The sequence below is a fragment of the Stigmatopora nigra genome, chromosome 15 (genome assembly GCF_051989575.1).
Source record: "Stigmatopora nigra isolate UIUO_SnigA chromosome 15, RoL_Snig_1.1, whole genome shotgun sequence".
NCBI lineage: Eukaryota > Metazoa > Chordata > Actinopteri > Syngnathiformes > Syngnathidae > Stigmatopora > Stigmatopora nigra.
Genome location: NC_135522.1, coordinates 6,631,073 through 6,774,001, shown reverse-complemented (window position 1 = coordinate 6,774,001; position 142,929 = coordinate 6,631,073). Strand labels below are relative to the sequence as shown.

The 142,929-nt window shown below is 40.6% G+C and overlaps 10 protein-coding genes and 2 long non-coding RNA genes across 15 annotated transcripts in view; 3 read left to right on the top strand and 9 right to left on the bottom strand.

Annotated features, from left to right (window-relative positions):
- LOC144208480 (zinc finger protein 281-like) overlaps positions 1–1,507 on the bottom strand; it is an 8,162-nt gene extending 6,655 nt beyond the window's left edge. For 2 of the 3 annotated variants that reach the window (XM_077734358.1, XM_077734360.1), the window contains exon 1: positions 1,362–1,507. The gene's annotated coding sequence lies outside the window, so the exon portion shown is untranslated. Of the gene's footprint in view, positions 1–1,097; positions 1,201–1,361 lie in introns of those variants that run through there. The other variant, XM_077734359.1, reaches the window with a different exon arrangement.
- Positions 1,508–4,018: 2,511 nt separating this feature from the next.
- Positions 4,019–11,676, top strand: LOC144208481 (G protein-activated inward rectifier potassium channel 1-like). The gene is made up of 3 exons (XM_077734361.1): positions 4,019–4,882; positions 9,004–9,220; positions 10,902–11,676. The coding sequence occupies exons 1-3, from the start codon at positions 4,178–4,180 to the stop codon at positions 11,513–11,515; spliced, it is 1,536 nt and encodes a 511-aa protein (XP_077590487.1). The 5' UTR covers positions 4,019–4,177; the 3' UTR covers positions 11,516–11,676.
- A 24,300-nt stretch (positions 11,677–35,976) lies between these two features.
- Positions 35,977–38,781, top strand: tmem98 (transmembrane protein 98). The gene is made up of 7 exons (XM_077735022.1): positions 35,977–36,097; positions 36,777–36,935; positions 37,015–37,146; positions 37,444–37,477; positions 37,540–37,655; positions 37,725–37,784; positions 37,887–38,781. Exons 2-7 carry the CDS (start codon positions 36,805–36,807, stop codon positions 38,089–38,091), a joined length of 678 nt encoding a protein of 225 aa, XP_077591148.1. The 5' UTR covers positions 35,977–36,097; positions 36,777–36,804; the 3' UTR covers positions 38,092–38,781.
- svilc (supervillin c) lies at positions 38,587–51,837 on the bottom strand. The gene is made up of 34 exons (XM_077734561.1): positions 51,714–51,837; positions 50,779–50,879; positions 50,157–50,215; positions 48,685–48,958; positions 48,121–48,255; positions 47,783–47,962; positions 47,676–47,710; positions 47,138–47,199; positions 46,326–46,471; positions 45,571–45,790; positions 45,087–45,499; positions 44,685–44,784; positions 44,574–44,615; positions 44,447–44,509; positions 44,211–44,285; positions 44,075–44,138; positions 43,928–44,011; positions 43,740–43,854; positions 43,417–43,577; positions 43,249–43,347; positions 43,055–43,191; positions 42,625–42,772; positions 42,282–42,427; positions 41,857–42,032; positions 41,647–41,776; positions 41,107–41,463; positions 40,938–41,040; positions 40,650–40,866; positions 40,430–40,563; positions 40,141–40,296; positions 39,862–39,987; positions 39,683–39,795; positions 38,993–39,121; positions 38,587–38,883 (listed from the first exon to the last, which is right to left on the bottom strand). Exons 4-34 carry the CDS (start codon positions 48,897–48,899, stop codon positions 38,845–38,847), a joined length of 4,320 nt encoding a protein of 1,439 aa, XP_077590687.1. The 5' UTR covers positions 48,900–48,958; positions 50,157–50,215; positions 50,779–50,879; positions 51,714–51,837; the 3' UTR covers positions 38,587–38,844.
- Positions 51,838–51,874: 37 nt separating this feature from the next.
- Positions 51,875–55,715, bottom strand: LOC144209145 (all-trans-retinol 13,14-reductase-like). The gene is made up of 11 exons (XM_077735385.1): positions 55,483–55,715; positions 54,903–55,085; positions 54,573–54,814; positions 54,158–54,359; positions 53,856–54,053; positions 53,658–53,777; positions 53,413–53,551; positions 53,169–53,278; positions 52,909–53,078; positions 52,566–52,725; positions 51,875–52,270 (listed from the first exon to the last, which is right to left on the bottom strand). The coding sequence occupies exons 1-11, from the start codon at positions 55,679–55,681 to the stop codon at positions 52,122–52,124; spliced, it is 1,872 nt and encodes a 623-aa protein (XP_077591511.1). The 5' UTR covers positions 55,682–55,715; the 3' UTR covers positions 51,875–52,121.
- A 670-nt stretch (positions 55,716–56,385) lies between these two features.
- Positions 56,386–61,673, bottom strand: LOC144208945 (glycylpeptide N-tetradecanoyltransferase 1-like). 2 transcript variants are annotated; one of them, XM_077735042.1, is made up of 12 exons: positions 61,506–61,673; positions 59,661–59,769; positions 59,265–59,409; positions 59,069–59,187; positions 58,592–58,683; positions 58,393–58,509; positions 58,148–58,318; positions 57,971–58,079; positions 57,722–57,889; positions 57,449–57,613; positions 57,232–57,369; positions 56,386–57,089 (listed from the first exon to the last, which is right to left on the bottom strand). In XM_077735042.1, exons 1-12 carry the CDS (start codon positions 61,607–61,609, stop codon positions 57,069–57,071), a joined length of 1,458 nt encoding a protein of 485 aa, XP_077591168.1. In that variant the 5' UTR covers positions 61,610–61,673; the 3' UTR covers positions 56,386–57,068. The 2 variants fall into 2 exon arrangements, with proteins under 2 accessions (XP_077591168.1, XP_077591171.1); XM_077735045.1 differs by having other exon boundaries at positions 59,661–59,763; positions 61,506–61,668.
- A 430-nt stretch (positions 61,674–62,103) lies between these two features.
- plcd3a (phospholipase C, delta 3a) lies at positions 62,104–73,946 on the bottom strand. The gene is made up of 15 exons (XM_077735147.1): positions 73,621–73,946; positions 69,129–69,296; positions 67,262–67,490; positions 66,981–67,110; positions 66,145–66,370; positions 65,876–66,077; positions 65,648–65,792; positions 65,129–65,281; positions 64,896–65,048; positions 64,121–64,271; positions 63,884–64,000; positions 63,572–63,750; positions 63,350–63,485; positions 63,116–63,265; positions 62,104–62,960 (listed from the first exon to the last, which is right to left on the bottom strand). The coding sequence occupies exons 1-15, from the start codon at positions 73,931–73,933 to the stop codon at positions 62,818–62,820; spliced, it is 2,595 nt and encodes an 864-aa protein (XP_077591273.1). The 5' UTR covers positions 73,934–73,946; the 3' UTR covers positions 62,104–62,817.
- A 1,074-nt stretch (positions 73,947–75,020) lies between these two features.
- On the bottom strand, positions 75,021–77,651 carry LOC144208092 (uncharacterized). The gene is made up of 4 exons (XR_013328827.1): positions 77,524–77,651; positions 76,745–76,831; positions 75,424–75,526; positions 75,021–75,304 (listed from the first exon to the last, which is right to left on the bottom strand). It is a non-coding gene; the product is annotated as an uncharacterized LOC144208092 (long non-coding RNA).
- Positions 77,652–78,052: 401 nt separating this feature from the next.
- hexim1 (HEXIM P-TEFb complex subunit 1) lies at positions 78,053–80,464 on the top strand. Its single transcript, XM_077733754.1, has one exon. The coding sequence runs from the start codon at positions 78,685–78,687 to the stop codon at positions 79,729–79,731; it is 1,047 nt and encodes a 348-aa protein (XP_077589880.1). The 5' UTR covers positions 78,053–78,684; the 3' UTR covers positions 79,732–80,464.
- A 449-nt stretch (positions 80,465–80,913) lies between these two features.
- arhgap23a (Rho GTPase activating protein 23a) lies at positions 80,914–105,056 on the bottom strand. The gene is given in 25 exon segments (XM_077733753.1): positions 80,914–83,733; positions 84,573–84,604; positions 86,197–86,290; positions 86,354–86,395; positions 86,469–86,594; positions 87,037–87,126; positions 87,203–87,276; positions 87,341–87,419; positions 87,709–87,861; positions 87,948–88,066; positions 88,284–88,402; positions 88,470–88,531; positions 88,641–88,949; positions 89,063–89,200; positions 89,687–89,726; positions 89,800–89,872; positions 91,222–91,377; positions 93,296–94,871; positions 95,762–95,816; positions 96,251–96,329; positions 97,080–97,172; positions 97,480–97,504; positions 99,268–99,477; positions 104,726–105,025; positions 105,027–105,056. Coding segments are annotated over 25 exon segments (5,217 nt in total). The 3' UTR covers positions 80,914–82,590.
- Positions 105,057–121,456: 16,400 nt separating this feature from the next.
- On the bottom strand, positions 121,457–122,879 carry LOC144208811 (uncharacterized). The gene is made up of 2 exons (XR_013328925.1): positions 121,897–122,879; positions 121,457–121,723 (listed from the first exon to the last, which is right to left on the bottom strand). It is a non-coding gene; the product is annotated as an uncharacterized LOC144208811 (long non-coding RNA).
- A 114-nt stretch (positions 122,880–122,993) lies between these two features.
- On the bottom strand, positions 122,994–141,935 carry lasp1 (LIM and SH3 protein 1). Its single transcript, XM_077734392.1, has 7 exons — positions 141,557–141,935; positions 133,800–133,894; positions 129,828–129,912; positions 128,221–128,328; positions 126,404–126,497; positions 125,931–126,025; positions 122,994–125,744 (listed from the first exon to the last, which is right to left on the bottom strand). The coding sequence occupies exons 1-7, from the start codon at positions 141,623–141,625 to the stop codon at positions 125,571–125,573; spliced, it is 720 nt and encodes a 239-aa protein (XP_077590518.1). The 5' UTR covers positions 141,626–141,935; the 3' UTR covers positions 122,994–125,570.
- Positions 141,936–142,929: the final 994 nt, after the last annotated feature.

Sequence of the window (142,929 nt, the reverse complement as noted above, 5' to 3'; positions counted from 1 at the left end):
ATCCTATTTGCATGTGGATTATATATGCCAATGAGTGCTGGTGTGATTACACGCAATACATACATCAAAATAGTGGGGGGCGACATGCTGCTTGCTATTGATTGTGTACAAATAAAAATCAATGGTGCTAAATGGAAATTTCAATAAGAATTGGATTTCAATAGTAAATTAAGAGTTCACTGAGGGAAGTGTTTAGTCCCTATCAAATCAAGTTTTGATTGCCATACCTATTCATTAATGTCCATAAAATACACATACATATTCATTCATATACATATACACACACACATACACATGCATACACGAACACAAACATACACACATGCATACACATGAACACACAAATATATACACACACACATGCATACACGAACACACAAACATATACAGACACACATATACACATACACACATATACACACACTGAATAAAATGTGCAGTAAGGATCTTAAAAAAACTAAAACTATAAGCACAATTAATATTTGATTTCACATCTGATCTCTTTGCACTTTAAGGGTGATCCCACCCCTCCCACTTCAAAAGGATTGGACATCCATCACTGTCTATACCAACCATTGAGTTAATAATAAACCTCATTTGGGACCCAATATGGACCCCCAAGTCACATTTGCCTCAAGATTCAACGTTTTGTAGAAATAAATCAGTTCACACACAAATATTACCTGATTCCTGATTTAGAGTTATTAAATAAAAAAGTGTACTGTACTTAGTCACCCAGATCTGCAAAAACAATCAAACTCTAAGGCTAAGTAAGCATTGTGCTAACCATTTCGCGGGGGCCTCCGTCGTTGTCTGCGCTCTTTGTGATGCGGACAATAATTAATGTGAGCGCGCATTTAAACGCCGCATTATTAAGATCGCCAAGGCGCTCAAATCCCAAAACCTCAAGAAATCACAGCAAAGCACCCAAACTCCATGAAGTATTAATAAATCAAGTTTTACTTGAGTATTATTACACATAGATTCGAAAGATTTTTGCAGGACGCTCAGGAACAAATAACCAAGGGTGAACGAGCATCGACGACTTTTTAAATAATTATTTTCTTTTAATCATAATGGATCATGCATATATTTACTTATTTGATGCAAGCCAGTGACTCGTCGGTTCCAGGGGACACCGGATCGAGCGTACGAGGTGATGCAGCAACCAACACGGGCATGACCCACAACAAAAGTCCCGAGCGAACAATGATGCTCGGTCCCATTAGCTTAGCAATGCTAACCTAGCGGCGTCGGAGGCGGGGGGCTTTTGTTGTCTGTCCCGCACGAGAAGTTCCAACTTTCAAGCAGAGAAGCAATTCAAATCGGACTTTTTAACAATCGCGAACATCGTTTCTTACCGGCACTTGGCCCCGACAAGTTGCACCACGGATCCAGTGTATTCGGATCTCGGTGTTCCGTTTTTGCCCCAAAATTTTTAAAGGCAAAACATTGTTCTCCCGCAGCTGCTGGGTTCTTCCATCTTGGTTGCGCGCGGAGGATTGTGGGTCGGATACGCGCGACCGCAAATCAACGCGCACGCCTGTTCACAATCTTACTTTTCATTTTCAATACTATAATAATTTAAAGCCCCGTCTAATGTGATGATTTTCACTATAATAATTGTTTTACTCGTACGAACATCTAAAAAAATATCATTTAATGGACAAGGTGTTTTGTTAGGGTCAATAAGGTCTTCATTTGTTGCCAAAACAATATCAGAGGCAGTGACCTACATTTGCAATAAATCCATATTTAAATAAAGAGTTTATTTCAAAACTATATCTTCAAGTTTCTGAAATGCTATCAAAATAATTATTAGATGAGTTTTGTTGTCTTTGCAGCTCATTTTTTAAATACTACTATAAAAAACAGGTTTTAGTGTGTAGACTTTTTAAATGCAAGATTATATTAAAGATATTTGAAAGAAATATGTAATTTGAATCAATTTATTTCAAGCAGATTATTCTAATTATTTGTATTGGTCATGCTTCCTGTAGGTTAAGATTAAGATCAAATTTGATCCAATTTTGGCTCTATTTTTACACTTTGCACTGGTAGAATACTTGATATTTGACTATAGATGTGCAGATGAATAAATCTAGTTAAGATTATGGAGGAATGTCATGTCTGTCAGGACCTGGAGGTATAGTAGTAGTCGTGATGTGTTCATAAGTACAAGAATGCAAGGATATGACGAGCTAGATTTTGGATAAAACCACATAGTGGCAGGAATCCAGACTAGATTTGATTGTGTGGGTAGGGAGAGAATTTAAAATTATATGCAAGATGTGGTTGAAGTTGGTTTGCTGGAGGATTAAGGGGTATAAATGCATAACTACCATTTATGATACAGTCCCGGATATAGAATAATAAACCAATGAAACACTATCGCCTAACTGAATGTCACATTATAGGAAAATAATGTCTATACAACCCAGAATTCAAAAGAGACTATATAGAGTAGAAAAGAAGAAAAATCAATGCCAATCTCAACTTCCCCCATTGATGCAATTGTCATAAAGGTCAATAAGAAGTAAACACCTTTCCAAGGTGAAGTAGACAAAGGCCGAATTGTCCCACAGTGGAATGCGCACCATAATGCGCAGTATCGTATGACGAGCATGCTTGTACATCCCTCATTAATAATTCAGTACTTCTTTGTTTCCTCCTTTTGCTTGCCTTGAATCTGACAAACAAAGCTTTTGGATGTTGGAGCATCTTCGCAAACAAAAAGAAGGGGTAAAAAAAAGAGAAGTGAGGCACAGCGAGGCATAGCAGATGGCCTTCCCGGACGCTCTAATCCTCAAGGATCAGAGGTCTCTCTCTTTCGAGCTCTCTGTGTGAGGGTTAGCACAACATTGGGCTGTCAAAGCTACAAAATCCTAATTCCTCTGCTCACTGATAATAGTCAAATCTTCTGGAGCGTTCCATAGTCACAGAAAAGGAAATGGAATTAGTCTGTTTGAGTTTTCAAACTTCGCAATCATATACAATGCCTTTAGTATTTATGTATTTATGTGCTATATTTTTTCCAATACCAAATTTTCTTCAGTTTATACTTTCATTGATTTTGGCAAGGAAAGAAATAGAAACATTAGGGTTTCTTATTGAGGAAAATGTTCCTCTTTTCAAAATATGCTATCATAATTCTTAGTAAATCCACATTTTGGAACAATATGCTCACTATAAAATCTGCCTTTGTTAAGATCCTTTTGCATGCACTCCACCAGCTGTCTCGCCTTTTTTTTCCTCACAAATGACACTGAATCCCTCTTTCTGCAAATAAATAATAATAAATAGTAAACACGTTTATGGTTGTGATGGAGTTTCGAGCTTATTTTTTTCTCTTAAAAAGGTGAAAATAGTTTTGAGTCTTAATTGTTGATGAAAATATGGTGTTACACAAGATTGAAATTGATATCTATGTTTTGTTCTGTCATTTATTTATTTTTTAATTGTTTTTATAATTTAAAAAAATTGAAAAGATAGTAATTTATATTAGGTTTGGATGATAATATAAGACAAATTATCTTCTTTTTATTCAAATAGTTAATTTCTTTAAGATCAAAAATGCCTATTTTTTTAATGTTTCAATTTAAATTCAAATCAAAAATAAAATTAGATGTGACATACACCACAACTCATTCTAGCTCCAAGATTGGTCCACGGAATGAATTACTAAGCCCGCATATTAAGCAAAAGATGCACTTGTGTCAATCTGCCATTAGATGGCAGAATCAGTTACTATTTTACCTGTTTTATGATTTAACTTTGCTACAAGCAATATAAAAAAGTCAATTTAAATAGGCCAAAGGCTACATACAAATGACCAACAAAAGGGATTAGTGGCTCAAACATAAATCCCTCAATGATGAAGTAAATCAAATTAAACTTAACACCCCTCTTTCCACACTTCCCTTTCACAAGTGGACGAGTAACTCTCCTGCTCTTTCTCTCACTCTCTCCCTTACACACACATACGCCCACCCACCTCTTCATCCACCCTCATCTTCTTCAGTGTGCTTACAAGTCCTCCGAACACCCGGTGGACTTACTAAAACAAGCAGGGTGAACTCTCCCAACGTGCGTAAAAAAAAGTGACATGGCGCCATTTACGGAACGGAGGTAACCGGGGAACGCCATGGAGTAGTCGGCCACTTTCCAAGACCTTGAGATGGCGGCACTTCGCAGGAAATTCGGCGAGGACTACCAGGTGGTCAGTACCAACCGAGCCGGAAGCGGCGGAGGTGGCGGAAGCGGCGGCGGTGGCAGCTTCTCGGCGCCGGCGGCCAAGAAGAAGCGGCAGCGCTTTGTGGAGAAGAACGGTCGTTGCAATGTCCAGCACGGTAACTTGGGCGGCGAGACCAGCCGCTACCTCTCGGACTTGTTCACCACTTTGGTGGACCTCAAGTGGCGTTGGAACCTGCTCATCTTCATCCTCACCTACACGGTGGCCTGGCTGGTGATGGCGTCCATGTGGTGGGTGATCGCCTACATCCGCGGCGACCTCCAGCAGCATGCCCGCGACGCTTCGTACACGCCGTGCGTGGCCAATGTCTACAACTTCCCGTCGGCTTTCCTCTTCTTCATCGAGACGGAGGCCACCATCGGATACGGCTACCGTTATATTACGGAGAAGTGCCCAGAGGGCATCATCCTCTTCCTCTTCCAGTCGCTCCTGGGCTCCATCGTGGATGCCTTCCTCATCGGCTGCATGTTCATCAAGATGTCGCAGCCCAAGAAGCGCGCCGAGACGCTCATGTTCAGCCAGGACGCCGTGGTCTCGCAGCGGGACGGCCGGCTGTGCCTCATGTTTCGCGTGGGTAACTTGCGGAACAGCCACATGGTGTCTGCGCAGATCCGATGCAAGCTCATCAAGGTGAGAATTGTCCTTTGGAATCAGCTCCGGTCTAATGTTGAACTTCAACTTACTTTCACTGCGTAGGACTTTACTTTTCAGGAACTTTTGGGAAAGTGCAAAATCTGAGTCTACCCAAGCCAATTCAAATGGGAAAGTGCAAAATCTGAGTCTACCCAAACCAATTCAAATGGTTGAACATACGATACCTCATCTCATCTCATTTTCTGGCCCGCTTAATTCTTATTAGGGCCGAGGGGGGTGCTGGAGTCTATCCCAGCTGACTCCGGGCCAGAGACGGGGGACACCCTGAATTGGTGGCCAGTCAATGGCAGGGCACAAGGAGAACCACAAAGCCTAATACCTTCCGTGGACCAAATCAGAAGCGAATGCGTGTTTTATTTCCACCTAACGACTTTTTACGGTTGGTTGAAAAGAGTTTGGGAAGATGATGCAACCCGAGTATTTGTTTTTGTAAAGTGACAAGGTGTACAGATGGAGCTTTCTTGTTGTGACTTTGCAGAAACTGCTGTTTTTACATAGTAAGTCTTTGTCAATGGAGTATTTGTTCATTGTTTAACTACCAATGCTGCTTTACCTCATCAAAAAACAACCATGGGCGGAAAAGTTCAAAAACTATGACAGAAAACTAAATCCAATCTGGATCTTCATTTATCCTAACTACGGATCCCATTTAGAAAGAGAGGAGAATTACCTTGGTTCTTTCTGTATGGTGGTCATATTTGAAGGTGCTTGAAACTGTGACAACTTCTGCCCTAAAAAAGAAAAATTGCAAGTATATGTTCAGTTGTTGATTTGCTACATAAGCATTACACTTTATGGTTGCGATTGCGAAGGAGGGAGCATTAAGCAGCAGGTGACAGTGCGCAACAGAAGCGTGGCTTTTCTTTTTTTTTTTGTTAAAAGCAAACACAGCTCATGTACTCGCATTATCACTATCCATCAGGAGCGGCAGGTGTGAGATAAGAGGCTGACTTTGTGTTTATGTGTGTGTGTGTGTGTGCCCGTGAGCAAGCCAGTCAGGTGGGTGTGAAAATACAAGTACAGGCTTTCCAAGAGGTGATCATTGCAGTGGAGTGGAGTAGTGGAGTGAGTAAAAAATCAGCTCTCCCGGGAGACTCTGCTGAACATAAAAAGTTTATTTATGGCTCTTTTAAAGCAAGGCATGGTTCACTTTCTTTATGCACTGCATCTATTTGACCTCAGCTTTGAGAAAGAGGGACACTATGATGGTCTTTGTGAATGGCATGTCTTTGTAGGTTAGTGTTGTAATAATCTTGAATGTTTGAAGATTTATGGATTTGTGAGGTTTTATAGGGAAATCGGGCTGGATCGCGTCATTTTGAGAGGATTGGGTGATTAAAATATGTTTTTTATATGTATTTTAATTTTTATGTAATGGCTGCTGTTGATGGTGCAAAATATGTGAATGGGAGAACTTTAGTATTTAAAGCACAACTCTAATGTTACCTATTTTATTCTTATTTAATCCCCACAAAACGCTATTTTAAATGCGGTAAAAACATAACACAAAAAAACATATTTTTTTTTTTTTGCCATACAATCTTAACACAATTTTATTTACTACTTTTTACATTAGCATTAAATCACAGTCCTGTTTGCAATGGTAGTTTTAAACTAAATTTAACTCATTGAATGCTCACTCAATGATTTAAAGTTACATTGCAACTATACTGTATTACCGCCAAATTTTATTGACTGTAGTTTTTGTCACTTTGTGTGTATTATATATTCACTGTGTGTGTGTGTGTATTTTGATCCACTGATTTTTTGGGTGAGGTAGTAGCACGTGTGTGTGAGCATATATGTATTGTATTTTGTGGAAAAATTAGTCATGCGACAGTGCAGAAAACGAGCCCAAATAGAGTGGCCGTGTGCACTTTTAATTATCATAAATGACTTCTTTTCCATTACGTTCTTATGCAAAAATGGGCTATAAAGAAGACAACCGGCATTAGCCGGGAGCTGCTTCTCTTTTTGCCACATGTGGAGTGTTGCATCAGAAGGCTTAATGATGCGTGAAAGAGGAAGAGGAGGAGAAAGAAGGAGGAGGAGGAGGAGGTGGAGGGGTTGGACTTTTTCCACATCTAGCACGCGACTGGCCCATAAAGCATAATTGCGCACATTGACAAAAACTACAACTCGGAACATTTTAATTCCAAGTGTCATTTCCAGTTATTTTTTTTCTATGTGCAATAAATATCACTTGATGCACGAGTTTATAATAAATAATTTTGATTAATATTTGTGCATGTGCAATATCTTAGATTGTGCAATAATTTTAGAATTACTTTGCCCAGCCAGACATGACTTTTTAAATTCCTTATTTATGTTTTTTACTGGGAAAAACACACTTTTGTGGAGTAGCACCACCAATTTCATTACACTCAGCTGTTGTATAATGACAATAAAGGCTTTTGATTTTGAAATACTGTAGCACCTGGTATAGTAAATACAGAAATCCAATTGGAGAGAAAAATCTCAAATTCATACATAACATTGGAAATGAATTAAAACAATTCCATGGAACTGAATTTAAGTTATAATTGTTATGTTGACACACACACAGTTTAGTTTGACCCTGTATTTTTCCCTCCAATATTTGCCTGCATGGAAACTTTTTTTTTTTTAAATCGGAACAAATTAGCGACCGAGAAGCGACTGTGTTGAAGCTCACTGATTGCGGCGTCTTGTGTTTGTGTGAAAGCATGGAACAATGGTGGCTGTTTGGACAAGAAGTTGTTGGCGGGCGGCGTAGTGGATAATTAGTGGCTGACAGCTGCCAGCAGGGAGACGCATAAGAGGAGGAGGATGAAGAGGTTGTCACTCTGAGTTGCTCAGTCAACTGCTGAAAAGTACTTTGCGGGAGCATCCTGATGGAACAAATAAATGCCACCAGGGGGGGACAGTTAAGCGACATCATGGAAAAATTAGCTGGCCCTGATTGTCATCTGAAAAAAATAGATATTTTTACCATCTTCTTTCACTCGATGATGAGGTCGTTTTTTTTTAGCTACAGTCTGAAAAAACTTGTTAACAGAAGAATTATTTTTAAAAATGACCTCTGAAAGATGCGACTTATACATTTTTTTTACCTCATTATTGTGTGTGCTTTGGCTGGTATGGCTTATACTCGAGTACGATTTAGTCCGGCAAATGTTTTTCTAAGAAAAAACTATATATTGTCTGCCAACTTCATTATTCCTATGAATTAAATATGGCTTTATACATTGTTTATTATGCAATATGTATACAAAAACATTTTTAATGTGCAGGTGGGGATTTCTTGCTTCGAGCACTAAGAAACCCTAGCAACGCCACTGTGCACTTATGCATTCAAATATATGTTGGGCATTGGAAATCCAAGATATTTGAACTGGGAGGGCTGGCAGTAAAAGACTGCAGAATTTCCCAGGCCGAGAAACCACTGTCCTGGCATGACGTGTCTCTGTTACGTGATAGCAATCCTAGACTAAACAAAATTTGAGTAAACATCAAGTCTAATAACAACTCTTGGGGAGGAGAATGGAAGGTACAGAGGACAAACCAGCAAACTCGTAAGGAGCTTCGCCCGTGAACTTTTCTCTTAGAGTACGCTCATCCATCCCGTTAATGTGATAGAGATAAGGCAGCGAGGGGAGAGGAGAGGAAAGGAAAGGAAAGAAGTAAAGTCGTCATGACAGACTTGCTCACATGTGAGCAACCAGGGCCCGCTGACACCACGTCTCCTCTGACACGGAACCCTCGGGCATGGCTCATTCGTATGCAGTTAGGGGGAAAGAAAGACTGTTTACTCACATGCCTATCGTGCGGTGTTTTCTAGGGGGCCCCTGGCGAGCAGGAGAATGTCAGGGTGAGGTCAACGGAGGGTTGGGTTGGTCGCGGAGGCGGCTGCTTAGTGAGGGGGGCTGTGATATCTTGTAGAAAAAACCTGCAATGAGAACAAATGGATGCTGACACATTGTAGGTAAAGTGCACATGTGGGGCATTTTAAGCATTTCATACATAATATTTTTCTGTTGTGTAAGGTATATGTTATAATGAAAAACTTGCAAGAAGCAGCCAAAGGGTTTCTCTCTTAATCCATCCCTATTTTTCAGTCTCGTCAGACCCCCGAGGGTGAGTTCCTGCCCCTGGACCAGTGTGAGCTGGACGTGGGCTTCGGTACGGGAGCCGACCAGCTTTTTCTGGTCTCACCGCTCACTATCTGCCACGAGATCAACCCAAAAAGCCCCTTCTTTGACCTGTCTCAACGCTCTCTAACCAATGAACAGTTTGAGATCGTGGTAATCCTGGAGGGAATCGTTGAGACCACCGGTGAGCAAACCCAAACCTTAATTTTCCTCTAACTAGAAATATAAACTGTCATCTGGTGGATAAAGGAGCCAGTATGAAATTTCATTTAACCTGCTCGGCTTGCTCGTGTACATGAGAAGGCGACGTAGAAATAGATGAAATAAGGTAGGATATTTTATTCCTGCATGATACTTTGGCATATTAACAAGGCGATCACAAAGTGGCTGTGTGTCACTTTGACAAATGCAACGTATTTAAACTGTCAATTGGAAACTGGAACAGCTCGGGCTTAGTCGTATGTACGATTGCAAAGTGAGCAGAGTCCTTTTTTTGTTAAAATATTCAACCATTTAAGCTATAAGTTAAGGTAAGGGAAACCAGAATGGCTCCTTGGAACATAAAATCAAATTCATACAACAAAATGTAAACATAAAGCATGTGCACATATAGGTAACATGTCAAAGTCGATACATTTTGATTTTATATTAATTGCAGTGTTATATTAAAATTGATGTCAATTTAACCAAGAAACAGCAAAGTGTAACTGCAACATTCTTCAAAGTTATAGAATAATCCTATGCATCAATTAGTAGTTAGAGCAAAAGTAGTATTACTTCCCCAGAAAGGAAACCCAAACATTGACAACGTTGCATTGTGACAACACGTTGGAGTCGACGTGGCATTTGGCCAATTCAATTCTTTCCCAATGTTGTCAGTACCCGGCCCTGCACCGTCGTATTTACTGCGACACCCCTCCCCGGGGTCCACTACAAATAAATCCCTGCTTTCTTTTCTTTTTCCACGATAATGCTCACTTACAACCCAGTGCTGGAGGACATGCCGCCCAGCTCAATAGGCTTAGCAGATATAAAAAGAGGGGAGAAGTGAGAGAGGGGGGGGTTTGGATGTATAGAGGCAGACTGGCTGGCCGCGGGGTCTGTGTTGCATTGATAGTGCCGTTAAATCAGAGTGCTACCACAAGTTTATTGCTGCAGAAGGATAAAAAGCTCAACTTTGGAAGAACCTATATTGGATAAGGAGTTCTAGTGCCTTTATTGGGTCAGGGTCTTTATCTGAACATGAAATGCAGTAATCCTTGCTTCATGGAGGGGTCTGGACCACCTCAACTAACGGTGAAATTGGTGATATAAAAAATTGCCTTATTTTAATGGGAGTTATGGTGTCATTTTGTATAAAGGTCTTTAAGCACAATTAAATGCAATGTGCATTGAGAGAACACATTAGGTATAGAAAATGTATATATAATATATATGAATAGGCAATATGCATGCTTTCATAATCATTCAATTGAAGTAACATTATTATTATAAATGGAGTCCAAATTATAAAAAACATAATATACATCCAAAATATTCAAAAAACATGTGGCACATTAATTTAAGTTTTTTTCCAAATGAGGAAAAACCAGGATTGACAAGGATTGTGACATTTAACAAGATTCAGGTAAAACAGATGGTGTTTTTACTGGTCTTATTCCTTTAAATGTATAGTGGCAAACCAAATAATGTGCCATCATGATATAAATAGCAGAAACTTGTAAATCTGGACGCGATGAGGGGAGATTGCCTTACTACTAAATGCCACGAGACATTATATAAGTGGTATAGTATTCTAATTTGCACACTGAAAAACAATGTAACAAAGCTTCTGAAAACTTCACCAAGCTCTATTGCACTTGCAGGCATGACGTGTCAAGCACGCACTTCGTACACGGAAGACGAGGTCTTGTGGGGCCACCGATTCTTGCCCGTGATGTCCCTAGAGGAGGGTTTCTTCCGGGTGGACTACTCGCAGTTCCACAGCACCTTCGAAGTCCCCACGCCGGCATACAGCGTCAAAGAACACGAGGAGAAGAATTCCCTGCCGTCACCCGCGCCCACGCCGGCACTAACCGACGGGACTCGGCGTGACAGGGTTTTTTCCGTGGACTGCATTAACGTGGCGGCATCGATGGCCACCGGGGGGCGGCTACCCAGTAAGCTTCAGCGAATCAGCTCATCGGGGAAGGAGGACCTCCAGAGGAAGGTGTTGATGCTGAGCTCGCAGCATGCCGAGAAGGCGTGCAGTACCGGGGACCTGCCACTAAAACTTCAGCGTTTGGGATCCTCGCCCGGGCCGGACGATTCGCTCAAAGTGGGATTCGAACCCATGACCCAGTCTACCGGGGACCTGTACCAGCACACTCTGATGCCCACCCTGTGCCCACCACAGCCCCCCACGCACAGTCCTCTAATGTCAGCCAGCAGGAGGCCCGAAGATAACCTTCCGGCTAAGTTACGGAAGATGAACCGCTGAAAAACGTACTTTGCGGTTAGAAGTCCTTAGTCGACTAGTATTTGTCTTCGGATACTTGGAGGATTTTTGTTGGAGGAAACTTTGGAGTTGCACAAATGGATCCTTGCATGTACAATTGTTAGAAATCTTAGTTTTATCAATGAATAAATTAAATTCAGGCACTTTCTTGTGGGGTTTTTTTGTCATTCAACCTAGTGTTTCTTAACAATTACTGAGAAAATATTTCACGAAAAACCTTATAAGCCAATTTGAACTCTTACCATTACGAAGCACGGTTATTTTAATTGAGCAATGAAGGAATCTAGATTTTAGTGTATGAGCTAGAGTCAATGTTCTTGTTTGGAAACTAACATTCTACCACAATGAGCTTCTACCAAAGATACTTGCGGTATCATTTCTGTCTCCTAACCAAGCTCCTCTTTGCTCATCAATGCGGGTCAAATAACAGAAGAGGCTGAAATCCAGAAATAACAGAGAGATGTTTACCGGTATAGGGGGCTGGATGTAATTCAAAAGTGGGAAGGATAACAAGTTTCTGTCAAATAAACAAGGAAAACAACTCCATTTTGCTCATATAAACTACATGTCAATACACCCCCACTTTCTATCATCACTCACTAAAAAAATAAGACTTGCCTGAAGGGACTATACTAAGTTTAATAGTTATAAACACAAGAATTACACTAAAAAAAGCCTTGTGGTCAGACCAAAATGTGATAAGGGATTTTTTTTCCATTGTAATAAAACAAAATAACTTAATAGAGAAGGGTACACTATGTAGTGTACTGAGATGATATAATTTCCCGCAAGGGACCAATAAGGAATTGTTATCTTCTGGAAATGAAGTTGACGTCATCAAACCCATAAATGCATGAAACAGCTTTTGAAGCAGTTTTTTTCCTGACATCAAGAGCAACTAAACCTTCATTTGGTTAAGGGAGCAGCAATCATTGCTGTTTTTTTCCCCCTTCATTGATACACATGGAAAAAAACTCATTAAAAAAACAACTCAACACAAGCTCTATACACCAAGGACCTGATAAATAAACATAATCATGAACAAAACAAATGATCTGGGCATAAATGCATTTGCTAAAGAGCGCTCATAGCTTTTCTATTAAGTTGAAATTTGACAATAAGTAGGACAAGAATCTCATGACAAGGTTCTAATTGTAAAACCCTGACTATACACGCTATAATGTGATTAGTATCTGTACTTTTCTTGTTTGACTTAGTTATGGGTTTGTGACTAAACACAACTGGCTGACTCAGTTAACTTCAAGGTCTTAGCTGACGTAACCATGGCGACTTGAAATACAAGGCTTGTCGCAAAATGACCCTGATGTCTATTCAGGTTAAAAATACCAGGATCATGAATACTTGATCCCTTAACACCTGAATAATGTCCAAAGTCAAATGACTGCTAGTTAGTCCATTATTAACAGTTCATTCTTCTTTTTTTGACCCTTTCAGCCAGTCAGCTTGTTTTGATGCATCAGAGTCGCATCACAGTCACACACACTGTGTGTGTGTTTGTTTTGCTTTGCGTCTGAGGGTACACACAGTGCACGGCTAACTGAGTCGCCTTTGGGTGGTTAAAAAGGATGTGTGCTTTAATGAAAGGAGCAACAAAAGCTGTCACTCAAAGGGCAAAAGCCACATCAAGTGGGGAAATTGAGATTCTCAATATTAATAAAAAGTCGTAATTGGAATCATGGAAACGGATTAGGTCAATATTTGAGCTGGTTGTATCCCACCCAAATGGCTTGAATTGAAGAGTTTGGAGATTAATTGTCATTGAAACAGATATTATATGTAAAGTCACATATGTGCAGTACATCATTTCTAATTGATTTTTATAAATACTGACTAAAAATATACATATACGAATACTCACCTACCTTCTCTAAACCAATCGGGTGTCCAAAAATTTAAAAAGTGACACACAATTTAGTATTTTTTGAGGAATAAATTATAAAATGTTTCTACCTAAAATATGCGGGGGACATAATTACAACTTTTGTTATTTGTTTAAAAAGCTAAAACAGATTAATTTATTTCAGTTTAAGAAACAACTGCTTTGAGTTGTGAGCATAGTCAAATAATCATTTAATACTCATCTCACTTTACAGTATATAATTTAAAAAAATAGAACACAATAATAAAAAATCAAGTATGTTAAATGTTAAAAAAGTCATTTACTCTCACAATGGGAATCAAGAATGAATTTGAATAAACAGTATGGGGCCCAAAAAAAAAAATCCTATCAATGTGCTGCTACTATCTATTTTTTTAAGAAATATTGATTCCCGGCCAGGAAAATCATCGACAGTGAGTGTCTATAACCCTGTCGCCAATGAGTCTTAGCGGGACGTCCTTCGGGACTAAAAGATTAAATCAATAGCTCTTGATGCTAGTTTGCCCTCACAGGGAATCAATACTAGGAAAAAAAACTCAGTCATCCATCCAGCAGGATGCCTGTTTGTGAATTATTCACACCACAGATCTTGCTGACAAACCGCAGACGAGATTTGTTTGACGTGGACTGTCGGTGTGTGTGATCAAAGAGAATTGTGGAGAACATCTGCGGCCACAGGAGAGGGTAAAGGGCCTAACGGGTTGGAGTAAGGTATCAAATTTTCATGTGAACACCTGTTGGTTTCACTCCGAGCGACGGGGTAAAAAGGTGTCATTAGATCTGGATCTGTCTAAAAATAACCCGGAACAATTGTTTCTGAGAAGTGAGGAGGCACAAGGGGACTCAATTGGCAGTTTTTTGGTTTTTAAATTGAGATTAAATACATGAAAAATATTTCAAATTGACTACAAATATCTTTCAAAAAGACAGCTAAGTAAAAAACATGTAAATTTAAATGGTAATGCATCTGAGATCCAGTCCCCCACACCACAACTATATATTGTTTTTAACCAAATGCGAGTTTTATAAAGAAATATATATCAAGATAGATAGATACACACAACATTTGTGAATGTTGAACTACAGTGAATTACTGTCCCTTTCCCCTATACATAAATGTTCAATTGTGCTAAATTGCCAACCTCAATGAAATGCCATCTTAAACGTGTCCTTGGTGGGACGAACAATGACACATCTGCAAAATAATGGTTGGCATGGTAACAATAGATAACAATAGTAAAGTCAAGTCAAAAGCCTTTATGTATTGTCATTATACAACAGCTGCTTATAAAGAAATTAGTGGTGCTACTCCACAAAGTGCACGTTTCCTAATAAAAACATAAGTAATTTAAAAAGTCAGGGCAAGATAATAGCAGATAAGAGACAATAACTTACAAACAAGTTTAATTGCATCCTAAAAGTTCTGAATGATGTTTGTTGTATGCGGTCTAACCACACATACAAACAATCTGATGGTATTTCCACATACTTTGTTTTTTTTTGTCTTTCATCCCCTCCATTTCTATTTCTTCATCTTGCCCTTGAGGGCCACGTTTGCACATTGTGCCTGATAAGCACTTCTACACTAGCTGGAAAAATAGCCCGTCTGGCCTTACCTGTGCTGTGAAATTGTACTTGTCATACCCATCAGATATACGACAGTATTTTCACCCCAAACATAGTGAAAGTAGACACCCCCACCAACATACTGTAAACTTCATCGTCCTTGTTATTCCACTCCATCAGTCATGATCAGAGTTTTACAGGCCATTAAAGAGGAAGTAAACCCAGCAGAAAAGCCACGCACAAACATCCAAATTCCACACAGGTAGGGATTGAATTCTCGATCCCAGAACTGTGAGCCCGACACACTAACCACCTCTCCACCTTGAGTAATGATGTTTATCGAGCTCTTTTCTGAACCGCTTTATCCTCACTAGGGTCGCGGGGATGTCGGAGCCTATCCCAGCTGAGGGTCACCCTGAATTAGTGGCCAGCCAATCGCAGGGTACAAGAAGACGAACAACCATTACCAACTAGGGACAATTTAGAGATTGTCCTACTCGCCTATCATGCTTTTTTGGAATGTGGGAGGAAACCAGAGTACCCGGAGAAAACCCACGTAGGTCCGGGAGAACATGCAAACTCCACACAGGTGGACTGACCTGGAATTGAACCAAGGACCCCAGAACTGTGAGGCCGAAGCGTTAACCACTGAGAGATCTTGAATGACATAATTTTTTAGTTTGATATTTCGACTCACTGAGCAAGAAAAAGGTTTTTCTTTATTAGCTTAAGTTGCAAAGATCTCTGTGCAGATCACGTCTAGTTGTGAAATAAAAACTAAATGGGAGTCATGTGAAGATGTGACTGATGATTTGGCGACGCTATGATGATTTCTGCGGGAACGGGAAGTGCACACTGGGATTTTTTATTGCTTTTTCTCGGTCCGCCAGTTTCCCGCTGTCACCGCTTGATATGAGACACATTACCTAGTCGCTGTTACATGTGGCCAAGATGAGCCTTAAAGGTAACCACACTAAAACGCACAAATGCGATCCAATTACGGCGTTCCGTGAGATAATTCCGACATTGAGATTCACCGCAGCCTATTTGGGTTCAAACTCATTCTTTTTTTTTTCCCACAGGCTGACAACACGCCTGACTACAATTAATCGAGCTGTCCGCCATCATATTTATTCATCATTAATTAGTCATCATGTCAGCTCATCCTAAGCAAACATTAAGCACAAGTACAACAACATCAGACGCGCCGCCCTGGTTTCGTCCGTACAATTTGAGGGATGGCATAATGACTCTATTAAATTGCTGAAAAGGGCATGTTCCTATTACTTTGCATAAACCGATTCAATAAGTCTCACCAAAAATGATTCTTTCAATTTAAAACATAACTTATACCTGTCAACCTTGGGCAATTGCTCCACCTATTAAGTGATAACAAACCGCCCAAAGACAACACGGCACATATTTACTCACAGAGTGCACACTTAAAAGTCCAAGTGTTTTTAACGCTGACAGCTTGGCAGTCTGGGTACATTGCTTGCTGACTCGCTATATCTTTATACTATAGTAATATGGTAAAAGGTGCACACAATTTGAAATGATCAAAAAACGAAGATACCAATATATTGTTTTCACTTTACTGTGATTTGATTGTACCCCTAAAGCTGCATGCAATTTCAGTAGAATAGACCCTTGGAAAAATTGATTTATTTTGAGGTAATATATGGAAAAATATAAAAGGGGGTAAGAAAATCCCAGCCAACTGTAGGAACACCCTGAATTGGTTGCTAGCCAATTGCAGGCCACACTGAGACTAACAACCATTCACAATCACACTCATACCTAAAGCGCCCTTAGTTGGTAATGAGACCCGTCAGTTGTCCTCCCTCCAAACTCGGTGCCAATTGACAAGACTCCACAAAGAAAACCCACGCAGACTCCACACAGCAAGGTCAGAACCCATCAGGGATTGAGCCCCTGTTTTCAGAACTGTGAGGCCAGTGCGCTAACCAATTTTACACAGAGCCACCCAAACAATAGCAATTAAAAACTATGTTTCCAAGTGTTCCCAAGCTTGACATGGATTTGAATTGTTTTGAAATTAGCATCCCCGAGGCTGTAGCGGGCAGATGGGTTGCGACATTGCTCCAGACGAGCATCCAAAATGTCACTTTGTCACATTGCATGCTGTTGACAGGAACAAAGAAGTGAATAGTGCACAGGGAACGTGTGACGGGGGGCCGGTGGCACGAGTGGTTAGCGCGTCGGACTCACAGCTTGGTGGTCCTGGGTTCAAATCCAGGTCACATCCACCCTGGTGCAGTTTGTGATTCAGGGTGTCTCCTGTCTCTAGCCCGGAGTCAGCTGGGATAGGCTCCAGCACCCCCTGTGACCCTAATTTGGATGAAGCGGTTCAGAAAATGAAACGAGAGGAGAATGTGAGACATTGCCACTATCCTCTCTCACAAAATACTGCACAAAGTATAGATTCTTCAACATCATGGGACTCGTGTTTTTGAATTAATCGTCTGGAGAGCCATCTGCCTGTGTCTCTGCAAATGTTTTACAGTCTGTGTACTACCCCAAAAATAATCGCAACATAAAATTATACGCAAAACCTCCCTGGGGTCGCCATGTGCATAACAAACCTTTGTGACCAAGCTAATAAGTGAAATGGATGCCAATCTATTTTACTGACAGACTCTAAAATGATATTGAGGGGGGGTTCTCCTAACTCAACAACAGTTTCACCTCTATCATCTGATATTTCCAGTTTAGTTTCTTTCACAAAGTTGCGTCATGCGGAAGCCTCTGAAGCTTTTGAGCACAAATATCAATGAGAAAAATCCATGCGGCGAAGGCAAGGTTGATTTTTTTTCTGACAACAATTCAAAGAAAACATCCATTTTCTTTCAAATCAAGACATGATAATGTATGAATATACCACATTACACCATGAAATGCTTAACTGAATGCCTAAAATAAAATATGAAAAATGTTCCTCCATTCATTTTCTTTAGTGCTTCAACTCAGAAGGGTCACAGGGGGGTGCTGGAGCCTATCCCTGCCAACTACAGGCAGTAGACACTGAATTAAGATGGTTTCTAAGTTCCTTCATGACATTAGCAGAAGACTTAATAGCAAAATCAGAAATCAGTATTTAAATAAACATCTCTAAATGTCAAAGTTCTTAAAATATCCTGCCATGGTTGTATATCAAAATGCCACATAACACTATTTAAAATTCCCGACCTCACCATGAATTAAAGTTACAAGTTCTGAATTTTATGAGGTAAGTTTTTAACAGCGAAAACATGACAGGCCAAGGTGCTTAACTAAAAATCAGCATTTAAACTAAATAAAGTTGCTTGATGACAATATTACCAGAAAAAAAAGCAATAATAAATGATCCATTTCCCACTCAATTATTTTTTGTCCTACTAAATTCTAAGGACAGCAGGGCTTCCTGGCTTGAAAAAAAAGTGTACATCTTCCACTCTGCGTCACATCACCAGAGGCCTTAAAGCAATAAGAATGCAAAGATAATCGACGGCTCATTTTGAGCTTTAATTATCCCTGCCGTCACTCGCGCCACAGTGAGAAATTGTCCTTGTATTTTAAAGCGGCGACACCCCATCGCAGCGGAATGAATGTCCATATCACCCACGTGGAATTCAACTAATACGGCAAGAAGACATTAAACGGCCAGCGGGAAGGATGTGAACAATGATTATTTCCCACGGAGCCTTTTGTGAGGTCTACCGGCTACAACAACAATTATATTATAGCTAATAGCACCACCTGAAAAGACAATCAAGACTATGGCAAAAACTCAGTGGTCATTTCTTTCTTCATGATTGCACTAAACAAATTAGAAATGGTGCATGAAAACTTACTCTTACCTGAAATACTAACCCTAATGGTAATTAAGGATTTCATAAAATATACTGCAAATTTTAGCTTATTGGCCATCATTTAAAAGCAATCCAGCACCTCCCAGTAAAAATGAATGGGTGAATTTCTTAATGACTTTTTCTATTAAAAAATTGATTTGATAAACTCACAATAAAACTCATTTCAATCTACTAGGATATAACAAACAATGCCTATTCCCAACCAAACTTTCAAGTCATCCGATTTCTATTAATGCAAAAAAAAGCAAAGAAATAAAAAAAAAAAAAACGACGTCTCAGCGTGTTGTTTTCGCTATTTTACGCCGCGACGCCGAATTCACCGATGAGACGCTCTGCTGTTTTTCCATTTACTTTCCCCACACTCCGCTGGCAGCTGCGAATTGGAAAAGACGGAACATTTCTCATGGGAGGGGGTCTCGCCGGGTCCCTGGGCGTGCGACGATGACGTGACGCTTCACAGGAATAAAACGAGGGAGAAAAAACGGGACAAAATGAAAGTGGTGATGCTCTTCAAAGCATGGCGGGACCTTTTAGCGCGAAAGAAGCAGAACATGAGGGAAGCGCCGTGGTCCGAGGTGATAATGGAAAGTTGCGTTTGCCCAGTAGTTGTACGGCAAGGAGATTTTGTGAGTCAAATTGACAATTTCCACATGTAAAACAGAACTTCCAAAATGTGAAAATTGTCCTACTGTCACTGATTTGATGCCTAAAATGTTATCAAATCTGTTTTTCTTTTAAACTAGGTTTTAACATGCCTTTTTAACAGTAAAGTCGTCTCTAAGCTTGGTATTGTTCTTCTAGTAGACTCTTATTTTTAAATCCTACTCTTCTGTCATGAATGAAAAAAAAATATATATATATACAAATATGTATTATGGGCCAATATCTTTTGATTTTTTTCTCTATTATGGGATTTCTATATTGTCATCGTCTTATTATAATACTAAACATTTGGTGAACAGCAAAACCAAAATATTAACAGGAGTGTTTCTTATAATAGTCAATTCTCGCCAGTCATTGATCGATTGCAGTTAACTATTTTTAATGAGGTCACGTCCGGTGAAGGTTGGCCTTCAAACGCCAGCAATCGTTTCGTTTCACACGGCCAGATTGTTTCTTTGATGTTGCGCCTGTGTGGCTCTCATTTGAGACTTTTATGATGGCATGCAAAAAAAAAGGCTTCATAATTGCTTTGTCTGAGCAAGTACAACATCTGAGGCTTCTTTGTCTAGCCTGCTTGAGACTTTCGGCCTTCTTAAAAGATTTTCAGTCCTGTTACGTTTCTTTTGCAGGAACAGCAGTAATGTTCCTTGGACAAAATCACCCGAGGCTTCATTTTGCGTTGAAAAAAAAATGTGATTCCTTTCTCCTACTTCAAGATAAGAGCTAGGCTTTCAAAGATAGAATGATAGTTTCAAAGTGGAGATAGAGCTTTAAACAAAAGTTTACAAGTCTTTAAAACAAAGTTTGGAGGCACATTTTAGAAAGGTTTCAAATTAGGGGGTGAAAATAACATATGGTATAATAAAGTAAGGGTTTCCTTCAAAGATTCCTATTTATTGTCAGTTATAGAGAGCAACTGATTATACACTGCCCAACTTACAAATATATAAGCCACATCTGATTACAAAACAGTGACTGTCAATTTTCGATTTTGGGATAGATTTACATGGAAAGATTGTTCACAAAGATTTGATCAAAAAAAATTGATCATATAACATTAAGGCTACATATTTATGTCTAAAATGTCTTTTGCTGTGTCTGTATTCTCACCTTCTTGCTACTGTGACCGTAAATTTCCCGAAATAAGGGATGAATAAAGTTATCTAATCTAATGAACACATTAAGTAATATGCTTGTCATTCTTATGACATTTCAAACCACAAAAGCATGCCACTTAAAAAAAAAAGAAGTTCCTTCAATAAAGTAAAACGAATAAAATCCACGTTATCTCGACTTCCTCTGCCAAACTATCAGGAGCATTATACGATCCCCAAGAGTTTGATGAATTCAGCTAGAAGCAAAAAAAAATAAAACCAACATCCCTCAACACTTCATAAAAAGTGTCAACAATTAAAACGTTTCAAACCGAGCCATTAATGAACTGCCGTTTAAACAGCATATCGATCCTATTGCTATTTGACAAGTGACGTACAAGAAAAAGGTAGAACTGTGCAGCGCATCATGAATAATAAAAGCTGAAGTCTCACTGGGATGATAAAGGGAAGAAGACCTGCGGGACGTTGGACCCCACATCCTTTTCTACTCGCTCCACCGCGGACACATCTGTCCGCACATCATGCTTAAATTAGAAGCTTAAAAAGGTCAGTGGACAGCATCCTGTCCTTCGTGCCAAGTGGCCAAGGGGCGTCCACTCGCCGCCTCGGGGCACAGCGAGCTAGCAGATAGGTCGCTTTCCTCAGCGGGTTTAAATTTAAATCCAAGCACTCGCCGTGTATACACAACAGCTGATGCCCCAACGGGGCTGGAAAAGTCTGGCAAACAGTGCAAATGTTGACCGGCGTCCTGACTCCAGACACGTCAGTCAAACAGCAGCCACCAGGCGCAAAATCAATTTTCTTTTTCAGTCCACCATAACGGAGCGCAGAATTTTAATCCTGTCGGAGACCCATCAATTAGAAAATTATACTGCTGCACAACCTCCTTATTAAATGTTTTTAAAAGCAGTCAAGTGCAGAGGCAGAATGAGACATTGCCAAAGACTCCCAGGCATTGCAATGCAAAAAACAAACTACAATGACTGGGTTTGAAACCTAAACCTTCACCTATATGATTAGATTAGAACTTTATTTCGTCCCGTATTTGCCAAAATTCCTGTTTCCAGCAGTAACATGACTGACATAAGACACACAAGACATTGTAGAACTAGGTAAGAAACTGGAGCCACACCCAAACTCTTACTGTAGCTAGTGATGTTTTTTAGTCATAACTGTGTATTATAGTTTGTCAAAAAACATTGAAAGACACAGTTTTAGCCTTAATGAAACAAGCAAGACAAAAAATGTTTATATAGCTTATCCAATGCCTGAATCCAACCCAACAATCCAGACCTATGATTGAACAATTTTCGCAAATCATGGGTCACTTACAAAAATGGCATTTTGAAAAGGAACTACACCAAAAATAGGCCTTTAGAATTGTTGAGCAGACAATCAGCTCTAAAATGAACATAAAAATGGGTCAATTCACTGCTAAGATAGCAATAACAACCTAAATGACATCAATACATAAAGGTACTTGCTTTAGCCTGAAGCAAATGACCAGCACATTTGTGCATTTATATAGAAAACTGCACTATGCAATTTGATATTTTACAAGGATGTTAACAGTTTTCTCTGTGATGTTTATTTTTTTTAATGCCAACAATTCCACATCATCAATTCAAGTATTCTGCAAGCAGACTTGTTCAAAGCCCATTTCAGTGGAGGCGAGCTCAAGAGGACGACTCTGAGAACCTCTTTGCACGTCTGGGATTAGAAAACATCTCAACACAAGTCTCGAGTGGACACTCGCTTTGTCGACTGGTGTACTTTCATCATGCTTCTTTTGTTAAAAGAAATATGGTGTTCAGACTAGTGTCTGTTGGTAAGATATTTGTAACACCTTGTGTATAAAAGATACTATTTACACGCATACATCTGGAATACCACAAACTGGAAGCTATGATAGTTATTATATAACAGCACCACATAATATACTTACTAATAAAAGTTTTACATCTAATTAGTTCACTAATTGCAAAAAAGGTGAATATTGGAAGGTTTTTTTGCATTGTGCAATGCAAGTGTAAAGGACTTACACAGAAAATTGTATTTTTTCTGAAATATACAACAGAAATATTAATGCGTTCTGTAAAAAAATGAGCAAAATCAAAGCCACATTAGTGTCAAAATGTTAGTGTGATAGAGGGACTTTTTTGTAAATTTTAGCACAGGGTGAAGCCATCTGGGATAGGCTCCAGCACCCCCCACGACCCGAGTGGTTGAGAAAATGAGATGTGATGAGATAAATCATTAGAGAGAGTATTTTGTATTATCAGCGTTTCATTGGGGATCTTGAAGGCCCAACGATGAAATGATAAATTCTGGTGTTGACCTTCTGCATCCCCAACAATTTGCACAGGCTCACCTCCAGGCCTCGGATAAATGTTGCCATTAGCATTTTGACATTTGCTCTGCGGAGCGATGGATACTAAAATCCATATTCAACAAGGGGTGACGAGTATGGTGCTCAAGGGTGAAATTAGGGTTTCGAGTCAAGAAAATGTGATGACGTACTTTGCAACGTGAGAAAATCAAAAGAATATTTTTAGCGTAACGTAATTCAGATGTAACTTAACTTTGGAGTACAATTATTACTATAGTATTATCTTTTACTGCAATACAATAACTTGACTGTTAAAACGGGTAAGATATTTATATAGTTTTACCATTTCTCACATTTAAGATCCCCCTTTAAAATTGCTGAATTTTACAATTTCTAACATATAAACCGCCCCAATTTTCTTCTTTTTTTTTTACCTTCTGAGCCGGGCCAATAAAGTGAGATCTGAAAACTCATCTTCAGGATTGTGGAAATATGAGCGAGCTTTTGATCACAAAACTGTGACAGTAACAAAAGTCCAGAGGAATGGTGGTATCTGTCCCAGTGGAATTTCACTACCAAGACTGACAAAGGTGTGAGCGAGGCAGTGAGAATGAAAGACAGATACAGATAGGTGTGAATGAATCGGGCCACATGGGATATTCTGACATGGCCCAAGCAAGGGTGCCAACAACCTGCTGACAGGTGATTAGCGCGTGTCGTGGTTATCTGGAGGATACAATAACATATGACAGACCAACGGAACTTTCCAGAAGAAGATCAACAGGGGAGAGTGTCTGGAATGTTCCATGACATGCGAGGCGTCGATAAGAAGGATGGCCACTAGGAGAAGAACTAGATGTGTAAATGTTAATCCCAAGAATACACATATGCAGAATTCAAAGTGTGTGGAGATGGCGATGACATGTAGTTATTAAAGTGACACATTTGTGCACTATAACCAAGAGACAGATTGACAGGCAGCTTTATGCAAATGTAATACATCTGTATCTTTTGTGTACACTAAGCAAAACTATATTTTAGTAGTGATATTAAATCTGTAGCATAGCAGTTGAGACCAATGCTGGATATAAAGTGAAAACTATCCCACTTTTAGAACACCAGTGAGTAAGAATACATTATTTACATTAAAGGGGGACATTATTCATCCTTGGAAAGCGCCTGGCTTGTTTTCAACGACTAACACAGCTCCCTTACAAGAAAGGCATTGGACGAAAACTAGATGGATCAGCAGTTTGGTGCTAAACTGAGAAAAGATAACAGATCGTCATGCACACAACATTAACCTGGAGTCAACAGACACTCGATGGCACACTCTCAATAACATTTTATCTTTTTTACGGAGGGATGCACTGCAACAAAAGATCATTGATCTTTGGTATGTAATCACACTTGGCCGCTTCAGAGAGAAAAAGACTAATTGAATTGCCATAGTCGTAGATCTTAATCAGGCGAGAGCTCAGGCAGCTGGACCGTCCATCTCCGGAATTGACACACAAGAACGATTACACCACTTTGAAGTCATCTATGCCATGTGTGGCGTGATATAAATATGCAAATTGCTGTAATTTTCACACTTTGCAATCAGGGCGAGGAGATGAGGTGTACATACTCAAGTAAAACAAGTTGATTGCAGGAGGACGGATAGTGTTACATGCTTAGGATAGACAAAAAGGAGAAAACTTGGAATTATAATAGTCAAGGATAGTTTTTTTTCCCACATCCATCAGGATTCTAAACTTGCGGTGGCACGACACAAAATCCCTTCTGTGTAATAACTTCTGGGTGAGGTAATAATGAAAGCACTACCAATTTCGCAGTTTCTGGGTGTGATGACAATTAGGCTTTTGTCAATGATGATGACAAAGCCTATGTCTGATTACTATTATTATGAAACATTTGTTTATTCCTATAAGAAATTGCATATTTACAGCATGCCACACATCCCTACAGTATGTGCTAGGATCATTCTTTTTCTGACTCAAGTAAAGGTAACAAGCCTTATGTAAAACAAACACACTTGTAAAATAACAGGACTTTAAACGGAAGCTCATTCGACATGGCTCAGCTTGTTGGGAATAGATGTCGAAAACAAGGCCTGTAAATAGAATGATAGGCTATTACATTTTCAATATTTCGCTTCCATTTGCTCGATGGTAACGCAATAAAAATAGAGAGTTAGCTACGCTTGGAAAACCTATTTCAACGTGTTGATAGAAAAGAATTGGCCGCGCCGCTTGACGTAAAGGTTGTTTGCCAAATGGGAGTAGAGTATCGTGCCCAGCAACCAAGGGTCCATATAGGTTCCTTTTCTGTTTGTTCGGTCATTAAAAACCTCTCCATCACCACGAGAAGGCCCTGTTGTCTTAGTGGCGGCATCCCCCACTCCCACCATTCTCTTACCGCCTCCCCGCCCCCCCGACACCACCACCTCCGGGCGCCTTTCATCTACCATCGTCACGGGAACAGGAGCCACAGGGGAGAGACGGTCGGCAGGAAATTAGGAGCGTGACAAGATAAGAGGCAGCATTCTGTCTGTATCTGTTCCCTGGCAACCAACGGTAGCAGCTGGGGATGACTAAGAAAAAAAATAAGGTAACCACTGATACGAGCGCCGCCTTTGTCTTTTTAAATCCCAGTAAAAAAAAAAAGTCTCAGACTTTGATAGAAGCCAAACGGCTGTAACGCTATCTGGGTTCATCGAGTCGATACTTTGGTGCAGTTCTTCGGGGCCCATCGCTCACTCGGCTTTTTATGGCCTGGCGCATGAGCCCGGTCTGATAAAATGTTATTAAAGCGTCCTTCCAGCTACCCAACAGCCGTAATGAAACTGCACCGGAACGCTTCTCGTCTGATGCACTTTGGGAAATGAGGAAAAAGTAAGCGGTTGAAGTTAAAGTGACACTAACGCGAATTTTTACACACTTATTAAATGATAGAATCTGTTCAAAGAGTATTATAAAAGTAAATTATCATGAGTCATAGAGATTCTAAACTATGGAAATTGTATAAGTAACATTTATGTAACGGTTTGCCTCTGCATAGACAAAATCGAGGATGTCGTGAAAGGTATGACTCAATGGAAAACAGTAGTGGAGATTATTTTTTGGCACGACTCAAAATACAAAAACATAAGTGGGGCAGAGTTACAAGCTGATAAACAAAGTGAAGCGAGGTGTCTAAATACTTTTGATCATACTTCTAGTCCATTTGACCTTTTAATTTTGAAGGCAAAAATCTGAGCTGCCACAAAGTCATAATAAGATGTCGTGAGTGGGGAAAAATACTGACCTTCAAGCACGTCGCACAGTTGGAGAGCATGAAAAAGAACAAAAATAAGTGTTTGACTAAAGCTTGACCTTTAGCTTGCCGTCACCATTGTGCTATTAATGGAAAAAAATAAACAGCTAAGCACTACAACTGGAGTATTAATTATTCTTAGTCCATTTTTTTCATAGTTTCCATTGTTTCAATTGGATGTTGTTGCAATAGACCTATTCTGACCAATCTTACCTTTAGACAGGTTCAATACAATATCTAATATCACAATTTTAGCTATTTTTTGTAGCTTTTAGGGCATCCTACTATTAACTGTAAGTGTAACCGTTTGACAAGGACAGGACAGATTTCATTGCAACAATTTCGACCATATTAGATGTTAGCAATGTGAGCTTTTTGCGATGAGTAGTAAAAGTGACAGTAATGTGACTGGCAGATATATATGCCTTTCTCCGTCCTTTGTGTCAATTCTCTTGCAAGAGTGGCAGGCAATTTTTTTGCAGTACTCATCATTTCGGTGACTTTTCATGAGAAATAACCATAATTAAACTCCAGAAGAAAAACATAACTGGAAAAATAAGCAACGTTTTAAAGAAGAAGTAGCCTTTGATGCCTATGAAACTTTGAATTAAATCAATAATTTGAAATAATACAAGATACATTAAGTTATGATAGTGCTGTACCGGAAGACATTAAGTTATGATAGTGCCGTACTGGAGGACATTAAGTTATGATAGTGCTGTACTGGAAGACATTAAGTTATGATAGTGCTGTACTGGTGACAGTGGTTATGTTGGTCTTCAATGTCGTGCTGTAAAATGTGCCTGCAGCTTTCAATCCTGCAACCGCATGGATTAGTTGAGTGAACGGGGCCCGTTAAAACCCTTGTAAAAAACTCTTGGGATTAGGAAAAAATGTAAAGAGAAGATTTTCATACCGCTGACTCACCACCGAGAGGATGAGCGACGTCTGGATTCCATATCATTTATGCAGCCGTTTTGGGGGTTTCGGTTTTGCTGATATTATAATTATAAAACAGCAGAAGCCGCCAAATGCTTCTTAACATTTCGAAAACCTATGCTGACCGCAAGCACTTGTATTTTTTTTGTCGTTCGTTCGTAAAGCTGCCCAACCAGCTGGTCGGCGTTGGTCGCCCCAGGACTACCTTGGATGACAATCAAGCTCCAATGTCTGGCTCCTGCATGTTGCCATCTTTGCCAAAAAAAAAAGAATGTCGGTTTTGTGGTACTAAATAGCTTTACTAAAAATTAGAAGACAGGCATGTAAAACAAGATGGTTAACTGGTACATCCCTAGAGAGTGGCTGAATTTCAACCTTTTGTTTTTGTCAAACTATTATTAATTATTAACTTTTTAGGTCAGGCTCGTAACATATACTTAATCATATATATTTTGGAGTTTAAGACAAATGGATTCCAGCAAATATTTCCCACTTTTTTTTCTAAATCTAATGCATTTAGTATGATGCATCTTTTCGTGCACTCTCGCTAGTGCATTTATTATCATTTGCACTCGGCGTTATTCACGCCATTTATTCTCTCAGCTGCAATCATTTGCTGAAGTAATAACTTTTGTTCCCTCAAGGAAAGGATTCAACTTTCCTATAACCCCCCCACTCAAAAAAAATCTATTCAATTAAAGAAAAAAAAGGGATGTCCTCAATCTGATCACGGATAAGAAAATGTGCATCATCCCGTCATTTTAGGAAGTACTGGATGTGATTTTATAAATACACACACCTATACACCAAGTATACACCAATTACCAACATAAGAACCAAGTCTAGTCACCCCAAATTCTGGCAGATTAAATTTGAAGTACGACAACCGGGCGTCACGGCTTAAACGATGCACGTCTGTCCTCGTCGGATTTGTTGCATAATTTCAATAAAAAATAAAAAAAAAGATTTAGTGACAGCGGGTAAAACCGAGGCAAGGATTCAGGGATATTTTCAACCAAACTTCAAACTTTGAGAAAAACTGTTATACTACAAGAAGGAAGAAGGAAATGTACAATTATTTATGTGAAAGAAGTCAAACAACCTGAGAAAGCCATGATTTGTTTCATGCCACTCTGTTGGCAAATCCTTGTTGTATTATATCCCTATTGTGAAGCAATACTGTGTGTGGGCAAACTGATTTGACACATCAAATAAAAGCATGTACACCAAGGTTTTTTTCTTTTGTGTGTGTGCCAGATTGGCTCCAACACCCATAATTATAGTCCAGAAACAAAACAAAACAAAATAAAACTTTCAGATGCTTCTTTCGGCTGCCAGATTTTTCTTTTACAGTTCTTAAAAGAAAGTTGTACTGTAACCCACAAAAATCACAATAAGATTCTTTTGGCTACATTTTGAAGCCAATTAGCTCTTCTGCCACGTTCCTCAAAAGCCAAGTTTAAATTCTTAAGTGTCTTCCCAGAAGGAAAATACACAGTATTTACAGTCAACATAAATTGGTCAATTTAAAGAAGAGAAAAAAACAGGTTAAGGGAATGAAGAGAATATATATCGTATATTATACATAAATATAATCTACACATACATATATATATAATATATACATATATACATAAACATAATATATATACACATATATACATATATATGCACATATACATACACATATACATATATATATATATATACACATTTTTTGCTTTAATTGCCAAAAACTTATTATGTTGTGTTCTTAATTATACAAAAATACAATATATATTACATTAACATGTACCTATATTGTCTGTTATTACAATTATACTTCATTTTATGTATAATGTATTTTCTTTGTTGCTGATAAATTCTTTTAAAAACTGTCTCCAAAATGTCAACAGTTTTTATTGCTTTTCATTGTGCATTCTTTTTCTAGAGTGACGTACACTCGGAATACAACTTATAGTCCAGAAAATACGGGACTTGAAAAGTTGTGTTTACGGTTAATAAAGGTCCAATGGGGCCATGTGTTTATGTGGCTCCCTTAGTGCTACCCTCCTTTTTAAAATTCAAAATGGTTTTCGACCATAACGTGGGTGTTGAAAGGCCACCTGGGGCTTCATGAGACGCACCCTAAAGGCAATGCACGCTTCCCAAGAGGTTTAAAGCTCAGCTGGCATTCAGCTAAGCGTCCCGTAGGAACCATCCTGATCACGGGAAGAAAAAAACACAACAACAACAAAACTCCCATATGCACCTGAGCTGTGGAGTTCTTCCACGTGAGTGGTCACGGAGCTTCTAGAAATAAACGGTCGCAGAACCGATGGCTCACTTTGCATCGAGGAGGAGGAAGATGAAGAAGCATTTAATAAACCGGCGCGCACAAAAAGGAGAGTGATTGCAGTAATGCGGATTGCTAGAGCAGACAAACCTAAACAACATGGATAAGATATAGAAACTACACAAACACCCTCAGGTATCGTTCACATCAATGACGTTATAGGGTCAAGTTTAAGCTTAGTGAGGCATTTATATGATAGTTAAATTCAAAATGTCAACCAGAAGGGGTACATTTTTGGTGATGTTAGCTGTTTGCCATTGAAAATTGTTAAGAAAATAAAAATAAAATTGTGCTGAATTTTAAATAAAAAGGTACTGAGTGTAATTTTTATTTATGCTTAAAGTTTAAGAACAGAATTCTAAGCAAAAGATGATCTATTTTCTCAAGAAAAAAAATAGAAATGTATTAACTCTTAAAAATCTATAGGAACTAATACAAATGAACAAAGATTTCATTTTACCAAAATAAAACATTTTTAAAATTAGTAAAGTGCGATATTTGTTTTGCTAAACAAGAATGTATTATGAATACAATGATTTCTTTCTTTAATGCTGTAGTTAAACATTTTTAGTTCTTTTAAATCAGTTCAGGCTAAAATTAGACTAGTGTAAATGTTCCGTAATGTTGCATTGTTTAAAATAAGGCATAAAAGACCTATTCACAATAGAGCAAAGCTCATAAGAGTTGCCAAGGCACTGTCCTTGCCGCTCTATGAATAATGCGAAGCTTACAGTGAGCTGACTGGTCTACTGCAGCATTCACAAGGTCACCCACATTTCATCCACCATCATCTGTTTTTCCTCCAGGGTCCTCCAAATGAATTCTCATTGGCAAACAGTTACAAAACCGACTGGACACAAGTCAAGATAGATTATACATGAGACTGAAAGCAACACCTGTGATCTTGAATGTTAGTTCTACCTTCAAAATGCTCGCCAACAAAAAGAAAATACGAGCAATAAGAGAAAGTCACGAAAATGCTAAAGACAACAAAACACTGCAATGGTACAAATACAATTGAGGATAAGTAGCACCACGGACAGCGAAATTCAATATATTGTGTATAGCATGTAGCCTAGAGTCACACACGTTTGTGTACATCATGTATCCCATGATAATTCAACATGTCAGCATGCTAAATGGTGAACTTATTCACACCCAATCAATAAAACGACATTGCACAACCACATAAATGCGACCCTACAAGCTTAACCAGCACATATAATTGCCACAAAACGACACTAGTAGTGCAGACAGCATTAACTCACTATGTCACACTTTAAAAAGCCATCTATTTGCACACGATGCCACAAGATGGCAATAAGAAGAGAGGCCATGTGGAATGTCTTGCCATCCCTGGTGACTTCTTAAGATGGAAAGGTGATGCGAGTAAAACCCGCAATTTTCCTCCTATTTTGAAAAGCCAGTCAATCGATATTTTGTCACGCTTCCATTGGAGCATCAGGCTCAAAAAACCAGAACGGATTAGGCTCACACAGCCTTCTCTCCAAAAACCTCAACAAAAACGGTAAAGCATTGTTTGCCACTGCCAGAAAAAATATCATATTAATCTGAATTCATGAAAATATGTACATTTGCAAAGGAATACTTTGCAAATGGTACTGGGAGCTTTATTTAGAGAAAACCTCTAAAAGTACTGAAATATTATACAGTATATGACCAGGATGTCAGCTGACTTACATTTCCCAACCAATGAGCACTTATATAGTCATACCTCTACTTACAAATGCTTCTAGGAATAAAAGTTTCAGGTTACAAAATGTTTATGTGGAAATGAATGAATCAAGATATGAAAAGATCTAAGTTACAAAATCCCTCAAAAAGTAAATGCATTTCCTTATCCGTTATTTAATTGTCAATTCCCCTTATTAAGCGATTAAAAACTACAAATGCAACGTAACACACTTCCGCACACGTAAAAGTCTAAAATGTACTACAAAGTGGACGGCTTTCGGCCCTAGTAGAACGAGTATTACATCTATAACGGAAGATATTCAGCGGCGTAGGGCACATTTTAAGACATGAATAAACTATTACAACTAACTAAATTCCAAAATAAAATGTTGGAATCAATTAATTTCCTGAGTACAAGTACGACTCTATCTGGGTTACCTTTGCTATTTGCATTAGCAGGAGAATCAGGTCTTCACAGAATCCTGAGTCATGACTATGCCTCCGTGATGATGTCGTACACATGTGCTCGCCGTTTGTGAAGAACAAAGTGTGGGCGTAGCTAAGCCCCGAGTGGAACGCCGCTTTGTTTGAACTCTCCACCGTTTTGCATGGCGAGTGGGCGAAGATCAGAGTTGAAAAAAAAAACAAAGGCTTTCCACCTTGCGCATTAAATGGAGGCTACAAAATATCCGCTGCCAGGAAAGATCTGCCGAGGGTTTTGGCCATGAAATGATTGCGAGGCTTCTGCCGAGTCATGGTTTACTCCTAAATTCCAATTTAGTATTTCAAGGCTAATTACCCGCAAGTGTCAATTAGAGCACTTGAGCCCCATGTCACGTTCCTGGAGCACTTGCTGCGATTCTGGTAGTTAGGACACATTGATCCAGGCCAGTCATCTTTGTGATTTATGAGCTACGTATTCACAAGAGACAGGATGCTAATTTATCGTACTTCTCCGCGGCGATTTTAAACCAGTAGCTCTGAGGCTGTGACTGGACTATGATTGATGGGCTTTTCACAACAACTCTTCCTCTTGCTCGGAGTTATCTGGTGTGACGGCCTCATGTCCGGGTGAAAATACAAGCTTGGTATATTTATTTGCTCTCGCGACCATGTTTGTCAATGCTTATTCATGAACTCATTACTTAGAACTTTGACTTACCATTTCTGGAGAGCTTGTCCTCATTTTGTCCATCCCAGATGCTTCCTCGACCTGTTGTTTGGTCACAATGTCCGATGCAGGACTGCTCCAGGGAACGTGGCAAGAGGGTGGCAACCACCTTGCAAGCATGTCGGTCATTGGGAAACTTGCATTCCTAAGAAGGAAAGAAAGTTAGGTTAACATGGTCTTCCACAAGCAATTATCTTGATAGATGACAAATCGTCAATTAATTTGGCAATTTGTCAACTAATATGGGCTTAACATTTTAGTTGAAAATGTACATTGAAAAAAAAATACAATTGTTATCATTGCAAAAGCAGATGTTTGAAATATCTGACTAGAATTACCATATTTTGTGGATTATAAATCACCCTTGGTTTTAATAGTTTGGCCAGACCGGCGACTTGTATGTTATTTTTTGCTGCATGTCTTAATTACAAGACTATGATAGTAATCATTATCACAGCAAACCAATACTTGCTATTTTACATGTTTCTTAAGTTACATGTTTTACATGCCTGCTCTCCCAGATGGTTGCACATGTAAATTCGCAGAGGGTCACTACTAGGTGTTGCAAAGTCACTGGCGCTGTGAGCAGATAAATGCTCCCACTGGAGCTCAAAGTCAAGCTAATGCATTTTTAAAGACGACATCAATCAAAGAGCTAGACTTGATCAACAGAGCAAAGAAAGTGCAATGGTGGTGGAAGTGGGACGCTTTGGTGGGATTAGCAGCCAATGCAACATAGTCAAGACGGTAGTGGAAGGAGATGATTGAGATTGCAAAGTTTTTGATGGATGTGCTTGGCTAAGATGACAAATGCATTTCTACAGCAGCGCTAATAGTGTTGGCATTTCACTACCAGATACGTAACATAAATGGTGCAGCAGCAAATATAGAATAATAATAATATGCGTTATGACATTTCATGCATGTCAAGTCTAATTTATGCGCATATAAGCCATAGTCTCGATTCAGTCATCATTGTTTTAGCGACAAATATGGTGAGAAAATATGGTAAATAATGACTGCTCATTGCTGAATGACACTTAATCACAATGGCGGCACAATTATGATGCATAAACGTTTACATTGAATTTAGTTGCATTATCACTATATGTAAAGTTGCAGGGTTGGCGGATCTAGCGACTCTTAATGTGTATTTGCTTTGGTTAGCAAAATCAAGTGACCCGACTCTTTGAAGCAGCATGGTCAACAAAAATGAGAATGAAGATCAGAGAAGCACACGACCAGGAGATGAACTCCATTAATTCGACATGATTAGATGAGCTGCGTGAGAAATGAGAGTGCTGCAATTTTCCATGCGGCGGTCAGATCCGTCGAGATTTCAAGCGCTGGGAGATTAGGACGAGAATCTGAGGAGAGGAAAGTCGAACGATCCTCAGATAAGAAACGGAGAAATCACTAATCCTATTTTCACTCAGTTCAATGAAAATATAGGGAGGGGAATGAGAGAGTTATTAGAAAAATAAATAGAGAGTAGGTGCTGCTTTATGTGACCAACTTGGGATCATTTTAGGGCATAATATCCAAATGGTCATAAAAACTGAAGTCTCCATAACTGCACCTGAATCAGAATAAATAACACTTTAAGTAACACTTCATTAAAGTAACATAAAAACAAATTCAAAATGTGACGCATATAATGTTAGTTTTTCATGCAGAAAAACTCAAGTTTTGTTTAACCTCCAATTTAGAAAAATAATTCGAAATTTAAACCTTAAATGAAATGCCATTTATACTTATATATACATTATATATTTATATCACTATAAAGTGATACATAGCTGGACAAATTCAGCAAGCAGTAGAGTGTAGTGGGATAAAAAAAAATTGAAAGGATTGTATTACGAGCACAAGACAACATCCCTTAATCTCCGAAGGAAAGGACAAAAGAACCGTGTTCAACACACAAAAAAAATAGAGAATGCAAGACTCCTTCTCAGAGAATCTAAGCGGCAGCGAAAGACAAAATGGGCATAAAGAAGCGGCAAAAATATTTGGACGAGAGCCCACTAACATATTTTTTCCTTCACAAAAGACTTTTTGCCAAAAACAACCACCAGGACCATCATCATAATCCATAATCCATAAACCAAGTTTAGAATTGCCTGCAAAAACGCAAATGCAGTCGTAGTCTGTCCCACACACACAAGTATAAACTCCAAGAAATTCTACAATGAAATTGTAACATTTTCCAACCCTAATTTGAATCTCTAACACAGGCTTGAAACCCTTTTATTTGGACCAAAGTCTAGGGTTTGTTTGATGTTCGACTGACAGCTGCCTTGTGCCGCACTCGGGCCAACAAATAGTGCAATTACATTTTGATAGCCTCTCTCCCCCTATCTGTGTCTCTGGAGCGAACGCTAACATTTGATGGGCTGTCGGCCCTCTCAGGGTCACTACGTGACAAAATCAGCTTGCTGGTGGAGAAACTTTCCACCAGATGACCAAGGCCAAAACCATTGGGACTAGTATCTCAATCCTGGCAATTTGGCAAACTCACAGTGGGTCATTCACTGTCGTTAAGTAGGAATCGGAACCTCTGAGTACCCCCCTATATGATAGTGTTTTTTACATGTAACATAACTTTTAAGTTGTGTGTTTTTGTAAGTGTGTATGTATGTTTACTCAGCTGCCACTCACAATTTCCACCCTGTTCTACCCTATGGCTGAATAAATGAAGAATTTTCTTATTCTTTTTTGCATATTTAATTCCTACAAAGGGATCAGTATTAATGATTGAACAAATTATGCTAATTCAATGTAAAATATGCTTCGTTTATGAAAACAAAAGTTAAAAATCACATCTGGAAACAATTACTTTTGCAAGTAGAGGTAACATTGCATTTGCATGAATTGTATTTATTCATTCAAATGTTTTTGATGATCAATAATATAAAAAAATAATTATAATATACAAATTGATGTATGGGGCATCAGATCTTTATGGAGTTATTTATAATATCCAAATTGATGTATGGGGCATCAGATCCTTATGGAGTTATTTATTCCCAAAAATGTGGTATACTTGATCTATCATGGATCTACTACAATTAAAAGCATATGACATATAAAAAACGTTCCTAATAAGTGATTTCACCCTTCAACAGTCAAAACATTCATCATTCTGTGTTTTGATTCAACGATCTAGCCAATCAAGTTATATATTATTACTTACATGATAATTCATCTTCTCTGCAGGTAAACGTGAATGGCGTGTCTGGAGACTTCAGATGGCGTGTGACGTCAATTACAGGCGTCTGAGCGTTTTTCTTAATTGACTGTATTAAAAGGGAGAAATGCAGATTTTCCGAAATTCAATACCAGTACCATATGCAATTTGAGGAGTGTGGGGTGTAAATATAGATAGATCTGCCGGGTTAACTACCACAAAGTTTGGATAACATCAATTAGGATACTGGTTAAATTAGTCTTTGTGCGCCACCTACCGGTAAGATTCAGCACACTAAAAACAATAACAAAAAATAGTTGGCGTAACGGTATTTGACGCTCCCCCTCCAGAGACGCGTTCAAGTCACGTGTCCTCTACTCGGAGACATCGGCGATGTCCCCGCCTTCGTCTTGTTGCTAAAGAAAGAGGGGGGAACTTTTTTGTCTTAGTTTTGGGCGGTGAAATGTTAAGGTAAGTCATATTTCTGTTTTTAGGACTTGATTTGGGGAAATCTGTTGAAATGTTTACTATTGTTGTATGTGCATAGCATCCAATGGAGAACAGCCTGCATTTGAGTTGAACTGCTTTTGCTTTGGTTTTCTGCAACATTCCTATAACATGCATGTGGATTTCTTTGCAAAATTACACTTTTTAGGCACTGTGATCACTACAGAAAAGTATTCAAAAGTTGGCCCTAAAAGCTTTAGAATAAACTACTCTTTTTGGTAAATAAATTTTTATCTGCAATTATTAAAAAAGCACCCCTTTTAAATTATGAATTATTGCATTGTATTCATATATGAAATATTTTTCTCAAGTTATGGATTGGCTACCAATTTGTGCTTAATATGTATATGAATGAAATTATTGATCATTATATTTGGATACAGGCAACAGCAAAAGTGATGAATACCTTATAGGATTTTTTTCCCAAACAATATAGCCTCCTTTTAAGAGTTTTGTTCACTGAAAAGTGCTGTTTGACATGGGGCAAATAACCCAAAAGTAATCAGATTAAAGAATTATAGCATTCCTCAGCAGTTTGCCACCAATGAGCAGGTTGCACAATGACGTGTATAGCACAGAAAAACGTACAAGCATTAGTTTTAACCTGATTTACCCTTCTTGGATGAACTCTTACCATCCTTAGTCTCTAAGTCACCGCCCCGGTCGTCACCATGGAGACGGTGGTGATAATGGCCATCGGGGTGCTGGCCACCATCTTTCTAGCATCCTTAGCCGCCCTGGTGGTGGTGTGCCGCCACCGCTATTGCCACCCACATCATCTGCTGCACCCATTTGACTCCAAGTGAGACGACCCACCCCGACCGTTTATCAGACATACCTCTGTCCAACAAATGACTGATGTGTATTTCCTGTTCCATCAGACCCACGGTTGACCTGATTGGCGCCATGGAGACACAAAGCGAGCTGTCCGAGTTGGAGCTGGACGACGTGGTCATCACCAACCCGCACATCGAAGCCATCCTGGAGAATGAAGACTGGATAGAGGATGCCTCGTATGTATTATTATATTAACCTTTTTTTATGAAAGCACTTGTTTATCTCATTGGCTGCCATTGACATTAATATTTTGGCCTACATTACTCAAAATAAGGTCCATGTGTGGATGCTTGATCTTTAAGAGTTGTTTTTTTCAATAACTGGAAATAAACATCTACTGGTTTGAGTCAATTCTGGGGAGCATGGATAAATAAATTGCTTGGTCGCCACTAACATTCAACGGCAGGACAAACTAAGAATAAACTGCATTCAGCTTTTTAGGCTAAAATATGTGTCTTATTTTCTGTCTACAGCGGATTGGTCTCTCACTGCATCGCTATCCTAAAGGTAAACGACAGAAACCCTTCCCGTTTGGCCCGGAGAGATCCTAACACTGCTCGTCTACGTAGATCTGCCACACATTAACGGAGAAACTGGTCGCCCTGACGATGGGTTCAGGAGCCAAAGTCAAAGCGCCAGCGAGCCTAGGTGACATCATCACTGTGGCGAAGCGCATCAGCCCCAGGTGACGTTTGTTCATCTCTTAGTCACGCCCCTAACACACTTTCTGAAAGTTGTTTTATTTTATTTATAGGGTGGATGACGTAGTACGATCCATGTACCCGCCTTTAGACCCTATCCTGCTGGATGCTAGGTATACCAGCATTGCAAATTTAACTTTGCAAATGATCCCTGTTAAGAGATTTTCTATTCTGTGATTAAATAAATGTATTTTTTTTTCTGCTTTGGCCACCAGAGCAACCGCCCTCCTCTTGTCCGTCAGCCATTTAGTCCTGGTCACACGCAATGCCTGCCACATGTCAGGCAGCTTGGACTGGATCGACCAATCGCTACATGCGGCTGAGGATCACATGGTGGTGCTGAGGGAGGCGGCCATGGCCTCAGAGCCGGAACGCGGCGTCCTCGGTGGGGCTGAGGGCCAGAGAGAGCACGCCATCTAGATTCTGACAGAAGGCAACACTGTGAATGCAGTACCAGCAATTTAAAAAAAAATCAATGAGTACTGGCTTAGTATCAATCGTTTTTTCTACTTTCACAACAATGTTATAATCCCGAATCCATAAAAGTTGCAGAGATGGTCTTGAATCCATTTTCTCACAGGAATTTAGTCAAATAATGCATCATCAGACTTGAGAAGAAAAACTGCAATTACTGGATCTCATACTGTGGTTCTGGAGCTCAAATGGGTGGAAAAGGCCTTTTTCAAATCATGTTCGCTGTACTTTAGTTTTTGTGTTTATGTTTGAAATATATCAGTGTTATGGCAATCGTTTTTGTTACATTTGACCCTCAGGGAGAAGCTAACTGTGGGTCTTGAGCTGCTTTACGAATATGCTCATTGGTCTCTGTGGTAACAATTTGTATTTTCTTTCCTAGCCCCAAAACAACTGCTTCCTATAATCCAAACAGTGATGGCTATTTGTGACAATCGAGGACGCCAAATGTGCCATTCATATCATTTATATTGTTTATTCGATGACCTTTTCTAAGCACCAAAGCACCACATACAGTAGAAGTTTGTCACGTATATATATATATATATAAATATCCTCTATCTTTTACCTTTGATTTGTACAGATAAAATGATTGTTTTACTGAGTGTCTTTTTGAAAAAGTACATAAATAAAGTTAAGATACACTTGAGTTTTACCATATTTTGTCCATTTGGCAAAAATAGATTTTGTTTCTCTTCATTAGCAGCTTGAATCTTCCTGCTTCAGATCTAAAATAGTCTGAAAGGTAATCATAATGATTACAATTTGTATATTTTTAATGGTAACACGTAGTAAGCAAACCTATACTGCACTGTATGCACTGTTTTAAAGCTTACTGTGGGCCTACCTTGAAGCTGTGGATTGACAGTTGGCCTTCTGCACCTTGTGAGTCCACTCTCTCAGGTGAGATGTTTTGCTTACATCCTGGTTTTATCGTGAGCTGGGCCAGGGCGTCCTGCACCGAGGTCAGCTTACCCTGTGGTCACACAACCAAGTCGCAGAAGGTCAAAACTAAGGGTGTAAACGTGGACATTTTGAACCGATTCGGCTTTGCATGCTCAGTCCACTCGTGTAAGATATTGGTTTTGTTTAATACATTTTTCTCCCCATAAAAAGAAAAGAGCGTCTCTCCTACTTGACTATTGTTGCGCCCTTGAACACGATTTTGGCTTCATAATTATGTTGACAATTGCTGCCACTTAAAACGGTACAATCGGACAAGAAATATTAAATCTAAATCAACTAGATATAGTCACTGCAAATATAAAAAAATAGAAGGATTCTTAGCATTCTTTATTCCTATTTATTCTATTTTGTACTGCAAATTAACCCAAGAAAAATTGCATTTTAGTGTACCGTGTCCTAGAGAAAACCTACAATATATAGACCATATGAATAACGATTTTAGATAGAATATATATATTGAACATAAGAATTCTGTAGCACCATTCAGGGACAAAAGCAACAATCTCACGGATACATTTGGTCTGATCAATGTGTTACATGTTAATGCCGTCATTTAGGTTGAAGAACATACCGGAGTGCGGGCTGCCTGCGTCCTCTCCCAGCGAGGGAACACATTAGTGAAGGTCAAAGGTTCAGAGCCCTCTGAGAAAAGGTAGGCGTGCGGTGGGCATTTCGGGTTGGCCTCTGTGATAAAAGAGAGAGAACAGACATTTTCAAACACAGACTTTGTGTGGCGTCACCATAGTTTACCTTTGCAGTATTGCAACGTAGTCTCCAAGGCACTCTTCTTCTCACCGTCCCAAATATCCGCCTGTTCATCTTTGGAGTTGCGATGCCACAAGTACACCTCAAAGCGGTTGTCAAGTAGAAAGAGGGCTGGAGAAGGGAGGGTAAGAGTAAAAGTTAAAAAAAAACGATAATCTGGATGAATTGACTCTTCCTGATTGTCAGACGTCTCTGAAAAATGATTCTAAAACATTCATTTCAAATGTGAATGTAAAAATCGGTGTATTTACTGCGGGCTCTTACCAAGAGGTGGTGCAGCATACAGGCTCTCTTGGACGAAAGGCATGGCAGTCACAATGCCCGGCAACCGTGATGGACTCTGCAGCTCATTGGGCCAGAATTTCCCAGAGGAGGCACTCAGGTGAAAAAGACGTGGTGTGAAGTTATATTGATATGGATCTGATGGACAACAAGTATTGCAAAGTCATGAAACATTACATGCTGATGGAGAAAATGTCTCATAACTTAAACAAAAAAAACCCACACAAATTAACACCGCTAACACTAAATAATGTAGTGATTCATTTGTTACCTTGCAGCATGCAGTCATAGGCTTCCCTGTCCATCTGCCCAAGAGCCTCCCAAAAGTCGGCAGGCTCAGACCCTTCCTCTACCGCCTGGATCTTCACCAGACTGCTTTTACTCAGACCCAGTTCTCCCGGGCACCTGGCGTAGAAGTGCGCAATTACACATTATAGGTGTGCACAAACTAAAGTGTCACATATGATTGAGAGAACATTAAAATAAATCACCCTTTAGTGAGTTGTTCAACAACTCTGTTGGCTACCCCCCTGCAGCTAGCAAGAGCTTTACAGCCAGTCCAGAGGTACAATGCTGCCTGCTTTCCGTTGATAAGGACCAGCGAGCTCCTGGATCGGAGAGAGGCGCAGCAGCATTCTACCTCCAGCATACAGCCCAAATCTGGAAGGTCTCCTCGGACAGTAAACAGGCGCCATGTGTCCGCTTGCTCTGCAGCCAAAAAACACCATCAAATGATTTCAAAAAAGAAATTATAACCCTATATGATCAATTTGGAGCACCTGAATGACAAGATGAGGCCTCTCTACGGCCTTTATGGATAACCAGACTTCCCTTAAAGAGCTGCAGGAAAGATAGAGGCTCTTTCCCTTCATCAACCTCAACCTTTACCACAAAAAACAATGTTCAATACTACTACAAAAAGAAAATAGTTTTATACTGCACACTTACATGTGAGTCTTGATTAGAGTTGTTTGCAATGGAGAGAAAAGCAGCAGCGTCATGTGCACTTGTTTTGGAGTGCATTCCTCGCCACAGGAAAGAAGTCATCCCGTCTTCACATTGGTCCCCGGCTTTATAAGTCCAGCGGATAACATACGAGTCCCCCTCGTGTAGTTGTCCCACGCTCTCCAGGGGCGCCTTCCGATTGTCAAATTTGTGGACGTGCCACGTGTCCAATCCTAAAGTCGTCAGGTCCGACGTGCCCAAGTCGGGCAGCGTGCTGCGGGTCGCGCTGACTGTCTCCGCCACACAAGCCTTGGCGTCGGGTGGGCTCAGGAGATCACATGATTTTGTCACTGAGACAGACTGTGATGGAAAAAGGGAGGGTAAAAAATACATGTATTATTATCCACTGTATCTATTATTATCATAAATACATACATAGGCAGGCTGATTGATGAATAGCATCTGGCAACCCATTAGGCAACAGCTATTCTAACACACGGTTTTTGTTCTTTATACGTTGACTGTACAATGCATTGCACAAACCTGGGTCTCCTGAACCTTTGCCTCAAAAGCTCTTTCAGGCCAATCCACAAATTTTTCTCCGAACAGAACAGTCTCGTTGTTTTCCATGACGACACCGAAGAGACCCCAGTCGGGACGCCCCTCACCCATCCTGGAAAAATGACAACCACTCTATAACAGGTAACCTAACCTACTAGTGTAACAGTATACAAAAAGTACTCTTTGTCTCACAACTGCGTTTCGGTGGCACGCTGCGTAGGATCCATCGGATTGACACGGCAGTTCCTGTAATCGTAGGCCCCCAGCCACACCTGCCGACTCATCTGGAGGGCAATCTTCTGGCTTTCCGCTGGAACGTTCTTTCCCAGCCACAGGTAGACCTCAGCGCCAAAATCAAACACCAGCGCCTGGGGAAACATGCATGGAAGTGCTCCTATTTTCAATGTAATAAAAGGGAATTAAACTAAAAGTTATCCAGGTAAAGTTCATTATTGTCTGTTCTGCATGGGACAATATAGAAGAAGAAATGTTCTTGTGTGTTCAAGAATAATTTTTGTGTTTTGTTTTTAGGATGGAGACAAATTGATATCTCAAAAGGCACTACTGGACTGTTGTATTTTTTTCTTTTCAATTGGGAAAATCGATACAAAACAAACCTGATCAGAGTGAAGCATGGAGACACTCAGCATGGAGGCCCAGGCTTGTTCATGAGGCACCAGTCTGTTGTCCAGCATCTTGTACACACAGTTGGACTCCATAATGCCACGCTCATATAGCTCATCCTCCTCTGTAGTACCAGCTCCTGTTTGGATGCAGTAGAACAAAACAAAAGTCAGCCTACTTCCTGGTTTAGAGAGAATTACACAATGATTAACACAGAAAGGTGTTCTTATATGTGAAATATATTCTTAGATTTGGGCCCCCCGCGTCATTTAAAAAATAAAAATAAAAAAACAACCAAGTAGCTAAACCACAAATGATTCAGCCAAATGAACTAACCTGTATAAGGTGCCCTCCCTCCCAGAATATTCCAGAAATCTGAGGCCAGACCACTGTCGCAGTTGAGCCCCTCTTCCAAGTGGATGACACGGGTGGCGTTGCAGCCCAGATCCTTGTGGCTTTGAATGAAAGTGGCCAACTCCAAGGTCTAAAGTGCAAACACCAAATATTAAAAAAATGATTGTCCTACTCATATTAGTATATGAGTATCTTTCTCTGAATATACTGAACTCCTGTAATTTCAGAAACGTGATCTTAATAGGCATAGCAATGCAAATGTTCATCTTCAAACTTTGACATATACCTCTTAATAGGATAGACATCAATTACTTTCAATGGCAGTGATTATTTGATCTATCTAATAGAAGCATCTCCCCACACTTCAACATAGTTCAAGATGTAACAGCATGGTACCAGAGTGAGACTTTACTTTGGCTTTTTCTCTGTCATTAGCCGACTTTCCGCTCCATGAAATGCAGTTGTCCACGTTAACCAGCAGGTAGCAGTCCCCACTGTTCAAAGAGCTGGCCAATGGCCGGGCCAGGCGGACCTGCACGTGCTGCTTTCCTGCCAGCGCAGACGGCCGTCAGTTGAAGAAGGAAAAGATGGAAATTATGTACTGACCTTTGATAAGCAGCAGCATGGGACTAGTAAAGGGTGGGTGAGATTCCCGAAGATTCGGAGAAGAGCTGACTGAATTAGACTTGGGCGAATTCTTAGAATCTGAGAAAAAGGGATGACGGAAAGGTAAAAAAAATAAGGCCAGAGAGAAAGATTGCAGAAAGCACTCACTCTTCTGGATTTGGTTCCTCTCTTCGGCAGCTCCGTTTTGCCCCATGAAGTCCTGCATGACGTCTTCGCGGGCCGCCAGAGCCCGGAGCGGGTTTCGAGACCCTTGGGTACGACGGGATGGACGCACGGAACGTCGGTGTTCTGCCACTGCAGAGGTGAGCCTGAGAAGTAAAAACGGACAATAGTGAGTGTTTAAAGCATCTTTTTTGTTTAGGGTTCAATATTTTGGGGTGTGGTGTCAAAATATATATATTTTTTGCTTTATTTGTAGTGTGATTCATCCTGAAATATGATAAACTGTAATATGTTGTATACTTGCTCACATGGGGCTGCTGGTCTGGCAGAAAAGATCCAGGTCTCGTGGCGAATTTGAAGGGGCTTCACAGGGTGGGCAGGTATGCAAACCATTCTCAGGGGTGGTCTCTTGTTGGGAAACTGCTGAGGAGGACAAAGCATTATTAATAAACCTTAAAATGAGAGAGAAAAATGTTGAAATATCTCATGCTCTTACCTTCAAATGAGCATGATGGAGCCTCAGTCGATTGGCTGTTGTTATGACATTTGGTGTTTCTGTCTACTTGTGAACAAACATCACCTGCAAATATAAAAAAAGGGTGATCAGAATCGACAATTAACAAATAATTGTTTGTTTACTCACTTGCTGTTTCTTCCACCTTTATTGACGGAGTCAACACATGTTTGTCTTCCTCATCTTCCACAGACTAAATAAATGTGTTTGTTAGAATGGCAATGAGACACAACATTAAAAATATTAAATTTCAGATTTTTTTAACCTTCTCTTTGCACTGCGGCGTTCTCTGGTTTTCCGTCGGGGAAGCCACCTCTTGAGCCTCGAAGGACTGCTTATTCTGGAATAGTAAAGGTCCGACTTTAAAAAAAAATTGCATTTGAAACCCACATTTTTGACCATATAAGGAATATTTGCAATTGAGGCCATAATAATAGTGTTCTGTTTTAAACCATTACATTCAAAATTCCTGAAAAATCAAATAAAAGGTGTAAAAATGACCTTGTTGAAGCACATGACATACTGAGGTGTACTGCTGGAAAAGACCGATGCATAGACAGGCTCCTGCATGAATAGAAGAAGACATTACATTGCATGAATATGCTTTTATTTTAGATTTTACACTCACCCAACAATGAGGCTTGGCTCCATTTGTATGAGAATTTTCGTCCTAAAACAAAAAGTGTACAGATCTAGTCAATGTACAGGTAATGAGAAGATGCACTTGGGTGATTCATACCTTACTAGTGCTCCCATTGGTCATGTGGTGCACTTCAGTGTCGCTATTCAATGGGGCGACCTGAAGACCTCCTGATGTTGAAGCATCTTCATTGTGGTGCCTTTTGGAATATAGTACAAAGACAATGTTTGAAATAAAGTTATGTGGGAAATTTCGGTAGGAAGTGCATTTATGTGTAATAATTATAAATGATGGGTTCTACGCAAACTGATTCGATAATTGTTCAATTAAAAAAATAAAGCTGCGTTTGTTAAACATACATTTAGAGTATTGCCATTATATATATTGTTTTTTGCCACCCACTTAAAAGGTCATGTGTCCCAACCATGCAAACTAAAATCTTCTTATAAAATAAATGAACTTCTACATGATAGTCATATTCTAAATGGCAGTCGGTCCCACCTGCTTGCGTTTGCTTTCGGCATCATGTGTGCTGTAGTCGTCCAGGCGATGGTTTCCCGCCTACTGCGCGCTCTCTGTCTCCAGGGGGCGGCCGACCAGACGCCGGCGTCCTGTCCCGCGGCTTCCGACCTGGCTGTTCGTGCATTCCCCGTGTCTCTTTGAGAAACAGAGCCGTTGCGCTCCTCCTTGGAAATCTTGCCACGCTCCGAACGGCTCCTCTTCAAGATTCCCGCGATGCCGGGTTCCGAGTCGCTTCGCTGCATGGTCTGATTGGTGGTCGTGGGGCTGATGTCGGGTTTGGAGCAGGAGAGGCGGAGCTCGCTGGGCTTCAGATTGTTGGATGAGGCCTGCTGTCTGTCGCACAGGTGAGAGGACAAAGACATGGCGGGGAGCTGCACCGGGCCTTTCTGCAACTGAACACAAGATTCCAACCCGTAAGTCAAGGTGGGGGACTCTATCGGCCGTACTATTTGAGCCCACTCACCAAGCTGACTTCATCCACCGTGATGGGCTGCGTGCGGTATCGGGTGCTCTTCTGCCGCCGCTTTTCGGGAGCTTCGTCGGCGCTCGGCCCCTCGGGCAAGGAGAGTTTGTTGAAAAGAGCCAGCTTCTCACTCACGCTGAGCTTGCATCCTTCGTCGGTCGCTTCCACCGGCTCCTCCTTGGGAGTAGGGCACACCTCCTCGGGTGCATCCACAGGGGTGCTGCAGACCAGCAATTTAAAAGGAGATGATTAATATTGCAGTTTAATCAATGGCTGCCATTTATGGTGCAAGACGTCCAATTCATTTTGACTGGATAGCAGCAAATGCAACATGAGCATTGCCTGCTAGTCCTCCCAGTTTAAAAAAATGAGACATAATTTAATTAAAAAATCCTTAGTGTTATTGAGAGCTACATCCATCATGTGTTTCCGCTTTCATGCATGATCATGTTTTATCAATTATAATTATATTTTACCCTATCAAGGGTTACATGTGACTTTGCTGTCATATTTCAATGATATCTTTAGATTTAACAATTAATAAACCAGACTTCAATCCAATTCATTTTGCAATTTAAAAATACTTCAAGTATTCAATATTGCATTGTTAGGTACAGTTAGTGTCATTAAAAAAAATGATAATTTTAAACATGAACAATGTTATTCTCATAAGGTTAACGCTTTTTCCCCATTCATAGCATGTGTATGTATTTGTTCCTTTTCAGTATAACCCCTGTGCTAATGAACAAGCTCACCTGATTGCTACCATTTCCTCACTTGTGATTGGCTGAGTCAGAAAACGATGGTCGTTTCCCCGCCGTTGCCTGCGTTCGTGGCAGAAACTTCCCGAACGAGGTTTTAGGAACGCCGAAGCTTCGGGGGCGGCCGTCTTTTCCATCTCCTGCACGTACACAAAGCAATTGCATGATCACCATTGGCAGTTTTAATGGCCCAAAATCGCAGAAAGGTGATCACCAAAATGGTCTATTTATGTGGGGATGGTTGAAAAAAAAAAAAAAAGCAGCTGGTAGGGAGGCAGCAAACGTCACAGAGTAGTAATCCAAGCCAGGCCGTGTTTGGTTACTTCCCTGGTCTGCTTGAACTAATAATAACTTAGCGGGCATGGTCGCCAATGGCGACGCAGCGTGTACCGCATTTTCACCTCGGTGGCTAGTGCTGAGCTCGAAAGGATGTGCTGGACGCCAATCTAGAATCGGTCCAAGCGATGGACGTGTGCCCAACACCTGTTGGACTGGATCACATCATTCAGCAGCAGCGCATTCTGCAGCTGGCGTGACAACTGCGAGCAAATTTCTGCTGCCATACATGAGCAAATATTTAAGACGTAAACGCTGAATGGTGGCAGTGAACTTGGCCTAATACTCCAAAAAATTGGGATAGTTGCTGTTCTGGTGAATTTGATTGAGGATTTGGGGGTGGAATGCTACAGGGAGAGGCCTCTGTGAATAAATAGGTGACGCCAGACCAATAAATGTGCTGTCCACAGAGGAGAGGGAGGTTTATGTATAGCAATGAGTGTCCGCTTACAGAGACAAAAGTGACTTACTTTAAATAAAGACATTTTGGCCGCCACGCTCATCTGGGATCTTTCATCTGTTTTCACGTCAGCTGCACGACAAGAAAAACAGTAGTTAAGGTTTACATTCACGCTGCATGAGTTTAGCCAATAAATGTCGTGCACGCTCATGGTTGTCTCATATTGAATAACTTAAAGCCCAAGTTGTGGTTTGTTGAGCTGTTATTATTAATGTATTTTTATGGACTAAGATTAAGATTAATCAACACAATCTGATGTTTTTATCAATGTTTGTATTCATTTCCATAAGTGATTTATAATAATGATTCACCCATGTATTTATTCTTCAATCATCTCAATGCCTCAATTAAAAAAATACATATTTTAAATCTGAATCAGAATTAGTTATATTTATAAAATTAAAACCAAATTCAGTAATAATGAAATTTTGCAATTTTCCCCTGATTGATCTACTGACCATATTTCCATTTTTACAATTAGCACAAAAGTTTGCAGACGCCTGAGTGACATCTTTTTTGTGATGACCCTAAATGACATTTCCACTTACCATGAGTCGATTCCTCTCCCTCAGCTTCTATCAACCTAGAAGGGACCACCATAATGTCAAGCATCATGAAAACGGTTCAATAACTTAGTTTCTTGTAATGCACCTACCCGCCTCGCTCTTCCATCTCATTGGCAGTGATCGGCTGCGTCCGGAAACGCTCGCTGTTTTTGCGGGTGCCTCCTTGTCCACTGGGTAAGTAACGACAAGAGCGGCGCCGGGCGCCATCCGACACAGGCTTTGATGTCAGGTCCAGAGAAGACCCAGGTTGTGAGCCGTCCTCTGCACTCCTAAGACATGAAATAAAGGAAATTGAACTGTGGTGCCGACCACAGAGTAATGTCATATTTAAAGGGTAACTAGTTTACTGTATTTGTTTCATGTTTCATAGTGGGTATTATGTATCATTTAGAAGCAAAGGATGTAAAACTAGTGTTACAGTACTTACACATTGCCGGCATCGGCTCCATTTGTTGCCATTTGTTGCATAAGAGCGCTTCTTAGCTGGCCCACAGACACCCGGGTGCGAAGCTGCTGTGGTACTGGTTGTTCCCCGCCACTGGTTGCTTCCTGGGAATCCTCCCTGCATTTTAAAAAAATGTTGATGTTACTGTGGATTACATGCATACTCATACCCAAAACTTAACACTGTAGTTTACTATTTTGAAAAGGGGTGGAATAAAAAGACTTAAATATTCACTAATTAAGGTCCAAACCAAAATGATGGCCTTCTAGACATTAACACAGACATGGCTTTTTGATAATTAACTTTTAACAAAAAGGTCTACTAAATTTTATGTTGCTATATCAACTTTAGGGTCAGGGTTTCGAAATTTTTAATATTGTTTTTTTTTTTTTGGTCTTGTGGAAAGCTAAAATGTTCCACCCACCATAAATAGCATTTAATAGTCACTCATCTGTCAACTACTGAAATCAAGAGTCCATATTCTATTGGACATCCCAACCCAATTTCACATCAACAACTTCAAAAAAACCAACAGTCAAAACCCACCTTATTAGGCAAGTGGATCCCACAGAAATGTCAGATCCATTGGGAACGCTGTATGCCTTGCCGTTGACATTTTGGGAAGCGGGGTCTTGCATGTCCCTGCCGTTGCCGTCCAAAAACTCATCCGTGTATCCAAAACGCTCGGCCAGCTCGCGCCTCCTTGCTGCCTTGTAGCGGGCGATGCGTTCCGCCCGGGTCTCCAGAACCAGGTCCTCCATGGAATCCCAGTGTCAATCACTTCAGCTCTAAAACACCTCCATGTATATGTTTCGGGTTCCTAAGGGAGGACAAAAGCTGAAGTTGGCGGAATACCACATGCAACCCTCCCCTCTCTCTCTCTCTCTTTGGTAAGCGGAGACTCTACACAGCGTCAGGCTGGAATCTCCCATTGCACTGAAAGGCAACACCCAACGCTCTTCTATGGGTTCATGACTAGGCAGATCTTTTTTGCCAAGCCTTTGGTAACTCAATCTAGTGGCACCTAAACACACCTACCACCATCAACACCTTCTCTGTAGTCTGTGATCTTCCCATTTGGAGTTTGCATCTTCTCACAATGCCTGTGTGGGTTTTCTCTGGGTACTCCGGTTTCCTCTCACATCCCAAAAGCAAGCATGGTAGGCTAGTTGAACTCTCGAAATTTGTTTGGAGGTTTGAACAGTCAGTAAATTGTTGTCTCATCAATCATTTCCTCTCATTTTCTGAACCGCTTTATCCTCATGGGGTCACAGGGGTGCTGGAGCCTATCACAGCTGACTCCGGGCAAGAGGTGGGGGACACCCTCAATCGGTGGTCAGCCTACCATGCATGTTTTTGGAATGTGGGAGAAAACTCGAGTACCCGGAGGAAACCCACGCAGGCCCAAAGAGAACATTCAAAATTGTATTTTCTTTAATTTTTTGTTGTTTTTTTGTATAAAAAGCCTTCAGTAAAATCTAAAAAAAAACAAATTATGTTTTCCACTGTATTATTGAACATAATTTAAATAAAAAATGAAAACAAAAAATTAAAAGACATTTTCCCTTACTAAGAAAATATCTATAAAAAAAACAAAATATTTAGGGCTTTTGATCCAGTCAGATTTTTCACAGCAACTCACTCATAACACAGCAAAGTACCGAGATGTTAATCCACATTATAAATAACGGCTATCCAACAGTTGCGTGCGCGTGAACTAGCGTTCGTGGAATTGTGTGTGTGTGTATGCGCGTGCGTGTGTGATTTCCCAAACTGTGCCCGTCAGCATTCCTGATATTTTAGTGCCCTGCAGGAAGCACAATGGAACAAAAGAGGCATGAGCTGCAGACTTAGCACCCTGACTATCTAAAGCTTCTGTTTACAGCACAGCTCACAACATACAGATTTAATTCCAACAATAGTTCCTAATGGAACACTTTTAAAGTATGAGTGAGGAGTGAAAGAGATGACAGCAAAGGAAAATATTTACAGGGTTTAAGAAGAGATTGTTGACTCACCTGCTTGCATGGATGTAGTACAGATAGATCTCAAGCATCCATTGTTGTGGTGATTGCAGCTATAGGGAAGAGTGATCAAAAAGTCATGACAAGCTGAGAGAATGTTGACATGAGACGAGAGGGGATGTAATTGTGGATCAAAAGGTGATAATGTGCTGATTTAGGGATAAGCAACTATCGCCAACTATCGAGCAAATAACCAAATAGTTTTTCAGAAGCACTTAGGATCAACAACACCATGCAATCATAAACGTGAACACTACATTAAAGCTTGTAGTGTTTTTCAATTATTCAAAGCAAGCAAACCACCTTTACATGAGGCACATTATCAAGAATTACCAGCACTCAAGCACAAATGTAGAAAGCAAACATGCCCCAAATATACCCTATCAGCAAAAGGTAATTCATCTCATCCTTTAAAATGAACACGTAACAAAAAGTGTTGAGGAATTAAACCAATGCAATGTGACAAGAACTGTTCTTAATTGTTTTTAAATTCTAATTCTGTAATTTTAGTGTTATTATTTTGGTATTATTGTTCACCTTTTCCTCATTTGAATATGGAAATCAGTTTTGCAACCTTTTTTTTATTATCATTAAATATAAAACCACCGTTACTTACGCGTCTGGTGTGATGGGGCCCACGCTCCTGATTTGAACAAGTTAGTACTTGTCATTGGCAGTTTGCACCAAAAGTGGTCGGTCCCTCTCTAGTGGAGGTGGCTGGGGGGAGTAACAACATGTGCATAAAGAGAGAACATAGAAAAACAACCAGTAGCATGGCTCTATCCATATTCAAACCCATTTCAACTCAGTGACAGTGATTGACATCCAATCCATTTTGAACTGGAAGGCCCAACAGTGAATGAACATGGTTCAGTGCCATTGACGGAAATAAATGTCCAATCAATTTTGACTGGAAGGTCTAACAATGAATGATCAGCCAGTGACCTAAATGCAAATAAAATGAACTAGCTTAATGGTCAACAGGAGACTTTTCTTACCTGAGATCAAGGGGAGAATCCCTCTTTAAAAATGAATCCTGGAAATGTTTTTAAAAAATAGGCAGTACCAGATATTGCCACTAGATGCTGACTTCAAATCAGCGCAATTCCCCATCCATTTCTTTAATATAGTATGTTCAAATTTGGACTCATTGGATGACAATTTTAGAGGTGAAATAAAGAATGAGGCCACAACCTTAACATGTGCCACAAGTGGTAAGTGGATCTAGAAAGTATTATAAAACTTTAAGCTATATAACTGTGGAAAATGCAGTGTATATAGGCATACAGATGATCACATGCATCGCAACCGCGCATGCGCAATAAATGTCAACAAATATCCTCCGATAACAATTTCCGATCATAAGTTTTTTGAAAATAAATTGAAGATCGGCCATACAAATAACGATAGTAAACTAAAATTTCATTTTTTTTAAAAGGAACAAGTAAAACACACCCTTGCCTTAGCAGGTGGCGAGTTAAACAATTATCAGTTGGCTTGCAGTTTCCCCAACTCATTCATAACGTATCATTGAATTTTGGGTAAATTTACCTGAGAGATGGTTAATGATCCCATGCTTGGAGGCCGCCGATGCACCAGAAATGCGTGACAGTGCCCTGAAAAATCATTCTTCTTCAATGGAGAAATTCACAATCACAAAAGCTGTAAATTAACGTTGGTCATTCACGTGTTCAATACGAAAGTATGCTGCGTTTACGTGCACTGCGAATTTTTAATACTTGCTATAAAAAGCTTTTTTTCAATGTATTCATCTTACATGCTGTATATTAAATATTTCACATATCAGAAGGCACGGACATGATAAAAAATGACATTTTTAATGTTAGCTTCATTGTATGTTATCAAAAAGGGGATTTCATTATGAATTGAGCATCCAAATGCAATATCAGTCAATTAAAAATCCACAACGGTCGAGCCAGCTGTGGCTCTTTTGCCTGGTTATTCCCCTTTCAGTTTACTATTGTGCATCTTGGTCTTTTTTGCCAACGTGATGGCGTCCAAATGCAAGTTGCGATGAAGAATGGCCGAACCGCAGGTGAGCGCGCCGGCGAGTGCGCCTGCGAATCCACACACGAACACGTCTTGACCTATGACACAGAGTCGTGAAAGTAAGAGACTGGTTGCTGATGCATTTAAAATATACAGTTAGATGTGCACATGCCATATTAAAATCGATGTAAACACTTTGAAACATATGAAACCGTGGAAGACTTGCAATATCGACTATTGTATTACAAGTATTTATCTCTATACATAGTATATAGACAGAAACTTACACTGAATGGGGATCACTGTACCGTACTTGTACTCTTTGTGAGATTTTTGTATTTGGTGGTGCTGTATTCATATTTTTTTTGTTCAAATTGTGGGACAATTCACTACCTGTCAGGTAGAGGTTCTTCAACGGCGTCTGGGGTCTAATGCTGGCACAGAGCTGTGGGTTGAAGCGTGAAGTTCCGTGGTCTACCCCGTAAATCTCGCCTTTGGGGGCGCCGATGTAGTGTGTGTTAGTGATGGGCGTGCCGGCGTCTATAAATTCCACCTGTGCCAGAACGGGAAAACTTCATCGATTCATCATGTTATAAAACTTGCCTACCAGATGACATTTGGCAGTTCATGTCTTGGAAATGTGTAAGAACAATTAAAAAGTGTGATAACAGCTTTGGTCTGGTGACTTGACTCTTTTTGGACATCTAATAGAGACTGCTGCCAATGTTGACATTACCTTATCTCTGGTGATTTTGGGGAAGTTGTCCAGCACTATTTGCAGTGAGGTCTCGATGAACGCCTGCTTCAGCTCTTTGTAGTCAGGCGCCCGGTTGGTCGGCTTATCGTCCTTCCACTCCTTGAACCAATCGTAAGAGGCGAAGCTGACCAGACTCAAAGTGGATTTACCTACCATGTCCAATAGAAAACCAAACATGACCCATGTAAGTTCCACATGGAATACTAATACGCGACATGCTGCTTCCCAAAGTCTCATACCTGGTGATCTTTCTTCCCAGGTTGGATCCTTAGCGGATGGAGAGGCGACAAAAAGAATTGGGATATTTCTGGATGACTCCTCTCTGTCACTGTTGTTGTATTTGATCATCCTGAGAGAAAAAGCAGTTAACATACAAGTAAGTCTTCTGTCATTTTCAATGATGATATTGAATTGGCCAAAGGGCATCAACATAAACACTAAAATATTTTGCAATACATTGTACCTGGAGAAAACTCAACTTACAGTTCATCCAAATTATTTTCAGAAAAGATCCAGTAGTTGTCAGCTTTGAGCCCCAAGTCCTCCTTGGTTCCGTTAAGTCCCAGAAAGATGCTGAGGCCACCCATGCCATTTTTCACCATGCTCAACTGTTTCTGGATGGCTAACAGACAAACAGTAAGAGAGAAAATTGATACCTGGTACACAGTAGAGGGTGCAAAATTGACAAAATTGTTCCTGGAGACTAATCTATAATGGTTCTTTATTACCTGGCATGGCTTGGAGCTCTTTAGGCAGCAGCTGCTGGTAAGTGTTGAAGATACCCGCATTAGAGATGATCATGGGGGCCTGGGTATGTACCTCCTCTTGGCCCTTCATGACACTCACACCTGATGGAAGCATTTCAAACAACAATGAAAGAAAGCAAATAGGATCACAGTCAGGCTTCATCACGAAAAGTCACTCACCGCATGCTTCACGCGCTTCATTGAACAAGATGCGATTCACGGGCGCTCGCACCAGAACGGCACCCCCTGCCTTTTCGATGATGGGGATCATGTGGTAGGCGATTTCGCTGGCGCCTCCCTTTGGGTACCAAGCGCCGTTGAGGTAGTGAGTGACAAGCAAGCTGTGCATGGCAAAGCTGGCCTCTTTTGGGATATTACCTGGACAAGCACCAAGAAAAAACCTCCGTATTATCTTATCCACTCCTTATGACCTGTGGGTGTGGCCTATTATCACTATGTTTTTAGCCAACATGGTTGCTTACCGTAGGTGCCGAAAATGTAGGCGAAAACAGCCCTGAGGTCTTTGTTTTCCGTCAGCCCGTTGATGACTTCAGTCACGCTGCGAGATGCCATTTTGAAAAAGGGTGACACGTATCTGATCAGGCCACTGCGGACTAATAACTCAGCCAAGAAGGCCGGGAGTTGCTTGATGACAGCCAGGAACCAGACGCCACGGCCGATTTTCTAAGGATGCAATGAAGCAAGGTCAGGATGAGATCATGCTGGAGGTGGGTTGATGAGCCAAAACTTTTACGCAAGTGGGAGTGGTGTTACGACAAAATAATATTGCTCAAGTAAAAGTAGTCATTCAAAAAATGTAGTGAAGTACATGTAGATTTTTTTTTTTTTTTTTTTTAACATTGGTGAAAATAATACTGCTTACTGCCTTCTTCTTACCAAGACCAGTCGCATGTATTCGTCAATGGCCGCCTCCTCGCCCGGGAAGCACTTCTTCAGCTCGTCTGGAAAACGTTGGCGCCCGCTGTAGATAGGATAACGTCGACGGTTTTCCGGCGGCCCGATCACAACTTGGTCAAATGGGTTTTCCAGGGGCTCCCATTGCAGTTGACCGTTGGTCATCTGATCCAGCATGCAACGGAATGGCTTGTGGTCCAGCAGGTTGCCAATATAGTGAATTCCTAAGGAACAAAACATATGACAATATGACAACATCCAACAGGAAAAACGGACCAAAAATAATTCAACAAACTTGAACGTTCTACTCACCAACATCAAATTCGAAACCCTTCTCAGTAAACGTGTGGCAGCATCCGCCGGCCCGGTCATGTTGCTCCAAAACTAGAACTTTTTTACCCACTTTTGCTAGCACCACAGCCAAACCCAGTCCTCCGATTCCGCTGCCAATGATGACTGCGTCCAAGTTTTCTGGCACCTTATTGGGCAGGAAGCCTGGGTATAACAACGTTGGAAAATGTAATAGTTATGTGTGTGCAAAAAATGCATAAATAAATGGACAAATCAATTGAGGCCAAGTCAATGATGATTAACAATGATGATGATAACAACGCTGCGAACATGCCTAATCATATCGAAATAAAATTGAAAACCCTAACTTAAAAAAGTATATGTATTTAGAATTAGAAGCAATTTTCATCACCTGAGAATAAAAAAAGGCACGCCCCTGCTGACTTGTCAGTGAAGTGTTGACAAGCAGCTTTGATAGAATATAGTCAAATTGATTTGAACAAATGATGCACAAGAATCAAAAGAAACTAATTCAGCAAGACGTCCAGCAAGCGTGCGAAAGGTCATTTACGTAACACGTATAGACGGTTTTATGGCTCACCTTGTTTCAACACTTTATTCTTCTCTTTGCGGTTGTGGACCATCGGTTTCAGGGGTTCTCGCGTATCAAGGGAGAACGGGTTGGGCCCGGATGAACCGAAGGCATATTTAATCAAGTAAATAAGCAAAGAAACGCCAACAATGGCCACGGTAAGCCACATTGTTGCCGTCAATTCAGTCGTCTGCAACTGGTTTGACATACACTACCCATTTCCTTCTCGATTACGTCGCACAATGTGTATCTCCGCCTATCTAGGCTCATCCACCAATCAGCGTCAAGGAGAAAGTTACTTTGGGTGTGTTTGGGGGGCGGGGTTTTTACCTATGCAACATATAGTAAGGCAAGTTAAGCGTCCATGTCAATGTTGAAATAAAGTTGCCAAAAATAAAAACTATGGCATGATTTTTTTAGTTTGTACGTGGCCATTCTTTGTCCATGAATCATTATAAAAGCAACTGGTGTTATAATCAGGGCCCCATCCAGTCATAATATGACACATAGACTCAAGAAATATATATTTTAAATCAGTTTTCTGATAAATCAATCTGGAATGAGGTTGCACAGCAAAATAATCCACACTACAGGATGTATATTGTACAACAACAACCCTCACAACAAACATGTCATTTCTGACAACATATTCAGTATGTTTTTTATTTCTTGCTCCAAAAATGTCACCTGCAGCTTTCACAAGCATGTACATTTTCTTTACATGATTGCAAAATTCCCACAACTCGTTTTTTAGTGACTCCTCCCCAGTGTCATTCTTTCAGCAGCCATTTAAAATGCAGCACGTCACTATTCATACACTTCCAAGCTTTGATTTAGTCTTGTGAAATTGCGAAATTTGCTTACGAGCTAGTGGGGAAAAGCCACGCTGCAGCAAATAAGACCTGGGATTAGTGAGCTTGAACAGCAGATTTATTGATAACGGTGTCAAAGTCTGGTGCACACAATCACAGCACAGCGTATCAGGGAAACTGATTTTTGTACCTCATACAACTGTTTCTCTTCTAAAATGACACCTAGTTAAGGAAATAAGAGATGATCAAGCAGGAATGAGGAAAAAGCCCTTGCTATTACCTTATGTTGGGTTACTACCACATCAAGTTGAGCCGGTCCATGTTAAAACTTCCTTTTAAATTGACCCCTAAAATTTCAAATCATACTTGACTTGCAAAAATAATAATAATAATAAAGCACTCCAAACAAAAGAGTAGTGTGCGCCTGATCAGAGCGCAGATTAGAATTTAACATTTACCCCTTTTTGAAAATGTTAGTGGGATGTAGTCACCCATTTGCTCATGTATGTGTATTGGTACAATCAACCTCCAATGTGAAACATTGGCTTCGATGTATCCACAATAGCTTTAAGGTTTTCGTGAAAGAGGTCAAGCTCCCTCCCCTTGCCTGTCAGCTATAGTGCAGCACAAAAAAAATGTTCAGAAAGAACCCCAACAAAAAAACAAAAAAAAACCTAAAACTGGGCAGTCTTCAGGCCCATCAGTCAGGTGGCGTGTGCAATGGTGCGTCATGTTGGTCTTGATCTAACACTTTACGCCATTGTGGTCTGTTGGAGGAGGTTGTCACTGCAGGACTAGGCCAACCTGGGTGGAGGGAGAAAAAAAAAAAAAAAAAAATATGGTGAGAAATGGTTCACAATCTGGCTGGATAAAAAGGCTGAAAACACTAATACAGGGGTGCTCATTAAACAAAGTTAAAGCTGCTTTAAAAAGACACAGATTGTACCTTTTCAGAGCCCATACTGGGGCACTTCCAATTGTAAAGATAATACTGTAGATTGCCATCGCCGATGCCGAACTTGAGCTTTTCCAGGAAAGTTTTGTTTTCCATGAGGTCCAGTGCATTGAAGACATCAAAACCTTTCTGAAAGGTAAAAATTAAAAAAAAAATCAGCTTAAGGGTACAGGGAAAAACCTACAGATATTTGCATGCAATTACACACCGATTTGGCCAAGATGAGGGCGTCAGACATGAGGTCCAGCAACGGGGTGGTGGTATGAACATTGTAGAAGGAGTAAGCGGCTTTTAGGGTGCGGTGCACCGGGTGATTCATAATTGTGGACGGCAGTGTGTAGAAACTCAGGAAATCCGTCACTTTGCCTTCGTTCTGCCAGTAAAAAGACCAAATACAAATGTTGAATAAATGGTTGCTATATTTTCTTTTTGAAAAAATATCCAATTAATTCATAAAAATCAATTTATGGAGGAGGCCTACCTCCACCAAGTATGTGTCAATGATGTTGTCGCGGGGCAGCAGCCAGTGGGAAACTTCCTCCTGGTTCATGGCGGGCACCAGGTTGAACTGGCCCAGGTACTCGCGCAGGAGGCGGCACACGGCCGGCACGTCCTTCTTGGTCATCGCCCGCAGACTTGTCTTGGGGGCCTGCGACGGGAACAAGAAAGGCACATGTTTATTCCTCATAACAAGGACTGTTAATCTGTGCCTGTTTGCTATCACACCAACCTCTGGCAAGCGGTAGAGCTTCATAGTGCGCTGCATCGTCATGCTCCTGCTAAGATGGGAGAACTTCACCTCGATCAGCTTGCGCACGTTCAATGAGCGATGCCAGTACCTGCAGAGCAACAAGACCGAGCTTACTACCTCAGTGATCGGTGATCCATCAAAATGATGGAGCCCCACCTGCACGTGCCAACGGGTTTAGGCAGGACCACCCCGGCCGTGTACACAGCCTGGAAGATGCCTTGAAGATTGACACGTCTGGTGATCTCTCTAATCAGAACCGGCGCCACTCTCTTGGCTCGGAGCTTCTTGTGGACGCACAAGAAGTTGATCTCCACCATTTTCTTCTCGCTGCAATAAAAAACAACACATTTGCAACTCATTTGTCTTCATTTGTATGAAAAGGTTAGCAAATAGCTGCATACATGTCATAGATGCTGATAGTAGCGGGGATGGCGCTGATGAATCCCACCAGCTTCTGGTTGGACTTCACCCTCACGCCACAGTGCCACTGAGGTAACCACCCGGGGGGCCGCAGGGCCCTAGGAAAGGGACAGAAAAGTTTGTGCAGTCAATAAATCTGCTACTCATTTAAGGAGTGTTAAAATACAACACAATACTTACCAGAGGAGGAAATCGGGAGAATAGTCAAATCGAAACATGTTGTCATCATCTTCCACATAGTTCTCATTGAGGAGTGTGTAGAGCTCTTTGAGCTAGTTTCAGGGGACAGAATAAACTATGAAATGACAGGATTTGGTTGTGTTTTTTTTCCCAAAAGAATGTTGGTCAAAAATAAAATGGATAAAATAGCTTAGCTCTACTAAGAAACCTGCAATGTGAACCCATGTTGAGGGGTGGTTTGACATTTAGCAAAAGCTAGTGTGGTATTAGCATTTATACCACTATGTCAACATTATTATTGATCAGGCTTATTAAATTATTGTTTATGTTTTACTGTCCTCATATTCATGCTAGCTGTTACTTCATGACCCTTAGCTTTGTTGCCATCTTGTGGTGTATGTGTGTTATGTCACCCCCTTTCAAGAGCCTGTCAATTATTTGCTGATTTATGCTGATCTTGTACATCCTTTATCTTACCACGAAAGGGTTGCTCAGGTCCAGGGTGTCCCAACAGAAGCCTTGTGGGAGACTGTAGGGCTCCTCACGAATGTGGTTCTTGTCAGGTTCGATGGAGCCGTGCGAAGTCACAGTCTCACCTAAAGTCAAAACATGCCAGTGGTTAATTTTAGGGGTTGAAGTCCGGTAAATGTGTAGTTGTTGGTGTTGGTCTTACCCAGTTTGGGGACAGGCTGTGTGTCCCAAAACTGGTAGCTTCTCCTACTGGCCTCCTCCATGGTCTTGGCGGGACCTTGGCCAACAGAGAAGAGCTCGATGGCTTTCTGAATCTCCTGCAACTTGTCAGCGGGCAGTGAATTCACCTGGGAAGTTCAGGTTCTTTAAAAATGCATCCGATTGCTCTTCAAGTGAAATTAATTTAAAAAAAAACAGTACATCATAAAACAATGGTCCTGCAATACTACAGATTTCAATGTGTGTGAATAAATTAAACTATCAAAATAAAAGTTCAAATTTTAGCTTAAGACCTAATGATTAGTTCATAGTCTCTTATATGAAAATTTGTCGAAAATGATGCTAAAATAGAGAGAGAATAGAATAGAAATGTTCATGCCTTGGCGAGGTTGTCTTTAGACATTTCTATGGGTGCTCCACTCTTTTTCTTCTTCTTTTGCTTTCTCTTCTTTTTCTTGGCACCACTGTCATCAGCCAGACTCCTGTCCCTTGAACAAGAGAAAATTCAATTAAAATAAGTGCTTGGGCAATTTCACATTGGTGTGTTTAGAAAATGGCTGTGCAGTTTCATACTTCATGACAGATTTGCATTAATACAGAATACAGTGAATTCCTCTATTTTTTTCCCTTTTACTTAATACCCTATTCTCATAAGAACAGGCAATATCAAGACATTCTCAACCTACACTAAACTGACATTCACCTTAAGTCCAATTTAAATCACTTTTAAGCCCCTGCCCTCGCACCCTATAACCTTCTTCACTGCCCCACTCGTTCACCCACACATCCCTTTTTTTTTCTTTCCACATACTTACACAGGATAATCCTGTTATTGTCTGCGGGTGACGGGACACACAGATGGCTCATCACATGACATTTGCAGAGAGGGAGTGACCAACCATGCACATTTATGTATACGTATACAAAAGGGGTGCGAGTGGGGGTCTGGACAATGGACAACAAACAAAACATTCTGTATGGATTGTTCAATGGGTTTTCACTTAGCCACAAGTGTTCTTTGTGTTCAACACAGCTTCAGCTTTTTTTCCACTTCTCAACATTAACTTTCTGTACATTTTAGATTTTGCGTACTTGAATTTTGATATTTAAACTGTTCATAAAAGACAATTATAATTACATTTTAATTAAGGGACTGTAGGGGGACAATTATCCTTGATAAATAAGTGGGGATTCATTCCACTCGATTAAAATTATGTAGCACTTTAGGACCAATACAAGATGATGTACATTAATAGATAGAACTCCAATAATGTCGTAACAAATCTTTTTATATGGTAACATTAAATGATAACGTTGACAAGGGGCTCTTGTTTGACAATTTTTATCAGCATGTAACACTACAAGGCTGTTTTTGTCTTTGTTTTTAATTGAATTCCTTCGGGGAGGAATTAACCTCAAACAAAAGGCGGGTTTGACAGCTCGCGCAGCTAATAAGCAGAACGTCAACGGGTCATCGGTGGGAACCCCACAAGTTGATTAAACCATTTTTACATAGTCATGGAACTGAATTATTATAGTTCAAGCCACGTTAAATGTGGGCTTCTGATTACTTGCTGTGGAATGTGTAGAAAATGCAAGCAGTGTTGCTTACTAGCTTTGTTTTCATCTAGCCTGCAACGCCTCGCTAGCTGTAGCAGGGTTTGACATCTAATCCCGCCCATTTATGCCGATTTGGACAAATAACATTCAGGCAAGCACATATCCAGCCAATGGTGTAATCGTAAGTAGGCGGGACATTGCACCAGACGCTAACTTTAGCCTTTGGAGCTAATTAGCTATACGCCAACCGGCTACCACCGTGGGCGCCTCTAGTTGTGTAGAGCCATTACACACACAAGTTAGAATCACTTATAGACTTAACATTCAACAGAAATATATCATTGTTTTTCAGGACGAAAAGTGATAAAATATTAATCTCCTGATCTTTGTTTGAAAGCGTGCTTCGGTTCGATATCACCCAACAACGCCTTGCTAATGACTTGTATGAAATACCACCCATATTCACCTCCCCTTGACCAACCATAACTCAGAACACTAAGGCTAACCCAATCTTCAGCCAATAACATGGATGGATGTGGGCGGGACGTTGAGCACTAGCTTTTCCCCGACAGCTCCATCTGCCAGCGTGCGATCGCCTTAACTTTGTCTTGTGATGCCGAGACTGTTTTCTAACAATTCCAAGACGCATGCGGACTGGTCGTACCCGTCGTCGAAGTGATGGTCCTCATTTTCACAGTCGCTGCAGTGTCCGTGGTCCTCTACGTCTTCTTTCTCCGGCAACGGTGCTGTCTCATTCTCATCCGCCATCTTCGACCAGGAAGTGAGAAGACAGCGTGTGTCCTCGAGGCCTTTAAACGTCCCTCTTTGTGATTGGTCCGCTGTGGATGACGTAGGCAGTCCATCATCACTGCTAGCTGTCATAAACTAAGACAAAAATCTCATTGTTATGAAAATGGAGGTGGAATTGCTTCCCTCGCCTGGTTATTGCAGAAATTGCATTAAAGATATTTGGAAAGATGTGTGGAATTTGAGCCATGTGATCAGCCACATTAGGATCATTTAAATGTCTAGAACCAAACACCAAGGTGCACATCATCACAATGTTCATAATGTGCAATACTACTGTATTTTAAAGGATTAAAACCCAACCAAAAAGTATTTCAACCTGGCAATATGGGCGTAACCCCCGTCACATTGAAAGTGGAAAAGATGGTGAGTTGCTTAAAAAAACATTGAGTAAACAATATTATATTGATTTTTTCTTACCTCCTTATCCTCTGGGAATTAAAAACACACAGAAACCAATTTATTAAAACTTTATTGGCACTTCACAGACACCAATGACTGGGTTGCATTAGAAAGGACAAACCAGCACTAATGTTACAAAAACAACAACTAAACAAGGATAAATACAAAGAATTATCCCCCAAATTAATGACTTTGAGCTCATCTCTAGAGACTGTATATATTAATGTGAGATTATTTGTTAATTGATAAAATATTAGTCACAATAAATAAACAACTGCATGAACTTTCCTGTTATGTCAAATGTTAAAAGAATACTGAAAACAGCTCATTTTGCTCATTTTGGCAACAAAAAAAAGAACCACCAAACTACAAGTTAAAATGAGTAAATGTACTTGTGTTGGTTCCTTATGTGAAATCTAGAATTTAGCAAATAAGTTCATATCAGCAAAAAGTAAACATCTGTAATATAATACTGCTTATAATTATTATTATTATTATTTTTAATTCAAGTTATGGAGGTCAAAACATTTAAATACATGGAAAGTGCCAAAGTACATTTTTAGTACCTCATTAGTGCCTATTTGTGAGTCATCTTGATTCTTTTTTAATGGGAAATAATAACAGCATATGTGATTCTAGCTAAGGAAGTGCTATTTGTGTCCTAAACGAGAAATGGGAACGAACCCCTCTCCCATAGTTGAGTAAATAGAACCAATGTATTCATCTACAAATAAGCTGACCCTCAAGCTGTCTGTCACTTGTTGTTTTTATGCCTTTCCCTTGGGGGAAGGTGTACTTTTATAGACGTGTTTGATGGGAACACCCTTGCGGGACACTTTGACGTGGATAAAAAGCGTGGCGGGGGCCAGCCGGGACCCATCGGCCTTCAGCAGGTGGACGTGACGGTAACCTGAGAAGAAATTGTTAAATATTAGTAACCAACATGGTATTGTGATGTATTATATTTACCACATTGTGTTTTTTTTCGTCATCTATGCCTGTAACATATCATGACAAACAGAACAGAACAGCAAATAACTTAAGTCAAAGGGTGTAAAGATGTACCTGTACGTAGGCTTGTAAAAGGTAATGTTAACTGTCCCACAAAGTCATTCTTGGCTGTGTGATCGTGGTCCTCGACTACAAAGCGCACCAACGCCAGCTCGGGCACTTGCAGCTGGAAGTTGAGGGTGCAGTCCCATCGCGGGTTGAAGCCTGGAGAAGTTAATGCGGTCATCATCAGTGTTACTAACCTATTTAAAAGTTTGTAGTGAATTAAAAACAATAAATAGAAGGTACCATTATTGTCAATGCGATGTGTTTTATCTTTGGCGTTATCTATGGCCACTCCATGAATCTCCACCCACACCCGAGGGTCCACAATGGAGCTTGCTTTGTCCGTGTTGATTTTTGGAAGCTGCTGTGCTGATATCACCTGCATGAATGCATATTAATAAATATAAACAGAGCATCTGCGGGTTATACGGAATGTGAAAAATCCAAAATACTGAAAGAGATTACTCGTATAGTCAGCTGGGTAGGGATGTGCCCAGGTCCCCCGCCTGTGTTTTCAGGGTTGAAGTCGGAATCGCCAACGCAAAGGAAGCTGGGTTTTAGGACGTAGCCGCAGCGACCATTGGGGAGAAAGCGGCCCTGGTTGAGGTCCATCTGCTCGCCGGGGGTCTGGAAATTTAGAGCAACTGCATAGCAGAGTACAAATATTTTTTGTTACTACACATAAGAAGATTTTAGGAATGTTTTACTTGTATTCCTAAAAAAAAAATGACAACAGAGCTTTACTTTCTACTCTTAAGGAGTCAATTAAGTACATACCCATCTGGCAGCCAGCATTCCACATTTCCTGGGGGTCATAATTGGACGACTGGAGGCGCTGTCCAGAAGGGTATATCCGGCTAAGCTGCCTGCTATTGTGACGCACAAAGAGTTTCCCTGTAAAATAAATCATCTTTACACACAAGAGCAGGTGCAAATGATCATTTCAAAACACATTTTCGACATGTTAACTACACTGATGCCATACTATAATGCAAGTGGATTTTCAATGGGTACCCGAGTCTTTGATGAGCCTCAGGGCATCGTTTTCAGAGAAAGAAGACATTTCTTCGGCGGGTCTTTCGCCCACGTTGGTGAACCCGCAAAACGGCACGCTGCGGCAGTAGACCACCAACTCGGAAAGCTCAACGCTCAGTTTGGAGCACACCTGAGAGCAATGGGGACATTGACAGGGGCTTTAATTGACTTTGTGCTGAGGATCCAGAAGATGGCGCTCAAGTGGCACAGTGAAGGTGATGGTCATTTGCATGCATGACCATCAGTTCTTTGAAAGAATTGAACATTTTCAGAACTCCACTATGTTTTCTGATCAAATGATGTGGCAGTTGAGTTTTCTCACTATGCATTTGTTCATTTATTGTATCTGTATATTTTATTTATTCTCCATTATTTAGTTTGGTGTATTAGATTATTTTCATCTTATGATTTTCCAGTATTAATATAACTTAGTTTTTCAGTGATTTTTTAGTTTTTATTTTGTTTTATATTTACATTAGTGTTTTTTGGGATAATGCCAGTGCATCAATGTAGTATTTCTTGTTTTTTTTTTTTAAATATTATTCAGGATATTTATATTTTTCTCCTTTTTGGGTTGTAATTTGTCTTGCATTTTACTATCCTTTTAAAATAATTCATACATTTTGAAAACTGGGAGAAATAGAATATCACTGGAAATCCAATAACTACTAACTAAATACTATTCTTTTTGTTGTCTGAGTTTGTACTGTTTTCGACTTTAGTGTAATATTGTTTGTTTGTTTTTTCCTCTGACCTTGACCAGGTCCTTCTTGGGCGTGTTCTTGTTTCCGCCTGTCTGCTCGTCTTCGGAGCTCGAGGAGAAGCTGCCGTAGCTTCCATTCTTACTCAACTGGCTCATGTGGGGAATCTGCTTTTTACCTTTCACCAGGATACGTCCTCTCAGCGCCTGCAAAGAGCAGCATTAAGACTAATACTCAGTGGATATTTAGCTTGGGATTTGATTTTCTCCGTGAGTCAGGTTCATACTTCAGGTGATGGTAGATCTTTAGGATCGTGGTCACTTAGGGGGCTGTTGAGAAGCTTGTTGCCCAGGATGGTGCAAAGGTGTTTGGCCATCACCACCTGCTGCTCCACAGAACAATGGTTCTCCAGGGACAAAATCAGAGGGTACGGAGACGTCTATTGGACAAACAAACAATGCAAATATTGACATTGTGGGTTTTGTCTACTAATATTTATTCATTTTTTTGTACCGCTTATCCTAACTAGGGTTCCTGGTTAACATTGTCTATAGATTTCATTTTGGAAGCAGATATTTACATAATGCCTAACTTCACTTTGTTGATCAACTTACCTCTTTTTTTATGTTTGAATTTTTTTTCTATGTATTTTTTTGTGTAATATTAGTTTATGGTATTTGTGTTTTTGTTCCAGTATTGTTTAATGTTTTGGATTTGTTTTATTGTAATCATGGTTTTTACATATTCTAACCCCTATCACTTCTTCAAATGTATTTTTATGTGTTTATTTAATGTGTATTCTCACTTTGAAGGCATACTGTGCAATGGTGACGATGACTTCCTTGAAAGGCACTTTAGAGGTGAGCGTGTGACCATGGTAGATGACCGGCTCGCCTTTATCTCCATCCCAACAGTCCAACTCCACACAGCGACATCCTTGAATTAAAGCCCTAACAACAGTGACATTTTTTTCAATTGGCAGTTTTCCAGCAAAAGGATTTCAAAGGGCAAAAAATGTAAAAAAAATAATCACCTTATGTAAGGCTCGGTGCTACTAGCGCTTGTGACTTGGTCCTTGGTGAGGTAGGTGTTGTGTGAAGTGGAGATGAAGTAGTGGGCAAGCGGGCGGCTCATATCCTGGTGGACTCGAGCATGCTCAGGGTTGATCACGTCATTTTCCCGTGACAGCATATACATGGTGAAGCCGTTCTGGGTCATGAACTGATTTCTCTGAGCTGTATTCATTCAAACATGACAGTGTTATACATTTTCATTGGTGGCGGCATTCAACATTGGACTTACCCCAGTCATTAAGTTCGAAAGTGCCGATGAGTTTCTGTGCGTGGGCCAGTCTGGCATCCTCTCCTTGGTCTCCCAGGAAGTCTCTGAGCTCGGCGGTGGAGAGCACGCAGCCGTTGCTGGAGTAGTGGCGGAAGACGGCATCCAGCTCGGGTCGTCGCAGCAACTCCCGGCAGAACTCCTCGATCTCATTGTGGTCCAGGCGGCTGTCGCCGGAGCGGTCACACCTCTGGGACAACAAAAACTATCAGTTATTTTGTCATCATGGTAGGATTTTATAAATAACTGGCTACATGAGCCATCTAATGAATTATATATGTCATGTGCATTGTGAATTCTTCTCATGACAATATAGATTTTCAGTACAGGAGAGGAAAGTTTGTAATTGATGTCTTATATATAAAACATGATCTAGTCCAGGGGTGTCCCAACTGTGGGCCAGTTTTTATTGGCCCGTGGTAGATAATGAAAATATCATTGAATATGGTCCGCACATAAGTTAACATTAAAAAATATATCTTAAAAACCCATCCTTTGTTTCTGGAAATAGATCTAAGAGGAAAAACGTTTGGACACCCCTGAATTAGTCTGTCCTTTGGTGGGCTTCTTGCACCTCGGAAAGTGTAAAAAAAAAAAAAAATGGTTGCTTTGTTTTTGCTTGTTTAAGTGGGAGTGATCCCGATTCCCTGTTGAGAAAGCATCTCCACAGCTGTTTACACCCAGAACATCTTTCAGGAGTGGATGCAGATCAAATTCCATCATCAGGAGGGAGTGTTAAACAAAAACTCACAGCTGTAAAGGGAGAGTCAGGCACTGATATATGTTGTATGTCCTCTGACCTTGAACAAGGAGCGAGAAGACTGTTCACTCAGGTCAATGTTTATCATCTGCAGCAGCCCACGAATCTCATCGTAGCTCATCTTGCCGTCCTGGTTCTGATCTGCTCGTCGCAGGTAGCCTCGGATCCAAGTAGGGAATGCAGAATTAAGGAAGAAAATCATTGTGTCTATTTTGGCTGGTGCGACTTATAGTGTGAAAATACAAGAATAGTATTAATGGAACCTCTTAATGTATTTAGAAATGGTCTATGTCAAATTTTAAATCAAATTTCAAAGGATATTGGTCCAATTTCTCCTTTTGCGTCATGTTGGCGACACGCTCTTTCAGAGTGCGCAGGCCTCGCACCCAGCGTTGAGCCTCATCCTCACAAGGGCACAGGAGGTCCAGACTTTTGCGAGCCCCTCGGAAGACCACCGTGAAGCAGCGGTTGTCCGGCACTGAGCTCGAGATCCGGCGCAGTGCCTCCGACTGGCAGCCCTCGCGAACGCACTCCACTTCGGTCACCGCAACTAAAGGATTGAAAATGAATGACGTTAAAAAGAGCAGAGAAAGCATTCGTCACATACGGTGTCTTCTTAGCTGGAAGTAAAAATAAAAATAAGATGGATTGATTTGAGGTTAAGGTGTCAAGGAAACTGAGGGAATAAATTCCACTGGTCACCTAGTAACTGGATGGCAAATAACATGTGCTTCATATTCTACTTCTCAGCACACCTACGAAATGATTTCATCTACTTCTCAGCACACCTACGAAATGATTTCATGCCTTATTTTTGTCACAGAAACGCTACAAGTGCAAAAATATTAAGACACTTACAAAAACACATTTTCCCATGAGAATGATTTATCTTGTTATGAAATAAGGATAAATAAATCCTAAAACAAAATATCATCTGGCCCAAAATGTAGGCACACTCTGAATGTAAATATGAATACATTATATCTAAACTCATTAATTTTCTGTATTGCTTATCCTCACAAGGGTTGCAGGGGGTGCTTGATCTCAGCCAACTACCTGCAAGTTGCCAGCCAATCACAGTATATAGACTCAAGACTACTTTTTCTTATGAAAATTCAATTTTGCACAAAAACATGAAAACTTTGCACTCTAAACTGTCTTAATACTTTTGGAAAGAAATATTTTTAATTTTGACTTACAATGAATGGTGTGTTAACTCAATATTTTCCTCCTTACTCGCGCTACAGTTCTAAAGAAAATTCATAATTGCTTTTACCAGGAACGTGTTAAATGTAGCATGTATGTGCATGTTTAGTTGTCAACATTGAGCGGGCACGCTAGAATGCAAACGTCACAATATCTTAGTGTGCTTAGGCTAGCTCACCTCTTTGATATTAAGTCTTTAGAGATGATGAATTTTGAGGAGTATAGTATGGAGTTGAAGGGTATGTTTTCTTCAATGATTGGCACACAATTGCTGCCTTTACACAAGAAAACACTAAATTCCACAAAAAAACAGGTTATCTCACCACAAAAACATAGCATTAGGCCAAAAAAATTACTATACTTTCCCAAAAAAATGTAATGTAAGAAAAAATGTCAACCATACTTTTGATCACACAAAATAAAAAAGATTAAGAGACTAAAAGATATTAAACACAAAGGCACTGCTAGCCATATTTTACTACAAAATGTCTTATTTTTCCAAATAAAAACGTTTAATAATCACAAAAACACTATGTCTAAATACCAAGATGTGTTTTTACCGTTATCTATTCACTAGACTTTACACTCTATTGAGACACAGTATACCTTTTAACCAGGGGGGAAAAACCCCTTTCACCTCATCTGATATGGCTTCAGTTTCCCCTGCATAAAACCTTTTCATTGTTGCCGGGCTATTGTTATGCTTCAGCACTTTCCATTCTACCGTTTTCCGGACGGCTCCTCATGTCGCTTCCTCCTCTTCCCCAAAAGGGTTTGAGATATTCACAGAGTGAGGCCATTACAGCCCTTGCTTATCATTTAAAAAAAATACTTTTGTATGTGGATTTGACCTATATGTCAGCGGCAGTGAAGGAGTTTATTATATAAGATGTACCGTATTTTCCGGACTATAAGTTGCACTGTTTTCATAGTTTGGCTGGGCTTTCAACTACTGAACGTGTAGTGGATGTACTGTACTTACAGGTCTGGCGGGCTTTGGCCTTGCGAGAACTTTTGGACGACTCACACCACACGGTAAGTCCGTCCTCCAATAGGCGCAGGCTTCGGCTCTTCTGCCACCTCGGGGAGCGAACTTTGACCATGTTGGAGCCCTGCATCATTACGCGCACGTCCTCATTATCCAGCAAACCTAGAAAAATACACATTGTTGACTCTTTTGAAAAAGTACACTTAATCAGCACTTAGTTTGAGAATTGAAAATTAAAACAAATTTTAAAAAAATACAGAAATGAGTTACTACTCTTTCACCTCAATGCTGTTACTTATCTCCACGCCCAACTAAGGGTTGAGAATTCCTATGCTGAACTATATTTGCAGTTCTTACTCTATTTACACCCAAATTTCAAGTGGCATAGAGACTTTTTTGTTCAGGTTTTAACAGCGTGTTTTTGTGTGTGAACAGAACGCCACACAAACATGTTTCTTTGGGCCCAGGAAGTGAAAAATAACATTTTTTTTCGTGACCAGATTCTGTGAATGACACACTAGAAGAGGCCACAAAATGACTGTTGATCAATCAATAGGGTATGCAATTTTTTTTTGGTCCGTAGAGACAGAAGTCGGCCAAGAAAAAACGAGTCATCGGTTTAAGTCGCCAACGTTTGCTTTGGATGATCAATTTTTGCTTCTATGCATGGAAATGTAATCATACAAAAAAAAACATGGAAGAGCAGGATAAAGGGGGAAGGTCCTTTACAATTGGGAAAATACATAACAGGGCTAAAATAAAGATGCCAACAATAAAGACAGCAACTCTAAAAAGGCCCTTTTTTTGCTTTAATGTTGAACTTTGACCTGTTTACCACAAATTGACTTAAAGTGACCTAGAGGGAAGTGGAACTGACATGTTTCTGCTGTTTGCTCAGTAGGAACATAAAGTAAAAATGAAAGACAATGGGAAAACATTAAAAAATATACTTTAACTAAAGTGCATCTGTCTATCCATTTGCTGTACCATAACATAGTGCAGTATTTAAAAAAAACATGTAGTTTAAAGAGTAAAAATACACATGAAAAAAAATGCATGTGACTGTTACACTAACTGTAATACAACTGAATAATAAAACATTATGTCTGCTGTGTTCCAATTTAATTGTCAACTGTAGTCTCTACAGTGGTGTCTTTGTTATCTAATTTTGGAGCCAAAAAGAGTGTTGAGGCAGTCTTTCATTCCAAAGGTTCAAAACGAACACTGTGAACTCTTTAAATGCTCCCTTCTATGTATAAAAGGTGCATTTTTTAAAGTGTTTTCCAGTAGCTGCTGCTTTTCTGGCCATGCATGGCCGCTTCATCTACTCTGGTGAATGGCACCTAGGACAAAAGCCAAAGGCTACTGAATCTTTCCAGAGCACTCTAATGTCAGATTACTCCACGTGACAACGCCTTAGCAAGATTTGTGCGAATCTTGGGAAAATGCTGGCATATTCTATAGTTTTAATTACACTAACTCCTTGGGAGGGCCTCTTTCCTCACCCTGTTGGACACAAAGAACATCAATGGCCCCCCCTCAGTCATGGCTTTGGTCCAAGGTGTTATCTAACATGAGGCATTCCCCCATTATCTTGCAGGTCATTGACAACAATGTTAAGCTACCCAAACGGCTGCACAGTGTTTCAACACTGCACATTGAACAGTTTTGGTCACTGTACAAAATCTACTGTCTGTCTTAGTAGTTATATGTACTTGTTATTTTTTCGAAAGATTGTCAAGGCATTTTTTTTAATAATCATTCATTTATAATATATAAATTAATTCATAATATAAATTAATGATTCTAACAAAAAATCCATCAGGAAAAAATTGATTTGACGTCTTTCGAAATCAATAACAATATACATTTTACATTGTGCAAAGTGGCCAATTATCATGAATTAGCATATACTTCGGAGTGCCTTATAGTGTGGAAAATATGGCAGTGTCAATAAAAATATGTACCTCTTGATCCTGTGTGTGAGTAAGCCTGCTTTGAAAATGTGTTTTCTGTTTGGATTATTGTTTTCAATGCCAAATCTGACGTAAACAATAAAAGCAAAAATTGCACATGTATTAGCACGTGTATATTTTCTTTCAACCCACACTATTATTGTTCCAATCAGTTTGCAACTGAAATTCTCTAGTAATTTTGTTCATTTTTACTGTAAAGAGGTCAGTGTCACTCAGCATATTATCTTATTATATTCAGTAATAGTATTCATGCAAAGTATCTCGAATCCTGTTCCTATTTGATTAGAACACATTCCGATAGGTTTCTGGCTTTGAAAAGAGTGAAATAAACAGAGGGGTGGGTGTGCTGTTAAGGAAGCGGAATCCAGGGGGTCTTTGTTTTCATGCTCGGCTACAGAAAATCAACCCCCCCAATGCCAAGACATGTCGGCTGGCTAGCAACGGGCATATTCAAAGCACAGTGATCAACGAGTGTGAGGAAAACATCAGCGGGTGAACACGAGTGAGAGAATGATGGCAGCAGTCCGGAGTAAGACTGGTTCAGGTTTCCTTCACGAAAAGGAACGCCACTAGAGGCGGCACGCCAGAGGATCGCACACTTGTATAAATAAATATAGACAATTTCAAGGTGTCGCTGATACCATTGCCGCGGAACTCGCGTGGTGAGATGCGACTGGCGCAAAAGTAGGGCAGCTGTCTGCCTGGCTTAAGTCTGGTCTGAAAGACTGCCTGAGGAAATCTGAAAAAAAGGCAATATTCATAACCAGGGTAAGGGGGCCTTGTTTTCCTATCAGAGGAAATTCTAGTTGTCAAGTCCCTCAGAGGGCCCCTACTTCATAGCTTCGGTGGAGTAAATGGCCTCTTTTATGGATTTTAAAGTATTTTCTGGTTATCTTAACATTCTAAGTTGTATACACATTTTAAAAAGGGAAGCCTACTCTGAAAAGATTCCTAATTATGCCGTTTTTCCATAGTTAGTTTGTTATTATGCCACGTAAGGGGCAAAAGGAAATGTATCCAAAGATGACAGGTGGAATTATTAAATGCTTTTTTGTATACAAACTGATGGCCGATCCTGATTTACCAAAACAAAAGTTTTTCTTAAAAACATGACTGGATTGGACGATTGACTAATTATTACGGTATTGAACAATTGAACACTCATAGCTTGGAAGAAGTGTTTCAAAATTCAAAGCAGAACATTACCATCACCTTGGATTTGTCATGGATAAATCCATCGGCTTAGTAGCTTTTTTTTTTTTCATTATCCACGACATTCCACACGGTGAGTGGAGCCAGCCGTACCGAGAACACGCATGCCCACAAAGCACTGACTAGCTACACCCCCCAATTTTGTTTGCATAGAACTCTGGGTCGCTTTATCCACAAATAAGCCCCAAGTTACTTGTAATGTAAAAGTGACATAAATTAGAAATGTAACATTGTAATTACATAGGAAGACCTATGATTTTTTGTGTGTGTCTATCCAAAACTTCACTTTTTTCACTCAAAAGCTATGAAACATATTCTGGAAACTACAAAAACATATCCACCTACAAAACTGCCTTTGATGTGAGAGAAACCAGTTGCCTGCTCATTGTGACAATGAACATCTTTTCATTGGCTGTACTCTCTTTCGCAATTGAGTCCTCCAAGTGTAATACTATAACCTTACTGGCTGTCAGTGTGTTTTGTGTTAAATAAAGGGCGTTTTTCAAAAGCATTGTCCTCCTAACAAGGACAACACGTCCATAAAAACATATTTGAACGTTCAGCGGCTCTATGGGGTCGTGAGAAGTACTGTTCAAACTCAGCAGGTGGGGTTTGATGTGTAGTGGGTGTGTAAACGATGAAATCAAGGTAATAAAAACATGACCTTCCGTTCAAGCTGGCCCACTCCTACACAAATATAATGTCTATTAAATTACAGTGGTCATAATATGGTTGCTCATTAAATAAGGGCTTCCTGTGTTGTAGTCACCATGAAAAGTACATTTGGGAGTCTATTGTTGCAAAGTTATTGGAGTTAAATTGAATATTAATAACCTAATTTGTTTTCGCACAATGTTATTTATATTCAAGGTTTTTTCAAACATATTTTGTCAACATCACCGACATTTTCTCTTTCAAAGAAGCTACTTTAACACTGAAATAAAGACTTTATCAGTTCAGTTTAGGATCAAAATTGAATAGCCCCTACCATTTATAAGGCATTATTTGAGTACATCTTTGATTGAATACATAATTATCTTTGAACCTATCTACAACCTTCTAATTAGGTCTCCCCTTTCAACAGTTTTGTGAGCAAGCTAGTGTTAAATAGATTATATAAAGTCAGAAAAGTATAACATTTCAACATGTGCATGTTATCTCTGGTGTGTGCTTTTCTAACTTTACCACTAAGAATATTATATGAATCAAACTATATGGGGAAGGGCCAAAAATATAGGCATGATAAAAGTGATGGTTGCAGTAATAAGTGCATAATAATAATAAATGAGGTAACTTACCGAGCCGACGAATGGGATCTGTGATCTTCTCAGTCACTTTTGCCCTGGACTCCTTGGTGGAGGTAACTGTTGATTTGCTGCTGCAGCCCAACATGATGGCCAAAAGACGCTCGCCTCCGGACTGCCTGTGTTGGAAGCAACTCGGTCTGGACCCAAAAGAACCTGCAAACACTACAGAGCAAAGATAGGAGGGGAGGGGAGAAGAGGAAAGAGGAAAGGGAGGGTGGATGGGTGGGAGGACTCCTTGCGGTTCCTCCCTGGCGTAGCGGGCCCTGTGCCTTCGCGTAATTTGAGTCCCACAGCAGGCGCACATTTGCGCAGCTTTTCCGCCGGCAACAGCACAGCAACCTGACGCTTCTCATGTCACTCACATAGCCCAGCCACTTCTGTCTGTTATTTTTAAATGCACTACATAATATATAGAGCAGCTCAAAAATGGTGAAAAAAAGTTCAATACAACATGTTATTCAATTTGCAATATTGAATAAGATTAGCATGAAGAAAAGCTTTTAGAAAGCATTAATTCATTCAATTGTGAGTCTTTTCAGTTATTAATCATGATTTGACAAGTAATGCCATTCAACTAGATGGAATATCCCACCTGGCCCAAAGTATCTGTAAAATGAGTCTCATCTCCAAATTATGACTTTTTAAACTTATTTTTGATGTGAATTTGAAGTATTATGTACTGCATTGTGAATTTTTAACATTTTTACTGACCTGTTTGAGTGGATGGTGCCTTACCTTGTCAAACTTCCAATGCATTGGATTTTCTCTTCGATGTGACAAGCCAAGTTTAAACCTGACATCTTTATCTTCTATTTAAAAACTCTGATCTCAAATCTAAAGCAATGCGACCCCCCCTTATACAGAAGAGCTTCACATATAAGAATTGGCCCTCTTGTGTTTCAGAAAGTAACTGGGAAGAATAACATCTTGTTATGCATTCCTATTGATGTTACCTTCCACACTCTAAAAAAAATTCACATATACACACCCATACTGGGTGTATGACAAATTGTTTCAATTGAGTTACTATTGTATATGAACTTGACATTAAAACAAACATTTTTTTTGCAACAATTGAACTTAAAGGGGGATTAAATTTAATATGCTTTGGCTTGTTTCCTACTCAGATTCATGCCTTTGTGATAGCTGCACTAAAGTATTAGCAAAACATAAAGCCACTGTCAAATTTCAAAGTAGGGACAGGGTACCTTTCTCTGGTTTGATAAAATTTTGAATCAGTGCCAGTTTTCCTCAAACAATTCAGTGCGATCTGACACCACTGCGCATTTAACGGTTAGTTTAAGTTAAACCCTGAATAGGTTGTCATTATCTCTTTAGTCACCATTCATATTACCTATCTCTTCAATTTGTAATAGATATTCCTACAAAGATTAAGCAAGATAAAAATATTTATTTTGATTCATGTTGATGAACTTGTTCTTTACATATTGTATATGTGTTAGGATAAAAATATCAACTTTTAAAGGCTCAAAATTGTATTTGATGTACTAGAATACAAAAACATGAACAGGATTTTAGCTATATTCATTGCTCATAAAGCTTGTATGAATGAATGTGCCTCCTTCTCTATCAGTCCTGTGATTGATAGTCGACTTGTCTTGTGCCTGCATTTCTCCGCATGCCCAAAGTCATCTGCTTCGCCTCCTCCATGATCCTGGACGATATGTAGAAACTGTTTACTATCTTATTTAGATTGCAATTGTGTGCGCTGACATTCAGTGCATGTGCCTAATATTGTGATGAGTGATGTCATCAGACATGCATGTCTCTCACCATTTTTTTCCAAAGATGGACGCTTGGCTTCTTTTTAGCAACAGCATTGCTACCACCAAGCAGGTGACGTCACTGTGTCTTCAACTGTGTTGCAGTTATCCACCTGGAAAAAAAATCCCTTTGGGTAAATGTAAACAGACACTTGAAGCAACAAAAACAATTCATTAATCACTAGGGAAGCAGCACCACCCGGTGGCCAAAGTTAGTCACTGCTCTTTAAAAATGTCAGTGCAATGCATCATGTACAGCTAAAATTGGAATAAAATATTACACTACTAGTTTAATGTTGTGCAGCTGTATGTACTTAGTAAAAAGGGGGTAATTTGACTTACATGTTTAAGAAATATGGAGAAAAACACATGCACATCCATTGAATGGGGCTCTCCATGGCCTATTGAGTTGAAGGCCTTCATAACATTATCAATCTTTCATCTTCACTCAATTGCAGCAGTGGTGGTGGCGGCCATGTTAAGATTAAGTTTGCTAATCCTCACAAGCTGTGATCTGTGCAGAGGCAGAAGCAGCTCTCTGGCTCCCTCCTTTCTCTGAGTCCAACCACAACACCGACAAGCCCTGTATATGATTTCTCAATCTAGTCTGCCTTTAAAGGTTTCATATTAACTGACTCCTGCTTGCCATTTGGCCCAAACTATAACTGGACTGGCTTTGGTTATTGAAAACAGAGGATCTCATGTTGTTGGTAGCCATTTAAATGCCCCTGCAAAACCACTAATGGCACTACTAGTAGTACTATTATAACTGCAACCACCATTAGTTGGAGTCATGAGCCAGAAAAAATGGATAACAATATTAATACACAAAACACCATGGTAAGCATGGTTTAACTCAATGTTGTTTCTTTACTCTGGACAGATAAAATGAGTAATTGAATTCCCAGTAGTATGATCATGATACTAGTACAATACTGCTGTTGTTACAAGTACTCATGAGCAAGTAAAAATAGCAAAAGACAAACCATTAAACAGCAAAGCAGAATCAGTTTAACATTATATCACTGTTTGTTTACTCCAAATAGTTAAGGGTAACCCTATAGGTCCATGCCAAATTAATACAGTAGTAGTACTAACACTACTAGTATTACTACTAGTATACCACTATTCACTAGTAATACTACTAGTATTACTAGTAGTATATTAGTCTCTAAGCAAGTCAAAATGGCTGACCTAAAACCACAAAATAGTAAAGCTGGATCAGTTTAACACAGCACCACTGTTTACTCATGAGGATATAATGCGAACAGATTTTCAACAAATGGTTAATTTATGACATATCTAATAAACTCTCGCTTCATTTAATTTACCTTTCAGGTCACCTTCTGTGTATCCTGCAAAACTAGTTTGCTCGTCCTTACCTCTTCAACCACCGAGGCACGGGGGCCGTCTAATTCCTGAAATAACATCATGCCATGAGACGTTAAAGCCAGTTTTATCCGAAAACAAATGGTTATAAGGAACGTCGAAACCTTACAAAGTATGGTGTCTTGTCAAAACAAATAATGTTTTAAACGATGACGTTAGCGATAAATATATTTTGCGAAGTTGCACGTTTCCAGCAAATACACTAGACCTTCGTGCAAACACATACATTAGCCTCGGCGATAAAGTCGTCCGATTTCTTTAGCTCTGCATTTATTGAGCTGTATTATAACTAAATTAAAATATGAAAAACGTGGGGGTGATTAATGAAAGCGGATCGGGCCGCACGCATTGTTTTCTACCGAAATCAACCCGCTCGCCATTGTCGCTTCATTAACGGCGTCACTCATGGCGTTATTGCGCTCTTTTGGGCTAGAATGAAATTTTAATAAGCGCCATACGTCTTTCAATGTATTGGTTGGGGGTGATAACGTGACTTCATTTATTTGACGTATTGTTTCGTGGAAGAAAAAGGAAAAAGCCAACGTTAGCCCACGTTAGCAAGTTAGCTTATCCTTAGCGTGTTCCACACACTTTTGTAAAGCAACATAAGCGCTGTATTTCAGAGAACCATTCTTGGAGGAAGAAATGCTCTCGACGTCGCACCGTTTGAGTCGTTTAATAAAAGAGTATGATCGAGCAAAGTTGGTCTCGCCTGACCCACCCTTTTAACTGCGAGTGGCTGGGAGCTGCGCTCTTCTCGGAGGCTTTACTGCATTTGACGTTTGTTTACGCTGATTCCACAGTTCCGCCAACCACCCTAACAACCCTTTCTCTCTACCCATATCACTCCGCGGAACGAAACAAAATACTTACATCAAAGTATTTTGCTCCCAAATTCGCACAAAAACGGCGCGTTTCTCTACGATTTTCTCCAAAGTCACCTGGCGTGCGATAAACGAGACTACAGAAAGCATTTCTCTTTTCGAACATTAAACACGGACTAGCTTCTTCGAGCGGGCTCATTTCCTTCGTATTTGCCATAGGGAGGGAGCTTCTTTTACTCGTACGAATGACGTTCGATTGTGAGGTTACTATGTAACAAAGTACCGCCAACTCTTACTTAAAGAACACTTCATTAGTTTCAAGGTGATTTTGTAGCCCCTTCTGCAACGCTCTTTCGAGTTTTAGTTCAATAATGTTTACACTTACACCCGGAATTCACAAATAGTAGCGTCCAAAAGAAGCCCGGGACTACTTACATGTATATACGTGACGACATTTGAATTGACACCCAAATCCTCCAATCGTAAAATTACGTGAACTTGACAACAGCAAAATTGTCCCCTCGTCCAATCCGCGTCGAGAAAGATCGGCACTAGCTCCCGTGCCATCTCGCCACTCGATTGGCCTTGTCGTTCGTCAACTTTCCCAGTCTTGTGGACTTTGTAGTTCAGATTGAACCACCCCGAACGCGGCATTCGGGGATGTATACTACATAGCCCAAAATCCCCCGCTGAAGAGGAGTAGTAGCGTGCGCGCGTCTGGAGGCGGAGCGCTTATATAATGCCAAGCTCCCTCCACTGGAGCGGCACTCTAGACGCTGTTTTGACGGCAAGACGTTATCTCTGGGCGGACGAGCGTTAGTGACAGCGGCGAAACGGTTAACAGTGTCAAACCCTCAGAGGAGTGTCGTTTAGTCTGTAAATTGACTTTTTTCCCCCACGGGTTTTTTTGGGGGGGATTATTTACACGTCATAGTGGGTATTTATTAGGTACATGGTGGCTAAAGTCCCATTTGACAAACTTTTTTTTGTTAAATTATATTTATAAGGGATTTGAAAATGCGTTAAAAGGTAAGAAGGAAGATAATTGGAGCATCGCGATGACAGAACCAGCGGAGGAGACCGACCACCTGAAAAGTTCGAGCAACCCATCAGGTGGGAGCACCAGCGGCGGTGGTGGTGGTGGTGGCGGCGGCGGCAGCGGCAATACCAAGCATCTCCCGGCCGGGCACCGCGCTGCACCACCGCACAACGGCGACAGGGGGCGACAGAGAGGTAACAAGCACCACCAGGATGTCAACAGCGACAAGTTGAGGGGGGTGTGTCCCGGAAACGAGTCCCCCAACGCCACGGACGCACCAGCCGGGGGGCTCCACGTCGACTCGGACACCGGTCTGGTGGTGGACGGCCGCCTGGGAAGGAAGCGTCATCGGCGCCGCGCAGCCAAGAAGAAGCGCAACTGGAAACCGTACTACAAACTTTCCTGGGAGGAGCGCAAGGCGCTGGAAGAGCGAGAAACCGCACGGGCGTCCCGTCTGCGCGAGGAGATGTTCGCCAAGGGGCTCCCAGTGGCTCCTTACAACACCACCCAGTTCCTCATGGACGAACACGACCGTGAGGAGCCGGATCTCAACACCCAGGCATGGCGGCCGGACGACACGGGTAGCGAGGAGGACCTGTTCGAGCATGAAGAGGAGGAGGACGACGACGGTAGCGGTGGAGGAGGAGGTGGGGGTGTAGTTGTAGGTGTAGGTGGGAGTGGAGGAGGAGCAGGAGGAGGTGCTGGTGGTGGTGGAGGCAGCGATGGCATCGGAAGGCCGGGCAATGCCGGCGGGGAGTTTCTCCAGCGGGACTTTTCCGAGACCTACGAGATGTACCACGTCGAGAGCCTGCAGAACATGACCAAGCAAGAGCTGGTCAGAGAATACCTGGAGCTGGAGAAGTGCATGTCGCGCTTGGAGGAGGAGAACAACCGGCTGAGACGCGCGGCAGTGGAGCCCGGAGGTGGCGGCGGAGGAGGAGGCGGTGTCGGTATGAGCGTGGAGGAACCTCTGGCCCGCCTCCGGGAGTTGGAGCGAGAGCTGGAGAGACTCAAGGCCCAGAATACGGAGCTCCTCCTGAGGAGCCAACCATCCACTGACAATTAGGGACACTTGGAGAAAAGGCCACGACAAAGGTCAGGGGAAAAAATAAATGACTTTCTCCCATGTGGACTTGACAAGATTTTGGAGGTCGACGTTTGGCCTGAGGTTCAATTTAAAGTAAGTTTTTTTTTTTGTTGGATGGGGACTACACCCCCCCCCCCCTCGCAACAATTGTCCCTGTCAATGCAGAAAAAAATGTTCTTAGTTATTTTTCGTGTCAGTAATATCAAAAGTTTCATTTTTAAGGGTCAACAATTCTTTTAAAAAGTGCTGGGCGATGTAGTGACATCTTTATTACTGTATTATTGTGATAGATTTTCTTCTATGTCACCAAGCACAATTTTTTTTTCCAATCTGAAGTTTGAACTTTGTTTTATTATGGCTGACATCTGGTTTGTCATTCAAAACTTTTTTTTTTGTGAGAGGTCAACATAGGGCCCATGTTTTTAAAAGACACTTTTCTTTTTGTTTTCCGGGCTTTACATTTTGTTAAAATTTGGGTTAAGTTTTGGTCCAGAAATATATAAACAACCTCTCATCTACTTTTTTTTCGGCCCAAATTTAAGTCACTCCAGAAGAAACTTGTTTATTACTTCGATTTCTTTGTAATGTTCTGCTGCATTTGTTTTTCACCACGGCAAGAAATGACAACCAATCAGGCCAGTCAAGTCCAATGTTGAGCATTTTAAGTTTGTTTGTGTGTTAATGGAAGTTCAATAAAAATCTTATAAAAGTGTGTGCTTGTCAATCACTATACGTTAGTTATTTAACTAGATGTGCTGACTAAATGCTACGTCAAATGTTGACCCCTGCAATACTTAACCTGATTAAAGAAAACTCACCTTTTGTAGCTGAAAATGTGAAAAATACCAATTACAGAAAGGCCTGCAATAAAAAACACAAACCATGTTGTAATGTAACTGGAAATCTGCCATTTTTGGGTCAAAGCCATTTGTCAAATCAGTAGTTCTCCACATTTTAAATAAACAATTCAACCATAACTGATCAGCATCAATTGGGTTTATACTTCTTACATCACATCAAAAAGTTTCAAGTATCCATTATCTTAAATTAAACAGGAAGTCGGCCATTTTGGTTTGGGTCTATTGATCATTGCTGAAATAAAACTGGATGCATACTCACCTAAGTTCCACTGGAGGCCACCACTGAGCAAAAAACACTAGATTTAAACATACTTCTGTTTATTTACATCATATATATATAGTAATAATAAGCTAAGCAGAGTTATACTCATAAGCCATTCCAAAAATGTACACACAAGAGGGGACAATATGTTACATATTTAGTATGTACAACGACAACACACAAGCGACATCTTTTTAGTTTACACCACGTGGGAGAGTGCATAGTGTTTTTTGTATTTTTATTTTTAAATTTTGCCTTATTTTTCCCCTTATCAATTTATGAAACATCTTTGGAGGTGAGCCGAGGAAGGAGAAGGAGGAGGAGATAAGCCGGCACGATACAGTGGAACATTCCAAAAAGGAGGCACTTGTTATGAAAAAAATCGAGAGGTTGTGAGGTTTGAAGTCGCGTGACCAGGAAGTTACGAGAGGAAGTTATCATCACAAGTGACTATCCTGACACAAAAAGGCCTTCGTAAACTGACGTCACGATACAAAATATATATATTCATATGTAATACTGTATATATAAACAAACAATATATTAAGGTGACATTTCAAGTCACGTCTGGAATAGGAAATGTTTGTAAACCATTTTTTTAAAAAAGGAATATTATTAAGGTTAAAAACAAAACATTTATATGTACAATTTAATAATAAGGCTTTGTACAAATGTTACAAGTCAAAAAACAGGAGAAAAGGGAGCAAATTGCGGCCTTGGTTATTTTAGTGCCATTGGCGATGAACGATGTCTGTTGTAAATTTAAAGTTAATTTGTTCTGTTTTAAACAAATTGTCACTGGCTGCCAGCCCTCCCAGTTCAGATGAATTGGGGATCTATCAACCCTCAATGGGAGTCAGAGTAAAAAAAGAAAAAAGCTTAAGATTTTTCCTCCCTCATCTCTCCCCCTAAGATAAAAAAAGCACCATTTCCCAAGCATATTCATGCAGCAAAGAGATCTGCAACTTTGCAAAAGTCTTGGGACACCATCAGAGTGGCACGCATTTTTTTCCCTATTAAACTACTAACAACTCCATTAATGTATGCAAAATAAAACCGTTTGAAATGACAAAAACGTGATCGACAAAAGCGCTGTAAGGTTGGCAGTGAACATTTTTCTTAAATAATTGACATGCTGCTGACTATTGGATTCTTACAGTCAAGTTCAGTTAAACTCATTCAATGAATCATGTTCTCCTAAAAGAAGTTTTTTGAGTGTGTTTTTTCCTCCATACTAAATTCAATATGAATCAAACTGACTTTAAAGGCAAATGTGCTTAGCAAACCATCTTTTTTTAAGCATGCTGGTGTCGCGTCATTTATGTCTTACACTGATTGAATAAAAGGCTTAAAATGAGGAGAAAAAAACTTCCTTGCCTCATCCGGTGTCTGTTGGCTTGATTTCTCCACGAAGGGTTAAAATTCCTGTATGGCGTTAAAAGAGATCTAGCGGTGACCCAAAACTTTTGCAAAGCTGCAGTGGCGACGTTGAGGTCCAAAACCTATAAAAGCACACACATGAAGAAGAAATAACACAGACGAGAAAGCTTTGGCAATGATTTCAAGATTATAAAATAATGGGGGGCGCAGAAGGGTGACCAGCCTGGATTCTTCCTTTTTTTTTTTTTTTTCATCCTGACAACGCATTTCTCTTCAGGGCGTCCCGACTGGGTGAAGGTTTTCATCGTTTGGCTTCCGGGTGACGTGATATGTCGCTTAGAGGTACTGATGGAACCTTGAAGGAGGCATTTGACGGCCAGAAGATCCTCGTTCGGCGCCGTTATCAGCCTGGGGGAGTGCCGTTTTGGGGCTTAGAGGGGAGAGCGGGAACTCTGTCGTGACGAGTGGCGTCCGTTTATCGTCGGTTACCTCGGTGGGTGAAGCCACCACAGTGTGTCGGCGCCAGGCCCGCTTTTTCCGCCGGCTCTCGGGCGACAGCTGCTTGCGCATGCCCACGCTGCGCAGGTCGTCGGCCGAGCCTAAGAGTCGCGCGCGCACCTGCTCCGCCAGGGACTTGGCGACCGGCGCGAAGGAAGCCGCCTCGCCGGATGGCTGGAGCGGCAGCGGTGACGAGATGAGCGGCTTGACGCGTGTCGAACGAAGATTCTCCCTGCTGCTTCCCAGCGAAGTCTTAGTCCTCGTCCCAGGAGCGTCCGGGTCGGGGATATCCGGCAGCTCCAGCCAATGGGCTTTCATCTTATCGCTTTTGAGCTTCTTCCGCGCCAGGGTGTCGCACTGGATGAGCTTGTGCGAGTTGAAGGAGGGGCGTGAGCGCGCCCTGTGGGCGGAAGACGTGGACGACGGCGTGGTGGAACGCGCCCCGCCGGCTTCGTTGTCGTCATTCGCCCTCTCCGCCGGGGTCGCTGTGGGTTTACGGGGTGGCGTCGGAGGCTTCCCGGGTCGCTCCCGTGAAGCGAAGCCGCTCTCATTGTCCGTCTCGCTCACCAGCTCGCTGTGCTCGTCGTCGGCGTCGTCGGCCCCTAAGCTGCGGCCCAAGGTGGACAGCGTGGAGTAGCCCGAGACGATGGAGCGGGCGTCCGCCCTCCCTCCCGTCTCCTCTTCCTCCTTCCCAGGTTGTACCGGTGCTCGCTCTTCTTTGGCCTCTTGTTTCTCCTCTTCGTCCTCCTCTTCTTCGTCGTCGTCATCTTCCTCCTCCTCCTCTCCCTCCGCGCGAGGGGCTCCGACTCCCACTTCCTCCTCCCCCACCTTGACGCGCTCGTGCTCCGAGTCGTCGTCGGTGCTGCTGCCCACTCGCCGGCCGTTGTGACGTTTGCGACGCTTGCGACCCGTTACCGCAGACATGATGGACAGAGTCAGGAAGTCCTTGGCGGTGAGGTCCTTCTTAGACCCCCAGGAGCCCTGAGGAGAGGGCAGGCACAAGGCTGTGTTATGCAACTCTTCTCAAAGTGGATTATTTCACATTTATTTTTAGCAAGCAACATGGCACTTAGCTTTCATTATGCTACTCAGAGGCGCAATCATGTCTCAAAAAAATCATAAAAGCTTGAGTGATAGGGAAAAAAAGCCTGTAACATTCTTTTTATCCCTGTGGATTGCTTCTCGGCACTTTTTCTTTCTATTACATACAATTCAATTCACTGTGGAAACTCCACACATCCGGAAAAGTTCAATATTTCTGGTTGTTCAATCTTTTTCAATTTTGCAAGTTGATTGTTTTCATACATGGATTTTCTAGCGTGTCAAGTTTCAATAGCTTATTACACTGTAAAAAAAATAAACATTTCCTAATGGTCAAGCAAACTTAAGAGTTTAAGTAAACGTATTGACACTTAAATTCCAAACTAAAAATCATTAACCAAGTTGTGTAATATTGAGTTTAAGGCAAGAAATTGATATGACAATTTTCCATCAAAATTTAAGGGCATTCAAGTTTACTGTTTACAGTTTAAACCAAATTGCCAAATAAACATAACCTGTTTCTTTCAGATTTCATTATATGTCAATATTTTGATATAAAAAATGAAAATATTTTTCTATAGTTAAAAAAACAAAGTGTTTGAGAAAAACAGAGATGAAAATCAGAGAAAAATGGAGTTTGGTTTTGTATTCCCCACCTAGGAATTGCTTTTAAAAAACAGTGGTCAGACCTAACACAACAAAAATTAGACTAGACAGTGTTATGGTAGGTCAGACACACCTTAAGAGAACAGTCAACTCAAGCCACGATGAGACGTTACCTTGGATTTGGCGGAGTCACTGTTGGTTGAGTCTGAAAACAAATGACAACACTTAATGACGTGGACAAAAAGTTGTAAATATAGTTTTGGGTGGAGGGCACAGAAACACATATTTATGTGATGCCATCAAAAATGTCCATTGAGACAAGCCCATGTAAGAAATAGGTTACCAGTCATCATTAAAATATAAATATCCTATTCACTCTTTTGACTCTGTCAAAAGAAGATTCTGTCCTGCCCCAAAAGTGTAAAGGCACTTTTGTGACATGGACTATTTGTCCTTAAAAGTCTTAACTAGCTCTGTGCCCTCTGATTTACACAGACTGGAAGAGGATACTGAACAATTTTAATGAGAAAAAGGAAATTAATAGAAAAGGAAACCCCAGAGAGAACATCAACAGTTGAAATAGGTGACAGAACACTGCAGCAATTATAAATTACACACAGGACAGTGAAGGGATCATGCATGCAAACACTTGTCCATTAATGCGAAGGAAAAGTGGCACACAAACACACGTTCTCTCTTTCAGTTGCCGTTTACACGACAACGGTAACTGGGGCGAAAAACAAAGCACTTTCAGATCAGAATCGTTTACACGGAAACCGTGTTTTTGGAGGCTGAATAAGTTGAAAACTTTCCAGAGTGGAAATCTTGACAACACTCCACCCTGTCGTCATCTAAACTATTGAAAACACTAAAGTGAGTTTTGAGTGGCATCTGCAATCCCAACTCTGGAACTGGAGATGGCAGTAATGCTCAAATGTATACAGTAATCCCTCGAATATCACGGTTAATGTATACTAAACTTGGCCGTGATATTTGAATTTTTTTTTGCTGAGTCCCAGTAGCAAAAGTGGCTTCCAATTACAAATTTCAGCGTGTATTTTCACATTTTTATGAACTTTAAAAGAAAAATTATATATATTTTCAGAATTAATAGCAAGGATAATCGCGATGTGGTGAATTCATGATAAGTAAAAACGTGATAAATGAGGGATTACTTTGTTGTCGTGTAAACGTGACGTTTCAAACAGGATTTCTCACTCATATGAACCCACACTTGTGGAAGGCACTTTCACAATCACTTCTGTCTGTCACATGGGTAAAAGTGCACTGTCACCATGACGAAGAGAGAGAAAGTTATACACACACACTTGTGAAACAGTGAAAGCAAAATGCTCACGCAAACACTCCTGGTAGGTACAATGTAACCATGGCACGCACTTAGGAGAGACACATCACAAACACGCACACAAAAACACACACGCATGTGTTGGCGTCCTACCGCAGTGGTTGCTCCATAGGCTCAGCTAAGAAAGTGAAGCAGAGTGAACGTCAGAAGATGAGCGACGTGCAGTAGAAATACAAACAATGAGAGAAAAGAGGATAGAGAAAAAATAAAGTGTGTCTAATTGGAAATTTTTAGGCAGCCGACGCTCCTGCACCACCCAAAAAGGAGAGAATTTGGCAAAATATGAATAAATTGAGTATTTTTTTGGGGGGGTGCACTATTGTGCATCTAATTTTAGTCATCAATTTCCCTCCTTTTGGTTTTTGACGCATCATTAGCATACGCCTACAGCTATTTTGAGTATGAGGAGGAGTATAAGCGGCGCCGCTCACCTGAGGCATCGCCGAGTAGAGCCGTTCGCCCGATGTTGGAAAGTAGGTGGTCGATGTTAGGTGCTGGCTGCACGTCCTCAGTGTCTACCGGCGTCTGTAAAGAAAATATTTTGTTGAGAGTCAAACTCTAACTTCATTGGGTGTTTCTGTTGCATACCTTTTCATCCTTGTCAGGCTCTTCACTGAAAAACCAGAGGTACTGCAAAAACATTAGGAAAAGTGTGTTAGTGCATGTGATGGTGGGAGTCCGTCAATAATTTGTACATGCTTACATGTTGTATGAGCGTCTCCACTATTTTGTAGCGGTCTGGCATGTGCGTGACCATGTCTTTCATGTTGTCCTCAGACGTGCGCACAAGAGTGGGTCCAAACACCAGAGCCAGGTTTCGAGGTTCCATCTACACACCCACAAGATAGAATATTTAGTAGAAATCTGACAATAACCACAAAAATAGTTTTTTTCATTTTCAAACTGTGGTGGTACCACTAATTACGAATTTATTTGGTTCCAGAAGTGTTTTCATAAGTTCATTGTTACATGAAAATGCACTAATTTGTTCCAAGGTCCCCAATACTACCCCCATAAAACCCTTTAAAATTGATTTAAGTATGGCAGTAAGCAAATTTTTGGCAGCTGAGTAAATATACATTGACATGCAGGTAAACACAAAACATAACTTTAAAATTATGTTACATTTTGTGAAATAGCGATCCAACAACGATTGCCTCTTAATTTGGTATTATAGAAGACCAAATCTTCCCATTTAGGGACATTCATTAGTCTACTATGTACAATTGTACTTCCTAAAATTGTGACTGTGGTTCACCAGTAGAACTGACCTTGTTTTTATCAGAGTTATCTGCCACCGTCTTCAAGTGGCACACCAAAAACTTGAGTGTGTGGTAGTAATAATCAGGAAGGTCTCGGATCTACACGCATAGATAATGAGGATGAATCAGAATCAACTAATCCACTTTAAATAAGTCTGAATGCAAATGAATATACCAATTTCTTCATGGTCTTCAGTCTTTCCGATGCATCGTCCATTCGGTTGGCGTCAATGAAATCGTTGTACTTGTCTACAAAGATGACGACATACACACATTATAAGTGAGCGCATATGTGTATGAAGACCGAACCTACCATTAGTAAAGAGAGGTTCCGGAAGTTTCCGGAAGAAAGACTTCAGTAAACTGCTGACGACGTTGAGGTCTTGCCACTTCTGCCACCGACAAAGGAAAGAAAGAGGAGTGCATTAGTATAGTGCTTTTGCATTGCAAAAATGGGCTCAAATTTCCAAACAAATAGATGCAATGCAAATATTCTGACACTTAAATGTCAGCACTTCCCAAAACTGAATGGAATTTGCCAAAAAGAGAACCACAATTTGTCAATTGCATTTGAAAACCAATGAAACTATAGTCGAAAATTTGAGCACTATCATTGGTGGACTTCAGTGTCTTTCTATACATTTGACTGATGAAGTACTTTGTTTGCATGGTATATTGTACCTCTTCTGTTGGGTTGATGTCGAGGCCTTTGTTGAGTTGATCCTGAAGCAGTGATACCATAGCGTTGTTGCCGGGCACGCGGTAGATCCCAGTGTACTCCAGACCCATCTCTTCCACCAGACCACAGCAAATCTCCACAATCAGTGGGATGAACTGGATAAGATCCAGATCAGCAATTAGTATGAAGAATATGATGTGAGGTTTCTTTTGCAGAAAGAAAGAGAAATTTGTCAGCTGACCTTGTTGTTGACACCTGGCTGGCAGTCCTCTAACCTTACACCAAAGGCTTTAGGTCCCGCTTTCTTGGCTTTTTTCATGATGTTGATTCCCCACGGAGACTTGGGTGGACTGCTTTCATCTAAATATAAATTAGACAATATTTCAACACAAACATATAAGAAGTTTCCAGGGTTTAGTCGGAGAATGCAGTACTGAAGAAAACAAAAATATAGACATTTCCAGCAAAAAGCACCCTTAAAAAAACAAAAGAACAATTTTCCTTGGAGAAATAAAGTACTAATTGACAAAAAAAGGCTATTTGTGGCAAGAAAATGACTTATATTTAACATATGAACCTTTGAGATCTGACTTGGGCGAACGTGGTGCTCCCAACGCGTTCTCATTTTTGGCAAGCAGGAAAGGCGGCTTTATGCGGGACAGCCTGGGAGAAGAGTCAGGCTTACTTCCCGTTGGGCTGTAGGAAGGGACAAAGAGTTTAACAAGTTGGAAAAAAGTTGTTGAAATGGAAACACTCGTCTCACCTTTGCTTCCTGTAATCATTCAGCTTTTTATTGATCAGTGCCTGCCTGGAAAAGCCCAGCTCCTGCAACAAACCCTCAATGTAAATCTACTAACACTGCACTGTATTTTCTCATTAGAAAACATCATATTCATTTTTCAATGAACGTATTAAAACATTCTCTCATTCTCACCTCACTGTCAGTCTTGCTGTTTTCTCTGATGACCTGAATCCAAGCCAACATTTGATCTCGATCCTCAGCCTGCAACAGGTACTCGCAGAAATCCTGTGTAGTGAGTCTGAGGGCGTGTTTTCGCTTGGTCTCGCTATAAGCAATGTCCACCAGACAGCCGCGGATGCTGATGGGCTGCTCGTCCTCGGCCCCGCCGCCCAATGTGGCGCCGCGTAGCACTGCCTCTCGCTTATCTTTATACAGGAAGAGCGAGTGCGAACGCAGCACGGAGAAGACGCGCTTCCATGGACGCATCCCACTACCCACTTTCTGTTACAGAAGAAGAAAGAAGAAGACATAAGACCCTACACGATAATGAAAAATGTGCGTTGTTGTATCTTTTCATTTCGGACACAACAAAATGTGAAAATAGCTTTACTCACCTTGCCCTTTTCAGTGAGGATCTGCTTGAAGTGCAACCAGCCTTCTCGCCTCACATCGCTATAGGTGATGGTGCCAAGCTCTGAGGTAGAGTGACGCTTGGAGCGTACTTCCTCTGCTGTGCCCAGGTTTTCAAGAGACTATACACACAAACAGTGTTATTCCATATACGGTACAGATGCCAGTAACAAAAAGTTGAGAGAAAAATAAGTTCACCAAATATTGTTTTTCATTGCAGTGGCATAAAACACACTTTTTTTCCTATAGCTTGGCAAGTGCAACTTCTGTGTTTTTTTTCTCACTAATGCCTGTTATGTTGTTTTTTTTTAAAGCTCATAGGTTAACATGTGCCTATTTAGCCTGTTGTTTTGGCTTATGATCAAATGAAAGATTGCCTTTCCCCAAGTGCGCCTTGTATATTGTTTTTTTCCTATCTTCATTGTGTTTTCATTGGCTGGTGTGACTTATAGTCCGAAAAATACATTGATACAGTTAATCATGGTTGCAAACTTGACAGGCACAAAAGAAGGAGATATTCTCAATTTTACTGCAAAATCAAATATTGCTGGTTTCTCTCATTTTGGTGTGGTAAGAAAATCCCTATCACTTGAAAGACTGTAACTCACCCCATCAGTGAAGAAGCTTTTGACTCTCTTTGGCAGTCTCCTGTTAAAATAAAAGTTTTTTTTAAATGACAGTACTTAAGACCAATCATTACTGTGTATGTGCAATCACTCACGAAAAGATCCGTCCTTCGTCCCGAAAGGCGTTGAGTCCCTCGTCACAAGACTTGGAGCGCTCAGCGGTGATGGCTAGAAGATAGGAGGAACGGCGACCTGATTTAATAGCGCCTTGTTCCACGACAGCACGAACCAGTGGAGAGTTGAAAAGAAAGAAAGAAAGAAATATAGAAAGAAAAGGAAAGATGGATGGATGGATGGGGGAAAAGAAAAGAAAGAACGATGATGTAATGCCAATCACTGCCAATGACGAATTGTGTGACAATGGGGAGGGTGAATGAGCAAAGAAGCAGGAAATTTGGTTGGCGATGAGCTCAAGTGTCCGCCTTGGTGTCTCATTTGCTGATATGCACGTTTAAATCATGTAAAAAAAATAACATGCACATTTTACCAGCTTCTGTCCAAAAGATCTGCAGTCAAAGTTATGTTGCAAACAAGCAGCATGCAAAGTCAGATTTCAAGTGCCAAGTAATGAAGATATAATCAAGCTATTTTTATGTCCAACATTAAGCAACAAGTGATTTGCAAGGAAGAAAGCATTTTTAAGGTAAATTGAAAAAGAATCAAGCCAAGTCTATTAAGCGCTGATTGCTAGAAAATATTTTTCCTCATTCTATAAGTGTGGTTTTCTTTGATGCATGTTACCTATCCTATTTTCTAGACATTTTTTGTAGTTAAATAGTCATAGCTTTTTTGGGCACATACTCTGGGCAAGAAAATGTCAAATTCATAAAATGACTTGACTTGCATGTTTAAAGAGTATCAATGAAAGTATAAGTATGAAACTTAAAAAGAAATCAGTACCGACTGGAAAAGCCCAATATTATAATGTGCACTTCATATAGTGTAATTGTTAAACTAACTAACAGTGATGCTAAAACAGGATTATTTAGCCAATGTTAACATTATTTCATTGAAAGTAAACTCTGTATATGGCAATGCTTACATTTACTCTCGGAAGACACTGACTATTATATGGAAAATTTGGATTTCAATTGATTTGAATTTGAAATTGACTCATTTTCTGTAGAAATGGTCCGAAATTCAAGTGTTGTTTACACTTATTAGAAAGTGAGCATGTATCAATGAAATCAATGATTTGACCACAATATTGAAATATGTTTTTTCCCCTCTCAGAAAGCAATAGTTTGTCATACTTCCCAAAGTAGTAATATCAATAAAAAGGCTCAAAATGCTTTGCTGTAAGGTGACACATAAGAAAAAAAGAAATATGTGTTAGCCTTGAAGCTGATGGCAGCCTGTTGCAACCAAGCATACCTGAAGTTCCTAAAATAAGAAAAAAAACAAGCTTTTTCCCTGTTAAGATAGAAGCTCGCAGCATTCCAGATGCAAGGCATGCAGCGTTGACGGGAGGAGGGTCAGGTAAGATTGGGGGAGGAGGGGGTTGTTGCCACACTCACTGCAATCATGTGAGAAGAGCCTAGTTGCAGGAAAGGTGAAGGTAGGGGAAGCGGGGCTGGCGACTGCGGCCGGCGCCGAACTCATGCCACTGGAGACCACCGAGGACGCCGGCACGTGGCGGGCGCGCAAGTCAGCGCCGGGGCTGGTGGGCTCATCTGTCGGGAAGTCGGGAAACGACGGAAGCGCCAGGAAGAGAGGAGGAGGAAGATGGGTTAGGTGTTAGGAGGGAAAGGATCTATGATAAAGAGGTGTTAAGAGGAAGGGGATTTTATTTTGTAAAGAAAGAGTATTTCATTTTTTTTTTTATTCTTCTTGCAGTTTCATGGAATGCAACATGCAACCATGCTGCAGTGCATAAAGTAGTCTTTGCTTTAGAGTCATGGTCTAATACTAATATGAATATTATTATTTTTGATCATACTTGATCAGATTTGTCATGATAATGCAATGATGACTACCCACCTGGAAAATATTATGTTAAAAAAACTTGTGTGAGAAAGATTTTAGGATTAAACTATTCTATAACTTGTATTTAAGGAGATGAAGAGTCAGTCCACTTTCCTCAATGTAGAAACAACAGAGGGCAGCACAACACTGCGGCTGAGGCAAGGAAGGAAACATTTGCAATCTGGGCATGACGAATCTGGCTGTGTTTAAAAACCAGCTCAGAAATAGCTTTGCTGCGGCTTTAAGGAAGGCCGTCATTAACAGGCAGTGAAGGAACACACAGAAACGCAAAGCCCACGTTGTCTATGAGGAAAAAACAGATGTTGGATTTGGTACACCATTTGAATTTTCTCGAGGAAATTTGGGCGCCATGATCCTCATGGCAATAATTGGGTTGCCAATTCCAAAATGGCATTAACCTCTCAACCAGAACCAGTTCGGCCAGTTGACATTGCGCTGCCTTTGCAAAAAAAAAATGCTTTGTGGTTTGAAGTAGTCTAAAGAGTCGATGGGAAATACTAACAAAGAAAGTACTCATTTGGAGTGTTTTGTTCGGGAAAATCCGATGTCCGAACCCTCAGAATATCTGAAAAAAAGCCCCCTTGGTTTCCCGTATTCAAGCCACGTTTAGCCAAGGGCTGCAGTCTTTCGCCTCCTCAACATATTGTTGGGAATTTCAGTTATAGCACTTTATGTGGTTGTTTACTCAATCAACATATAGCACTATCACACCAAAACAGGGGTAAAATAAGGGGGTGCCGAGGGTGTGCTTCCTACAGAAGGTGTAAAAACTTGAATGCATGATAATGTTGACTGAAAAGAAAAGAACATTGTCTGACTTTTGTTTCTGACAAAAGCATGTGAATGGGGAACATTTTCAGTTTACAGCAGCGAAACATGTCAGGACCTGCTGTGATTTGGTTGTCTGCTTTTGTGTAAGCAAGAATGCAAACTCAAATGCTTTACAGCAACGCCTCCTTGTCAATTTTCACACCCCAAATGATTTTCTCTGGCTGAGTTGGGGCTTATCCCAAGTTTTCTCGTGAGTTATCTGATGTGGACTGATACTCTGACAAGATATTACCAGCAGTTTTTCACTGTGTGCCCTGTGTTAGGCTATACAAGGAAGTCAAAAGCCTGCAGAGTCAAAAATGCTTCTGTGAATCAGGCGCGAGTCTAGACGTGCCTGGGAGAAATTTTTCTGTTTGCCAAACACGATTAGAAGTCAGCCTGTTTTCATTGTTATGATTCCTTTCATCCGAGGAAAATCCCAAGATTTACTGTACACAGTGTAATAAATAAATTACAACCATGTGGACCATCCTGGTAGTGATGTAATGTGAACAGAATTAGACTAGAATTAGTCAAATGTCCCCTTAAAGAATTTCACTTTTAGAACCTATATCGAACTGTAACTCATTCACCTTTAAAAAGATACAATCTATTATTTGGGGGACAAATATTCAATACACTTTTAGACTTTTTCTGTCTCTGCCAGTGTTGTGTTTCTTTGAGTAATGTAAAAAAAAAAAAAAAAGACGAGTCACCAAATGAGCGACATTGACCGGAAATTTTGATCTAGGAAGATTTAGGTTAGGACATTTCAAGATTCAATGTGAAACTTACCAATGAAAGGGATAGATGCCAGTGAATCATCCTCCAGGGAGAGGGGGGCAAGGTTGCCATTTGCCTTAATTGGCACTGTGTCTCCCGAAGAGCTGGAGGTGGCTACCGAGTCTGGGGGTTCTGGTGAGAACAAGGAGGGCTCAAGACCCTCCATGGGAAGCGCGTAGTGTGGGTGTCGCATGCCGTGGGCGTTTCTCCGTCCAGTGGGTGGCTTCTGTCGCATCACCACCTCCTGAGTTTGCGGCGTGATCTCCACCGGCCCTCGCTCGTGGTTGGTGGGTCTGTACGCTCTGTCCTGGGATTCGGGTGAGGTGGAAGCCAGTGGGGGTGAGACTGTGGGCGCACCTTCTGGAGGACTGGTGTTCCAGTTTAGATGGGGGCCAGAGTAAGAGGGGTCCCTGAAAGAGTGGGCCTGCTGCATGATGCGGCCTGTCTTACGGTAGAAAGAGGGGCTGTAACTGCGGTAGCCCACTGGCTGGTCGTCCATGCTCTGGCTCGGCGGAAGCCGCCGGTTCTTGGGGGGTGGCTGCTGAGGTTGGGATGAAGAATGGGTTTGCGTGGGGTGTTTAGAATGCTGCTGGGAGTGTCGGGGCAAATGGGGACCTTGCGCTGCAGGGTATGGACCACCGTGCCTCTGGTGGACATCAGTTCTTGGGGGCGGTTTTGGAGGCTGGTGCCACCTCTCGCATCGGGCAGAAACCAGAACTGGTGCTGGCCGGTCTAACATCTCTAAGGAATGTCCGTGGCGATCAAATTGCACCAGGTGGTTTTCGGAGCGCGTCCTGGTGTAATTGGAGGAAGAATGGACCCTATCTGGACCCCAGTCCGCACACCAGTAAGGTTCTCCGTGGGGCGCCGGTCCCGACTGCTGCAGTAACAGCAGAGTGTCCTGGGAGGCGCTATGGGGCCAGCCACCTGTCCGCTGTGGCTGGGGATGCCTCCTGGAATCGCTGAGGCGGTCCTGGGAATAGCTACGTTGCCGTGTATGTATATTGCGTACGGGGCGTTCTGGCACTTGATTGTGATACCACTCTGAAAGTGCCTGTTGGCAGCGCTCGTTTCGCCCCTGGCCGATATGGGGTAACGGTGGGCTGGTCCAAGCCTGGCCGCTCGACATGCGTGGCTGGGCCTGCGTGGAATTGGCGCCATGGTGGTGATTGGAGTAGTGGACCTGCATTGGGCTAGATAATGGTCCCCCTGATGATGAGGAGGAAGAATATGAGCGACCTCTTGTTTGCCCCTGAGGCTGCTGTCCGGTCATGCCGTACTGGATCTCTTCTGTGCGGTGGGCGGGACTGGTGTGACCCACGCCACCCAGCTCTACAGAGCGCCCGTCCTGCCAACTGGCAGGACTGCACAAAGTGGAGCGGTTGTCTAGGGGTGAGGAGGGACTAGGGGAACCAGGCCAGCGACTCCAGTTATCCAGCTGGTTCTGGCCCAGAGGGGCTGGTGGGGGCGCGCCCGCGGGAGACATGGTCTTTCCGCGGGGGTAGCAGATAGGTGGCGGCGGTGGGAGGTTCTCAGCTCCCCCCGAGAAGGGCTCGTTTCCAGTCAGGTAGGCATCTTGGGAGTATGCCTGAAAGAAGTTTTAAGACAGGTGAAGCGGATTTTTTCGTATCGGCGGTGTGTTTTTACACGCTATGAACTTGTTTGACAACAAGACTATCAAACGAGGCCTCATGCCGCGCTCAAAATGGCAACAGGCTGAGAGATGGCTCCCGGCTTCTGGGCAGCGCAAACACACTAAGTGAGGAAGTAACGACACCAAAACAATCAATTTGCATTTTTAAAAACACACTACTTACATCTTCCCCACCAAATATGTTTTTAAATGAAAAACAGTTTCAGGTCCACCAAGATTCGCCCCAAAAGTTCCATCTAAACAAAGATTCAATCGTAGATGTGTCCTCGACGAACGGTGCTTATTGTGTTGATATATCCAATCTTCTCTACTCTTATTATTTAACTGCTGTCTCCCTTGATCTTGTTTTTTGCTCTCTTCTTACACTCCCTCCCTCTCTGCGTGTGAGTGTCACTCCACCCAGTGGGAGTGCACAGGGAGGTGCAGGAGTAGTGATGTCATGCTAGGAATGTAGTCAATGCAGAAAATGAAGACGGCTTGTAATGCAAAAGGTTAAAAAGACATCTTTTAACTGTGGCTGATTCATGTCCTTGCTTCTAAATAAATGCGCAAAGCTCACCCTGATTACATTACATCTCTGCTTATCAAACTGGACATTTGGACTATGCTGCAGACATTTAAATACAAATCGCGACTGTGTTTTGCTTCCACATGACAAAATTAAGCTGGAATCTGCACATGTTAATGCCTGCAATAAGTTCACCAGAGGATGTTTCTATCCTTGACCCTCTTTTAATAGGATTAAAATTTGTTATAGTGTGTTAATCTGGTCCATATTAAATCAGCTAATTGTGTTTAAAGTTACATAAAATACACACACTTACCAATTGAAGCACATCTTCATCTTTTGGCATAATGGCAAGTTCCAGTACACTTTCACTGTTGAAAAATATGAGATATGAGTCAATGCATTATTCCATAAAGGTTATACAAGTGGCATTGGAAATTTCATTCATTCATTCTAATCCACGTGTGTGGGACCCTATCCATACAATTTTCAGCCAAAAGGCAGACAAAACTCCAGATTGGTCGCCAGTCAGTTGTAGGGAACACAAAAACAGACAAGCTGCCTGCACCAAAGTCAGGCAAAAAGTACTGCTGCACAATCGGGTGGTTAGATCATATTTCCTGGAGAAATTTGCACAGAAAGGCAGACAAGATCTAGTGTGACAGGCCTAATTGCACACGAAGATATGTCGCACTCTCTGGTGTAGAACACTCCTTTTAACATATATTGTTTTGTGTCATCTGTGTGTTTAAGGCAGTTCAACACAGTTCAGTGACTCTAAACATGGCGTGACATGACTTCTCACCTGTTCTGGATGAGAGCGATCACCTGCGAGTACGTCTTTCCCAGCACGCTCTCACCATTTACCTTGACTAGACGATCACCTGACAGAAAAAAGAAGAAAGTTTTTCCCCCTGGAAGTTGTTTAACCAAGACATAGAGGATAACTAAAGGATAACTTATAAGAAACTTGTTTCTGAAGCTAAAGTTTAAAAGGAGATTTTAAGAATGATATTTCTTATCTACTTAATTTCTCCAAAAGTGTAGAATTAGTGCAAGTAGTGGCATATGTTTGCCCTCTACTGGTATGCAATAGTTCAGTTGTATTTAACTTTCAAATAGAACTACTTCACTTTTAATCTTTTAGAATGATATATTTTCAAATATATATTTGGGCTAATATTTGTAACTTAAAAAAACTGAAAAGGAATACTTAAATACAACTATTTGTTTCACACACTTTGCAGTAACATCAGTTATAAAATTGTACCGTGTTATCTGCACTATGAAGCGCACCGGATAAGGCGCACCTTCAATGAACGGCCTCTCAATGTTTTTTTCATATATAAGGCACACCGGATTATAAATTATTATTTTTTTGGAAACATTTGTGACCACATAGGAAAGCTCCTGTGTGTGTCCACGGTGATGTCGTGTTACCACTCGTGTCAACAAAAGTGTTCAGTTTGCATATGCAAAGAGGTATTTGACAGATTGGCGTTGGGTTAGTAGGGAGCTCTTTCTTGGTGTCTACTCACTTACAGAGCATCCCAAAAAACTGTTGCGTCTGGACTAAACAAAACATGTCCACTGTTCAAATTAATTGGGAAGTATTGGCTATTATTCTTCCTTACCGGTGCACAGGCCCGCCTCGTGAGCAGGTCCCTTTTCCCGCACATTCTTCACAAAGATGGTGTCCATCGGCTCCAGACGGCCTTTCTGGAAGCCTGCGTGACAAGGAATAAAAAGCCGAACTCAAGCTAGGAAATGAGCAATGCTGTATAACGGAGCATCATTAGTATTCCTTGACTTAAGACCTTTATGGGTGCATTTCGTCAATGGGTGCTATAGAGGGCGCAGTGAGGCTATAGAGTGGAAGTAACTAGGTTGAATGATGATTTTTTAGGAACACCTTAAGATTTAAATGACAAATAATAGCAAAACTTTACATATTTTAATGACATACTTCAGCCATATCAATAGAATTCAACTTTAATTTTGTATGTGTTTTAATTGTCTGGAAAGACAACTCACCCTTTCCATTGCCGTTCTCCTCATCCTGCAAACAGAAAAAAACAAGTGGACATTAAAAAACACTATTTTTTAGATGTCTACCTTTACTCCAATCACTTCATTCTTTAGTATTAAAAGAAAGTTTCAACAATCCTATGCCAAAATCTGTTCGTGCGGTCATTATGAGGTGTTGAGTGTAAAATATGGGTCACCTTGTATGTATAATTTAATACCTGTTCTTTTGCTTTTAAGCAGTTACAACTTGCAACAGACTTGTAAATGACTTTACAATGATGCAATACACACACACACACACACACACATGGACAAGCTGAGTGGACAGTTTGTGGTGAGGGTGACTGTGGGCTGACTGCAGCCTGGGCTTTAGGCCTCGCTGAGTGAGCTCATTCCAGAGTGGCTGCACACAATGATGGAGGGGCTTTACCGGCACACAATGTGAGCCTGGAGTGGGACCATGAACCCAAACCGCCAGTGGCCCGTAACTCCAACACTGATTTGAAACCTTATCCTTTTCTTGATACTCTATTTCAAAACCCCAAGCATTGTTTGAGCCACTATTTTGAATGTTTTGCCCAGGAAAACAAAATCTGAATCCTGGTTGGAAGCCTTCTTTTAAAACTTGACCTTCGGTTTTCTTGAAGACATTACACGTCTAATTTATTTCAAATGAGGTGGTGGGCTGGCAGTGAAAAACTGTTTTGGAACGTCTTGAAAACCCTTACCTTTACTTGAAACCATAACCCATCATTAAACAGCCCAAAATTACATTAAAAAGAAAACATCTCAAAGCCCTAACCATCTCAGAACTCAAATTTGAAACTTCAACCTTGGCTTGAATGCCCAATTTTACAATTTAATTCATCCAAAATACTATAATACAGCTGCTGGTGTTTTTTTTCTTCCTAAAACACAAAAAATACTTTTTGTACAATATGAAACTCAAGCTTTCATCACTGTATAAATCAGGATTAAATATCCTGAACCAAATATGAAAGTGTTAAATCCTTTCTTACTTTATATTTGACAGAATATACCCTATAGAGCTATCAACTCCCTCTTGTGCGTTTATTTTTTTAGCACACATGGACTCCATTTCATTCCAGCAAAGAATTTGGTTTTTCTTTCCCCGTTCAAAGCGCAAGATAAGGCTAATTGTGGCTCAGCGGCACAGGGTCAACCGGGTTGAGTTGGAGCAGAATGAAACAAAAGCGAAGGCAAAGACCCTTAGCACAGGAGGGAAGGAAAGACTTTTCGCTGTGCGTTTGTAGTTGTGGTTGAGGTGTGTGGGCAAACAAACGTCTCCAGATGTTGAACTCCAAGCCGTACGGAGGCACTTGAGAACAAGACTCCTATTATTACACTTTCGCCAACCCGACAGCTGCACATTGAATGAGGGTCCTTGTTGGCTGCGGTGTTGCTCGCAGCCAGGCAGTACCATGCCACATTGGGACAATAGACCCACTACTGGACTAACTCTGCCGTCATATGCTGGATTTAGACGAGTGGCGTCAAAACTGCGGCCCGCGGGGGTTGTTCTGCCTAACATGCACTTTGTAGCTTATTCATACTGTATGCACATAATTAAATGCTTTCATTTTGTTTAACAAGTGCCCCACAAAACCAGATGTTGGTGAGTTGTGTGAATCACATTTGTTTATTTGCCCCCTGCTGTCGAAATAACGCCTGTGGTAGCCAATGAGTTCATAGGGAACCTTAAAATTCCCCAAATTTCACCAGAAAGTCCCTCAAAATCAATAACAATTCAGTTTTGGGTGAGCCGTTCCTCACCTTGAGATCAGTATGCAGGCTGGACTCGGGTGGGTAAACGATGAAGTGGCGGAGGGTGAAGCCGAATCCCTGCGAGGTCTTGCGGAGGACCAATGTGCGGGGTCCCTTCCACGCCACATTGCCGCTCTCCCTTCCAGTCCGGGACGCCATCGGCGGCCGGGGGTTGTTGTCGGCGGCGGGCGACGAGAGACCATCCCTCCGCCCTTTCGCCTGCGGACGACATGAAAAGAAGGGATTTAATCAATGGAAGGGAGGGTCACATGCCTGACCTTGGAGTTTTGGCGCACAAATTCCCACTCTGTCTCTAAATATGTCATTCCCGAAAGGCTGAGTAAAGAAATCGGCCAAGCTGACAGGCACACGCAAGAACTCTCACAGCCGTGCTGCCCTGAGGACCAACATCTGTCAATCAAACGTCATCACCTGACCAAACAAGACTGTGGCGTTCAAAGATTTAATTGGTTCCAAGTCAGCTAAAGATCCCCAAATAAATGACTGATATGAACGCTTTATCACTTTAGTTTTGATTATTTATTTTTTAATAATAGGGGTGTATTTTGGTCAAAACCAGTTTTTTTTAATAATGAATTGAAAATACACTTAATAATGTATTGATTTCCACTATAATGCACCCCAAAAATCTAAAACAATGCTGTATGCACTGACAAAGTCATCCTTCTGTTCTTAAATCATACTAAAGTAAATATTTTCTCAAAACAATTCTATAACACCAATGAATAAATTAACATTTAGATTGCTTGCTTTTTTTACTGCACTAAACAATCAGTTTCTGAGTAACTCCTTGTTAATGTATTGCCCACTAACATCACCAGTTCACAATGTTTTGAAAGAGAAAAATTTTAGCACAAAAAGTTGTGTATAAAAACACATCACCATGTGATATATTAGCTTTAACAGCCATTCCTATGTTAAACAGACATAAAAAATGTCTGCGTCTGGTCCAAACTTTACTTCTTGACATAAACATCACCACATGACTGACACGCAGGAGACTACACACACACAGAAACATATACAGGTGGCCACACCGCACCGGGAAGTGGCAGGCCATAGTCAGGAAGTGGGCTCGCGTTACAGGGCAGGACAACCAGACGTGCCTAAAAATAACCATTTCCACTCTTCGCTCCTCCATCTTCTGCTCCTTCCTTCCCCAACATGCAAACATTTTTTAGTTTCAGTGCCACTGAAGATAATAGACGCTCAATAAGTGCATGTTTTCATCCTTATGCTGTGAATTTAAATGACTTTTTCCACTACTAGAGGTCCAATTTTAACTGGGAGGCTCGGCAGCATATACACATTAGTCCATTCGCTGCCTATCTTCCTATTTCTACTAGATTTGATGTCATTGGCAGCCAATGGGTTAATAGCATCAAAACATTAAGACTGATAGTCCCATTAATAATATTAATAGTTCCCTTAATTGGTTATTCATGCCATTTTAATTCAATTCATTACATTTCAGGATTATCTGCTGTAAAAAAAATCTGTTTTTCAGAATCTAAAAAAATGGCACTTTCATAATGATGATTATATACCCTACATTCTAGAAAAAAATATTTTTTTAATTATAGTGACTAAACTGAATTGTCTGCATCCTAGTCAAGGAAAATAACATACCTCACTTTGATTTTTTTTTTTAGAAAACCTCTTCAAGTTCCACAAGCACTAACAATGTTACTGTACATGCTTTCTTTTATGAGATACTCATCTATCCTTAGTGAAGATGAAAAGCTTTCATTACACTACAACAGAGATAACATAATCAGATTGCAAAATGTTGCCTGATAGCACCCCTATACATGTGTAATATTTTGTCTTCACTTATCTCAAAGCTTACAATAGAAAGTGAGTGTCTATTTTTCCTTGCACTGTACTACTGCTGCACAAAGATGAGGGGGTTGTCAAGCAAACACTAAAAAAGGAAGTGAAGGAGGGCAAAGGGAGAAATTCCTCAGAGGGAGAGGTTTGGTCAGGACAAGTCAGAACACACGCAAACCCGCACACAGAGAGGAAAAAGAGAATGAAGGGAAGAGGAACAGTATCGGGCCCCGGCCAAAGGGACAAGCTCCGGCACGCCGATTTTCGACCACATGGCCCCGCCCAGCACTGAGAAAAACCGAACCCTGTGATTACCCTAAACACAGAATAGCCCCGAATGTCGGGGTGAGCTTCCCAAGAGCATTGTCGATAAGCTTGGCATCTTGGAAGAGGAATCTAGGACTGTTCCAAAACACAACATCTTTCGGGTTAGGGTTGACTTGATATAAAGTTAAGGGGAAGTCCAAAACTATATCGTTTAGGTAACTGGTCTCTAATTATTTTTCATTCACAAAACATAATACTTGCCATTTGGGAGTAAAACATAGGTTCTGTGAAAACGACATATTTTTGCCCCAAAACCGATAGGTACGATTACAGGGAAGCAATCGTATTCCACAACATACAAGAATGATTATTATTAAAACTATATATCTTACCACTAAAAAACATTGCATTTTGTGGAAAAACACAATATTTGAAGACGACTTTACATCCAAGATGTAATCATCCCTAGAGAACACACTTCCCATTACATTATTCCCTTGTCCTCGATTTGAAGGAAGTTGCTTTTTGCACGATGTTAATGAAAGGAAGGAGGCTCAACCTGAAGAGGAAGCCATTAAAACACAAAACGCAGAATCAGAGGTGGCACATGACTGCCTTCATTCCACTCAGGATGTTTCCCCCCCTTCAAGACCTTGCTGAAAACAGCACATTTTGCACTACAGATTGCAATTTGCAAAAGTTTACGTACATATTTTAATAGCAAGAGAAAGTGAACTTCAATTGAATTCAGGGTGTCCCGTACCTGGTGCCAATAGTTTTTTGGGATACGCTCCAGCACCCCCCGCAAACATTGCAAGGCTAAGCGATACGGAAAATAAATGAGTTGGAAAATCTGATTGCCAGTAAATTCCAAGTTCGTCTAAGTACAAAAATGCTATCTCAATCTCAATGTTATGCTTACTGTGTGACAAATTGACCATATAATATATAAATACATTCATTTTTGTGACTTCCAATGGACAAAAAAGAACAAATGAGTAAAAGATGAGCCATTAAAGCAAAGCTCAGCAGCAGTTCTTTAACAATACTGCTTTTTTGTGTGTTTTTTTTAAAGAGCTGAGAGCTGCAACCTGTTTGAAAAGTAGAGCTTTACGCACACACCGAGACAAATGCTGACGAGCCTTTAATCCCGACGGCCGCCGCTGCCGACGACCCTGCCGGCCGGCCCCCCAGGAGCAACCACCCGGCCAAGAGCGAAGAGGGAAATAAAAAGGCGGGTAATTCCTCAACTGACAGATTCAAATGAGTGTAACTGCAGTGAGGTTTTAATAGCACGAGTTGTGCCAATGTCAATATGAATGTCAGTTGAACCGGTTTCTCCATCACATCATGTAAGTTATACGTTTTGCTGCGGCAAACCTGATTCTCCACTTGTGATGACCGTACCACAGAAATATTTTCCCACCGTTTAATTAGTAATTTGGAAGCAATAAAAACAATATAATAGATAGTTATTTCTCTTATCTCCTCTGATAGTGGACATGTTTAACTCGCTGGGAAAGACTATGGCTTAACTACGACTTAATTGAGGTTGAGTTGTTTAGAGAATGGATGGATGATTTTATTTATTTTATTTAATACTCATAAATATTAGTCGGGATTTTTTTGTAAACACAAGCATTCTCAATCAATATCCCCCCAAAAAATTACAGTTACACCTATATACTTTTAACAATAATACTAGTCTATGCAAACTGATTACTTTTTTCATTCTTATCAATTTTTTCAAAGTACATGCATGTTTTAAAAAAAATGGTTTGCAAAACAAACTGTATTGTGTACCATGTTATGAATATATATTATATTATTAAGCCCCTAACACTTGATATGTACATAATTCTAAAATAATTAAATGTCAAAGTTATAATGCTACTCAGTTTCACAAAAAACATCAATAAAATAGTGGTACTAACCTTGTCAGATGACTTGACTGTTAAATGACAATGACAATTTTAACTACTAGACTATAAATCCTCCCACACAATTACAAGTCATAGACATGAAATATACATATTTTACCACTTTCTAAATATAGCGGATGTAGAAAGAAGCACAATACTTGGATTTATCAATATGTTTGTACTTGAATGTATGTATAATTAGTCCAGATTTAGAACTAGAGTAATTGGAATACATAAAAAATAACTTTAATAAAGATTACCTCAACTGTGACTGTTTGTTTAAGATTACCATTAGTCTTCACCTGACTGTTTTCTTGCTAAAGTCCTTTCTAATTGCACGACAACTTTCAAGGTGACAATTAGGGGTCCGTGAGCTGTCAGAGCTATGTGACTTAGAAGCAACTCAACAACACCCCCCCCCCCAATCCCCTCACCATTTAAGGAGTGGAGAAAAACACAGGAAGTGTGAAAAATGGAGATTATGTGGGGTTGACAGTCTATGATTTTCGAGAATGTTCGTGGGAATTGCTGTCCACTGGGTAGGTTATAGGATACAGGTGGTCACTCTCCTTGGGGGTTTAGGTCAGGCTGTGTGGGTAGATGCTGAACGTACACAGCTGGTATAAATGTGTCTTTTGGAATTTGCAGCTAACTCCAAAAACAAATGTTTACAAGGTAAACTCATCTGAATTACAATGCCACCGTGAATGACCTGAGTTACTAGTTACTTGAGAAAAGAGTGACACTATCTAAAAGAGCTGGAGAAAGTAGGGGTTGGCAAGCAGTTTTTTTTAAACAACCACATTTGTTCAATTTGGGAAACTACAGGAAAGTCTGATGTCAACTTTTGCGTCCTAATTTCTATGGATTTTAAATCCTGGAGGGTATCCAAGATAATTTATGAAAAATGTCTACATTATATACAAATTGTATTGTTTGACACAAAACAATCTGGAATAAATATTCTATATTCAACAAAGATTTTCTTTCCATAAAGTATGACATTTTCTTTTACTTAGTGTATTTTTTGCATAAAACAATCTAATGCCAAAAACTACTATGCTACTTTTTTCATTAGAACTACATTATTCGCAAATACATTTCTTATTTAATAAAAAGTACTGACTTTTTGAAATGGAATTCTACCAAAGTATTAATTTTAAAGACTACACACTGATAATTTCCCAAATACTCAATGCAAATTGCCACAAGAGGTACATATTTTGCCAAACATCAGATCATGCCACAAAAATGCCACTGCCTACATATGCATGTTTGCAATTGAAAACACAATTTTTACACTTAAACGAGCCTTTTCTATGAAAACTAACCCTGGAATCAATATATACAAATAAAATATGTCCTACAGAGACAAATATACCAATCTATAACGTTGTCATCTTGCCACTGATGCGCCCAATCCTTACCCTTAGCTGATGATGCCCAACGACGACGCCACGCAGAACTGCAACCCAGATGCAGCGAGGTTCAGGGGAACTACAGTCTACTCCCACCGGGTTCTGAAAGCTCCAGTCGGACCCGGGCGGCACGGGGCAAGGGAGCATAGCGGCGGGCATGGGGTCACTCACATGCGCATTGCTAACTGAGCGCTTTGGACAAAATCTCAGCAAAGCATCCAGGATTTCAGTAGTCTTCCCTTTCCCATCTCCGGAAGCTTTAATCCTGCACGGTAGCTCTGGATAGAGTCTCTGGAGAGAGAGAGAGTGACAGCGTGGCCGTCCCACTGGACTTCTGCATTCAAAGCCACTGTGTCCACCCCCCAGAGCACACACCCGACTTGTCTCCTCCCCGTTACTCTTCTTCAATGTGTATGGCTAAAACCTGCCAAATCCTCTCATCTCTTGTCAGCATGCGATCAGAAGTGAACTTCCACCAAGCAGAAACAACTCATGTAATCCTTAAAAACATCATGTGGGACTAATGTCCTGGTGGCACGTGTGCTGCATGTGGCTATGGGTGGGTTCACTAAAGAGACACAAAATGGTAGCAGATAGGAAAAGATCCCTATGTCGAAGCGGCATCCAAGGCAGCAGTCAAAGGTTTACAAGCACTTAGAGCACCATTGTATTTGACTACACAGAAAAAAAAATAGACTGAGCCATGAAAAATGACATACATGTCTTTCAAAAGGCCATCCAATCCAATGTTATTTTGGCATTCACCCTAAATATTGTCATCCAAGCTGTTTTTCATTTCACTTAAAACGCGAAATGTTCCCTAACAACTTCACATTCAATACAATACCAACCAAACTGTATTCTTTCACAATATATATTTTTTTTTCTCCACAAAAATGCTGAAAGTCAACAAACAACATTTTAACCCACAAAATATTTCCAGGGTGGTACTGCAGATCAACATGTTCACATCTCAGTTCTGAGTATAAGGGTTCAATCCCAGGCTCTGTGTGCAGTTTGCATGTTCTCCCGAGGGCCAGTGTGGGTTTTCCCCGGGTATTCCTGTTTCCTCCCAAATCCCCACAAAAACATTAAGGCTAAATTGTTAATAGTACAATGCCCTGTGATTGGCTGACAACAAATTCAGTATGTACGCCCCTACTGCCCAATGATAACTGGGATAGTCTCCAGCACCCCCACAGCAATTGTGACTATAATCAAGACAGAAGATGATTGAATTAAAGAAAACCTATTCAGTCAAATGCACATACCTTTTCCTTCTACTTTTGACCGCTACAGTATTTTTTTCCACAAACAATGAATGAGACACACAAAAAGTTCCATAGCACCCCCTTAACTGAAAGGTGAACTTCCCCACTTCTACAAACACGCTCATGCGCTCACTCCTCCTTCCCGCCCCCACATTCAACCGACAAACTTGACAGCAAACTGTCAGGCATTCACATTCTGAGCTAGATTCATTGGCACTTACTGTACGTTTCATGATCATAAGTAGGGCCTTTTTTACAGTAATATTTTACTATGAACTCTTCAGTTCACACACAAATGTGTGAAAAACTTGATTTTTTTTGTTCTGTTTCGCTACTAATATGACCTCACAATGTGGAAAATTGTCTTTACCTGCAAATTTTGTCTGTCACACAAACATATGACATGGGAAAAAGTCAAAAATACCGCAAAAATTCACTTGCCTATACCACACGTATTAAACAATTTGTCTTTAAAAAGGGAGGATAATTAACTTGATGAAAGAGGGATTAAAAATAACTTAGTGAGGTAATATAATTGTACAGCTGTGCAAATATAACCAAGAATGTGGTTGTGTTCACTACTCATCCATCACATTGAGATGCCAATTAAATAGAAGTATGCACACTACAGCCAACATTGAAAGTGACTAAATTCCAATACAGTTTAAATGTTTTTCTTGTTGACTGGACACTTGAAGTGGGGTGTGTAGAACTTGAGTACAGGTCTAGAGACACCCCCTGCCTTTCCTGGCATTCTTTCTTATAAAAACTACCCAATGGGGAAAAGAGTAAACATCTAAAAAAAAAAATACTTTATGTGCAAAACAACGACTGGCATAGAACAACACGCAAACTTACAGTTGACTATAAATATACTTGGCTATGTAATTAGATCTGTCATAAAGTAGAGTGGCTTTCAAGATTTGGCTTCAACGAATTGTCATTGTAGAAGTGCCCTTACAAACCTCCAATGGGTGGCGCTGTCGGGGTAGGGGCACGTGTTTCGCTCAAAGAGATTAGTTTGATGAATGTAATCTCTTAACATCACTGGTGGCCCAACAGATTTACAAAGACTCCAGCTTGCCGTTTTTTTTTTTGTTTTGTTTGTGTTTTTGGTAATCTGGTAATTACGCCTTAGTCAAAAATACCATAATGTAGGTTAGATACATATAACTTACCTAAAGAGTAATTTTATGAAAACACTGTAAAAAAAGGATGGGATTTTATCTTGCCAAAACAAATGTTTTATTACCATAATGTGAAAAACGACCAATTAATGGTTTATGCCGCCTACTGCCCACAGCTGGTTGGGACAATCTCCCACCTATGGTTGTCTGGGATCAACTCCAGCACCCCCCCCCCCCCCCCCACGACCCTTGCAGAACAGAAAATGACTGAAGGAAAAAAAGAACTACCTAATGGGCCTTAGTCTCTTTAACCCAGTGATAGCCAATAGTGATCCAAGCCAAGATTATGCGTCTTGTAGTGTTGCTAAAACTGTCCAAACAATAACAAGAATACTTTTAGATGGCTGGAGAAAAGAAAGCGTCCAATTCTCTGTCTAGACAGACATTACTGATAATCTGTCCAGCAAGCAAGCAAGGGGCTTGGGCAGAAAACGTAGGCAGCTGTTTAGAGCAGGTTAATTTTAACTGTAATCTTCACTAAATCCACAACGCAGCCCCCCAACACACACATACAGTACATACAAACCACTAGTGTATTCGGCTGCGTATGCAGGATGTTGTTAACAGCAGGCAGCCACTAGAGGGGAGCCACCACTGGGACACATGACTGGGGACTGTTTCAACTGATGGTTACTAATGGTCAGGAGACTCTTGGGCTCTTAGAAAAGATCCCTAGAAGCTCACATGGCAGGGGAGGTGCACTCCTGACATGGGTGATGCAGCTAAAGGGAGTTGGGGAGTCTACCACAAAGTGTACAGGACAACATCTTCATGCTTTTTAAAGCGACCCACCTGATAAGCCATGCATTTTGGTATCATGTGTGTGTGGCTTGGTATGTGGGGGGGGCGTGAACCCATGTGGGTCTCAGGCTCTCAGTCACTCTAAAAGTAGCCAAATAAAGGTATGCTTCATGATGAAAAATAGTTTTCAACACTTTTAGATCAATTTGGTCATTTGAATAATTGTAGGAAGCCAAAAAGTTCGGGAATTACAAATCTGATTGGATACAAAATCGCAATAAATTCATACAAGAATATAGAAAAAGTGGATGCAACAACTGTAACCATTCGGGAAAATAGTCTAATTGTTAAATTGTCAAGCTATAGGAGGAAAATGAAGAAATCATGTAAGGAACATGAACAATGTAATTTTAAACTATTTAACTGGAATGGCTAAAACACCCATGAAAATGCACTCAAATAACCTAAAACCTAATTAGGTATCAAATAAAACCAAGATGTGTTTGCCAGATGTTGTGAACATCTGGAAAGGTGGGGGTAAATTGGTAGAGTGGGGGATTATCATCTGCATATCGAGGTCAGAGGTTGGCAAGAGAAGGCGACCGTGACACACATTCCCTCACAGACACGCTCCAATTAGCTCCCGTACGCATCACCCGCCTTTCTGCATTTACGGCAAACTCCTGACCGATTTTTCCGCAAGGCGGAGAAGCCAAGTTCGTGACATGCGAGCATCAGAATCTCGAGATGTTGTTCAATGATTTAACGTTGAGACGATATCACTAATTCATTCTGTGAGAGAGCGACCACGAGTCACGATTTCCCAAGGGATTTTTTTAAACTCCCTATTAAACCACTGGAAGAGAAGAGGAGCTGGATTATAATGTGCTACCAAACGCATCCCATAAAAATCTACACTTGTAAAAAGGGGGCTGCATGCTAAGCTTGTTTTGAGGTCGATCTAGGCAACATGACAGTATCTCTTATGTGAATACACAGCAATGTTCCATTTTGGTCAATTCAAAAGGCTCTGATCTGCCAATTTGTGGCTACAACGACCACCATGAGCTAAGACAAAGTGTAGCGCTTCACCATTTGTGCGCGTACGAGGCCACTCATCCTGGAAATTCACAGCTGATTAATTCCGACTATTACATTTTAGCAGTTTTACTTCCTGCGGCAATGACTGCATTTGGAAAGGCGAGAGCACACCCCCTTTCTTCTGCGCCATATCCCGCTTCATCTTCCGTGTGCCGACCACAGCCGCTGGGAGCAATCAGAGCGGTCACGTCTGAGCTGCAACAAGAGCCCTCCTAGATCCCTCCCTCTCTCCTTCATTCCATCCATCCATTCTCCTCCCTTTCTCTTGCATCTGGTCAAAGGCTGACGGCCCGCGCCCAACGGCCTGCATGTACAGAATTAGCTCATCCCGCCTCAGTGTAATTACACCGGCGAGATTATAAGTTTGGTGCTCCACAGTGACGTCGCTGGTACAGATGAGAATGGGGCGTGGCCCACGAGGATGGTGCCCCAGTGTTTATTAGAGCGAGCGACATGGCCCGCCTGGAGTTTCCATTTGAGCTCATCTGGTTTCTACATTCCTGCCATGCATCAGCGCGCCAAAGTCGTACTGAGGAGGTACGCTGAGGCCATTTAGGGAGTTTACAAAGAAGATGTTCAACGTACTCAAAATTCCGTTTGGTGCAAATGTGCATTAAGTGGTTCCCAAATCCATCTGGTTCACCTTTTAAAAAGGGCCCAAGAGTCCTCATTTCCCTCCTAAATGTCATCTCTTATGATTCTGGGGACTCAAAGTAAGTAACTCCTTTGAAGGATTCCGGAGAATCAGACTTTGCCGCCGATGATCATTCGGACGAAATAAATCGGCTGCAGCAGCAGCCTGGAGGTCACTTAATCAGATCTTCCACTGAACCTAATCAGGATTCGATCCAATATAGCGAACTTGAGACCCCGAGCAACAGGGTGATTAGGCAGCCTCTACAGGGCTTCGATTTAGATCGTGAAGATTTGGAATTGTTCGGGTTGGAGACATGTCATTGTTTTATCTACCGTCTTGTGATGGAGATCCATGATTTGTTCCCCTCAAACAAAGGTAAATAATTCTTGAAGGCTTTACAATAGGAGGGATAACCCCAAACTAAACATCATGCATTTTAATCACACACACAGCATCCTATTTTCATCTGTTATTTACAGAGTCAGCAAGTTAACATCAATGTCACAGAACTAATAAAACTTGTCATTCAAGTACTGGCAGTACACAGCTAGGTATCTAGATCAGGTTTTACTATATTATACCAAATAATAGTAAACAGTCAAAACATGTTGAGCTCAGGCTAAAAAGTCTTAATGAGATGCGAAAACATGTCGACCCTAGAAGCAATGACCTTTGTTGTTGTAATGTAATAAAGATCTCTTTATGCCTCGTCGGTCCGAATTAGCTGTCGTTTAACACGGGTATTAGCACAAACCCCCCAAAGACAAAAAGTGTCTTTTGTGGTGCCAAGACAGCTTCCATGCCTCGAGGAACTACTCACCCCACAGATCTTGAGCGGCAATTGCATGGGGAGGTTTGTTGAGTGGATTTGAATGAAACAAACCTTTTAAGGTGCACAGGATCACGGCAGTTGCTTTACGGTTCTTTTCGCTTCTTACGGGCAGATGAGTCTGAACTAAAATGCTGGAATGTGCACGCGGATGGGAGAAAAACATGCGCTGGTGAATAAGAGGACCAAAGAAGGCAAACAAAGAAGATCAAAGATTTCAAAGGGCGAAAGGCGGCATGGGAGAGCATTAAACGAATCCACTTGGGTTCCATTTTTAAAGGCGTATTTGCAGTGTTTAACTTGCAAAAATGACTACGGCATAGAAAAATATATCTTGGAAATGTTTTGGTAAACTTCAGGAACAGTCCAGTCAACCCCAATGCCATTGGGATCAAATTGGGGTATCTGGTCCATTTTTAAGACACTTCTATCCAATTTGCACCCTAAAAATGATGCACAACATTGGGGCGATGACACTTCTGGTTGCAAACACCAGACTGGAAAGGGCACAAACAATATAATGTGAGCACTTTTAGAATACAGACAAAGGCGGCATTGTGATGTAGCAGCTTGCACTCGCTCTTCAGTGGCTTTTTGTTAGCTTCCTCTAATCTCCATCCCATGACTCGGACTGTCAAAACAGTCCACAAAACACAACAACAACAACAATGAGTACAAATTGTAGAGTTCCTTTAGTTCACCTGTCTGCCTATCTGGCAGCACAATTTCCCAACTTGTTCCGTTAGAGCTTGGGCATCTTTTTCTGGCAATGACTCATAGGGATTCTCTTCATTCCTACTTCCTACTCACCCTCCTCTGCCGACATTCCAGTTTAGACCACAATGAGGGGATAAGAAAGTGCTGATTACTTATTCTTATATAACAATCTATAAGGGTCAAGAGAGGCACAATGCGACAGTCAAATCCACACATCTAAACAAGCCCAGACCTGTTCTCCTTTCCGAAAGACGTTGAATAGCATCATCTCTCCAGCACGTTGCCTCCTGGTACAAACGAAGGTTGTCCTTCACCTAACTTCTACGGGTATTATTTTAAACTACTGTCCGGGTAATGAATCGATACAGAGCCATTAGCAGCTTGGAAAAGCAGTCCAACAACAATGGCCGCTCAACAAGGTCGATGAGGACTGCCGTCCTTCGGCATGACCGCAACACCAGCTGGTGTCAAGGACCTCCCCGTGCAAACACCGCAGACCAAGGACAATATCAGAGCGGCAAACAAACCCGTTATGCGTGCGTGTATATTTCATGTCCACAAATGATATTCATCAATTCAATACAAATGTAAGTAGCATGTGATGGAGCATGCATCTATCCACACAAGGCCTGGCAGGTTGGATCGATAGCTTTTTGCATCCAGGCGTTGGCGAGCAGGGCGTGGTTGAAGGCCGTAAAACGGCACTCACTAATGCCGCAGTGGAACGCGGATAACGGGAAACCAGGGATTGCTGTTATGAACATCTCAATTTAGATTCTCTCCGGCAGCAAGAGAGAGTTCCAATTACCAACATAAAATTTTGTAGGGATGTACTGTATATCATAAGGAGACTAATTAGAAATGTCTTAAGGAAAGTCTATACATAGAGACACTGTAAGGCTGGCATTTGTAAGTGTGCATTTTTAGCTCTTTTTGGACTCCCTAGATTCCCATCAAAGGACTGATGATCTTGTGAGTGGGACCAGATTCAAACCACATACACAGTCTAATTCATGTTCATCCTATCTGGAATGAATGTGAACTTAGTCACCTGATGATGTAGTGGTTCATTTGCCTGACTTCGGGGCGGGCAATGTAGGATCAAGTCCCGCTCAGTGGCGGTGTGATTGTGCGTGCAAATTGTCTTAGTCTCTGTGTGTCACTACTGCTGAATGGCAACAATTTTAGGGTGTTGTCTGCCTTTCCGGTGTTGAAAATGGAGGAATGACTATGACCCTCTTGAAATGTATAATCACTTCAGCATTCCCTGTTAACAATGGGAATGGCATTCTATTGTTGTTACATTGATCTTTATAGACGAAGTGAGTTTGAAATCATCAGTCATTAAAAATATTGACTTACAATGAATATCCTTATTATTTTGACTAACCTCTACTCTAAATAAGTTGGAGTGTTGTATGAAAAGTTGTTCAAAAGAATCTAGTGATTTGCAAATATTTTTCAAATTACATTTCAAGGAAATACAACACACAACATATTTACAAAGACTGTCACCATCAAAATTTGACTTCATTCAAAGATCTTTGATCAATTAACTTGACATTTTTTGAGGTAATATTTCAGACCTACCTAAAAAAAATGTATGTTGTCTGATAACTAACCAATCACAAAATGTATCAGGCTATATTGTGACACCCCAACATCATGCTAAATTGGATGAATTGTCATCATACACAAGTCTAGTAAAAACATGTATTTTTATGGAGCCCTGACAAACGACCAAAACTAAATATAATGAACAACAAGTGCTGCTTGTTGTTGATTGTGGTATAGCTTGGTGTGTGTCATGGGTAACAAAAGTATAATATTTCTGCATGCACAAGATGATGACAGTAAACACTGTGCACGCCTTTGCACCTCCGCTACGACCCCACTCTTGCATTCCTGCACAAGACGACAGCTGCATGCGTGTTACTTGTAGTTTATGCATCCCAGCGCAAACAATCCACACTCACATAAACAGAAAAATCCACAATACACCGTCTTCATTGGATTTTGTAAATCTCTAACATGAGGAAAGAATACTTCAAAGATGCATCATCTTGTTGTGTAAACATTTTAAATGGCAGCAAATAAACAAACTGCCCCCCCTTCCAGTTTAAATGGATTTAGATGTTTACCACCATCAATGGCAGCCAAGGAGTTAAAGAGAAGCAAAATGTCATGAAAACGATCACTATGGCGACAAAAGGGGGAAAATAATCTCAGTGGCGACAACTTTATGATGCGACAGGATGTCCAGCCATGATGTTTTTTTTCCCTATAATGAGATAAACCACATTTCTTTCTTTAAAAAGCCAGATGGAATGAGTGAGCAGAACACACGCACACTGTGATGGAAAAAAAGTACTTTTTAGGATGACAAATTAATAAATAAAACCAATAGTGAATGGGGTATCAAAGTCACCAAACCACTACAAACGCTCTTACTTAACCATTTTGTTGTTGTTTCAGTAACGGCAAACACAAAAGGGTCTTGTGATGTTGACTTCTTTGGTCACACTTTTCCCATCTTGTCATTTGCTTTGACGTCATCACTGCCCACACATTAGGCTTTCGTCACCAATGATGCAAATAAATGGAGTGGGACACTCAATAGGAAATTGGGCCCTCGTCACTCCGCTTCACCGCATCCCAACTCGGGACGTCCCGCTCGGTTTGACAGCCGATCCGGGCCGGGCTGAGCCGAGCCGATCTGATCCGATCCGATCCGAGTCCGCCCTGCCCGCCATGCAGCATCGAGCTTCGGACAAAAGACTCGGCTGGTTCCTCCAGCCGGCGCTGCTTTCAAATGTCGTCTGGCTTATCAAAATTGTGCAACGTATGCTTCAAAACACAAAGTTGTTCTCTGCGTGTTGAGGTAAACGGCTGTTAATCGGCTTAGGAATCACGTTCAGATCGGCGGCGGCGCGCCCCGGACGGACGGACGGACGGAGGCACGGGCGGGCGAGCAGGCGCACTCCCACCGCAACCTCCATCGCGTCCTCCACGCACACAATACGGCGCGGCGATCCACTTACGTGCAGCTCCGATGAGTAGGGAGGTATTCCAACAAGGCAGAAGGCAACTCCATTCATTGGGCGGCGGGACTGTCGGATCGCGGCCAAGAAACAGGGTCTACGTCGAGGGGGTCTTGATCACAACTCGGCGAGTGTTCAACTCGTTATCCCGCTTCCTTCTTGGATGCCCCCCACCACCTCCACCGCTACTTCTACTACTACTTCCCCGCGACTGTGCGTTTCTCAGGGCAAGCTGCCCCCTCCGTTCCCCCCGCCACTCCTTCTTCTTCTTCTTCTTCTACTTTTTTCCTATGCCTGTTCCCCGAGTCCATCAAGGCGGTGGTAAACAATACAGAAATTCACCGGAAGCAGATAGTTCAGCCATTCAAAGTAATGCAATTCCTTATCCGTTATTTAATTTTGAAAATATTGATACTCACTCTAGGACCTTGCTGCTGCACTCTACTGGGCTCTCATTGGCTGTCTCAAAAGAACCACTATCCATCCATCAAAATTCTCTCTTCCATATCTGTCCACCTAGGCTAAATTTTCCCCTTAATAATGATTGCAACTCCTCTTATTAAGCAGGAAAAACATGCAAATGCAACACAGCACATATTTTCACAAACACACACACACAGAGGGCACACGCAAAAGTCTAAAATGTACTACAAAGTGGAGAATTCACATATAAAATACTGCCAATTAATTTCGTAAGTAGAGGTATGACTGTAACATTAATTTGTCCAGTGTTCCTCAGAAAATGAACTTGCTGCCAAGGTACATTATCGACTGTCATCATCCGTCATGCATTTCAAAGAAAGTTAGCGCAAATTAGAAGGGAATGAATGACATAAGAGGCTCCAAACTGGAGGCCCATGTGGCTGCCATTACTCCATTGGGACCACTTCAAAGAGCAGTCCTACTACCACTATGTTAAGAAGTCAATAAAAAAATACATTGCACTTCAAAAGTACATAGACAATTTGCCAAAATACAAAGTTTAAACACTAAATGCCAAAGTATTCACTAAAAAGTGAAATATAAGTGAACTGTATTTAGGGATTCTTTCCCTTAGCACTAGAGGGTGTTAGTGTTGTCTCAAAACTCAGTCGCTGACACATAGCCCAAGGCTTGCATTGCAATTTAAATGCAACCCCAGTATGACGTCGATGTGAGGCGACACTTCCTGGGCGTCGGAACGCCTTCGGGGGTGTGCCCCCCTGCCCCCACTAATTCACAGACGCCAAAGGGACCGTTACGTAATCCCATGCTCAGCCTGACATGCTGTACAAGGAGCAGAACGTTTAGCGTACGCTTGACCGCACTGGCGAGTGCCATTGCTTATTTAATTTCAAAATAAAATCTATTTTGGACTGAAAATGTTGTGAATATGCAATGGGCACGCAATCTATTTGAAGTGGGGGAGTTGAAAATGGATTACATGCCTCAACGCAAGCCTAACGCATTTAAAAACATTGCAATTCTAATATTTTCCTTATAATAAATAAATAAAACACCAATTTAACTTAAGCTTTTTAAATGAATTATGTTTGCAACAATAAAAATAAAAATGCTACTGCACTCTGCTCTATTTCCAATCCGCAATCAGGTGAGTTAACCTTTTAGGCCAAAAATAAAATGCATGAGATCAAGTAGTCATTAATGTAAACATAGTTTGACACCCCTTAACAAAGGGATATTCCGATAAATTCCTGTAAATAGAACCTGTTTCTAAAAATACCAAAGAATCCCCCGAAAACCTTCCCTTTCCTCTTGGCATTCTCGTTAGAATAAATATAAACTCGGGACTTAATCATCTTTCCAGTAAGAAGGCCGCCACTTCAACGCCGCACCTTTCACAACTACGTTTCCTCTCTGCTCCGTGACGCCACTTCCTGCGGCAAAGGGACAATGAAAGTGTTTGTCCGGGAGAGTCACTTTTGGAAAGAGGTTCTAGTTTTCATGGTGAAAAAGATTTCCATGGCGTGACCTCAGCATATCAAAAATAATGACTTGAACAGTGTCAAAATAACTCAGGCGGAAGGGTGGGATGGCACGTACTGGAACACACATGCGGGCGCTTTTTACGTCTGGAAAAATACTCTTGAGAAAAGTTGGAAATAAAACTGGGCGAGACTTTGGACTCGGAAGCAAATTTAGAGGAATTATTAGATTTTCTTTGCCCTGAACAGATGGGTCAGCCAATTTGACAGGAAAGAATTACATATGATATCAGAGAAAAAATGTCTAAAGACTGACATAATACCTTATAATACCACGAAAAGTCACAATAAACAAAAAGTTGTTGTATTGACTATTTTGGAGTACTACTGCTGTTAAGTGTTGATTGTGGTGCTGTTATTCTGCTCAGTTGCACATATTGGTTTAGTTATGCGCTCTCATTGAAAAAAAATGATATGCATCAAAAATAGCTCATTGCATTCAAGTCAAAATTAAAAAAAAAAACAGAGCACACCATCTGCTCTCTTCCAGCTCACTGCATAAATGTCCATGTGTGTCTCTGTCCTCAAAGAGTTAATCTCATCCCACAGAAGAGACAAGTAGTTGCAGTTACAATATGAACCACAAGAGGGATTAAGATATATCATGCAGAAAAAATGTATTCCTCTACTCTAACAAAACTAGTGGCTATTTAGAACATTATTTCATTTACTTGTCATGGTCCCGGGGTGCCAGAGCACAACCCAGCTGATTTCCGGCAAAAGGCATACTAAACCCTTAACTGGTCGCCAGTCAGTCGTGGGGCACACAGACAAACAACCATCACAATCAGAAAGCCACTGAGTAGGAATCGGATAACATACTGCCTGAACCAAAGTCAGGAGGATAAACCACTACACAATAAATGACAAATACATTTTTTTAAATCACCAAAACAATAACAATTGGAAAAAATGGCTACTAATGACACAACATTTTTCACTGCCAACACAGTTTCACATGCACCCCCACCCCACACTTTGGTTCATACACACACAGGCATCCACTTACAAACTACTATTGTGTAGTGAACTCCAAAGTAGTAGTGGTCCCAGGCTGAACTGAAGCAGGAGCTGTTTACTTCCTGGAGAGACGGCTGTCCTACTTTTTCATCCCGGGACAATCTGCCCATTGTGCGTGCCTACAGGCATCCACCACATTGGCCTTTGCCTGCACATTAAGAACAAGGACGCCATATTTCACACGCTGTACGCACGCATCACGCACGCTGCAATCCTGTGGTTGATTTATTCATTGAATTTTCTTCTATGAGCCCAAATAAACTCCATACAATTGCCCGCCCTCAAATTTCTAGTGAAGATAAATGAAAAATGACTCCATAAACCCTAACTCATTGTTTCCTATTGACAATGAAATACATCTAATCCATCCGAATGACCACTGCCAGCTCTTCCAGTCGCATGGATTAGATTCCTAATCCCATCAATGGCAGCTAATACGTTAAAAACAACATATCCAGAATTCAATCATACCTCCACATTTACAGTGGGACAGGACATTTGTCCCTATACTTTTGTCCTTATCCAAATTTTCTGACCTTCACATAAACTTTTGTCCTCATCCAAATATCCTGACCTTCACACAAATCTGACCAAAGCGACAAGACATTCCAAAGATGAGAGGCTTTGAGAGTTGATAATGGAGGGTGTGGGGTTCCTGGGGTGGTCAGATTAGACCACCTGTTCCACCATGAGGCTTCTAAATGCACTCATTCTTCTGCTTTATCCTGCCTTCTCGCATTTGTTCGCCCTCTTGCTCACTAAGACATTTGTAACTAAGAAGGTTCCCCCACCACATACTCTCCCAATACTGCACGTGAAACGCCACAAAGTCCATAAAATACTTTGACTAGCGCGGCAGACCCCTGACCTCGACTGGAGCATTACACACAAATAATCCGTAGAGACCACCCAGATGACTGTGAATTAAATAAAATGATTGACACGTACATCAGAACATAACTGACACAAAGCGATACATACCATCAGGTGGCTACACAATTTAGATTAGTTTGAAGCAATTATTTCATTGCCATTTGCTTATAAAAATGTCAAAGTCGTTTTTTTCAGTGAATAGGGACTAGGTTCTTATTAAATAGGGACCGATTAGTTCCAGTAGTGATGGTGCACCCTGGTGGTCGAGCCCAAAGATATAGTAGCCTATATATATAGAGAGAGATATATATGTATATATATGCATACATATACATATATACATATAGTATGTGTGTATCTTGTTAAACAAGAATAGAACTAGTGTAACACTGGAAACGTCTCTCTTGAATAAAACTAAATGGTGAGATAAGCATACATGCCTCTCCACCATTAAACGCAAGAAGAGCTTCCTCCCACGGCAGTTAGCTCGTCCAGGTTGACCTTAATGACTATTGACCGAGAAAAAAAAAGCGCGCTGACCCTAAGTGATGTTGAAGTTTCAATCACCCATTTGGCCGATGCTCATTTTTTTCCCCGCTGCCATCCAGAAGGATGTGGCAGAAAGAGGGCGCTGGCCCTAATTCTGTTCCTCAGCACACTCGCCACCTTCAGCGATGGCCTAAAGCGGATTCTGCTTTGCGTCTCTGAAACAGACTCGTTTAGCAAGATCTGCTATGTTCAGTCTTAATCAGGTACTCCTTGTCATTTCTAACATTCAAACAAAATTGGGACACTGATCATTTTTAAAGGGTTGAGTTGGTAGTTTTTTGAGGACCGTGGAACGAATTAAAGAATTTACATATAAAGTACTTCTCTACTACTTGTGAAATATTCAAGTTCTGGAACCAATTCATTTCATAAGTAGAGGTATGACTGTATTCAATTCAAGACATGGTGCTACATTTGTGTAAATTGGTGCTCAACCACAAGTAAAAAGGCTTCAAACCCAATGCAAAGCTGGACTAAGAATAATATTAACCTAGTAGCAAACTTGTTCTATCTTGGTAGGGTTCAAATTCATGCTATTCTGCAGTTAGAGTTGTATTGAAGTAATGCCATTTCAGAAATACATATGTTTGAGTAATTATACTAATCAGTACTAGAAACCAATATCTTATGTATACACACCATTGAACTTCTACTCAAAGGCACAATGCAAGAATACACGTGTATAGTAGTATATCCGTATTTAAGAGAGCACTCAAGTCACTGAGTGTGTTTATACTTATGAGTCATCTTCAACACACACACACACACTAAGGGGAAACACAAGGCTAAGATAAAGCTCTCCCAGCTAAACAAAAATAAAATAAGCCGACTGGCCAAATCACGTGAATCATATTCATATTAAGTGGTGACGTCGCTCTTCTGTGCTCAAATGAGAGCAGTCAGCAACTTAAAAATAGCATTTTGCTTCCTGTGCGCTATATTGTTCTGTAAGTTACACCTATTGTTTTGTTGGCACGCAAAAAGACTGCAAAAAATATTAGACACCAATCAGTACTGCAACTTTCTAAAAACAAATGGTAGTTATGCTCACTTTTGATGGAAGGGTTAGGAATGGTAAGTGACCAAAATATTAGAAACCAACAATCCAACAGACAGGCAGACAGTTGTATAAGAATAATATAATGCAGTGAGAAACTATTTTGCATGAATGAAAAAGCCAAAATCTGTAGGATGAAAATCTACAAAAGTTCATTCGCTATTTTTTCGTTTCCTGCATAGAAATCAATTACAACATTGGGGGCTCGTCCTTACTTACCTGCAAATTTTTGTATAACATTTTTGTTTTGAATGAAGTGCAGCAATGCATGTATGAACAGCTAATTTATGTTCAGCTATAATAAATGCTTGGCCTATGTATTTAAATGCATATGCTTTTTGTCCAATTTGGGTCAATATTTTTTTTAAATATGAATTGGGCCATTCATGCTTTTTGCTGAGCAGAAACACAGCAAGCAGTAAAGAGAATTAGCCTGTGGAAGTGTACCGATTGAACTGACTGGTGATAGTAAATGATCTTATTTGTTGTCCATCACCATCCCTGACAACCACAAGTAAAAGTGTACCTCAGTGATGATCATCTCTCTTCTTCTTGTTTAAGGCTTACAGTTGAGTTTAGCTACTGTCAGGCTGGTACCAAGTCAGGCAGGCAGGTGGTTCCCACAAACCAAAGGGCTGTACCAGGGTGTGTCCTCCATACCACCCCACTTCCGGGCGGCATGCGGGATGAGGTCATCAATTAGAAGTGACCAAGTGATGTTCTCCCAATGAAGATGAGTAGGCTACACACTTGCTTAATGATGCAGGAGAAGGTAACGTAGGGAAAAGTGGTCATGTCATGCAAGCCTTGATTTAGGTGCTACCCTTCCTTTCCCTTTCCCCCTTTGCATCCTCACCTGCTCCATGATTTCAGCACGCCTCCTCCCGCCTCCTGTTCCTGGCCATGGCGTTTTTTTTCCTTCTTTCCACTGTGGTATTCCTGGCAAGTCTCCTCTCGGGATGCACGCTTCATCAACGGTGGATGCCGTCTCCAGATGGGGATCCTGGCCGGCGAAAAAAGATACTCCCGCTCTCTTCCGTCGTGCACACACACATTTCTGTGTGCCCCTTCCCTTTGCTCTTGCACCCTCCCCCCTTCCGCAGCATCACCATCCAATCAGAGGGACGCAGCAGGAAGGGCGGCCGCATCGTCATTGGCTTCCCCTTCGGCTATCCCGCTCATGCTTCCCTAAAAACCTCTGTTGCCATTGACGACAGCAGCTGATGAGCTATTGGATGGATTTGCAAACCCCACCTACTTATAGTAGTGTGAGGTGGTCCTTTGGGGGGAGGTGGCATGTCGGGACCTGTAGTCTTGGTTTAGGGAGGCCCGGACATTCTTGGTGAGTGCGCCACACATCCTTCCCAAGGAAACTCCCAGCATAGGAAAAACAGGAACTCCTCATGTGAAGGCTGGAATGGGACAAGCACACACATATGTATTAACTTAACTCTTCTAGGGTTCCCCCATGTTTTGGGGGGTGATGGGGGGATACGAAAAATAGCACTGTTGCATTCTACTTGATAAAAATCAGTGTTAACATTTATAATATGAATTCATGATTATGATAGATGGAATAGACGTCCAACCCATCTATACTCTCATCTCCCAGTCCAAGTGAATAGGACATCTACTGTTGTCGACAGAAGGAATCTAATCGCATTAAAACTAGTAACTCCACAATGAACGCCAAGAGCACCGTCTGCTGGTCACAAAGCTCACTACAACTCCATCAGTTTTGATTGAAATCATCTTTATTGACACAAAACAATACTTTTAGGTCAACAAATAAGCTTTGGTGGTAAAAGGTGAAAGGTGATCATTAATTTTTCAAAGTATAAATAAAAATAGGTGAGTATTTCATCATCAGGATGATTTTTAACCCGTATTGTGCTGATTTGTCACAAAATTATGGACTAATCCACTCATTCGGCAGAGCTCATCTGTTGTTATCTTCTGCTTGGAGAGGCCTTCATGGTCCAGCCACTGGTTCCTCTCTCTGAAACAGATGAGGCCCAATTACGTTACACATTACTTCACAACAACAACAAAATGTTATTTAGACATATTCTGCACTGAATCCTCTTTATCTTTACACATAGATTACACAATATTTAAATGTATGTTTTCTACAGTACTTTATTTACATAATTCCATTAAACGCATCCTCACCATGGTCCGTGATGTTGGAAACTGGAAGACATGGAAGAAAAGGCGCTTCTTCCTCCTCGTTCTTTTTGTGGTCCTCCACCCGGCCGCCATCGCCATCATCAGCATCATCATCATCACAGCATGTAAATGATGTACGAAAGGAAGACGAGGCCCATGATGGCGAAGAACATCAACACCATTATGTCCATCATGATTGCAAAGACGATCAAATCGGGCAGCGAACAGGAGATGCGAACCGGGTGGGAGCCGGCAGGATTTCGGCGATAATCGGAAGACTTCGGAAATGGGCGACGTCATACCCGCGAAGAATACCCGATTGTTTACTAAACGAGAAATTTGCCGATTTGTGACGGTATCATAAATGGTCTGCGATCAAGCGGTTACATTTACTGCATTTAAATGTTGTGTTCATGCCTTATAATATTGATTTGCCTCCTGTGTCATTACGCTTTTTTAAAGATCGACAGCGATCAGGAATGGGGAAAACTCATCCAACTCCTATGACATCCAAGCTTAAATCCTTGTCAATAAATTTCAACGAATGTTTAAATGAAGACACGTATTTGTTTGAAATGTGATATTTTAGTTGAATTATTCTAGTGATTGTTATAAACAGGGACTGCGGTAGGTGGCAGTAAAAGCATCTATTGTCCCGTAGAAGAAAAATCCCGGAAAATAGCAAATGCATGCAAACAAAGAGATTTTAATATAAATAACGTCGCTGATATTTGTATTAAACATTGGATCTGTCACGGCATTAACCAGATCATAACTTTATTTTCTCGACTTTAATTCCGTTAGACTGATCTAACAAAAACACAACGTGGAGTCGTCAGCTCACTGCGAACTAGTCAGTGGAAGCACCCAAACCAGGAAATATCGACAAATACCTATTTTGCATTGCATTTGAACAGATCAATATAAATCATATCAATAAAATTAAAAGATAGCATTTTAGCCCTCACCTGTGATCCTCACGTTGTCTTCTTTTTGGGGTTAACAACCAACACTCGGATGAGGAGATTTTACTACATACCAGTAGTTCTTTAATTGCCAGCTGGCCGTCATTAAATCCCCAAAAATAAACTGGACTATCGGAGAAAAATGTTTTTTTTATTGAATCTGCAGAATCATCACGTACAGTTTTAAGTGCTGTGACAGGAGATGTCAGGTCTTAACATTTGACATTGTCATGTACTTTTTTTTTCTTTGTTAAGTTTGACGTGTGTCAATATGCATATGCTATCATTATTCCTTTAAAAAAATGTAGCAAAATAATATTAAAAAGAAAAGAAAAGGAAATGCACAAACTGAGGTGCATGCTTCCACCAGCGGGATTACATGATTCCTATTACGACATGTAGTACTATATATAAGCCGAAATGATGGATCAGAAGTACAAATGGTGAAGGCTGAGCAGGGGAGAGGATGGGAAAACATGGATGAGAGATCCCCAACCCCTCATAATGAGTCAGAAGGAATATTTGCTTCCAGCCAAAATGGCAACAACTCCCACGATTCCGTGTTGCTATTATTGTAAACATGTCCCCCAGTCGCAGTGCATTGAATAATTTTAGAGATGACATACGCAGAGAAATAGTCGCCATAATGCTACAGGCCTTTGATTTAACAATCTAAATCAATACATACTGTAATATCAGTTTGGGGGCCAAAAATGATCGCCAATGGTTAAAGTCCAGTCAACAATGACTAAAATTTCAAACAATGTACTCTAAGTTGGCATATATATTAAATAATCAAAAGTTAGGTCTCCAAATTCACTTTTTTAAACACAATATTATTTCCATTATTCAGCTACAATGTCCCCAGACCCAGTGGATGGATTATGAATGGAATGTTTTCAAATATGACATGGAAAAATGGTCTTCCTAATGCTATGCTCACTGAGCTGTCAATCAACCAAATGCAACGTTGTAATACATTACAAAAATATAACAAATCTTCACTTGAGGCAAAAATTTCAAAATATCAAAATTAAAAATGTTCAAATTAATTTTTATGAGGGTGTGAAACTGCCCGATAATTCCTTTGTTTTCTTAAAGTAACAAAAATGGTGAATCGATTTTCATGATCATACACAATAGCTGGCCTACTGTACATTATTTGAGAATGGGGTGGAAGAAAAACTAAATATAAACCAAAATATTACCATTGTAAAGCTTTGCATCTTGATTTAGGGTGGCCTACAAAATACTGAAATGCTAGCAGACACTGGTCGTTGTAGTTACATTTTTGGATAGAAGCCATTAAATTCTAACATTAAGGCTTTCCAAAACTAGCATAGAAAAGTCATCAAACGTCCAAAATTGACAATTCGAATATCTATTATGACCACCACAATTCCATCCGCCATCATCACAGACAATATAAAATGACGTACTATTATGATACATACATAATTGTACAAATGTCACCAAGCTATGTCCATGAAAGCCATGCCAGAAAACACACCCAATCAATTAATGCCTCCCATTTTCTATTTTTATTTTGTATTTTTTGTATACACCAAGGAAATGTTGTGCAACTACCAACCAACTAATTAACTAATTATCATTCCGCTCACTCCACCATAGTTCCCATAGCCAACTCCCAGTTTTGCCTACAATTCATATAAATTCCTCCACCTTCATCAATTGCGCTGCTGGTTTATTCATTTAATAGACTTGACAAATTTGTTCTGTTCAAAATAAGCATTTTACAATCACAAAAAAAAAGAAAAAAAAAGGCAAAGAATAATAACATAAGCACAAGATAGAAGAGGTGGGTTGGAAAATAGGTCAAAGACATTCATCCACATCTCAAGAAGAAAAAAAAAAGATTGGAATGTTGCTGAAGCATTGGAATAAAAAAAGATTTAAAAGGTGTCACAATATAGAGTTGTGCTGTGTACACTAACTTTGTGGTGCGAAAAAAAGGGAAGGTGAGGGAAGGATGTTGTTGCATCACAGGAGAGGAAGTCAGGTGTGTCGGTTTGTGTAGTTTGGACGTTCCCTACGCCCTTCCTGATCCCTTTTGTGTCTTCCAAAGACAAAATATATATAATTCAAACAAAAAACATGACAGCAGGTGCTTCGGATTCCAGTTGAACAATATAACCCACAATGCAGTGTGTCACGCGGAGGTCTATAAATATATATTTAAGAATTAAACTCTATAAAGACGGTGAACTGGCTGATCCATTAAGGTTTCGAGATGAAAGGAATGTACAGGCATTGGGAACAACTGAGATTAAAGTTGATTTCCAGTCTTGCAGAGGAATGCATACACGCAAATAAACAAAACATCTGTGCGGAATGACTCAAAAGGGGATTCGCTTCTGTTAAGTGCTGAGCCCGAATGGAGCTGATTTTTTGGGAAGGAGGTGAAGGGTGGAAAAAAAGAGGACATGGATGAGGAGCGACTTCCAAACAGAACGACATCAGCACACACAGACAGGAAAACGTTAAGACAGAAAAAGGCTTAAGGTTAGCGAGTTGAAACGGCGAGATGGGGGCCGGCGGAGTAGGACGGGGCGAGGTTAAATCAAGAGAAGCGGCGTTTAAGAAGAAATGGCACTAGGCTTTTTTTTTTTGAATCTTTTTTTTCTTTTTCTAAACTCCTTTTCCCTCCCTTTCGCTACCTTTTCTCACTCTCCGCTCTTTTTCTCTTCCTATTCAAATGGCCTCCACATAGTTGGCGGGCAGCATCCCTTGCATGTTGGTGCGTTCCACGCGGCCGTACATCCAGCCCTCATCAATCTGTTGCACGTCCACGATCACGTCGCCGTCCATGAAAGAGACCTCGTCCTCGTCGGCGGCTGCGTAGTCGTAAACCGCCCGGTACCGCTTCTGTGGACATGCAAGAAACTTGTTTATCACTTGATGACAAATAAATACTAGCTAAAAATTCAACTCGGCTATATTTAGCTACTATACATTTAGATAGCTATTAAAATGCACTGCTGACTATCATCAAATACCTCTCAACTTATGTTTTTGGGTAGGTTTAAGTGCAAAATGTTCATGAAAACGTACCCCAGCACTGGGTGGGGGTGCTGCAGCAGCGGGGCGTACAGGCTCCGGAGCATGCTCATAGTGGTAGTTCTGAGCGGCGGCTGAGGGTTGGTAAACTGCAGAAAAAATAAAATCAAATGGATGTCAGGTCTCCAACAATAGAGGTTTTGTCCAATAAATACACTGGTCAACAACAATAAATAATGCATTACTGCAAACACTAAATCCAAATCTGACCTTTGTCTTTTCTCTAATGTCAAATATATACATTATTGGGACAGGCAGTCAAAAATATGTACGATTAATACAACACTATTAAAAATATCCAACTGTGGAGTGCCAGAAAACTAAAGCATTCAGAATAAAACTGATTAGATTTGAAATTGGTGAGCAAAAGGAAAAATCATAATTAGAAAACAAAAACTCGTGCAACAGAAAATGGAGGAAAAATAATTGGCAAGTGATAATTGTGACTGGTGTTAGATGAGGACTACCTGGGGCAGTGTTGCTAGGCTGTTGGTGCTGAATCCTGCCCTCCTCGTGGAAATGTGGAGTCTTGCTCTTCTCAAACTCCTCATGGTACTTGATCTAAAAAACAATATATTTGCAGTTAACTTTTTATGCCAGTCACCATTTCTTCCATTAAAATATTGTTAATCTAACCTGGCACAATAGATTGATTGTTCCATATAACCATTACCATTTGCATAGTGAAAATATTCTAATTTAAAACTTTTGGGACAGGACAGTATCCAGGGCGTTGCAGTTTACTTTACTACCACCAGACGTCTCTCATTTACAGTACACTGTGATGAGTAGTCGGGGGTGCAAAAACCCCTCCAACCTGAAACCACTGACAGGATGTGACATCTCCAGAGCAGGAAACTGCTCACACCTCATTGCCTAGCAACCATCGCTGACACATCAGAACAAAAAGGTGAAGCAAAAGGGGCGTGACCTCTTTCACTTTGCAAATTTTACTTAATTGGTGTTTGATAGCTGCATAAAAGACAAAGAGCTTTTCTGTGATCTAAGAATGAGTCTGATTCACATTGTATGAGTAAGGAAATAATCGTAAAAATGTTACCCCCCTCGACATGTGTTAAATTTGCAACCTCTCGAAAAAAAAAAGAGGTGGGGGGTGTCTCGCCGATCAAACTTGCCCTTCATGAATAGAGGCCTGTCCACACTCTCTGGTCAAGATTTACAGCCCAGCTTGCAGACTGCATGAAAGAGTCTACTGTGCTCGGGGGTGACGGCGAGGAGTCAATTTGCTGCGGCGAGGACGGCGGGGCAAGAGCAATGCGCTCGAGTGCAATATGCTGCCGCAGTGTGAGTGCCTGAGAGTGAGATTATTTGCCCTTTTGTTTTTTTTCTTTGCTTTTTTTTTTGAACAGCATTCTCAAAAGATGGTGTGGATTTACAGGAAATGGTCTGCATGTTTTCCTCAATGGTGGGAATGGAAGACAATAGAAGCGGGACGCAAGATGGCAGACTTTGTCCGATGACGAGCTAGGAGGGGGGTGGGGGGTGATTGCGAGCAGATGTGGCGCCTCGATTTTAGCTCATCCGTGTGGGTGTTCCGTATCGTCAACTGTACCTTTTTGCTTCGGCCATACGCTGTCATTACGTGCGGCAAAATATGTGCGCTGTGTGGAATTCCCGTGGGAATAGTCGATGGCCAGGAAAGGGCGGGCAGGGGGGGTCGTGAAATGAGGCGGTGTCTGTCTTTCTACTTCACTGCTCTTATTTGAAGGCTAATTAATGACTGGATGTGGGACACGGGGCAGAAAGAACGTCTCACTGATGAAAAAGAACAGTTAAACTAGTGCAAGAAATTGAGAGTCCCACCCAAAAAATGGTTATCATTTCCATGATTATCCCCTGTCATTTAAGTTATTGGCTGCCTTTGAAAAAAAATACTGAACGCTGAGATGGAATTTGAGGTGCTTAATTCCGTTATAGTAAAGTGCATACCAGTGGAAACAATCTTGTAAAATATCACGAAAAGGCACAGTGGTATAATAGTGTAGAGAAAAGAAATAAATTTCAATATTTTCCTAAAATAAAAAAAATAAAATCCCTGGTCAGTCCTTTTTAAGACGCCTGTATTATCTTAGCCAATCAAATGCTGGTATCTCAAACTGTCGCGCTTACTCATATCCGCCTTCACTAGTTGTAATCGTTTCCTTTAATAATGCTGAAGCAAAATGAGCCGCTTATGCTTTCCTTTTTTTTTAAATATCTAAAAATAGGTACTTCCCCTATAAAGGGTTGACTCAGTTGATACCTGGAGATATGAGTCACTTACGTTGCTGATTTGGTCCTGCGATTTCTTGAGTCTCTGCAACTCTGGTGTGTCTGTTACCACGGTGAAAGATTTCCCTTTATTCTTTTCAAAATCCTCCTTGTAGAGAACCTAAAAAAAAAAGAAGAAATTGTTACCAAACTTTGAATTAAATGACTTGCGCAATGTGTGCTTCTAACCCTCTTCCAATCTCATGGCTGCATTCGTCCCCCCACCCATTACAGGCTGTCCCTTTGTACCCCTTCATTCATATTTCACTGCGTACGTATTGATCTCTTCTTGGCCTGAGAGCGCTATCCAGGGATGTTGCATTTTCTCTTTCAGCCCAAATCCTCCCTCCCTTCCTAACGCCCAGCTTGAGTGTCCTGTTGTCTGTCTTCCTCATTTCTCTCTCTGTCCACCCTTCCTCCACCACAATTCACTTCTTCCCCTCTATTCTTTATAAATCTCTTTCACAAAGTCTTGTAATGAAGTGTAATAGCTTCCATAGCAATGGTGTCAGAGCACGAGTGTCCCCACCCAAGACAAACTTTTATTCAGCTATTTACTCAACTAAAGTGGTGCAAGATTACTCACAGTAGATTATTTTAAAAAGGGGCAATTGCTAAAAATGCTTGATTGAAATATATACCTTGAAAATTGATTAAATGGACTAAATTCATTCTAAAAGAAACTGCAGAATGTTTTTAAATGGGGCCAACTGACTTCCTATTCTTGGAGATTGGTGCCAAGTGGTAAAATTCTGAAGATGGTGTATAGAAAGGTCTGGAAATATTAAGTAGTATATACATATATTGTGTGATAGGCACTGATTCTATTAATTTCAGGGAATCTGTGATAGATTGCTAAAAATATAACTGTGACTATTAATGTTTATGTTTGGAATGCCTGCAGCTCCTTGCTACACAATTGTGTAAAGTAGTATATTTAGTGCATAAACATATATATGTTCTGTGTATTCAATGTTGTAATTGTTTTGTGCCCAAGTGTAATGTTTCACTGTTACTGTGAATAGGTTAGCAGTATGTTTATTGGATTGCATGAACGGCAATGAGGATGTATGAATAAAAACAAACACCATCTGTCACTCGAACCATCACCCTGATATTTAGACCTCCCCCAACGTCCGCAAGGTGTAATCCTTAATGCAAATGCAGGAGGAAAAAAAACACCACATTTTGAGTACAATATACATTAATTAGAGCGCCAAAGCAGGAACAAGAGTTCGCTTGGCACGTTGAACTCCTTTTTTGGAGCAATTTTATATTAACCCACATGACCTGGTTAAAATTAGTCCGAGTAGCACTATTAAAATGAGATGCGATTGCACAACTCAAAGGCGTGTGCAAAGGAAATTTAAATATGGCGGCTGAGGATTAGTCGGCACAAGCCATGCTGAAGCATTTGTTGACACAATATCGGTGTTGGGAATCGGTTTCATGGGCTGCGGAGGTCTAGATTATGCCAATGGTGAAGTGGTCTCTTGAGGGTTAACTCAAGTGGGGCTTTTCGCTTTAAGCAATACCCCCCGCCCCCTTCCTCGGTCAAACTGTGTCAACATCAGTGTGTGTGTGTGTGTGTGTTATAACTAGAGTCGGACTTAGCCTCACTTGGCTCTGCATTTTGCTCTGCTGTTTGAGGCGGATGTTCTCTGGAGTGTCAGCCACACAGGTGAAGTTTGCCCTGGGGTAGTGTCTGTAAAATACACATCACATGGCGTTCAGCACCGGAAACACGTTCAACAGAGAACGGGTTGTAAATCGCGGACAAAAAAACTGAAACATTGCTATTAAAGTTGAGTTAGGGGCCCCCAAAGACGCAATGCATGAGAGTGTAGCACACAATGGGGTGTCCTGGGGCTGATGTAGGGCAGCTTCTGTATGTGAGGGGATGGGGGTGTAATGGGAGATTCAAGGTTGCAGATTTCTGGCAGAGAGACATTACAGGTGTGGGGAAAAGAAATACATGCAATGGAGAGACAGCCACATAGTTGTGGAGGGATGTAACAGGAAGCGAACAGCATGAGACTAGACTTTGTGAATGGATCGTGGGTTTTATAGCTATTTTCCACTGCAGATAGGATCCACCAGGTGTTGAACTCATATTCCTAATACAGGTTTTGACTGTGGAAGCGTGTCATTTTGTTATCTAAGAAAACTGGCCAGCAAAATAGAGTGGGAAGGTCTGATACTAATGACTTTATCCTGAAGGAATGGCATCTACAACCATATGGTAAAAACTACTTCAACTGACTTCAACTCCCAGCATGCCCCTGGGTATTGGATGACCTCAAATACTTGGTCTCACTGACAATGCTGGCGGCATGTAGCCCATTTTAAGCTGCTTGTTTACAGTTTCCTTGACAACATGTTAAGAAAGGAAAATCCCTTTTAATCCTGCTGCAATGAAGATTTTTTTTGTTCTTTCAACATTTTTGTTTCAGTTTTGTCTTCAGCAAGTAAAATGCATGCTCAGTTAGGTTCAAGTCAAATGATTGACCATTTTAATTCTTATGTACTGTGTAACTGCCTTGATAAAGCAGAAAAACTGCAATTAAAATGTGAACCATTATTGTCAAACTCTCTATGGATCTAATTCAGACTGAGTTCATCAGGTTTTATAAAAAAGGGAAAATGTGCTTGGTAGTCCATCCACTCTCTGTGTGTCACGTGGATAAATCTGCACACAGATTTTGTATGCTACATCAAAAGCGACACTTGAGTCAAGCTGTGTGAGTAAAAGTGCAGCCTTGCCCAGTGGGCTCTTTGACACTTTTTCCTGTCATCGTTGATGTGTCTTTGGCAATTGTCCTCCAACTAAAAGGACTATTAAGTTGCTACACACTCACAAAGCCTTCGAATAAATAAGAGTGGCAGTACACGGACAAAGAAAAGGAGTGTGTGTGCATTCAGCCATGCATACATTGTGGCGTGAATGAGTCACAACAATGCTCATTTTCATCACTCATCTTGCGTAACCTAATAATGACTCACATATCCAACTTGGGGGAAAAATAGACAAATGGTAAAGGGCTGTTTTATGGTAAAGGTGTGTGTGAATGAGATATCAGAAAAGTTGAAAAAAAAAATGTAAATGAAGACTGACTCTTAATGCTCCTCAATGATGAATATTGAATACTATTTCCAGGGAATGATAATGTGGCCTAGTCCTGAATATACACTACAGTCTGGACAACAGTTGGTATTTATAGTACATTATAATTTAGCCATTTAACAATCGTGGCAGAGTGAGCAGATGTCTACTAGAGTGAGAATTAATTTGCTTCCAAAGTTTCCATGAGCTTTGGCAAACAGAGGAAAATCTGCCTGTTCTGCAGCCTCTTTTTAAATGTAAAGTGCAGTGCATTTAAATTTTAATAGAGTTTTGGAATACTTTAACGAAGCAGCATGAACTTCAACACAGGGGAAGACTGGATGTACGATGACAACGTACGGATGATGTTTACGCTCAAATGTGCTGTTTTAAACAAACGGGAAGAGGCTAAATAAACATGCTGTGAAGAGTCCGGCTCCTGCTGGCGCCAGACTATGCGAGTGAAATGTAACAGGGGGAAAAAGTGAAGTAAAATGAGAAGCTCAAAAAATAGCCATACTATAACACGTGGTCAGAATAAGTATTTTAGAAATGTTATGATTTCGCCAATGCCTACATTAAGCTAAAAGGCATCTAGGCATATTTTTTTAACAGTACTTTATGTAATACAGTGGATAAAACTGCAACATTCACAATTTTGTGCTTAAGAAATACTTTGAAAATTGAGTATTTGACCAATTAACCATTCATTCATTAATCAAGTACCTGGATCAACATTTTTTACATTATTAAACAACAGCAAGCGTTTGATTTGCAGTTATTTCTGAGTAGTATTATATCTGTGAGCTTTGAGTGTGCCTGGAACTCATTGTCTCTGTGCTGCTAAAACTTTATGTACATTTACATCATAACAATATAATAAAAGAAGCCATTATTACTATTCTCCAGTAGCTCTAGGTTGTTTAAGTACAACTGAGTTGATCCAGAGTGCTCGTGCCAATGTGTTTGCACCTGGACAGACGTGCGCAGAAGTGAACAGCGTCATTGTTAGTGTCATTAACAACATCTGTGCTGCGCCTGTGCAACAGGGAGTCCAACAGTCCAAACACACGTTGGTCTGTTACTAGATTGGTCATACAAGTATGTGAACAGACGCCAACATTGTCCTAGGATTCTATACTGACTTTTGAGTGGTGTTTAACGACAAAACCAAGACAAGTCCAAATAGAAAAGATTGGCCCATTAAGTGCCATTTACGGTGATAGACTTCCAATAAATCTGAACTGGGAGGGCCAGTATACTTGTTGCCATGCCTCCTAGTTCAAATTGATTGGACTACAACTAATGACAAACTAAATTGGAGGCCTATAAGACTGAAAAGTGGATTCAATCCCACACATTTCAGTTTGGAAAATAGATATGGTAGCCATGTTTTTCTATGTGAATGCGGACAAGGAAAACAATACTCCATTGTTGTCGTCTGTTTTTTTCCAAAATTCTGGGGTTAATATTAATAGCTTCTCATTGCCAAATTTGGAGAATTACGATGGTTTGCATCTAATGGCTGTTTCATTTATCCCAAGAAAACTAACTGTACATCCCACAAAACTCGAGGCATTTTATCTAACCTTTCGGTTTTGACATTTCGAGTTGTTGTCACCATGTTATGTGGACTTAGTTTGCAAGTGGCAGTGAATTTTCTAGTTTGAAGAGCCAAACTGTCTTAAACCCGGGTTCCGTATATGACGAGTGAGGGGAAATAGGCGGCTAAAACAAGATTTATATAGTTGTTTAATTTAATACTTAATGCACTCTATTGACACAACCACCTGCATCCTAGCCTAATAAAACATCACATACTATAATGCTTTAAATCATTGCATAAATCCTGCAAAACGACCACACATTTATGGCTCAGGCCCATAAACTTGCACTACAAAAATACGAGAGGAAAGTTGAACAGCTCAAAGCCTAAAATGAATATCCTCGCACAGTAAAATGAATTATTAAGCTGAAATGGGGGGAAAAAATAATGTTGTTCAATTGGAGACCTAAGCAACTGCAAGCTAATTCACATAACTAATGATTAGCGCTCGTTGTACCGCAGTTTCCATGAAAGCAAAGTGTCGGTTCGAAAACCACATCTTGATTCATGTAGCTGGCCACATATTCAGAGTTGAATAAAATAAATCTCTAGCAAAGAAGAAGATTGAGGGGAAATTCCATAGATTCCACATGGGGGGGATTTAGTGTGTTCCAAGCATGAGTGAACAAGCTATGTAACGCTGTGTCCTCCTGTGTCACTCCAGAAGAACTTTAGGAATTTCCTTTGTTGATTCCCCCCGTTCCTCCCCACCAAACCCATCCATTCCTATTACCAGTGAGGGAAACACTTTCCCACACCACATATTACAGGACTTTTTCTGTAAGGGGTGTAGGGAGAGATAGAAGAGTACTGGAAGGACAGGATTATGTTGGGTAATGACATGCACAGACCAATTGAAAATGACATATGTAAGACAACTTACGCATTGCAGTATGGTCTCTTGGCAAAACCTTTGTAATTCTTCATGTTTAGAGACATATTGCAGACCTCGCAGCGGAAACATCTCACATGCCAGTACTGTTGGGAGACAAAGATATGTAAACAGAAAAATATTACCAAACCACAGAGTAGACAAAAGGCAAAATTGCAGATGGAGTTCACAGTCTGGTTATAAAGACATAGAAAGAAAATGTCCAACTACTTGCAAGCAAATTGCATGTTGGCTGTTTTTAGCTGGGTAGGGCAGGGCCGGCTGCTCTAAACGCAAGAATGTGCCGCGTAAATTTTTCCTTCAAAACTTCACATACAGCTCAAAAGATTAGTAGGAATGGGAACACCAAGTATCTGACATATTGCTGCTAATTAAAATCTTCCACTACACTTAAGCTGCCCTACACATTCAAATACAAATGGTGGCCATGAAAACATTAAAAGGGTGTTATAACCAGTGAATAGTACACAAGTTTTGCAATTAAATATTTCACTAAATGTTTCTAAAACTGAGTTAGTGTTTATTTGTAAAGGAAATAAAATGCAACCTACAGTATTTTGAATTGGAAAAACCTTTGGAGAATGCTTTTCAAAATGAAAGAACAATATGAAACTTGACAATATTACACAATGGTCCAGAAGAGGTATTTTAATTATGTTCTGAATGCTATTTTTTAAGACAAGTGACAGCACCACCATGAGGACTAGAGCCCATTGCTCCTAGTTTTTTAACAAACAAAATAAACAACAGTTGATGCAAGCAAGTCAATCGCTCAATTACAAACACCATTGATCTAAAATAAATTACTTAGAGCTAGTTTAAATTAAATACAAAAATTAGATGCGAGGCTGTTGAGCGCAATTATAATTCACTTTTTATTTTTGTAGACAAAACATCTCTGTGGGGGGTGTTTTGGATCATTAATTTGATTGCAATTGAGGTGACAGCGTGAAAAATATAATATTGTTTTGAGAGCCTATTTTATTCCATTGCTTTCTCGACATTCATTAGGAGTTAAAAGACACACCAGCCAACCTCTCATCTCCCTTTTTCTTTTCCCCTCTGGCACTAGGCCGAGTCTTCAGTCTGAGGGGGTTCTTAGAGGCAAGACAAGGGAGGAAACATGGGGGAGAGGAAAGGGAGGGGTGGCCTAGGAAGGAGAGAGAGAAGGCCAGAAAGGGGAGAAATGTTGTAGCTATTGTCAAGGATAGGAAGGGTGGAGGAGGATGAGTGCAAGGAGAGGGTGAGGGAATGAAAGAATTGCAGGTCCTGTAGGTTCTTATCTTCTCATCACTCAGAAACAAACAGATTCAGAATAGCTATTGAAGGACATTGTCTAAACCAACTTCTTGCCCAAAGTATGCACAACGCAGTTGGTGAATGGCATTACGTTTCTAAAAAAAAAGTAGCTATTTCACATCTGGACTAAGTGGGCTACTATGTACACTATGTGCTGAAAGTCACGTGTATTGCTTCCATTTTTCAGATGTGCCCAAATTTGCTATGTCGATATGCATACCATTTTTGGTATACAAGGACCAGTTCGCTATTGGGACAATTGACTGTCTCGGTCCAATGAAAGGTGTTCTGCTATGTTGATTTTGAGTTAAATTTTATTCCAGTTCCCTAGATAACCAACTGCTCCATGCACAGACAGCTTCATTTCATTTGAATAATGATGGAGGCCATTTTTACAGTTACATTTTTACTGTCATTACAACTATGGTAAACATCATCCATTTTAAACTTGATGACATAATTTATGAGGGGGAGCATTTGGTGAGTCACCCACTGAATAAAAAAACAAGAAAAACAGATTTAATTCTGGTGATTGCTTAACATGTGACAGCTTGAATAGAAATCCTTCATGGTAGATTTCTTCCTTTAACCTGATCCAAATTCATACACTGACTTTTTTTTTTCAATTCATCAGTCTTCAAATGATCTCCTGTATTATACATTTGTATTATCCATCCATTCAAGATCAGGGAAGAATAGGAGCCAATTGAATTTCATGTTTTTGAGAAAGTGCCTGGGTACTCACAGACTGGTCCATTGCCAACTGCCAGGCTCATTATATAACAAGCATTCACTCACATTTACACCTACGGAGTATTAAGAGACTTTGATTAACTAAGCATATGTCATGTGGGGACAAGCCTTTATACTAGTTTAAAAAATTTAATTAGAAAACAAAACTGGAATTTACAGAAAGTGAGGCAGACATGCTAAATGTTACACTGGTATTAATCTGTTACTATATACAGGTACAAAGTGTGATGCACTTCACAGGAAAAAACATCCTGTGGGCAGAACCCGAACTTTGGAATTTAGTAGTCTGCGGACATGTCACCAATTATTCACCGGCATACAAAACCTGCAGATCCACATTCCACCATGACAAACATCAGCCACCTGTTTAAGTGACATGGTGCCATTTCCTCTTTTCACAATTCCAAGTTGCTAGCACAGTAAAATAAACCTTTTTGGATCCAATGGTTTATTTGTAGTCTGAATAGCAATTAGTCAAATAAAAAAAAAACAGCTTGCTTCATCTACTTGGCATTTTTTTTAGAGCGAGAAAGCTAATGATTTTAACTCACTAGGGTGTGACTAAGAGTTCCGACTAAGAGCGTCATGCGACATCAGGAGGTGGAAATTTGTCCTTTATTTTTGGCAATCCAATAAGTTGATAATTTCACAAAGCATGAAGACATTAGGAGGAAGAGGGTTTGGACTGCAGTGTTAAATTTTGAATTGGGCAACTTATTTTAAGTTTTGTAGCACCAAAATTCGTATTCAGTATTGATAGTTTAACATTTAATTTTCGGGACCATCATAGTTCTCACAAATCATGGGATTCAACTTGAATATTTGTGGTTATTTTAAAAACTATGGAAGACCGGTTGTACAGCATGATGTTGTTCATTCAAAAGAAGAATGACGGCACATTTTTAACCATCTAAGGGTGTGCTGATTTAAAAAAAAAAATCCAAATTTTAAAAAAAGACAATCAAATGTACTTAGCAAACCTGCTCATCAAGTAGCAACATTTAAGCAACGACAGATACCAGTGTCTATTTTTTTTAAGTTTAGCGCACTAACTTTACACTTTGAGATTGATCGAGAAACCATTAAATGACATTTGTTTTGATTACTGCAATGAGTGAAAATTCAGATATTTAATTTTTTAAAATTTTAGTTGGAGACTGCTTATTCAAACAATTTGCTCACATCAGTTTGTTCTGCATAAATCGTAATAAAATTTTGTTACAAACGTCAGCTTTTGCTGCCAGTGGGAAATGTATTTTAAGTTGTTCTTTTCGCACTATAAAGCAGAATGATTGCCTAGATAACTTCCTATTATTGCACACTCCATTTCGTATTCGAGTTCAAATGTTTTCTCTGCATTAAAATTAAAGGTGGCTGCCATTACGTAAAAAAAAAAACAGCATGCATGCAAGTAGATCAAATAGTAACGATAGCAGACCCATTTTTTTGAGCGTTTGCTCTATACTAGACGTGACCTGGCAGTGAGACAGAAAAATGAGGACACTGCAGCGATGAAGCTCTAGAGCAGCCATTTAAAAAATAAAGGAAAAAAACCCACCACTGTCTCCCTGCGTCTTCTTCTCAGCTCAAGGGCACATGTGTGTGTGAATACAAACTACATGTGTGTTACGCTGTATGTAGGTTAGCGTTCACTCATGACAAAACATGCTCGGTCAGGCTCAAAGATATATATCATAGATAGTGGACAGGCACGTCATTAACAATAAATCCGTGTTCAAATTTGAGGGATTCCGCAAGGGGATTTCAACCATTTTGGATTGACCTAATATAGCTCGTGGTGTTGGAAAATTTAAGCCAAAAATTAAGTTTTCATATTATGGATGGGATTTTTTACTTCACTGAATCAACAGATTTACATGTGACTATTTTTTGTAAGGGCTTTGAACAGCGGATTAGTATCAATTGGTGAGAGAGGTATGCACCTGACTGAACACAAATAGAAGAAAAGACGAAAAAAGAAAAATCCATCTGGCTCTGCCCCTAGCATGCAAGCATATTGCTTAAATGACAGACTAGGCCACCTCTGGTAATGTGATAAGACACGCTAAGCTCATTAATGTGCTTAGTGTGCACATCATTACACTTCAAACCGTTCAAGGATATGCACGGACAAGTTGAGTTCGTTTTGAAAACAGAGGAAGGTTATTTTAAATGTTTATATTACATTTGCAATGCAAACACAGTAAGAAAAGGCACATTTACTTCCTGTTTAAGAAAAGGAAGTGGGATCATACTCTTACTCAGATGACCAAGTCTGCTGTTAAATATTTAGACACCTTTTTTAGCTGTTGGAAACTCTAAATCAACTACCAGGTTTTTTTGTACTGTATTTGTATTCATATGCCATGTTAGCAGATGGGTAGCTAATTTTGACCCCTATGGTCATATCCAGCTTGACATCCAATAATAGCGTGGCGAAGCAATATTCGAAATCAAGGATGGAGGTGTGGCTAATTATGGTACTTCATGCAAGAAAAAGCAGGGTGATACATTTGCAAAGATGATTTCATAAAAGGCTGTGGGTCCAGATTATCAGTGATGGAATTTTATGGTTTATTAGTTGTTAGTGGCAAGCAGTTCAGTTAGTGCAAGAAAATTGTTATGTCCACAAATTGCAATCGATGGTCACCAACATTTATGTGCACGTCTACTTTGGAGTACTTGAACCTTGGAAAATACCTCAATGATAAAGCAATCCGTGGATTCAGTAAGAGGGGATTAATAAATGAAGTGAGCACCTGCAGTATTATCTCTGTGCAGAATGAAGCAGAAGGTTAATATACTTTCTCACACTGCTTCTTGGCCAAGTTTCTAGTCAGGGTACTTTTAGAAATTGGAGCAGGAATGAGCAGACATGCACATGTATTTTGGTGAATATCAGTCACACAAAGTGAGGCAATTTAATCCGTGAGGTCAAAAGTTTCAGCATTTTCTTAACATTCTGGAACATAACCATGTATGCATTTTTTCTGGTATTTTTTCTGCAATCAAGAGGAAAAGAATAACCCCCTAACCCTTCCCCCACATTGACATCAGGCTGAAAAAGGCATAACTTGCCCCCCAAAATTGGGGCGTCTCAGAATGTGCTTCAACTTTACATAAAAAGATATCCCTGCATTTAAACATGGTTCATCTAGCATGTATAAACATGTACTTATTGAAAACACCTCATCCAATACAAATGTGCTTTGCAGTCAACAGTTGACAAAAAGGCAATTGTAATGAAAATTGCTGGGATTTTTTAACATTTTACCACACGCAAGCTTCATACTTCACAACCAATGGATAGCACCTTTGACTACATGGCAAAAGCAAAGGAAGAGATCCTGACTTTTGGCATGTGTGGCCATGGGCAGCACTCCTCTGCTAAGCCAGAAGGGAATGCAATAGTTTTACAAGTGAACCATTGTGGACCGAGACCATGGATAAAAGGAAGGTTGTCAGGTATTTTTTTTTTTAGGTGGCCAGGAATAGCACAAGAGCAGCAGCAACAGAACCAATTGAGCGGACCCTTAAATACAATCATCAATAAAAAGCATTGGTAAAGGTAAGGCTGATTTGCAAAGACCACCAATGTACCAGGAGAGCAAAGGATGATTTGTTAGAATATATTTGGGTCTGTTACTACATATTACACTTTCAGTTTTCCCACCATATCTAGAGTAGGGGTGGGCATACTATGCTTGACAAAAGGCCACAAAAGGGCCTTCATTCCAAGCTCTAAAGACGAAACTAAGAAGTGCAATCAGTGGATTGCAGTCAGGTACTTCTTGTTTCAGCACAACCCCCGTTGGTTAAATTAAGCTGGATGTGTTGGAACAAAAACCTGCCCCCACAGCAGTCCTTGAGGACCGGTTTGCCCACCCCTGATCTAGTGAATCCTTTAACAAAAAATACCCTTAGAATGTATTTTCTACAGGTTATCAAATATAATTTGGAAAATATACACATTTGAACTCAATCCACTGAAGTATATCACTTTATATCTTGTCTAGTTTACTTTTTAATGCAATGTGAATTTTAAGCCATATCGCCTCGCCCTAAAGTGATGTGAGTAGAGATAATGCATCACTCAACAAACAAGCAGGCATTCAGTAGGATTGATTTTCAACAGCAATTCAGCTGTCCATTAGACAAACCATCCCCTTGGCCTCCAGCTTGATCGCAAGAAGCAGACCACACCCACATCTGGAGTTGCAGCATGCATGCTCTGGCTTGTGTGGAGCCAGAACTTGTGCACAAGTCAACACCCTTGAAAAACAAAATTACATTCATCTCCAGTGAGCACAATAGATAATACCCAGGATCTTACAGTAATTTAATTGTGTTCTACATTATGATGTTTTAGCAGTGTTCATCACTTGAAGGGGAAATTATATTTGCTTTTTGGTGTTGAAATTTAATCTCAACAAGTTAGAAAACCAACTCTCACTGTTGAAGATATAGGAGGGGAATGAGTATGATAAAGTCCAGGTTTGGCCACCAACCGATTGCAAATGCAGGCAACATCCGAATGATTTTATCAATAAAATTGCACCAAAACTGAAGTGAGCGGATAATTTGTTTTTTTTTAACTTTCTTGCCATTGACAGCATTGAACTGCATTAGTCTTCCAGGTTTAAATGATTTCTATGTAAAATACTATGAAATAAAAAGAAATTAAAAAATGTATTGTGTTATTAGGGTCATAAGAAGTGTGCATGCGTTTGGCTTAATTTTAAATTATGGTCATTTTATTTGATGCCATTTCTGTAATTTACAATTGATAATACACAAACATAATTAATCATTTCAAAAATATTATAATACAGGTCTGGGGTCTACATGGAGTTTTATTTAGTTTAATTACAAAAAAATGTAAAGGATTAAGACAGTTGGGCAGTTTTAGTCAGTTACTATTAAAGTGGAGGCCCTTGTTTGGGTTTAGGAGTTGAAAACATCACAGGAAAAAAATCATTAAAGGCCATAAAAATACTGGGAGGAAAAAACATTACTTATACAAAATTACCATAACCTTAATTCAATTAACATTAAACAGATCCCGATCCCTTGATGCGTGTTGATCCTCACGGTGATGCTCCACAATTGATGGGATTTTGCCACCTGGCTGCGAGATTAAACATCCTTTATGGGATTGGAAACCAATCTCGACCTGCTAATCATCTGCGGGATTAACGACAGGAGAAAGTGTAACGCCAAAAGGCCATGCAATGTCACCAGAAATCCTCCCAAAATAGGATGCAATTTTAAATCCTGAATGAAGTGACACAGCAAAAAAAATCAAAAGGAACAAGTACATTTGTATTTTGGGCGTTGATGTAACTAACGGTTTCAATTGGTCGCCATGGAGGCCACAGCCAAGATCAGGCTTGGGCTCTTCTCCCGTTTAAGCAAAAATGTTTAAATCAAATAAGAAAAAGAAAATCAACACAAACTCATCATTTTGCAAACCACATTATGAAAGAAGGAACTATCACTGTGCATGCATTTACGATCTAAAGGCGTTTGCTCGCCATGTTGTTCGGATACCTGCGTGTCCCCTTCAGGGTTCTCCTCGATTCATTCACAAAAAAAAAAAAGAAAAAAATCCGCAAGGTGCCTCCCTTTTGATCCTTTGAACAATCCTTAACACAAATCTAGTTAACCTATCATCATTACAAAAACGGATCTCTTACCTTGTCCAGACAATTGATTTTTTCCGTGGGGTAGACGACGAGATTACATCTGCTACACAGTGGATTCATGTCGTAGGAATGCTTGTCTTTAGCTTAAGCTAGCACGGGAATCGCCAAAGAAGACGACGATACAAGCCCCTTTTTCCCCTTCTTTTTCCCTCGCTACTCTCTTTTTTCTTTTTCTACCTCCTGGAGGGACGCTGCGCGAGTAGAACGTTCAAGGATCGAGGGCGCAGGGTCCGCAGCTGTTATTGTCGTCGTCTTGTAGCCGCACAGCTGGCTGTCAGTAGTCCACAGTGTGTGCGAGAAGCAGCAGCCGACGCGGAAAGCGCGTCCCCGATGCCTCCTCTTCCTTCCCCTGCCGCCCCTCCCCGCCTATGGTGCGCGCTCCCGATTCCACAAGGAAATCGCGTGGGAGGTTCTCCCCCAATTAAAACAAAATCGTCAAATATCATCAGGGCGCGTCATCATATGCAACCAGACGACTTTGATTGCGTATTTTTGTTTTTTCTGTATCACAGGCTGTGTTTCACGCCATTCAAATTGTCGCCTCGTGTTGTGTTTACATGTCGTAGAAGAAAGTAAACTATTTGCACCATTGTCAAACTGGAGAGAGAGATGGAATGCTTAAAAAATGATTTGAAAACATCTGTGGATGCCACGTTTAGCTTCAAGCGTCTATCTGACTGTCAACACATGGTGTTGTTACACTGCCTCCTTCTGGACAGAACTTGCATTAGCATGCCATCTTTTGTTTCTTTGTGTTTTCAGAGCACCGCATGTGTTAAACCCCTCTAAAGTGATTCACACATGTCTACAAATACATACAGTGTAGATATTTGATAATAGTTTAAGAAAAAATACAGGGCTGTGAACTTCATTTGGCTTCATTCATCATGGCGCTCAAGGCGGAGAGCTAACAAGTATGAATATGTCATAAATAAATGTCATAAATGTGTCTGGCCTGGGAAGACGAACTTGTGGAGAAGCACTATACAATTTCGTCATACGCTGCTGAGGGTATGATGACTACTAGGCTTTTTGTCAAGTCAATGATGACGACAATGCCTATGTCTGATTTTCATTTCATTTTCATTTTCATTTAAATTTTTACATTTACAAATGTGCATTTTCTTAAACTGTTTGTTATCAACCTATTCAGCAACAGTGAACACATCTTCTGACAGGTATTTAAAAGTCGACACTTAAAATCTATAACCCTTCATAGACTACGTAACCTTTAATCCTTTGCAGGGTAACTGACAATTTTTGTTCTCCAAAAATATTGGCAAACGTTAATGTCATTTTGTTTCTAGTTATTATTTCATCATCATTTGGTAATCCTAAATATATCTATACATGAATATAATGAT

Bases quoted from the DNA above. Each gene is read 5' to 3' on its own strand.
- svilc (XM_077734561.1), bottom strand. From the start codon at position 48,899: ATGGAGGACCTGGTTCTGGAGACCCGGGCGGAACGCATCGCCCGCTAC. The intron at 47,200-47,675 runs GTAAGTGGAAAT...CTTGTCGTGCAG, and splicing joins GGGAGAGGAATCGACTCATG to CTGACGTGAAAACAGATGAA. The intron at 39,122-39,682 runs GTATGTTCTTCA...GTGTGACCACAG, and splicing joins CGCAGGCAGCCCGCACTCCG to GGTAAGCTGACCTCGGTGCA.
- tmem98 (XM_077735022.1), top strand. From the start codon at position 36,805: ATGGAGACGGTGGTGATAATGGCCATCGGGGTGCTGGCCACCATCTTT. The intron at 36,936-37,014 runs GTGAGACGACCC...CTGTTCCATCAG, and splicing joins CTGCACCCATTTGACTCCAA to ACCCACGGTTGACCTGATTG. The intron at 37,785-37,886 runs GTATACCAGCAT...TTTGGCCACCAG, and splicing joins CCTATCCTGCTGGATGCTAG to AGCAACCGCCCTCCTCTTGT.
- LOC144208481 (XM_077734361.1), top strand. From the start codon at position 4,178: ATGGCGGCACTTCGCAGGAAATTCGGCGAGGACTACCAGGTGGTCAGT. The intron at 4,883-9,003 runs GTGAGAATTGTC...CCTATTTTTCAG, and splicing joins TCCGATGCAAGCTCATCAAG to TCTCGTCAGACCCCCGAGGG. The intron at 9,221-10,901 runs GTGAGCAAACCC...TTGCACTTGCAG, and splicing joins GGGAATCGTTGAGACCACCG to GCATGACGTGTCAAGCACGC.
- LOC144209145 (XM_077735385.1), bottom strand. From the start codon at position 55,681: ATGTCAAACCAGTTGCAGACGACTGAATTGACGGCAACAATGTGGCTT. The intron at 54,054-54,157 runs GTAAGCAACCAT...GTGCTTGTCCAG, and splicing joins CTACATTTTCGGCACCTACG to GTAATATCCCAAAAGAGGCC. The intron at 53,079-53,168 runs GTATGAGACTTT...TGGACATGGTAG, and splicing joins CTGGGAAGAAAGATCACCAG to GTAAATCCACTTTGAGTCTG.
- lasp1 (XM_077734392.1), bottom strand. From the start codon at position 141,625: ATGAATCCACTGTGTAGCAGATGTAATCTCGTCGTCTACCCCACGGAA. The intron at 128,329-129,827 runs GTGAGGCTAAGT...TTTTTTTTTTAG, and splicing joins AGAGCAAAATGCAGAGCCAA to GTTCTCTACAAGGAGGATTT. The intron at 126,498-128,220 runs GTAAGTGACTCA...ATTGTTTTTTAG, and splicing joins CGCAGGACCAAATCAGCAAC to ATCAAGTACCATGAGGAGTT.
- hexim1 (XM_077733754.1), top strand. From the start codon at position 78,685: ATGACAGAACCAGCGGAGGAGACCGACCACCTGAAAAGTTCGAGCAAC.
- LOC144208945 (XM_077735042.1), bottom strand. From the start codon at position 61,609: ATGGCGGATGAGAATGAGACAGCACCGTTGCCGGAGAAAGAAGACGTA. The intron at 57,614-57,721 runs GTAGGCCTCCTC...TTTTACTGGCAG, and splicing joins TTGACACATACTTGGTGGAG to AACGAAGGCAAAGTGACGGA. The intron at 57,370-57,448 runs GTGTGTAATTGC...TTTACCTTTCAG, and splicing joins CCCTCATCTTGGCCAAATCG to AAAGGTTTTGATGTCTTCAA.
- plcd3a (XM_077735147.1), bottom strand. From the start codon at position 73,933: ATGTGCGCCTGCTGTGGGACTCAAATTACGCGAAGGCACAGGGCCCGC. The intron at 63,486-63,571 runs GTAATCTCTTTC...GCATTCATGCAG, and splicing joins CTACCCAGCTGACTATACGA to GTGATATCAGCACAGCAGCT. The intron at 63,266-63,349 runs GTACCTTCTATT...TAACTTCTCCAG, and splicing joins ACATCGCATTGACAATAATG to GCTTCAACCCGCGATGGGAC.